This window comes from Urocitellus parryii, chromosome 11, assembly GCF_045843805.1.
Source record: "Urocitellus parryii isolate mUroPar1 chromosome 11, mUroPar1.hap1, whole genome shotgun sequence".
Classification (NCBI taxonomy): domain Eukaryota; kingdom Metazoa; phylum Chordata; class Mammalia; order Rodentia; family Sciuridae; genus Urocitellus; species Urocitellus parryii.
The window spans coordinates 69,939,852-70,084,030 of record NC_135541.1 but is presented as its reverse complement, the minus strand read 5'-3'; the positions used below and the strand labels follow the sequence as shown (position 1 = coordinate 70,084,030).

Below are 144,179 nucleotides of genomic sequence, written 5' to 3'. Positions count from 1 at the left end.
CTTAGAGTTAAGCCAGTACCTTCCAACAATTTTCAATAGTCTTTCATCAAAATGTCTACTATTTTTGAGAGCACCCTAGGTCTGAACTTTATATGCACTCGCCAAGCCAATTTTTCTAGGGAGGGATTTTGAGCTCTCTATTTTATGACTGCTTTTCCTTGCTGGCCAGATGTTGACCCACAGCTCTGGCTGTTGGTGAGAAAATCATGTACTTCTCTCTGAAGGAGAGAAGTAGGAACATAGGAACCGAGTACTCTGTGGAGGCGAGTATCCTTGGCTTGCCTCTCAGCAGAGAACCACTACCTCATTAGTTGGATCAAGGGCAGTTGGGAACCTACTGATGTAAGTAGCACTACCTGATACCCCAGGTATAGCCTTCATCACATGAGCAGGAGTTGGGGACCAGTGAAGGGGGCAGAACCTTGTGTATTGGCTCTACCTGTTTGAGGTGGGGTTTCCATCATGAGGAGCCAGAGTTTGGAGGGTGGGTTTAAATAACACAGACTCTGATTACAGAGTTTTAGCAACTTATGGAATTTAGCAGATATTTCCTTATTTGCTGCATAGAGCTATTTCTAGAGACTTTAAATGGTAGTTTAAAAATTAATTTTCATCTGCTTTCCTGAGGAATAAGTCCAGCATACCAGAAATGGAAATGGAAGAGGAAATTTTGACCAATTGTATATTGGCACTATCTTCAGCTGAGTGCTTGAAGTATCTTTGGTTGCTAGTGGAAGGCTAAGATGTATTTATAATGATAATAATAATAGCATTAGAGGATTGGTGACATTGGGGACATGAGTTGCCAAACATCTCTTGAGGGAGGTAGCACACATCTATAGGATACAACATCTGTGGCAGTTAACGATGGATACTCTAGCCTGGTAATAGACTCAGAGTGAATTGCAATAGCAGTTGCTATGAAAATCAAAATTTACCTCACAATAAAAATCAAACTAACAATTACCAAAATAATGAGTTACTTTTGTTAGCCAATTTGTAGAAATGGCTTAAGAACTTTTTGCACTTATTGTGTCTAATGCTCAAGACCATATTGTATATTATAAGTGAGATATTATCCCTTTGATTATGTAATGAGATGAAAATGTTACCTTGCTTGGTCCAGGTCACCCAGTTTGGTGCTAAAGTTTGGTCTCTGGTGCAGCCTGTCTGACTCTAAGGCCTTCTCCTACAGAATGTACACCTATGCAAAACATTTCAGGAAAAGTAAAAGAGAGAAAAATGAAGAGAGAATCAAGGAAAGGAAACAGAAAAGGGAAGTAGTGGGCAACAAGCAGGGGCAGCATGGGAATGCCAGGGCAGGACCAACAACTGTCCTTGGGCCATTAAGTTGCATAAATGCCCTTGGCCTGGACTTTCTGAGGTCAGCCTTGTCCTGACATCTCTTGTGGAATATATCCAAAGAGTGGGAATTTTGGGAGCATTGCAGATGATTCAATTGCCAACTGTATATGCTTAAATTACTTGATATAGAAAGGAGTAGGGGCTGTTTTCTCAAAGCAGGAACCCTGCCCAATAAATATTCCCTTTCAAGTCAAGTGGCAGTGGAGAGACTTCAAGTGGTGCTCCATACCCCTGAGCCCCACTGTGGTTCAAGAGCTAAACATTTAGGTGTTATACAAACATCCATTCAAACTGAAGGCTGCAGTGATTCCTTCAGAAGAAGCTGTATTTTGTGAGTAAAGCATGAAGCTCCTCTCTCTTTAATAAGTGACACTGTGATATAATTATTAAGAAGAGAGTGGAGGAGAACTTACAGACCCGGCTAGACTGGTTGTAAAGTGTGATAAGCATTAACTTCTGTCACTGAAAATATTTGGTGAGGTAGATGGAGCCTAAAGACCATTTCAAAATCTTTGCTTGTTTAGATTAGGTTAAAGGGAAATTGCTATCCAGTAAAACACAAGGCTCCACTCAGATGAGAAGTTAGGCGCCAAGCTGAGTTGGTAATTTGTCAGTGAGCATGCAGTTTGAGTTAGAAATTACTTTCTCACTTTATCTTGTGTATTCAAAACACATTACCAAATAAGTAACTCTCAAAATAACCTTCAAGAAAGAGCACTGCAACTCCAAATGGTATACCATTTGAACATCAGAAACATTTGAAAGTGTTGATTTTCATCGTGAAACAGTAACTCATCTCTTCTAAAGAAGAAGCTATGATATCAGACCCAGAAAAACCACTGCAATCTGTCAAGTTAATAACTCCACCACAAAATCATAAAGACCCCCTTGGCATATGAATATTGTGGAAGCTACAACAAAGCATTTGGAGAAAATTAAGCTCTATCTATCGTATTCAAAAGGAATGCTTTCTAAACTTTCCTCTAACATCTGCTTTCTCAATGCCAGCCAAAGAGTGTAATAGGATTAAACCACATTTTTAATCTCTTGGGTTTCACATTGTTTAAATTTGTTATGCCAGAATATTTTTTTAGCAGATGGTATTTCAATCTTTGTTTAATATTTCTTAGAACAGTTTCTAGGAGATCTTAGAATTAAATTTTCCCTAGGAAGTAATTCTGTATGTGTATCAGTGGAAAAAGATTCAGAAATTATAGCTGGCTTCACTACAATTGGGAAGCACTGGTGCTAATGATTGCTATGTGCTGCTAGATGATTGCTTATTACATTTAATTTCTTATGAAACCTCATTAGTATGTAGCTTACTGTTATTATTTTGATTTCATACTATAAACTAGAACAATCTAACCTCTACTTTGTATATAATTTTAATATTAAAGTGTTAAACATTTAAAGTATTATGATATTTATTAAATATTGAAATATTTCAATATTTTTGCAGTTTTTCTAATAGTTCTATGTATTTGCTTTCTGGTGTATTACATTTGCAGTGAACTTTCTTGTTAATGACTCTCCTCCTTCCTCCCTCTCAATCTCCTTCTTCTACTCTACTAGTCTTCCTTTACTGTCCCAACCACTTGACACAAAGTCAACTCTCAGTGAAAGGTATTTGCTCTCTCCCTGCTTCCAACCTTATTTCTCCTCTTACTGACACTTAGTTAATTCAAGAAGTGTCAGTGGCTGGTGATAGTTTGATATTTTCTACAATCAACAAACAGCCACAAAAAGTCATTAAACAACTTAGAATATGTGCTTGTATCCTATGTTATGGCACATACGTATGCATGTATGCAAACATACACATATGTATACTCTCACTCCCCTAAATGCTTAGGCCTGTCCATGGAAGATTGAAATCTAATAATGGTCTTATAGTTCTGAATAAGTCAAATTTTATGTTTTTCCTGACAGTAGTTTGTTTTTTGATATGAAATATAATAAACATTTAAGAATACTTCCTTCTAAAGTCTACTGGCATGAATAGATAAATATATAATTATTAACTGGCAAAGAAATAAGTGGGGTTATATTCTACTTTAGGGAAATTATTCATATAGAAGAGAGAAACCTACAGTTATAAAACAGACTATGAGTGGTTATTTAATCCATGCAAGGATAAGTCATAGGAGTCAGTTAGATTGTGTAATTGTTAACAATTAGATTTTTAAATTTTAATTTGTGTTAGCGTTAAGTGTATACCTGTGACTATTACAACTGTATACAGTTGGCTCAGATCTATCTGAGCTACTTTGTGGAAAATACATCCATTTTGATAGAGTGCTAAAATCCTTTTTAAAAATTTTTATTTTACTTGTTTATTTTTGCTTCTTTTAATACATTATAGTTGTATATAATGGTTGTGTTCACTTTGACATAATCGTACATGTGTGGAATTTAATTTACTCCATTTCACCTCCTGGTTCCCCGACTTTCCCTCTCTTACTCCTTCCCTCTATTCCCCTCCCTCTATTCCACTGTTCTACCTTCCACTAATTTATTTATTTATTTTTAATTTGTGCTTTATAGATACACTGAAATTCACTGTGACATATGTGTGTGAGTGTGTGCAATATATATATATATATGTATATATATATATATATATATATATATATATATAATTATGCATGTAACATAATTTTGACAAATTTATTCCCCATTTCCTCCCCTTTCCTGTTCCTCCTTCCTCCCTCTCAAATCTCCTTCTTCTACTCTACTAGTCTTCCTTCTCTCTTTATTAGATCTGATCTTACCCTCTTTCCCCCCCTTATTTTGCTCTAGCTTCTACGTATGAGAGGAAACATTTTAATCTTGATTTTCTGAGTCTGGCTTATTTCACTTTGCATGATGTTCTGCAGTTCTGTTCATTTACTGACAAATACCATAATCTCATTTTTCTTTGTTGCTCAGTAAAATTCCATTGTGTTCACATACCGTGTGTTCTTGATCCATTCCTTTATTGACAGGTACCTGGACTAGTTCCATACCTTGGCTATTGTGAGTTGTGCTGCTTTGTGAATATTGATGTGGCTATAACACTACAATATGATGATTTTAGTTCTTTTGGATAAATACCAAGGAATGGGATAACTTGAATCTTTATATTGCTTTCCAGAGTCATTGTACTAATCTTCAGCCCCACCAAAAATGTGATGTGTACCTTATCCTCCACATCTTTGCCTGTTTTTTTTTTTTTTTTTTTTGGTGCTGGGAATTGAATCCAGGACCTTGCCAATGTTAAAGATGCCCTCTACTACTGAACTACATTCTCAGCATGTCAAATTCATTTTTAAAAATTTAAAAACATTGCATTTTATTCACTTGGGACAGTGAGGGCAGAGAAGAAACAAGTACAGGTAACTAATATTTATTTAATATTAATTTTTCCAAATTTTTAGTCAAGTGCTTTTCATGGCATCCTGTTTAGCCTCAAAACAATTTTTTATGTGTTCCTACCCTTACTTTGTAGATCAGAAAGAGTGGTTCATGGTAACTCATAGCTAGTAAGTACTAAAAACAACTATAGAATCTGCATCCATATGACTTCCAAAGTTTATTCTTTAAAAAATATAGAGTCATTTATCAACCATAAAATGCAAAGCAAAAAAACTCTGATTTTGCAAGTAAACATGAGCTAAATATTTTTGAAGTCCAAAGGGCCAGAACATTATACTTCTGTTGCATGTGAAGTAGTTTTTCTGGTTAGCTAGCTTTAAGGGAAAATAATTTAGATTTTTCTAAATTGTGGATTTACTCTTTTGATTCAGCACTGAAAATTTACCATGCATGAAGAAAATGATTCATTGTATCAATTATAGCCTACTTGCATATTAAATGCTCAGTTTTTATGAGGAAAGCAGGCCAAATATAGGGTTATTATAGCTATTGAAGTCTGTCTTTACACTGCTCTCATTGGTGCTATTCCCAACAATACAGATGGGCTATTTGTTGCCTGGTGCCAGTCTGCAGAAAGATCTGGGAGTGCCACAGATTTGTTTGATGTTTGATCTGGATCTGTACCAACTACCATATGATGGATACAGTCATGCATTTTATCATCAGTTGTCTTCATTAGCACTCATTTCCTCTCTGAGGATTCAGTTCCCACACAGTAGCCCCTGAAAACATCTGGTTTCCTATCGCTGGATGTGTATCTTTTATTAATTGTAGTGTAAGTCGGTATCATTCACTGGTTCCAAATACCGTCAATATAAATATCTCTTTGTCCCTTATTTATGAAAGGATCGCAAGGTTTAAAGTCATAGGTGCATTATGCTGCTGTATTTTATTTAATTTTTGATATGGAATGAATGAAGCCACTCTCTCAGAGTGTGGTGAAAAAATTTTACCAGAATTTTTCTTGTATGATTTCATTCTATACTAAATTTTCCCTAACCCACCTTGCCTGTTCCTGAACTTCTTTTTCTTTTCTACATCTTTTTCAAGACAACCATCTTAGTGTCTACCACTGCAAAGTAATAGATGTGACATTGTGCCACTTCAGAACACATGTGTTCTGTATTCCTGTCATACTCTATACCACTCTTACCACTGCTGAATACAGACCAAAGATTAGTCAAGCAAAGGGCTCTAGACCTTGGAATGACCTGTTTATTGTTTTCTTGACCCACTCCACCTCCACTTTCCCAGTAAAAAACTCATCAGACACATAAAAATTCTACGGTGACATTGGTACTTTGAAATAGTCCTGTATGCTGAAGGCAAACATAAGAGCTTTTTATAACATTCCAGTGTGGCAATAGCCCTGGATTCTGCCTTATAACCTGCAAACCTTAGAAGGCCTGTGAGACACAGAAAATGAACTTCGTTGAACTTACCTGTAACCCCCAGATATACTGCTGCCCTCTCTTGTACAAGCAACTCTATAAGGGACCTTGAGAAGGAGTCACTAAGATTCCTTCCTTCCTTCCTTCCTTCCCTCCTTCCTTCCTTCCTTCCTTCCTTCCTTCCTTCCTTCCTTCATACAACTAATATTTGTTAACTACCTGTTATATGCCAGGATCTGCTAGGAGCTGGAAAAGTTTTAAAAATTTGGACTGGGATGTAGCTCAGTTGTTGAGCACTTGCCTAGCATATGTGAGATCCTGTGTTTGATTCTCAACACTGAAAAAAATAAAAATAAGTAAATGAATGAATAAATGAAATTAGACTATCAGCAGGACATGGTGCTTCATGCTTATAATCCCAGCTATTCTGGAGACTAAGGCAGGAGGTTTGCAAGTTCCAGGCCAGCCAGGGCAACTTAGTGAGACCTTACAAAAATTTTAAAAAAATATTAATAAAAATAAAAGGCTAGGGATGTAGCTCACTGGTAGAGTGCTTGCTTAGCATGTGTGAGGCCTTGGGTTCAATCTCCAGTACTGGAGGGGTGGGGTGGACAAAAATGTAAACAACCTATGAAGGGCTCACATTCCTTTTCTAGGCAATGCAATGGTGTTTTCTTCTTCTTCCTCTTACCACTAAATTATATTAACAGTATGTGCTTTAATTTCCTCATTTTAAAAGGCAATAATACCTACCTCTTAGGGTTGTTGTAGGAATCCCTGCCCCAAACTATAATACTTCACACAGTAACTGGAACGTAATAAAATATTAATAAATGTTAACTCATTATTCCTGGGATTTGGTAGAATGCCTTTGTACTTCCCTCAGGATAGGCTTCTAGGAGGGGCAATGTGCTTGCCAACAAACTTGCACGGGGCAGCTGGAGCTGGAGATATGTGTTGGGTAGAGGATCTGGCTGGCAGGGAAGCAGAATATCCAAGGGTTACAGTCAAGTTCAACCAGGGAAAGAATTGTTACAGAATTGTGAATGAAGTAGCAGGAGTTGTGGCAAAATACAACAACAAAGACTTGAGGGAGATTTGTGGAAGAATCTGAAGGCTTAGTTTCATGGGTTAATACACAGAATAGGACTCCATCTTTTCAGAGGTGACCTATATAGTTATCCTGGGAAGGAAGTGGGATATAGGTAGAGATCAAGATTTTAGTGATGGGCAGAAGCCAACTGTGAGTCACAGAGGCAGATGCCACAGTTTGGTAAGACAGTGAACGCTCAGATAGCAGAAGGGAGGCCTCGAGGCAGAGTTTGATGGAGAATAAAGGGAACATAGTGGAATCCTGGGATATGTCCCAGTCCAGGCTTAGGAACCAAGCCAGCTGATGAGCATCTGGCTCTGTACCCAACATTGTAGATGGGGAATAATATGGAAATCAGGAATCAGGCTAAGCTGGACCCAAGGCAAAGCCCTTTATAAATTTAATATTTTATTAGTTTATATTAGATTTATAAATGATGAGATTTTAGCTAGCAATGTGTATTGCAGGCTTATCAATATGTGCTTAATTGAATATTGTATTCTGTTAATGCTGTGAAGTGTACACATAACAAAAAGCAGATGTGAAGGTGATTTTCTAGTTTTTAAAAAGGACTTTTGAAATGTAAGGCATTGTGGCTGTTCTGTATAGTCATATTTTCTCATGGTAGCAATGAAATGTTCCATTTAGCTTCTTGTTTTTATTCACATGCTAACCTGAATAATATTTCCATTAATGTAAATATGACTGGTATATTGAATGAGCATGGTTTGAGAAATGTAATAAGAAAAAAGCAATTTTATTCTTGCCTCTCGCTGTCAACTTAAAGTATATTCAGTAGGATAAATGTTTTCCCTGCTGCTGGATAAAACCTCAAGGGAACCAACCTCATGACAGGAAGTCCCATGGTTGCTGTAAGTTGCAAAACAGATCTTTGCTGAGAGCCACAGCCGAGTCTGTATGGCCCCTGGCATTTTGCCAACAGTATTGATTGACAGGCAAGGCGTTAATATCCGCCTCTGCCGCTACTTTTGAGTTCTAGCGCTAATTTTGAGTTCTCGCGCTAATTTTGAGTTCTCGCGCTATTTTTAGTTCTCACGGGGATTCCCCGGGAGTTCCCATTGGTTGGCGAAGGGCAGGAGGAGGGTTTTCCCGGGGAGATATTTCCGGCTGGGGGTTCCTGGAGGAGCCTCGTGGCTTTTCGGGAGGATTCCCCAGGAGCGTGTGTGAGGTTTTTTCTTGCAGTAGAAAAAATAAAATTTGTTCCTGCTTTAGTGGCTCGTGATTTGTGCCCAGCCAGACTGCGGCATTTGGCGGCCCGGACGGGGAACGTCTGAAGCTTCGGGGTAAGTGAAATTGCTTACCCCTAAGGGAAGGCAAGAGAATGGGTGACCATTTTAAAAAACAATATGTTCTTGCTTTGATTTGTTTTGGTTTTGTTTCAAGCTGCCTATCCCTAGAATTTTCTCAGGCAGACTGGGAAAAATGGTTGGCTCAAGGTTTGAAGTTGTTTGCCCCTGAGGAAGAGATAGAAATAGACCACAAATGCACATGTCCAGAAAATAGGAAAATTGATACAACGATTTTTTGTTCCATTTTTGTTTCATTCTGTTTCGGTTTTGTTTTGTGTTATCTTTTTGGGTTGCGTTATCTTTGTAACAGATTAGAAATTAGTAAAAAACAAACTGAAAGAGTGTTAAATAAATTGTTAGAGGTTCAAATCATGGAGAAAGACAATTTAGATCAAGCAAAAGAGAAGGTCTCTCAAGCTAGTCAGACAGAGGAAGAAAATTTAAAGGAAGAAAGCTTAGAGGAGAAACAGCTATCAGGGGGGAAGCAACAACAGGAGGCTGCTACTAACACCGATCTATCACCAGAGGGCGTAATTCAGCCAACAGCTCCACCTATGGAGATAGCTGAGCGGCCCTCAACCCCCTCAACCCCCGTAGTTGATAGATGGGATCCTGAGACAGGACCTCAAAGATTAGCATGCCCTGTACTTGAGCAGGCAGGAGGGCAGCGAATTCACCGTGAGTTAGAGTTCAAAACAGTGAAGCAATTAAAGGAGGCTGTAACAACCTATGGTCCTCATGCACCCTTCACTGTAAGCATGGTCGAATCCATTACTAACTTGGACATGACTCCAGCAGATTGGGCTAGCATGTGTAGATCTGTGCTAAATGGAGGACAATATTTGTTATGGAAGGTTGCCAATGAGGAATTTTGCAGGGAGACAGCTAGACGAAATGCAGCAGCCGGTTACCCTCAAAGAAGTCTAGAGATGTTGCTAGGAAAAGGACCTTATGAGGGTCAGCGGCAACAAATTCAATATGATCCTGCTGTATATGCACAGATTGCTGCAGACGCAGTTAGGGCATGGAAGACTTTACAAGGACATGGAGATTTACAAGGTCAGCTATCTAAGGTAATACAGAGACCTAATGAACCTTACGCTGACTTTGTAGATAGGCTTATTCAAACAGCCTCCAAAATTTTTGGTGACACAGAACAAGCAATGCCATTTATAAAACAACTGGCTTATGACCAAGCAAATCGTTGCTGCAGAGAGGTCATTAGACCATGGAAACATGAAGATTTAAACACATATATTAAATTATGTAGAGACATTAATGAACAAGGACAAGTCTTGGCAGCAGTACAACAGGCTTTAGATGCCAGGCCAAAAACATGCTACAATTGTGAACAAACAGGACATTTTAAAAGGAGTTGCCCCATAGGAGGAAGGTATAACAAAGTTAGGTATCAAAGGAATAGAACACCAGATATTTGCCCACGATGCCGTAGAGGGAGACACTGGGCTAATGAATGCCGTTCTCAAACCACCATAGAGGGTACTCCATTATCAAAAAATGGACAAGGACCAGGTGGTTACCCACGATATCGTGGAGAAAGGCATCAGGCTCCATTGCCAAAAAACGGACAGGGGGGCCCAATGCTCCGGGGCCCACGACCACAAATGTACGGGGCACTGGAGGAACCCAGAAAAACCATGGAGGAACCCAGCAACCCCATCAGGGTAGTACCCAGGACACATTATCCATCCGATCTCTCATCAGACGAACCAGAGGGAGCGCAGGGTTGGACATCTGCGCCTCCGCCAGAGCAGTACTAACTCCAGAGATGGGAGTTCAAATCATTCCCACAGGAGTAAAAGGACCTCTTCCCAAAGGAACAGTAGGCTTATTGTTAGGACGTAGTTCTTCTACGCTAAAAGGACTTATGATAAGTCCCGGGGTAATTGATCCCGATTATGAAGGTGAAATAAAAATTATAGCTAGTTCTCCAAAGGGTATATCAGTAATTTCACCAGGAGATAGAATAGCACAGTTATTAATAATATCCAGCCTACATGATAAATTTTCCAGTACTACTATGGAAAGAGGTTCCAGGGGTTTAGGCTCCACAGGTGTAGATTGGGCTATGCTGTCTTTGAATTTAGATTCTCGCCCAATGCTAAAACTAAATATTCAAGGACATGAATTTAATGGGCTACTGGATACAGGTGCAGACCTTAGCATCATATCTCGTCAAGAATGGCCAAAACATTGGCCATTACAACAAGCCACTCAAACGCTTCGAGGCCTAGGAGTGGCAACTAATCCCCATAGAAGTGCAATGGTCTTAGATTGGAAGGATCCTGAAGGATGTGAAGGAACTATACAGCCATATGTATTGGATCATCTTCCCGTAAATTTATGGGGACGAGATGTCTTAGATCAATTAGGTTTGACATTAACAAATAATATCAATCAAAATGCACCCACTATTATGGCTAGACAAGGTTTTAGGAAAGGAAAAAGATTAGAAAAACAAGAACAAGGTATAGCAGCACCAATACAAATAGATCAAAGAATAAATAGACATGGACTGGGTTTTCAGAAGGGGTCACTGAGGCAATAAAAATCACTTGGAAATCAGATAGACCGGTATGGGTTTCTCAGTGGCCCCTGACTAAAGAAAAGATACAAGCAGCCCATGACCTGGTCAAACAACAATTAGCAGAGGGACATATACAACCTTCTGTATCTCCCTATAATACTCCCATTTTTGTCATTAAAAAGAAATCTGGTAAATGGAGATTATTACAAGATTTAAGAGCCATTAATAATGAGATGGTTATTATGGGACCTGCTCAATCAGGGATTCCTCAATTGTCTGCTTTACCAAAAACCTGGTATGTTTTAGCTATAGATATTAAAGATTGTTTCTTTTCAATTCCAATTCATCCTGAGGATAGTCCACATTTTGCATTTACTATCCCTGCACTGAATCATGAAGGTCCTGATCAGAGATATGAATGGAAAGTGCTCCCTCAAGGGATGGCTAACAGCCCAACTATGTGTCAAATTTATGTTAATAAAGCAATCCAGCCACTTAGAAATCAAAATCCTGAACTACAAATATTTCACTATATGGATGATGTATTGTTAGCACACAAAGATAAAAACACATTGTTGGAATGTTATGCCACACTTACAAATTTGTTAAAAAATTATAATCTAGAGATAGCAATAGATAAAGTACAATTAAATTTTCCAATTAATTATTTAGGAGTTCTATTATCCTCAACCATGGTCCGTCCACCTAAAATTCAAATACGAGTAGATCAACTCAAATCACTTAATGACTTTCAAAAGTTGTTGGGAGATATAAATTGGATAAGGCCTTATCTAGGCATACCAACAGGAGAGTTGGGACCTTTATTTGATATCCTAAAAGGTCCATCAGATCCAAATTCACCCCGCATATTAACTCCTGAAGCAAGAAAGGCATTAAAAATTATTGAAACATATATGGAAAATATGCATTTGGACAGAATTGATATAAGTTTGCCTTTATTATTCATTGTAATACCAACAAAAAATATTCCTACAGGAGTATTTTGGCAAGAAGGTCCATTATTGTGGATACATTTATCTTACTCTCCTAACACTATTCTTACTAGGTATCCTGAGGCTGTAGGACAATTAATACTGAAAGGAATAAAAGCAGCAAAGGGAGTGTTTGGAATTTCTCCCAATAAAATTATTACTCCATATACTATGGAGCAAATTGATGAGTTAGCTAATGAGTTAAATACATGGGCAATAATCATGTGTAAATCAAATGTTTCATTTGATAATCATTTACCATCTAATCCTTTGTTGTCTTTTTGGTCTAAGCATCCTGTAGTTTTTCCTAAAATGACAAGAAAAACACCTATCGTGAATGCTCCAAATATATTCACTGATGGGTCTAATAATGGTACAGCAGCAGTAGTTACCCCTGATCAAACTTTTACATTTTTAGTTCCCAAACAATCAGCTCAAAAGGTAGAGCTCAATGCAGTTTTACAAGCTTTTGTGATGTTTAAAGATTCTGTATTTAATTTATTTTCTGATAGTCAGTATATAGTTAATGCTATAATATCCCTTGAAGATGCTGGTAGGATTTCCCCTTCCTCTACTGTTTTCTCTTTGTTTTCCACTATACAAAGTCTAATCTGGGATAGAAAAGATCCATTCTTTATAGGACATATCAGGGCACATACAGGATTGCCTGGAGCCCTTAGTTTGGGCAATGATTTAGCAGATAAAACTACACATGATATACATATTTTTTCTACTGTAGAAGAAGCTACAAATTTTCATAAAAGGTTTCACGTTAATGCTAATACTTTACAAAAGCGTTTTAAAATAACTAAGGAACAAGCCAGGCATATAATAAAACAATGCCAAAATTGTGTGACCTTTTTACCACAAGTTAATCTTGGAGTCAATCCTAGAGGACTGATACCTAACCATATTTGGCAGATGGACGTCACACACTTGCCAGAATTTGGAAAATTAAAATATTTACATGTTACAGTTGATACTTCTTCCGGATTTTTGATGGGCTCCCTTCATGCCGGAGAAAAAACTAAAGATGTTATAGCTCATTGCTTACAAAATTTTGCCACTGTGGGTGTTCCTAAACAGTTAAAAACTGATAATGGTCCTGGTTACACTTCTAACTCTTTTAAACAATTTTGCTCATCTTTTGGTATTACTCATATAACAGGAATCCCATACAATCCACAGGGACAAGGCATAGTTGAAAGAGCTCATCAAACTATTAAAACGTACTTATTAAAGCAAAAAGAGGGAATTGGAAAGGGGTATATATCCCCCAAAGATAAACTTAAAATAACCCTTTTTACTCTAAACTTTCTAAATTTGGATTCATCAGGACTTAGTGCTGCGGAAAGACATATGTATCCGAAAAATGTACATAAGCCTAAGGTACTTTGGAAAGATATTCTAACAGGACAATGGAAAGGTCCCGACCCAGTTATTGTCTGGAGTCGGGGTTCCGTTTGTGTGTTCCCACAGGGAGAACAGCAGCCGATTTGGATTCCAGAGAGGTTAACCAAAACAATTTCTACAGAAAAAGAAGATGATTTGACTGAAATCCATAACAGCTGATATCCAGAGCTCCAGCTTGGCTATTCTTACATCTGCGACAGTGATTAACCACGGTGCCTTTTTTCAATATCTATTTTATTATTGCATTTTTCCCACATCATAAAGTTCTATTTTATTTTTTGAGCTCATACAAACCTAGGTTAATGTTTTTCTGATCAGTTTTGTTTTTTGACTGTGTTTTATTTTTTGACTGTGGAGTTTCTAAACATTGCAATGGAGATTTCACCTAGGTAAAGCTACAAGGCCTTTATTATTGTCTTATATGTTGTATGTTATGTGCGCACACTTCTGTTTTGTGTTGTATGTCTGTATGTGTGTATGTCCATATATCTTATATGAGGAGCGCTCATGAATAAATGGATCCGAATTTTTTTTTTATTCACGTGATTTTAATGGTTTAATTTAGATTGGGTAAACAGCTGTTGAAAATTGTTTTAATATGTGAACAAATAAGGGGGTTAACAGATCTGTTTGTTTGCTTTCACCTTTCCTTCTCATTATATTTAATAATTCTGTTCAGGATAATGTAAATTGTTCAAAAAATTGTTTTCTTAATGCCTGTTGGAATGTTACATAATTTTTTTCCTAGCATCATTGCCAGAATTCCTATCTTCATCCCAGTGCCGGTGAAGACAAAGATAAAACCAAACTACAGCTTCTTCGGTAGCTATCAACAAACTGTATAAACTGATGCATCAGTGAATAATAACTCAACAAGTAATGCTCAATCAAGGAGTAGATTTACTTTGGGAAGAAATGGACATATTGACAGATTCCTCTACTTTGAACTGCTTGCAGAACTTGCCTGGACTATGTATCACTTGTATGCATTGTGAACTATCTGTTGGTGCAGCGAATTGTGGTAATGCTGGCATCTTTGCTGATGGTGTCACCGGTGGTACAATTTTTCAAAGGAGCCCTCAATTGGCTTGGTGTCATGGCATTTTTCATCCTCCTCCCTTCTACTAGTGATGGTCTAAAATTTGGGGGCCAACAGAGGTGAGGCAAAGAACCTCACCCCCCCATTGGCACCAAGGACAAGTTTGGGGGCCAACAGAGGTGAGGCAAAGAACCTCACCCCCCCCACTGGTGCAAAGGCCTATCCACAAGTATGGCTGTATGCTGGACCGGTAGTCAGTGACGGGTATGATCCGATTGCAGTGGTACCAACCTAAGACAGGAGGCTGACGCCTAGAGGTCAGTTCATCCGATGACGGGTAAGGACCATATGTTGAATTGGACTACCTAACAGGCACGGTCCCTAAGCCACATTACTTGTTGTTTATTTAAACAGAAGGGGGGAGATGCTGAGAGCCACAGCCGAGTCTGTATGGCCCCTGGCATTTTGCCAACAGTATTGATTGACAGGCAAGGCGTTAATATCCGCCTCTGCCGCTACTTTTGAGTTCTAGCGCTAATTTTGAGTTCTCGCGCTAATTTTGAGTTCTCGCGCTATTTTTAGTTCTCACGGGGATTCCCCGGGAGTTCCCATTGGTTGGCGAAGGGCAGGAGGAGGGTTTTCCCGGGGAGATATTTCCGGCTGGGGGTTCCTGGAGGAGCCTCGTGGCTTTTCGGGAGGATTCCCCAGGAGCGTGTGTGAGGTTTTTTCTTGCAGTAGAAAAAATAAAATTTGTTCCTGCTTTAGTGGCTCGTGATTTGTGCCCAGCCAGACTGCGGCAGATCTTGATTCGGAAATTAGAATGTCTTGTCTAAATTTTGAAACCTCATTTAAAGGTAAAATTCCTTCCCCTTCCCTGTCCGCTCCTATCCTTCCCTGCTCTTAGCCTGCCTGGGCAGAGGGCCTGTGGCTCCCTTCTCCTATCTAAGCAGCCTCATGTCTCTGCTAGTACAGAGCTCAGGGAGGAACATGGGAAGAAGAACCTGAAAGTTTTTATTCGACTGGCATTTTTGAATCTGTGTTTTTATGCTCTGTGCCTTGTTTTCCTCTCTGGAGCCATCCTAGGTCTGGGACAGCTCACCTGCTGGGCCCCTCTGACCACTCCTCTTGCAGTGTGAGCTTCAGGCTCCACTCTGCCCACAGCTGCCACTGCCCCTTAGTGTTTGGATTTCCAACCTCTGTTGGGATCCTTTTGCCATCTCCCCAAAGCCCTGGGTGGGAAGTCAGGATCACTCTCAAAATCATTCCAGGCAGAGATTCTCCCAGCTCTCGTTCCCTGTGAAGGATCAGTAGCAGTCAGTTTTTGATGGTTCTGGCCTGATCCTTTAGCCCAACAGCCACCATCTTCCATGCGATCCTCAGACCTGTCCCACAGAAGACCACAGCACTAAGTGCAGGGAGCACCTATCCAGGCCTCCAAGGTTCTCCTAAGAGACTTTGTCACTCAATTGAAGGACAAAGCTCTTTTCAGTAGCAAAAAAATTGTTATAATGCCACCCTCTAATTTCACTCAACCTTTTAGTTCATCAAAGTGGGTGAGAGGTTTTTAAAGTTACCAAAACTGGTTCTTATAATACTATTTGAAAATTTACATATGGTCTGATATTTCCCTTTGAGATTAGGTATAATTATATCTTGATGCCTGAGACAAAAATCCCACTTGATATCCTATCCTATAGCAAAATGCATCAATGAAACAGGTTCTCATAAATATGTGATGATTAGGGTACAGGTGGAGTTTGCTATATACAAAATCAATAGGAAAAAATATAGATGCTTATCATTAGAAATTCAAATTTGGGTATCATCATCTGGTCATAAGAGAATAAGAAAACTATATTTCCTCTTTGCTTTTAGTATATTTGCTATATTGCTATCATCGTATCTCTTATTTATTTATTTCTTTTCTTTGGTGTTGAACTCAGGGGTACTGTACCACTGAATTACATTCCCAGGCCTTTCTATTTTGTATTTTGAGACAGGGTCTTGCTAAGTTCCCGAGGTTGTTCTCATACATGATATCCTCCAACCTCAGCCTACTGAGTAGCTGGGATCATGGCATGTGCCACTATGCCTGACTTTCTACTTCCCTTTTAATTATACCAGATTTTAAGGTCCTGGAGAATAAGAATATTTTTCTTTTCATTCATATGTGTCTATCATAGTTTCTGCAATACTATTAAGCTCAATACATAATTTAAACTAAATTAAAAAGATATGGGGTTCTACTTGCAGTGGTTTAAGAATATAGTATTCTTCTGAGGCATGCAATCAGTGAAATATAAAAACACCATTGTACTAGTTAATAAAGACAAAAAAAACCTAGTAAAAATGATTTAAAATCCACCCTTAAAATAAAGTGGCTTATAAATGCTAATCATTAATTCTATTATGCCTTGTGTCTGGCAGTACCATCTCCCCAGATGTGCCATCAAAATGACCTAGAATCATACATTTGTCCATCCTATTGCTCAGGGGAGTGAAATCTGTGCTCCTGTGTAAGATTTATTGGTCTCATAGTCCTCAACAAGTCTTAATTTGTTATACATGTAAAAGGTAACATATTGAGCTAAGGGAGTATTTGAATCGAATTACACTTTTTGTTTCATTAGCCATGAAAGGTTATAGAGTAACAGTAGCCACAGTAGGAAAAGCTTGGAGTCTGTTTTTGTAACATCCTTTTCTTAAGCATCTAAAAAATAAAGAGGGGCCTAGTCTGTTGTCCACTCATGTGTCTATGAATTCCCTTTGTCCCATTCAGCCTATGTTGATGAATTCCTCCTCTATTGCTTTGTGAACAATTACCTCAAAAACTTATCAGCGAAAACAGTGAACATTTATGGTCTTGCAGTTTCCGTGGGCCCAGAATCTGGGAGAGGATGGGGAGGGTGGTGGTGCCGTGGTTTAAGGTTTCTCATGTGTCTTCAGTAAAGGTATCTGTCAGTCGTGGTGTCACCTGAGCCTTGCCTGACCTGGAGAACCTGTCAGCTGACAGCTGTGGCTGCTGGCAGGAGGCCCAACTTACTCCTCACAAGATCCCTCCACAAGGCTGCTTCTGATATGGCTTCCCTCAGAGAAAGGGACCGAAGACACAGAAAGTAAGCACTTACCCAAAAGCTGCAGGCAAAAGCTGCAGGTTTCTACTACCCTAATCTCAGAAATGATTTCTGCTGTTTCTAGTCTATTCATATCACCATTGATTAGTTATCAAAACCAACCCATGCTCACTGGGAGGAAATCCTGCTTTTCCTACTGAAGGGAGCAGAGTCAAAGAATTTGAGGACATTCTTTCAAAACTGCCAGAGGTAACATGCTGACCAAAGAAGATGGTTTGTTTTTCAGTTATCTGACTTCAAGATATTTAAGAATTATTACAGACAAGGTATAGACATGATATCTTAAAGAAATTTCACCCCCACCTCCCCACCAGAAAAAAAAAAAAAGTGAAGACTTAAGTGATCTCAACCACATGAAAGCAGTAAGGAAGTGGTCATTAAGTTTCACAAAATGACTCAGGAAAATAGAAAAAGAAAAAGATCTTGCATCAGTGGCTATGTTAGAAAGCATCAGTAGCAATGAGCATGTTTCTGCACAGGCAGTGAAAATAGACAAGGCCTTCTGATGGCTTTCTCTGTGACTTCTTTGGATTTGCAGTTGAATAGTATGTGGTCAAAAAATTCTTACCACCTACTCGACATTATAAATACTCCTGATCTGTTGATTTCTAGCTGACTTTGAACAGTTAATACATTTCAAGCTAAATGACTCTTTTATAGATAAAATTTATGAATTTTTTAAAAAGGAAATGTCTAATGACATAAACCCCACAATTAAATACGAAGAACATGGAATAGACACGTACAGTGATGCCTTTTTGAATGGTATATGATTGTTACAAACCTTTGACAACCATATATTTCACTTACATTTTTATTTTTTTCTACACAGAAAAAAATTAAATTCTGGCATGGTGGTGTTGGTTCAATAAGTGTATGGGTAACACTCAAGGATTGTAAAAGGCCAGAGTGGTTCCAGAATAGTTCTGTTGTTATATTTCATTCTGGTACGAACTGGAGTTCACAGAAGAATTGAGAATAAGAGAAAGGATCTTTTTTCAGTTTTCCCTACTATATCCAGATGGACTGTTTAAATTGAATTGAGTATTCAACATTCTTTAACAGTATTTCTAGTACACAATACTAAATAGAATCAATAAATAAGATAAGTACTGTCACTGGCTATTGTTTAGTCCTAACTTACCCTCCTTGGTGCCAGGTAGAAAATACTACAGGATTTGGAATAGATGCAATCTAGTGGTGATGCTGATGTTAGGGATTTCCTGGTGGTCTTAGGCAGCTGCAGATCCTAAAGCCTTGGAATAAGCCTGCTCTTAACCTTCTATCGCCTTCTTGTGGCCAGAGTGCAATCTTACAGAATTTCATTCTGTAAAGGATTATTTCTCATTGCTTACTTGTTTCTACAACCAATTCATTGGAAATGGAAGTTTAATATTATGAATTCATATACTTTATGTGTTCAACAGTAGTAGAAGTCAAGACATCCTTGTAAACACTAACAGGTTGATGGATGTTACTGTTGTTCTCCTGTATCTGAGTCCACAAAAGAATTCAAGGCATGTTCTCTTTCCTTTATTCTCCAATGCATGAAAATTACAAACAGAAATTTAAGAAATTCCTATGTATGTATTATATGTATCAACATAACCTTGAGTCAGAAGAGGTGGCACATGCCTGTAATCCCAGCAACTTGGGAGGTTGAGACAGAAGGCTTGCAAGTTTGAGGCTAGTCTCAGCAATTTAGCAAGGCCCTAAGCAATTTAGTGAGACCCTATTTAAAAACAAAAAACAAACAAACAAACAAAAAAAAACTGGAGATGTAACTCAGTGACAAAGCACCCCTAAATTCAATCCTTAGTACAACAAAAAATTGTATGTGTATAAAATCTCAATGATTTCCATGAGCTGTACAATTATCAGGATATTATGTTCTAACAGCTTACAGATATCAGAAGTTGGTAATATCCCTAGATAAGTAAAGATGTCTGATGGTGATATGCAATGATAAAGAAAGAGGGACTTACTTGGCATCAAACTTAAAAGTCTGTGACTTGCTCATTTGCTAAGAGGTTTCTAAAATTATCACAGCAGATGCAACAAACCATCATAAAATTTTTGTGACTAAAAATAATTTGTACAACTCATAGAGTTCCTTAGAACTCTAACAAACAAAAGGGAAGGAATAATTTTTCTATATTTCTGTTTAATTAAAAGTTAGGATTAAGCACAGTTCAGAATAATGGACAAATCATATAAATGCTGAGTTCAATCCACTCTTACCTGTGTAGTCACTGTGCAGAATATCACCTCCATTCCCACCTCAGTCAGTGCCTCCTTTCTTTTTTTTTTTTTTTTTCAAAAGTGTACATTATACTACTTCTTAGCTCATTTTGGCTAGTTTAAATTTTTGTATGAAAGGAACCACACAGTTTGTTTTCTTTAGTATTTGGCTTATTTTTTTCAACATTATGTTTAAGAGATTTATCTGTCAGTGGTAAGCAACAGTTCTTTAATTTTCTTTTGCTACATGGTCTTCTATTTTATGAATATAACTTATGCATTTAATGTTTGTGACATTTGAATTGTTTCCAGCTTAGGGCTATTAGACATAGTGATGTTATGAAGAAATTTGAATATGTGTTCAGTTGCCCATATGCATAGATTGCTGATAGCTATACTTCTAGGCATGAGTCTGCTGGGCAAGACTGGCTTCACTGATAGGCAACCAGAGCAGGTACCCAGAGCTTTATGCTCAGAAGTGCCCTGCACTAGGGTTCATGCTCTGCTATTGCAATCTTAAAATTCTTTATAGTGAAACTTGCATTTTGTAGCTGGAGTCTGGTGGAATTACCAGCATATGCATAAGCGTAGGAAGCAACCACAAGATGCCTGTTCACAGCTCCTGGTGGCTTTGTTTGCATATAAAAATACCCCACTAGCACAGAATTCCAATGGATCCACCCTTCTGGGAGTTCAGCAAGACTCTAAGCCAGCTGAAGAGAAATGTTACATTTACAGACTGAGAAAGCAGGGTGCTGACAGCCTTGAGAGGCCACAATTTCATGAGAATCAGATCCTTCACCACATGCAGAGCACAGTCAATGCCTTCTAAGAAGTACAAATTCCTTTCCTGGCCCATCAATTAACACAAAATGATGACACAGAAGAAAGGGAAGATGGGGCAAACCTTGCTTTCTTTCCTCTAGTCCTCTTTAGTGACCAGGAAGTGAAAGGTAGAGAATATGGCTGCATTGTGAGCCATGAAATAACAACAGGAAAGCTTGTTTCGTGCAGTGTTTCCGCTCTTGGTAAAATACGTGCACATACATGTGATTTAAAATCCAACCTGTGCAATTTAGGTCATTCTGCAAACGCTTATACTAGTAACTGTCATTTCACGATTCAGGGATCAATGGTTAAAATTCATGCTAATAATTAAAAATATTTTTTACTCAGTATGGCATTAAATATCAAATTAGTAGCACCATGACAGGTTGCCAAAGAGAGTGGAAGAAAGGAAAAATCTTTATGTTTAGTGCCTTAAGCAGCGCTATTTTCTTGCTTGCTTTTTGAACAGGCTCTGTATTTTTATTTTGTATTAGACTTGCAAATTATGTAGCCAGCTCTGCTGCATAGGTCACTGGTAGGCATGACTATTTTAGTAAGTAGTCTTTTAAAGTGGATGCTCTAAACACACTCCTCCACAGGGCATGGCCGTTCCTGGTGTGTCAGATCCTTGTGGACACACTTGCTGCTGTTGTCAGTCTTTTCAGTCATGCATTCTGGTGAGTCCTTATGTTTTCCTGATGAGCAAGGAGATTCAGAGCCTTTTTCTATGTTTATCGGCCATTTTATTATTTTCTTTTGAATTATTTGTCTTTTTTGGCATCCATTTGCAGGGTTCTTCACATATTTGGGGTTTGTACTCTTTGTGGTTTTCTGGATTGAAAATATCTTCTCCCACTTTTTATTACCTTGATAGTCTTCATGAACTTAACTTATAATTCCAATCTCATCCAATATAGTAATCTTGTCCTTTATAGTTTTGCTTTTTTGTTCTGTTTGCTTTTTCTTTCTTTACTCTGAAACTCTTGATTATTTTTGCATGATACCTCTGGAAGCTTTGTTTTACTTTTCAAAATAAATCTACAATCCTCCTGGAATCAATTTTTGTTTACAGAGTAAGGCAGAGGTGAATGATAATAGGTATAGTAAATTTCAGTTTTGCTTTCTAGAGGAATATATTTGTTTCATCTAATACATTTTATATCGTTCAACATCTACATTGAATTAATCTAGCACCAGCTTTTTCCAGGTGCTCACAGTGACGCCTTTTAGAACAGATGTCCATGTGCACCTGGGTCTGTTTTGTGTGCCCTTGGACTTGGTCCATTGATAGACTGGTTTATCCTGATTCCAGCATCACCTTACCACTGTACCTTTAGCTTCATAATGAAAAATTTTACTGTAGATTTATAATCTTCCCAAGTATCCTGTTTGTTCTTGGCCCTTTCTAGTCTCATTAAACTTTTAGTATCCACTTGAAAATTATCATATATACACAAATCCACCGTGATTTTTACTGGGATCACAATAACTTTATAGGTCACTTGGAAGTTTCTATCTTTGTAGTTTGGAAGATTTCAGTCCCTCAATATAGTAAGTATGGTTTTCTTAAATATATCTAAGTACAATTTTATAGTTTTCCATCTAGCTATCTTGTACATCTTTAAAATTTCTAATTAATTAATTTAAACTAAATTTAGTCTTAGGCATTTGATGTTTATAAATTAATTTTTTTCTGTGTCTTCTTGGATGTATTCACAAATAACATGTTGTAAATAGAAATAAATTGTGTTTTATGGTATTGAGCTTAAGTATGTTGCTTAGCTACAAAATCACTATATATATATATATGTATATATAGTTTTTGTTTTATGTTTTGAGTATTTTTACATTATTTACAAATAATGATGCTTCTGTTTATCATTTTTTTTCCTTTTTCCTTGTTTTATTTTGCTGGCTAGGATCTCTAAATATGTAGATTAGGTATGCTTATCACATTTCTATTCTTGGATCCACTATTGGCATTTAATCATTAGGTAAATGATTAAATGATTTCTGTAGTGATTTAATAGGTACCCTTTGAAATTATGGAAGATACTCTCTCCTTATAGTTTGCTGTATTAAATCATAAATAACCATTGAAATTTCTGCATTTATTGAGATGATAGCTTTCTTTTATTTTGTCAATGTGAAATTTTATGAGTTGACTTTAAAATCTTAATCAAGCTTCATTCTTTTTTTTTTTTTTGAGAGAGAAATGCCTTTATTTATTTTTTATGTGGTGTTGAGAATCGAACCAGGTCCCGCCCGTGCTAAGGGAGCACTCAACCGCTAAGCCACAATCCCAGCCCAAACTTCATTCTTAATTAAACTTCATTCTTAATCTCAACTTGGCTCTGATATATTATCTTTTATAGTTTATCTGATTTTTTATTCTTATTTTGTTTGGGATATTTGCTTTAAAGGTCATCGATAAAAATGATCTGCATTTTTCCTTTTCTATAATATATTGAGTAGAATTTGTTTTCTATAACTTTTGGGCCTGCAGGTCTTTTTGCAGAAAGTATTTAAGTTATAGACACAATTTCCTTAATTATTATGGGACTATTGAGGTTTTTTTTATTTGCTCTTATATTGGTTTGAGAAAATTTTGCTTTCTAGAGGAATATATTGATTTCATCTAAAGTTTCAAATTTATTTGAATAATATTTACCATAATATTCCCTTATATTTGAAAGTCCTTATAATCCATAATGATGTCACCTCTTAAATTTACAACATAAATTTTTAGACTTTTTGCCCTTCCTTACTATATGCATATTTCTCATTTCGTTTTTTCCTCTTCCTTTTTTTTAAAAAAATAATTTCTTTGGGTTTAACTTGTTCTTCTTTTTCTAACTTTTTAAATTAAGCATAATTCATTGTTTGACTTTTAGTTTTCCTAATGTGCATCTTAACTTTACAAGAGCGTGATTTGTATATTCTGAAAGTTTTGAAATTTACTATACCTATTATCATTCACATTAAAACATTTTATAATTGCAATGTCCTTCTTGGTTCATGAGATATTTATTTTAATTTTAATCTATTTATGTTATTTATGTATTCTAATCAGTTACACTTGACAGCAGAATGCTCTTTGAGTCATTATACCCAAATGGAGCACAATTTTTTATTTCTGTGGTTGTACCCAAATTAGGGTCACACCATTTGTGCAATCATACATGTACCTAGGGTAGTGATGCTTGTCTCATTTCACCATCTTTCCTACCCCATGTCCCCTCACCCTCTCCCTTTTACCCCATCCAAAGTTACTCCCCTCATCTCATGCCCCTCATTATGGATTAGCACCACTTCTCAGAGAAAACATTCAGCCCCTATTTTGGTTTAGGGGGATTATTTTGCTTAGCATGATGTTCTCCAACTCCATCCATTTACTTGCAAGTGCCATATTATTCTCTTTTATTGCTGAGTAATACTCCATTGTGTATATATATCACAGTTTATTTATCCATTCATCTATTGAAGAGCATCTAGGTTGGTTCCACAGTTTGGCTGTGAATTGTGCTGCTATGAACATTGATGTGGCTGTGTCCCTGTAGTATGCTGTTTTTAAGTCTTTTGGGTATAGACCAAGGAGTGAGATAGCTGGGTCAAATGGTGGTTCCATTCCAAGTTTTCTAAGGAAACTCCATACTGCTTTCCAGATTGGACTGTACCAATTTGTAGTCCCACCAGCAATATTTGAGTGTACCTTTTTCCCCACATCCTTGTCAACACTTATTGTTGTTTGTATTCTTAATAACTGCCGTTCTGACTGGAGTGAGATGAAATCTTAGGAGTAGTTTGAATTTGCATTTCTATAATTACTGGAGATGTTGAACACTTTTTCATATATTTGTTGATTGATTGTATATCTTCTTTGGGGAAGTGTTTGTTCAGCTCCTTAGCCCATTTATTAATTTTTTTCAGGTGTTAAGGTTTTTGAGTTCTTTATATATCCTGAAGATTAGTTTTCTATCTGACGTGTGTGTGGCAAACATTTACTCCCAAAATGTAGGCTCTCTGTTCACCTCATTGATTGTTTCTTTTGCTGAGAAGAAGCTTTCCAGTTTGAATCCATTCCACTTATCGATTCTTGTTTTTATTTCTGGTACTTTAGGAGTCTTGTTAAGGAAGATGGGGCCTAATCCGACATGATGAAGATTTGGGCCTACTTTTTCTTCTATTAGGCATCAGGTCTCTGATCTAATTCCTAGGTCCTTTATCCACTTTGAGTTGATTTTTGTTCATTATGAGAGATAGGGGTTTAGTTTCATTTTGCTGCATATGGGTTTCCAGTTTCCCAAGCACCATTTGTCGAATAGGCTATTTTTTCCCCAATGTGTGTTTTTGGAGCCTTTATCTAGTCATAAGATATTTATAATGAGTATTTCTTAACTTACAAATAGTGAGGATTTCACTCTATCTTTGTACTACTGATTTCTAGTTTAATTCTACTACAGTGAGAAAACATGCCCTGTATGATTGCAACTTTTGGAATTTGTGACTTGACTTATGGTTTGATAAGGGTTCAAAAAAATAAGCACAGTAGTAGGTAGGGTGCAGTATTTAGTTTGTCAAACAAGTCATTATTATGTGTTTCTGTCACTGTAACAAGTACCTGAGGTTATCAACTTACAAAAAGAAAAGGTGTACTTGGCTCCCAGTCTAAGAGGTGTCTGCCCATGACCAATTGTCTCCAGTGCTTTGGGCCTGTGGTGGCATATCATGATGAGGGCATGTAGTAGAGCTAAATGGCTCACCTCATGGCTGGCAAATAAAATAGAGGCAGTGAGAGGGGCTGGCATCCTACTGTGCCCTTCATGGGCACACCCACAGTGACCTGAAGACCTCCCCCCCTAGGCCTTACCTCTTGAAGCTTCTACCACTTCCTAATAGTGACACACTGGGCACCAAGACTTTGCCATATGGACTTTTAGGGGACCCTTAAGATCCAAAGAATGGCATTATGTGGTTCAAAACTTTTCTAAATTTACTAATACTTTTACATGATTTTTCTAGATAATAAGAGATACATGCTAACATTTACCACTGAGCTTGTGGATTTATGCAATTTTTTTCTTGAAATATAGTCAATTTTTGCTGTATTTCTTTTAAGTCTGTATTATTGTTATTAGATATATATGTATAGATTTAGAATTGTTGGAATATCTTTATATATATGCATACCTATGTATATATATGATTTTTTAGTTGTACATAGACATGTTATCTTTTATTTATTTATTTTTATGTGGTGCTGAGGATTGAACCCAATGCCTCACATGTCCTAGACAAGCGCTGTACCACTGAGCCACAGCCTCAGCACTAGAATTGTTGAAATTTCTTGTTGAATAATTTTTTTAATCATACAATTACCATTTTTAATAGAAATGTTTCTGTCTTAAAGCTTACTTTTTGATATAAATATAGCTATATTAGTTTTATTTTGGTTGGAGTTTTAATGATATACCATTTTTCTATCATTTAAATTTTAATCATTCTTTTATTTTGAATATTTCTCTTATAAACAGAATATAGTTGTGTTTTTTATTTGATTATTAAGTCTAACACTCTGCTTTTATTTGCATTTACTATTTCATTTTGTTGAGATCTTAAGTTTCTATATAATAGAAGATTAAGCACATTATTTTTAACTTTTAGGTTTTTAATTCTGAAAGAATACACATTACAAAATTTATAATCATAACTATTTTAAGTGTGTAGTTCAGTATTATTAAGTGGGAGTTTTTTTTGGTTTTTGTTTTTTTTTTATACTAGCTCTTTCAGGGACTGATGTTCAGCTTTAACTATATCAATCTGAAAACTAATTGTTATTACCTTATTGCAACTGCAGAGATTCCACCAAAAAACCACATGGACTCTCAGGATCCTCAATCCTTGGCAGGTCCTGAACCCTAGTTTTGCTTTCTTAATGATGAAATCTGTTTACATCCATATCAGTTTCTCAACCTCTCACTTGTCTTTACAGAAACTGACAGATACCCCTGTGAGAAAAGTAGCCTCATGTGCTTGGTTTAACTCCATGCTTTTTCTTCTCTCAGAATTAAGCCACCTGACTTTTCTCTTTTTAGTGCTCTGAGTCCTTGAGACATATGTTTACATTCCCTCCACCACAACCTCTTTTAGTTCTCAATGGGAAGATTGGCTTGATTACTTTGTCACTGATAGAAGTAGATGACTGATTAGCATGACTTATTCTTTTATTGAATGTTCAAAATAGGCTATGCTCTGTATAAAGTAATCCATTTTTATAACTAAATGTGATTCTCATTTTGAGTAAGAAAAGACTCTTGAATAAATTAATGAATTTTGGAGACTTCAAATTTTATTCTTATGGAAAATTTTCTATTTACTTATATGAAGTCCTTTTCCATTGGATCTTAAACTTTCCTCTGTGTTGGAAGGCTTGGTTGCCAGTGCTTGGCACTATCAGAAGGTAGTGGAATCTTCAAAATGTGAGGCTAGTGGAAAGAAATAGATTGGGTGTGCCCTTGAAGGGGTGTTGGGACTCCAAGTCCTTCTTTTTACTCTCTCTGCTTTCTGGCTGCCATAAAGTGAGTAGTTTCTTACACCACAACATACTGGGCATTACAGGTCCAAAGTAACAGGGCCAAGCTACCATGGACTGAAAGCTCTGAAATCAGGAACCAAAATAAACCTTTCTTCCTTATAACCTATTGTTTCAGATATTTGTGACAGTCACAGAAATCTAACACAACCATGCTTATAACCTGCTGTATGTAAAAGTATTTTAATTGCACAGATACAGTTGTATTATTTCTATTCTATTTGTAATTTAAAGCTTGATATAAGTATTACTTTTATCAAGATACCTTTTCTGATACCTCTAGGCAAAAAGGTTGTTTCTTCTTTAGGACCCATTTAATTTTAATTATAAAATCTTTGTAACCATCTATTTTATATCTCTAGGTATTTTATTTCCACTAACTATGTGATTTGAACTTTTTAGAAAAAAGATTGGGCTTTGCCAAAATGTGTACCTTTCAAAACATTTAACTTATTTTGTCTATAATGAGAATTTAATATGTATGTGAAAAAAATAAATGAATAGATGAATGAATAACAAACAAGGATGCTGGAGTGTAAAGAATGTTGATTGGAATAAGAAGATGTAGGTCTATGTTTCAACACTGCATTTGGACAAGCGTTCCAAAGATTTTCTTGGTGTCTTCACTGGTAAAATTGAAATAAATTTCTATCTTAAGAAGTTTTGAGGCTTAAAAATAGAGTGTATCTTAACATGCACTGTAGAACTGCTATAGTTTGGATCTAGAATATTTTCTAAAGACCACCCTGGTGCTGTTGGGAGATGGTGGAAACTAGTGGGAGGCCTGCTGGTCATTGGTGGAGGGTTCTTAAAGAGGATAGTAGGACCCTGCCCCTTCCTCTTTTTCACTTTCCCACCATGTAGTGAATGGGTTTCCTCTGCTACACCCAGACACCATCATGTGGTCCCTTGCCACAGGCCTGAAAGCAATGGAGCCAACTGAACATGGACTAACACCTCAAAAATCATGAGACAAAATAAACCTTATCTCTTTTTAAATTGATTATTATTATAGTTAAAGCTTCGTCCCTGGGTTTCATAAACTGACTTCCAGACCACTCACGTAATTGAATCAAGCCTATATTGAAGCACACCGGTGGCGACTGATTAGAACATAAAGCTGTTCCTCTGATCAGCCCTGAACAATTGCAAGAGTGCTCCTTATAAGCCTGAAAGCTGCAAGAGGGACGTTTGGGGGTCCAGCCAATGCAAGCAAGCCAAGTTACAGAAGCGGGAGAGGGCAGTCAGGCGGCAGGACAGTTTGCCAATCACAATTAGCCCAGTCACCCCAGTTACAGAAACAGAGCCCTGTTACCCTAGTTACAGAAACAAGGCCCCATTAGGCAGTTCCATGTTCTTAAAGGTTTCTATAGCAAAAGGAAAAGAACATTTTGCCCTGGACATGACCCTTCTACTTGGTTGTTTTACAAAATGGAGTTACCAAACAAAATGGAGTCACCTTTGCTTGACTATCACAGTGTAATTATTATTATTAGGTATCATTTTATAATATTGGAGACCTGACTAGTACTATAAAAATACATAAATATAAGATAGTCATTTCTATTTGAGAAACCTGTGGGAAAGGGAAAATAAAAAAATAGCTAGGAAGGCATAAAATATCATGCGACAAATACAGAAGAATCTTTTGGTGGGGAAGTAGGATAGTGAGGACAGAAATTTGACTTTGTATATTATGCACATTTTGATTTTGAACCAAACACATATAAGTTATTAAAAATAAAACAAATTTTAATCTAAGAAATCATAGTGTATTGTTAATATTTCTTGTTGTTATCAAAGAACTCAGCTCAGCTAAATAGTTAAAGTAGATTAAGATTCAGAATGTGACTTAAACGATTAACTTTATAAAGACTTAGTTTGTGAATTTATTGCTTTGCTTTTTGTGTTTTAGAAATTTCTTTCATTTTAACATTTGTTCTTTAACTCAAAACCTAGAGAATATATTGGTTATTTCTAAAGTTAATTGTATGGTTTAAGTTTGTTAGATTATTATCTAACTAGATTTGGATTGGTCAAAATGCTAGAGATTTAAGGAAAATGAGCTTCCATGTCATTTAATAGAATTTGAAAATGTTTCCTGATTACTCTGCTTCAGATAGATTGATCTTTCTTAGAGCATCAAGCACGGATGTGCAGCCACTCCTGCATCCTTGGTGAGGACTCTCTCCTCCTGGGCTCATCCTGCAGCACTGTCAGGGCACTATGATGTAGTGGGTGTGTATGGGAACACACTTAATCAACCAGCCACCCTAGTGACAAGTGGAGCAACACATAAGGCAGACAGATGGCTCTTTCCAGATATTTCTGTCAGGTGTTCTAAGTCAATGGTTTGGGTATTTGCAATATTTCTTAATAATCAGGCACCTTTCCTAGCCTTTAGTTTCATATGTATTCTGTTCATTTTTACTTCCATAAGGTGTCTATGAAATCCAACACTGGGGAACACTGTTCTCTTCATCATTTCTTCTAACTTTAGTGGAGGAGGGATGGAATCTAAAGCCTCCAATAAGGATGGAGCTCATCTCTGGAGCTCATTTATCTATCTTTTTCCCAGGTTGACAGGAGTAAAAAATAATATTAATCCAACCTCATTTTGTCTCCAACTATTATGATTTCTGAGTTTTGTTTGGATTTTAAAATTCTCATTTCTAAGTTCTCCAGCAGTGAATTCAGTTTATGATGTTTTAAACAAAATAAGCTGAAAATGAGTTGAGAGGAATAACTTTCCCTTCATAATTTGCTCAGATATCCTTGCTTTTTAATCACTTTTCTCAAAGATTCAGGTATTTTATCATAGTCTTTTAAAATTTATTACATACAATTGGGGATAAATGGGAAGTCTGTCCAGAATTTTGCAATTTTCAAATATGAACAGCATAAATAAATCACATGGCATTGTAGCAAAAGATTTAGAGTGATCACTAAGTTGCATTTTAGCTTCATTTTGACTGAACAACTGAGAGAGGTTATAATTTCATGAATTTTGATTCTGTTGCTCAGTGTAAAATACATTAAGAACTATTTTTTTAGGTGTCTCAATTACCTATGGTTTATGGTCTGAGGTGGTTTATTATACAGCAATAAACGACTGAAACAAGTGGCAACAATAACTATATGACTACTCATTTGATCATGATTCTGCAGTCTGGGTAGAGCTCTGTAGGGATAGCTTCTTTGCTGATACGGTGTTGGACTCTTGCTGGAAGCTCCATGAGCTTCAATTACATGTCTGGTGCCTCACCTGGGGTGGCTGCGTTAGTGGTGGATTGGCTGAGCTTCCCTCCTTTTCTTCCAAGTCTCTTATGTCAAGAGCTTCTCCCTTCATTCTTGGTATCTGTCAGTCAAGCCCATCATCTTTCCACTTGTGCTATTTGCAGATTCTTAAACACTTACAAAACATTAAGACTTATAGTTGATTCGAATTCCCTGAAAGTTCCTGTGTTGGAAACATACCTCACACTTAAATGATAATGGTATTTGGAGATGAGGCATTTGGGAAGTAATCAGGATTAGGTGAGGTCATGAAGGTGGCCTACATGGTGGCATTAGTGGCTTTGTGAGAAGAGGGAGAGAGACCTGAGCTAGTACACATGCTCTGTCTTGCCATGGGCTGTCCTCTGCTGTGTTGTTGTGCCAGATGCCTAGCAGATGCTTGTGTGGGTTCTTGGACTTTCAAACAAACTTCAATTCTTTATAAATTACCTAGTCTCAGATATATTCTTATAGCACCAGAAAACGACTAAGAACATAGTGATCACTGAATTGGATAAAAATAAACCTTTGCAGTATCATCATTATGCCCATATGACAGAGAGTTTAAGTGTGTAGATGGCCCATGACAGAGCTAGGATTCTAACACATATCTTCCAACTCTATTTGAAATGATTCTACATATTTAATAAAAGAAATTCTAATATTTTGGTAACATTCTTTCAAAATGTGACATCTAAGATTCTTTAGCAGCTTTTCATGGTTGATTTATGGTTTATTTTAAATAAATGACTCATTAATTCATAATCAAAGTTAGCTATAAAGTTGATCAAAGAAATTCATCAACAAATACATCTATCATTAAAGAAAATATTTCAAAAAATCTTTCCTTTGGCTAGTAATAGTAAGATTTTGAAATTAAGATTATTCCAGTTATAGCAAGCTGACAATTAATATATCATGTTGAGAAACTATTTTGACTACAATGTTGTTTTTATCTATGAACTCTTGCAATAAATAACATGCAAAAAAAATTACATTACAAAAATCCTCTTCCCTTTCTCAATTGATAACCATGATACAAACTTGGGATAAAGTGATTTATTTTTTCCCTATTTGTTATTTAAAAATATAAATCTATTTTTATTTAAGTATTTTGATACTAGTATAAAAATGAATTCTGTAGCTGGTCACTGTGGCGCACGCCTGTAATCCTAGAGGCTTTGGAGGTTGAAGCAGGAGGATCATGAGTTCAAAGCCAGTCTCAGCAAAATAGAGGCTCTAAGCAGCTCAGTGAGACCCTGTCTCTAAATAAAATACAATAAGGATGGGGATGTGGCTGAGTGGTTGAGTGCCCCTGAGTGCGATCCTCGGTACCAAAAAAAAAAAAAAAAAAAAAAAAAAGTGAATTCTGTAAATAATGATATGGGTATGCTTTAGGGAAGAAAGCTTAAAATTTTCGGGTTCTGGTTTGTTTTTAGAACCCCGCATGGGGTCCACAAGGAGCTTGGGTTGCCATTTATATCTTTATATCATTTATATCGTTGTAAAATTTATATCTGAAGCAGATGGGCAAAGTGTGTTTCCTGCATATTACAGAATAAATCCCTGCTTCCTGATGTTAAAAAAAAGAATTAACTTGAGAGCAAATGGGGAAGTTATTAATATTAAGCAAGTGGAGATTCAATTCTGATTCTCAGAATGTGCTTCAACTCAGCAGTCACATCCGCTATGAAGGGACCATTCTGGTTTTTTTTCAAGTGAGTGAAAAATATGCCCTGCATTTTAAAGAGCAAACAATAGACCCAGAGACTGCCACTCAGATTAAAGAAGCATATACTCATTTATTATTGCAAAGAAGACTTCAAAATATTTCTGATTCTTATTCTGACTTCTTTTTGATCCATGAGTTATTTAAAATATTTGGACATTTTTTTCTGGTTACTTTCCATTTTTTCATTTTAATGTATTGTGGCCAAAGATAGACTGTTTATGAATTAACTGTGTGGAATGTATTGAGAATTGATTTTGAGGCTGTTATTATAGGTATTTCTAAAGATTGAGAAATACTTTTCTTTTTCTCAAATTAAAACATCTGTCATTGTGAAATGAATGATCCTCTTTATCCCCCTCCTCTGGCTATGTCTTCTTCCCCACTTCCCCTTTCTTCCTCTTTCCTCCTTCTCTCTTTTGCTTTCACAAACTCCACATAATACTCTAAAAAATGTAAAAGAAGTTGCCTTTTCACTTATGTAGAAAAATTAATTCAACCACCCTAAATTAAAACATAAAGATTTACAAAAACTAGGTCAATCTTCTAGGAAAAAAAAGGCCAACTTATCTTTCCTGTAACTCCATCTGATGGCCCCACTTAATTTGTAGAACTTGCTTTTAGAGCTGGCTTCTCCTGACACAGCCCTTCATGGGTGGTTGATGATAGGGCTGCCAACCACATCATATCTTTACTAGCCCATATGGCATGAGAAACCACTTGTGTGACTTGTCTTGATACAACAGTTTTTCAGAAAAATTGGTATGAATTTTTCTTCTTGCAGCAGGTTTAATATCATATTGAGTTTATTTTTAGTAAATTGATTCTTCCCTAGCATTGGGATGCAGTGACGTGATCTATGATTTCAACTCTAGCTGATGGATCGGTTTCTGCCCTAGATACTGTTATTGATGACCTGAACATCTGCTGAATTGTCTTTCAGAAGAACTACTGATTAACAGCTCCTCTCTAACTAACAATATAAAACATATGTTTATTGAGCCCTAAGCCCGTGCTGGGCTTTATAGAAGTATATTTATTTCATGGAGGTATTTAGTCTCTGATTTGTTATGGAAGTTCTATCCAAACCTTTAAGGAAGTAGTTAAATTGGATGACACAAATGGTGGGTGCTCAAGTGAAGCTGAAACACTTCTGCTATTTGTATATTCTTAAAAGCTTACAAAACACTGAGACTTGCCAAATCTTCAGGAAGACAGGTGGCAGGTTTTATAGTTGAAGTCTTTCAGTGGAGAGAATTGAAGTTTAGCAATGTTAAATGACTTGTTCATGGTTCTTTAGAGGTAGCAGAGTACTGGGTATTAGTGGAAAAGAATAGTGCTAGAGAGACCTGAATTCAACTTTCACCATCTCTGCCATTTTCTAATTCTATGAATTAGTATGTGGAAGAGTCTGTAACCTAAAAATGGTTGTGTGAGTGCTAGATGCTATTAGTATGTATGGAAGAGTCTGTAACCTAAAAATGGTTGTGTGAGTGCTAGATGCTATTATTTAAACTTTGGGGATGAGAAAGCTCACTGTCATAGACTAAAAGGTTTTGAACCAGACATGGCTGGTTTAACTAGCATGTGCTATGTACTTTGAGTATGCCACTTGAACTCTCTGAGTTTCTGTCTTTTTGATAGTAAAACATGCATCATAAAATGACTTTCAATGAATATTGTCCAACATGACAGAAATGAAGCATGGAGTCTAGCACCTGGCTTGCAAGAATCACTCTGTGAAAATGGAAGCTGTCTGGCCTCCGTCTGAGTGTCTGTGTTAGATAGCACCATCTTGATAAGAGAACACTGAGTTTTTAGTCTAGTGTGTGGGAGCTGAAATGGATTGTGCAGTCCATTCCATGGATGAGGAATCTGAGAACCAGAGAGGAGAACCAACTTACTCAAGTCAAAAAGTTAAGGGCAGAGTTGGAAATTTATCCCAATTCTGATTTCAACTTTAATGCTCTTTTTTTTTTTTTACTATATCACAGCAACATCCATAATATATGTATCTTTCCTCACCTTGTGAAAATCTTTGTTAAGAACTTATTAGCATATGTAGATAGCATTGCTAAAGCAATTGAATCACACTGGAACTGTTCTATATCACAAATTTCCATGTATAAGACTTTAAGCATAGAGAGGTTCGCTTGTGTATCTTGCACTATTCTCAGTGAGAAAGCCAGCAGGGCTCTCTGCCTGGTGTTCACACCTGCACTCCCTTAGAAGCAAGTTACCCACTTTTAATATCTACATTGTATTTGACACCCATCTCCCTGCTGCTACAACTCCAGGGGCTTACCTGTGCTACTGCAAGATGTAGTGCAAACAGCTAGTACTGAGGCATCAAGAGTATGATTCCAGTGGGATATTGAGCTTTAGTCCAATTTGAAGGGGTTAGCTGAACAGTGGTTAGTGTCAAACCTAAAACTGTTTCAAGAGTAACCTATCTTCTTCACATGTTTTGTCTTAGGACCGATTAGTTATAACATCTATGAGGCATAGTTTACCAGCAGTAGAGAACTGAAACATAACTAGAGATAGAACAGTTCAGCTCTAGATGCTCTGGTTTCATTATTCTCTGTTTCCAAGTCCCACTTTGCTGTTCTTTTCAAAGTCTCTTCCAGAGCTCTCAGGGTGGGGATGATGGTCCTTGCTATTGTTTTCCTTTATTCTTTTTTTGTTTTGTTTTTTGAGGTGCTGGGACTGAAAGCAGAACTCTGCACATGCTATAGGCAGGTGCTCCACCATTGAGCTAAACTTGTAGTCCATTTTGTTTCATTGTCCCAGAGGTAGAATGTGTGTGAAATATACATTGTATAATATAAAAAAAGATTCTCATTCCAAATGGCATCAACTAGTTGTTGGGCCTATTGGAAGCATACTGACCACCTCCATGATGGCTTTAAAGATATTGAAGTGAGTTTAAAGTACTTCTAACTGAATTAGATTCCTGTTGCTGCTGCAGTAAATGATCACACATCTACCAGCTAAGACATCACAAGTATATTCTCTTACAATTCCAGAGGTAAAGACTCTGAAAGGGATCTTATGAGACTGATATCCAGGTGCTGGTTTCTTCTGGCGGCTTCATAGGAGAATCTGTTTCCTTGCCATTTTCATGTCTAGAAGGTCCTGCAGCTCTTGGCTTGTACCTCTTTCCTGACATTGCTCTCATCTCCTGCTTCCTCCCATCATCCTCTCTCCTACTCCTCTCCCTGACTTTTCCTACGTGGTTCTTGTAAGGACCCCTTTGATTGCTCTGGGCATACCTGGATTATCCAGGAGAATCTCTCCACCTCAAAATCCTCTACTAGGTCACACCTGTAAAGTTCCTTTCTCTATACAAGGAAGCACTCAGAGGTTTTGGAGATGAGGGCATTGTCATATGTGGGGGACCATTAACCAGCCTACTGTAGTAACCACAGAGGTCAGTAGAAGACGATCAGGGAGCAGGGTGGGACAGAATGAACTTGTTTTGTTAGCTTTACTTATTTCTTCAATCCCCCTACCTTTTTTCCTTAAAAAAAAAAAAAAACTGAACCTTGAATACAGAGGGTTGTTTTTTTTTTGTATTCTTCAGTATTAGTAAATGAATTTCCTGACTCTCTGATCTAGGCTTGATCATCAGTTTTGTTGGATTTTAATTAGTAAGATTAATAATTCTCATCTCGTTTCCATCAAATTCTCATCATCTCATTCTTCTACTGACTTCTCAATAAATTCTCTCCAATATACTTGCCATGTGTCTTTAGATATAGATTTATTACTTTAAAAAGTACTCATTAGTGTGTACATGTGTGTATTTTTAATTAAATAGGATGTGTTGTACTATAAAGAATGTCTTTTTTCTTACACTCCTGTTGTTTTTAAGATTGTTCCGTTCCAGCACATTAGCTATCCCCTCTCTAGTGATGACATCTAGGTTGCTCAATGACCCCTGCCACAAATGCACATCCTCTAACATATTCCCAGACATAGAAATCATGGCAATTATAGATGCCATAACTATCTCTGCCTGATCATCTCTATTTTAAGGGTTGAGGGATTCCACTGATTAAATGAAATTCAAACATATGCCCTATGGTGTGTGATTTTGAGTTTCTTTAGAAAATCTTTCCCACCCCAAGATAACAAAGATGTAGTCTATATTTTTCTATTAGCTTTATATTTATCCTTATACCTTTAGTTCTTGAATCCTTCTAAGCTCTTCTTTATGTTTGATGTGAGGTAAAGATCTGACTCAATTTGTTCCCACGTAATAATCAAATTTCTTAATATCATTTCACAAACAAGACATCCTTTCTTCACTTATTTGTGGTATCATCCGTGATATGGTGTTTTAGTCAGCTTTTTATTTTTTTGCTGCTGTGACTAAAAGATCTGTCCAGAACAATCATTGAAACATTGAAAAGTTTATTTGAGGGCTCACAGTTTTGGAGGTCTTAGCCCATAGAAGGCCAGCTCCATTCTTTGGGGCTCAAGGTGAGGCAGAACATCATGACAGAGTGTGTGGCAGAGGGAAGCAGCTCACATGATGATCAACAAGCAGAAGAAGAGATCTCTACTCATCAAATACAAAATATGTAACCCAAAGCTAAGTCCTTAATGCCCCACCCCCTCCTGCCACACCCCATCTGTCTTCAGTTACCGTTCAGTTAATTTCATCAAGTGATTAATACACTGATTGGGTTAAGGCTCTGGTAACCCAATCATTTCTCCTCTGAACCTTCTTGCATCACATGTGATGTTTTGGAGGGCATCTCATATCCAAACCATAACACATGGTGAATTGCCATATGACAGAGAGCTAGTATTTATTTATTTATTTATTTTTTATTTTATTTTTTTATTATTGGTCTTTCAAAATATTACATAGTTCTTAATACATCATATTACACGGTTTGGTTCAAGTGGGTTATGAACTCCCAATTTTACCCCGTATACAGATTGCTGAATCACATCAGTTACCCTTCCATTGATTGACATATTGCCTTTCTAGTGTCTGATGTATTCTGCTGTCTGTCCTATTTTCTATTATCCCCCCTCCCCTCCCCTCCCCTCCCCTTTTCTCTCTCTACCCCTTCTACTGTAAATCATTTCTTCCATTTGTATTATCTTGTCTTACCCCTCCTTTCCTCTTATATGTCATTTTGTATAACCCTGGGGATCACCTTCCATTTCCATGCGATTCCCCTTCTCGCTCCCTTTCCCTCCCACCTCTCATCCCTGTTTAATGTAAATCTTCTTCTCAAGCTCTTCGTCCCTACCCTGTCCTTGTTTACTCCCCTTATATCAAAGGAGTCATTTGGTATTTGTTTTTTAAAGATTGACTAGCTTCACTTAGCATAATCTGCTCTAATGCCATCCATTTCCCTCCAAATTCTATGATTTTGTCATTTTTTAATGCAGAGTAATACTCCATAGTGTATAAATGCCACATTTTTTTATCCATTCATCTATTGAAGGGCATCTAGGCTGATTCCACAGTCTTGCTATCGTGAATTGAGCTGCTATGAACATCGATGTAGCAGTGTCCCTGTAGCATGCTCTTATTAGGTCTTTAGGGAATAGACCGAGAAGGGGAATAGCTGGGTCAAATGGTGGTTCCATTCCCGAGAGCTAGTATTTATGAATTCTATATTTAATTGCTTTGGCCTGTCTGTTCCTATGTCAGCACTATGTATTTTTTTGAAAATATGATGGACATGTGATATGTTTTAATTTCTCAATTTCTATATTTAAAAGATATTTTTAAGCTGGATGTGATGGCGCACACTATAATTCCAATGGCTCTGAACACTGAGGCAGAAAGATTGCAGGTTTGATGTATGGAGATTCCTTAGAAAACTTGGAATGGAACCACCATTTGACCCAGCTATCCCACTCCTTGGTCTATACCCAAAGGACTTAAAATCAGCATACTATAGTAATGTAGCTACATCAATGTTTATAGCAGCTCAATTCACAATAGCTAAACTGTGGAACCAACTTAGATGCCCTTCAATAGATGAATGAGTAAAGAAACTATGGTATATATACACAATGGAATATTATTCAGTATTAAAAGAGAATAAAATTATGGCATTTGCAGTTAAATGGATGGAGTTGGAGAAAGTCATACTAAACGAAGTAAGCCAATTCCCCCCCAAAAAGGCCACATGTTCTCTCTGATAAATGGAAGTTGATCCATAATGGGGGAGGGCTTGGGAAAAATGGAGAAACTTTGGGCAAAGGGGAGGGAGGGGGGGAGGGAGCATGGGGGCAGGAAAGATGGTGGAATGAGACGGACATCATTACCCTAGGTACTAGAGAAATTAAATGTTGTGCTGCAATCGTGTACAATGAATCAAAATGCATTCTGCTGTCATATATACCTAATTAAAACAAATAAATTAATTTTAAAAAAGATTGCAACTTTGAAATCAGCCTCAGCAACTTAGTGAGGCTCTCAGCAACTTAGTAAGGATCTCAGCAACTTAGAGAGACCCTGTCTCAAAATTTAAAAAAATGAGAAAAGAGCTGGAGATGTGGCTCAGTGTTTAAGAGCCCTTGGGTTCAATACATGGTACTAAAATTTTTTTTTAGGTATTCATGAACTTTTATTTTCTTCATATCCAAAATTTTCTGAAGTCCTCTAAAGGTCCTATTGTAATTTTGATTGAAATTCAATGAAAATGACATACGTAATCTTTGATTCTTGGCATTGTATGAGATACGAAAAGAATTATACATAAATATTAGCTATTTCCAGCATTTACTATACATTATGAAGGGATAAATATTATGTATATGTATAGGAACTGGGCAATATATGAAATAAACACTGAGGTTTTTGCATAACCTGCAATTAAGATGAATGGTTCAGTACTGTGAGAATATTTCTATTGCCATAAAATTAACATTTACACAGTACTTCCTGTGTCTTTTATGTGCAGACACAATTGCAAATGCAAGCTCCCAACTCCAGAGATTCTGTGGTCTCTGGCCTTTTCCACATCACATGAATCCATTGGGCTGTTAATTTCTTTCTGGTGTGTTTCAAAGCTTTAATCCTGGAACAAGAGACGAAATGTACCATTATTCGATTGTATGTCTATAGTTAAATTTTCATTTCACCATGCAGCTGCAGTAAATTAAATATTACCATGAGCACAGCTCTTTGCCTATCTCATATTGGCAGCTCTCTACTTCTAGGAACAGACATTCTGCAAAATGCAACTGTGGAAAGGGCCAGCCCCAAGGGTTATTATCCTTTTTTTCTGTATGTTTGGCTTGATAAAATTTCTTGGTAGTTCCACTGGCCTTTAGCACTCCTCCTTTCATATAAGTCTGAGTCCAATTCCTACTTAGATGCTCATTCTCATGTTCTTCTCAGGTCTTGGTTTTTCCTGCTTTGCCAGTTGGTTCTATAAAGGTAATCTGAAACTCATCAAGACAAAGATGAGTGAGGTTTTATGAATTAACCTTCCAGAGATATTTGTGTCCATTTCTAACTTATAAAGACATGGAACTGCAAGTTGGGTGTGATTCCTTCCTTTTTGGACCCCTGCACTTTAATTCATATTCCACTTGTGCACAATCTTAGTTTTAGAACTAAGAAGTCCAGAAAAATAAAAAACTTTTTGGGTATGTTGTCATTTTTTAAAAAAGCATGTCACCACATTGTGTCTAATACCTACAAAATCCAGTGTGATCACTGTCCCAGTTCAGCACAATTGCTGAGGAGCTGAGCTGTCCAAGAGCAGAGCAGAATCCTTGGAAGGCTGGGTGGCTCAGCAACACACATCAGCTCTGCTTGCCCAAAAGCCATCTGAGGCATGAGGGAAAGCCCTTGGATTTGTCCAAGGTAATAATAATCACCTGTGAAATATATTTGCAGGCTGGAAAGTGTCCAGCTTTATTGAAGAAAAAATGTTTATTTAAACTTTTAAAAATGTAATCAGTCTCAGAACAGGCTTACTCCAATTATATCACTAAATACTAAAGAAGCTTCACCTGACTATGATGGAAGTTCAGCTGTAAGAAATAGGATGATTGTTTTCCATTGAATTTTACTCAAAATGATTTCCACTGAAAGCTTGGGGAAAAAGCTTAGGTCAACAATTATTTGGTTCTTAGTTTCTACCAGGTGCACTGAACTTTCCAAAACCAAGCTGGAGTTGTAAAGAGTCAATGGGAAAATGAAGCAAGGGTCGTGCTAAGTTCAGTTCATGATTTGGAGTTTGCTTTCCAAAACTTCTGTCTCAGACTTCCCACAGGGTCATCAGGCAACATTATTAGCAAAACTGTATGATGTGTGGGTATTGGGGAAACCTCAGCCATTCCAAACATGTCCTGACTGTGACATGAATGTGTTTCTCAACCGTGGCTCAGGAAGAAAGCAGTCACACTTCACAGCAGATTTTGAACATGAATTGATTGCTTCTTCAGAAACTCTCAGAAAGCAACCTGAGGAACTGAGTAACTTCTACTCTGTCCTTCCAAGTTAATTGTCAGAGGGAATGTCTCACTTTCTTGATTCCTGACAGCATAATGCCCAGATCTGCCTGCTCCTTTTTCCCTCCTACCAAGCCTTGGCAACCACTAACTTCACTCTTGTCTCCACAGTTTCGTTCTTTCCAGAATATTATATAACTGAAATCATTCAGTAGGTCACCCTCCCAGATCTGGTTTTCCACACTTAGGAATATGCAGGTTTTGCTGGATTCAGATTTCTTTACCTATCCCTTCTACAACTTTTGTCCTATGACCCTTAAGTCCCTTCCTGTAGACTTGTATCTTTATACAGTTTTTTTTTTTTGTGAAAGCAAGATCTATTGCTTCTGAAAGCTCAGCATACTGCTTCTTGAAAATCCAGCTTGTTACACGTAAATTCAGTATGTAAGTATTATTATTATTATTATTATTATTATTATTATACTCTTTTTCTGAGTTCTATAAAGAGCACAACTCTTAAAGGAAACCCCCGTCTGCCCTCTTGTGGATATCTACTAATAACTACTCATGCTCCTCAAAGTTATTGGAATTTGGCAGGCAAAATGGAAACAGGGAATTGGTGGTATTATTTCTTGCTCCCACCAATGAGCAACTTGGAGATTACCTCCCTGGCTGGTCTCAGTTACATAATCTTTAAAGTTTTATTTGATAGACTTAGCTAGTTTGTTCTTGTAGTTAATGTATGAGTAGTTTTCACTGTTTTTAAATTTTTGTTGTTGTTGTTTGTTTGTTTGTCTCAATTCCAAGGTTACGAGTCAAGGCAGAATGCAAGACATTTTCTTCACTAAATTGTATGAAACAGTTCCATGTGAAGAGTTCACTGCTCATTTTGGAAATGGGAGGCCTGTCCATCTGTTGGATTGTTAACCAGTGAGATCAAAAGGATTCTTTTCTGGGGTCCAAACTGACTTTCATTTGGGTATAAAGGAGTGACTATGGGCTGCTTCTTCTCTACCCCTCTCCTCCCAGGACTGGTGTAAATGTTTATTTGTACCTAGGAAGATCAAGTAGTGAAAGACAATGAAAGTTACTTGTGAATCTCAGCATACAGTTATACTGTTTATAGTTTGTACTTCAGTGTCACTCTGTGAGGACAGGAAGGTTTAAGAGGTCTCCTCAGGTTGACTCCCTGTTGTCATTCAAGTCTCACCTCAAATGCCAACACCTGGACATGGGCTTCCATAGTGCCTCACTCTAAGGGGCCTCCCCTGCCACTTGTCATTTTCTTTATGCCCTTAGTCACTCCCTGTCTGAAATGATCTTATTATTTGTTTGCTTGTTTGGGGCTCTTCTCCAATAAAATGTAAACTCATAGAGCTGAGATCTTTGCTGTCTTTATTGTTCTATCCTCAGGGCTTAGAATAGCACTTGATGCAGAGAATTCGATTAGTCCATATTCCTTGGCTGGCTGGCTGCATCCATTGGATGGATGGACTGATGCAAAAACCAAATGCATTCAAGCAGTTTGGTACTAAGAGCTCTCAATTGTGCCCAGTTTTTCATGTTTTTAATATTACAAGAATGTCTTTGTGCACATGGACAGTTATTTTCTCCCTCCTAACATTTTAAATAGGAATATTTAAAAGACTAAAAAAATTAGAAAGAGAAACAAACACTCATATACCTTTACTTAAGAAAGAATTTTGTAAATATTTTTTGACATACTTACTTCTTATCTCTCTTTGAATATTTTCTTAGATGGATCATTTAAAAGTAATTAATAGATTTCATGATACCTCACCCTTAAATACTTCAGCTTGCATCTCCTAAGAAGTACATTTTTATAAATAAACACAACGCTATTAGCACAGTTAGAGAAGTCCACAAAAATTAATGCTAATTCTCTAACATAATCTGGTAATCCATCACTTTCTCATTTACCCAAACGCCTTTAAAATACTTTTATAGCTATGCCATTTATTTATTTATGCTTTTTGAGCCAGTATCAAACAAAATTTCATGGCTTGTGTGTTAGTCAGCTTTTTGTCACTGTGTCCTAAATACCTGACAAGAACAATTTAGAGAAAAGTTTATTTTGGCTCACAGTTTCAGAGGCTCAGTCCATACTTGGCTGATTCCATTCCAAAGGCCTGAGGTGAGGCAGAACATTGTGGTGGAATAGCATGGGAGAAGAAAGCATCTTACCTCATGGTGGCCAGGAAGCAGAGAGAGAAAAGGAGCCCAGGGACCAATATAGCTCCCAAGGCCACGTCCCCATGTCCTACCTGACTATAGTTGCCACTTAGTAGTTCATTCAAATTATTAATTCATCAAATGGATTAATTCACTGAGACGGATTAATCAAGTAATCATTGCTTTAGGCCCCACCTCTGAACTTGCTGCTCTAGGGATCATGCTTTCAACATATAAGTTTTGGGAGGGTGGTCTTTCTGGATTCAACCATGATGCCTTGTATTTGTATATTTGCTTATATTCAAACTATAATAACTGTCTTGTTTTTTAAATTTATTAATCATTTTTAAATCCCATCAACTTTTTAAAGAATGCAGAATAATTTTCTCATGTCGCTCAGGATCGACCTACCTTGCATTCTCAAGGTAGAGTTTACCTTGTTTTACTGCCCCCCTGTGTTTCACATACACTGGAAACTCCACTGAAATGCTTGCTCACATTGTGTAATCGTAATCACTTATAATTATGAGCTTTTAGATATTTACAATGCTGCAATTTTGACCATAGGATGTCACTTTAAGTGACCTTTTGTACCTTTTTAATATAACTGTTAATTCTTGATCATGTTTTTGGCTTCATAGAACAGAAATATGTCATGACCACACATTGTATTTTTGCCTTAAATCCGAGACTTCTCCAAAATTCTATCCTTATTCTGTATGCTAGACATTGTCATTATAATGTGCCTTGATGTGGATCTATTGTAATTTTGCACATTTTGGGTCCTATAAGCCTCTTGTATATGATTTTACATTTTATTTTTTTTTTAACTTCCCATTTCATTCTTTAGATTTGGGAAATTTTCTGATTTTATTTTATTGAAAATGTTGTGCATTCCTTTGGTTTGTGTCTCTATACCTTCATCTATCCCAATAAATCTTAAATTTGTTCTTTTCATGTTATCCCATAATTTTTGGAAGTTCTGTTCATGGTTTCTTAACATCTTCTCTCCATGGTCAACTCTATTTTAAAAATTATATATTTTGTCTTCACCGCCTGTAGTTCTGTCTTCCAAGTGGTCCAGTTTGTTGGTGATGCTTTCTATTCAATTTTTAATTTTTTAAATTGTTTCTCTATTTCAAGGATATATGGCTCTTTTTTCCCCAGCATATTTATCTCTTTATTAAAGTCATCTTTTTCTCCCTGTATTTGCTCTCTTACATCATACTTTACTTCATAGATCAGTTTAAACTATGTACATTCTAAACTTCTTCTGGGACATTTCATCCACTGTTGTGTCAATGAATTCTGTTATTTGGAGTATCTTGCTTTGCTTGGGGCCAGTTTCCTTGATTTTTCATGTTGTTTTTGAATCTACCCATATAACAGTATGGATCTGAGGCAGTAGAGTTTCTACCCTGTGGAATTATAGTGTCCCTGAAGGTTTCCAGTATCTCACTGTTTAGGAGGAGACAAATAATAACAACCAATGCAAACAATTTATAGCATTAAACCAAATAGTTCCTACTACGATGTCTACAATGTTAACTATCACAATAAATAGACATGATATGATCAGTTATTGCCTATAATAAAAATATTTTCAAATGGTGAACAGGGAGAGAACAGAAGTGATATAGTATGTGATGCTTATGAGGGAGGAGAAGAGAAGACAGAAGTAAAAAATTAAAGGAAGAGTGAAAGAGAGAACATTAGAGATTGGCTGTTAGCAGAAAAAGAGAATTAAGGGAAACAGGAAGGAGAAAAAATATATATAACAAAAACTAAAAAAAAACTAAATATACTAATCACTAAAACACTAAAATATACTAATCAAATATCCTACTGCACAAAACACTTATCCATGTAAAATAAGTGGCTTAAAAATGCTAGAGATGAGGAAAATAAAAAAGGAAACTGCATAAATGTCCACATACCATTAAGGTCACAAACAGTGAAAAATAATTTAAAAAGAAAAGAAAAAAAATCTTGATGAAAAGTTAAAGAATTCTTTAAAAAAATTTTGTTGTTGTTGTAGATGGATACAATACCTTTATTTTATTTATGTATTTATGTATTTTTGGTGCTGCGGATCGAACTCAGTGCGTCATAAGTGCTAGGCAGCTGCTGTTCCACTGAGCCACAACCTCAGCCAAGTTAAGTAATTTTTTTCCTTTGGAGTTAAAAATATTCTGAGCTTCTCCTCTCAGCAGTTTTAGGTGGAATCTTCTGTTGTGTGATGCTGCACCCTCTGGATTGCTGGAGTGAAAAAGGTAATTCCATAGATGAAGTGACTAGAGGCAGGGTTTAGGTTTAAACTGGCTCCAAGCTCTTCACTAAATGCTAATTGGTCTGGGGATTTTAAATCAGTGCACCTCTAGTGCCCAGTACTCGCTGGTCCACACAGGAAGACTGTACCCCAGGGATCTCTCCTGGGTTCCATTTGTGTGATGGGGATCCAATTCTTAGTCCCCTGTGTCACCTGCAGACCCCATTTTTCCTGATCTCAGGTTCAGTCTCCAAACAATATCTCTCACCCCACCCTTTCTGGGGTTACTGGCCAGATGCATCTCTCCCATCCAGTCCTGCAAGCAGTTGTATTTCAGGCCAAACTCAGGTTTGCCAGGAATCGGCTTTCTCAGTTGCCGGTCCCTGTGCTGCAGCTGCAAAATGATTCCTTCCTTTATCCTCCACACCTGCTTGGAGAGATGATGGCTTCTTTCCCCACACACAGATATCACACAGCTTGTCCTTCATGTTTGTTGGGCAATGTCCTTGGTCTCTAAATGCTCCATACCCAGACACCCCTCTGGCCTCCCCCAAATGTGGGTTCCTTTAATTTCCTTATTCCCCTACTATGCTCGTGGACCTCTCTGACTGGAGCTTCTGGCTGACTGTGGCAGTGGCTGTGTGCGCTGGTTTTCCCCCCTTATTTTTTAATGTCTAACCTCCTATGTCCCCAGTCTGCTTTGAATGTCCAGTTTTAGGATCCAGTAAAGTCCCCCCACACTTTTCCTCCCCACCTTGCAGAGAAGCTGCCTATCTGCTTTCTTGGTTTCATGCCATGGAGCAGCCAAGAATGTGACCTCCTCTATTCCACCATCTTGGATCTCCCCAAAAATGAGCATTTGAAAAGCACAGTCCAGTTGATATGTATGTGCACTAGATATTAAGAATTCTTGATTTTGTCTTTTATTATCTAGCTCTGGCCTTTGACCTCTGGCCCCTTACTTCATAATGCCTCCAAAACGGATGAGACATTTCATTAATTAGCAAATGCTACCAGAAAAAAAAAAGCAACTTTAATGCTCCATTTAACTTTTTGGGTTCCTATTTTCCCTTGAATTTTTTTTTAGGAGGCATTAATTTATTATCAGGACAAACTAGTCTCAATATTTTTGCTGTTCCCAGCATACTTCTGACAACAGGAATCCAAGTGCCTATCATTTATTCTTCCTATGACCCTTAATCTCACTTGAGTTTTTTAGTCTTTTAACATTTATTGATTAATTTTTTTTTTGGTTATGAACTCCCATTTTTACCCTGTATACAGATTGCAGAATCACATCAGTTACACTTCCATTGATTTACATATTGCCATACTCGTGTCTATTGTATTCTGCTGCCTTTCCTATCCTCTACTATCCCCCCTCCCCTCCCCTCCCCTCCCCTCTTCTCTATCTACCCCCTCTACTGTAATTCATTTCTCCCCCTTGTATTATTTTTCCCTTTCCCCTCACTTCCTCTTGTATGTACTTTTGTATACCCCTGAGGGTCTCCTTCCATTTCCATGCAATTTCCCATCTCTCTCCCTTTCCCTCCCACCTCTCATCCCTGTTTAATGTTAGTCTTCTTCTCATGCTCTTCTTCCCTACTCTGTTCTTAGTTACTCTCCTTATATCAAAGAAGACATTTGGCATTTGTTTTTTAGGGATTGGCTAGCTTCACTTAGCATAATCTGTTCTAATGCCATCCATTTCCCTCCAAATTCTATGATTTTGTCATTTTTTAATGCAGAGTAATACTCCATTGTGCATAAATGCCACATTTTTTAAATCCATTCGTCTATTGAAGGGTATCTAGGTTGCTTCCACAGTCTTGCTATCGTGAATTGTGCTGCTATGAACATCGATGTAGCAGTGTCCCTGTAGCATGCTCTTTTTAGGTCTTTAGGGAATAGACCCAGAAGGGGAATAGCTGGGTCAAATGGTGGTTCCATTCCCAGCTTTCCCAGGAATCTCCATACTGTTTTCCAAATTGGCCACACCAATTTGCAGTCCCACCAACAATGTACAAGTGTACCCTTTTCCCCACATCCTCACCAGCACTTGTTGTTTGACTTCATAATGGCTGCCAATCTTACTGGAGTGAGATGGTATCTTAGGGTGGTTTTGATTTGCATTTCTCTGACTGCTAGCGATGGTGAGCATTTTTTCATGTACTTGTTGATTGATTGTATGTCCTCCTCTGTCTGTTCAGGTCCTTGGCCCATTTGTTGAGTGGGTTATTTGTTATCTTATTGTCTAAATTTTTGAGTTCTTTGTATACTCTGGATATTAGGGCTCTATCTGAAGTGTGAGGAGTAAAGATTTGTTCCCAGGATGTAGGCTCCCTATTTACCTCTCTTATTGTTTCTCTTGCTGAGAAAAAACTTTTTAGTTTGAGTAAGTCCCATTTGTTGATTCTAGATATTAACTCTTGTGCTATGGGTGTCCTATTGAGGAATTTGGAGCCCGACCCCACAGTATGTAGGTAGTAGCCAACTTTTTCTTCTATCAGAAGCCGTGTCTCTGATTTGATATCAAGCTCCTTGATCCATTTTGAGTTAACTTTTGTGCATGGCGAGAGAAAGGGATTCAGTTTCATTTTGTTGCATATGGATTTCCAGTTTTCCCAGCACCATTTGTTGAAGATGCTATCCTTCCTCCATTGCATACTTTTAGCCCCTTTATCAAATATAAGAAAGTTGTAGTTTTGTGGGTTGGTTTCTGTGTCCTCTATTCTGTACCATTGGTCCACCCGCCTGTTTAGGTACCAGTACCATGCTGTTTTTGTTACTATTGCTCTGTAGTATAGTTTGAAGTCTGGTATCGCTATACCGCCTGATTCACACTTCCTGCTTAGAATTGTTTTTGATATTCTGGGTCTTTTATTTTTCCACATGAATTTCATGATTGCTTTCTCTAATTCTACAAGAAATGCTGTTGGGATTTTGATTGGCATTGCATTAAATCTATAGAGAACTTTTGGTAATATCGCCATTTTGATGATGTTAGTTCTGCCTATCCATGAACAGGGTATATTTTTCCATCTTCTAAGATCTTCTTCAGTTTCTCTCTTTAGGGTTCTGTAGTTTTCATTGTATAAGTGACAGTGGCAGGAGTGAGTTCTTTCTGTCCTACCATGTCTCCCTGCCCCTCCCTGATATCCTGTGTCGGAACAGGAAACTTGCGCGGGACAGATGAGACATGGCACAAGGTTCTGACACATGAAAACAAGCTAAGATTTCTGCTTCTCTTGATTCAATTCCTAAACATTCCAGTTTCTTTCTATTTCCTGGATTAAATCTTAAAACTTCTCTGAGCTGAGAAAGGGACTAGGCAGCCAGATGCCTCTGGGAAGCACAGCCCTGGTAACACTGGTGAAGAAAGGAAGGAATGAATGGGACGCCTGCTGGCTGCACTGTCCCCAGAGGTCACTGTGATGCTGTCCTGCTCTGTCTAGGCCGGGGAGGAAAGCACAGTTGCCTCAGAGCTTGGTTTTGGCAGGGAATCTCACACCAAACAGAAACCACCCTGAAGTGTCCGACTGTCTTCTTTGCAACTGGGAAGCTGGTCTAGGTCTTTGGAAATAAGGGGAGCTGGAAATGGTAATGTTTCTTTTTATTTTACTTTCTCAACATTATTGAAGGCCATGAAGTTCTTTATAGAGAATTAGAATCCCGACATAATGATTCCTTTTTGAGGTACAATACCTTGAAATATAGGTGATTTAGAGTTTTTGGAACAGCCCAGAGGAAGGGAGGATGAAATAATAAATCTGTATCTTCCACATGCTGTTGCTGGTGGAGGCTTTTGTTATTAAATTATATATACATAAATTTACAGGATAAATTAAAATCTAAGACATTTTAAAGAGTTAAATACACAAAATTAAAATGCACATTCACACACACACACACATAAATAAACCTACATGAAAATTGAGTACTTTTTTTGCATTTCACTTGCATGTGGAACGCAGAACACTGTGTATCTGCCTACCATGGGAACTGTTAAGATAAACCCAAGAACCACACTGGGCCAAGTCTACCTTCCATAACCACCAAGCAAATGAGCAGCAGGATTTCTGAGGACTTGGTGGCCAACCTAATGCTGCCAATGAAAGATACCAGCTCTTGGTTTTACAAACCAAATACTCTGGTCAGCTAAGAGAATACATGCAGATCCAACTGTGGCACCAGCAGCATCACCCTCTCCAAGGTATTTTTGCTGCCAGGAATCGCACAACTCCTTGGCCTCTGCTGAGGCTGCCAATGGTACCAATGATTACGATCAAGTTTGAGACATGGACACTGTATAGTAGGACTTGGAATGAACCCCCTACTTAGTCCATCTAAGCCACTTTAATAGCCACAGTAGGAATGAGCTCATCACCTCCCACCTCCGTCACTTCAGATTGAAAGCCTTTGTACTTCGGGTCAGCTGGCACCCTCCCATAATCTCTCTTATTATATGTCTGACTATTAGACAGGTAAGGCAAGTGGTCAGTGATGGGTCTGGAGGTACAAATGAGTTTGGAAAAAAAATCACATTTTAGCTATCCATAAGGAGATGCACGTGGCACCCAGAACAAGCCCCTAGCCCCAAGATACACTGATTTTTAAGGCAGATTTACCCACCACAAGAGAAGAAAGATTTCCAAGCCCATACTCATGCCAAAGATTCCTCTTGGCTAAACCTTTGCCATTTCATAAAATTATTAAAAGCAAAGTAGTTACAATCCTATGCATATATTGTACATTACATATATACAGATATATATATATGTATATATATATATACAGATATATATGTATGTATATATATATATATCTGTATATATATATATAGATATATATATATATGTATAGATATAAAAATGTAAAACCTACACCCAGAGGCCAGTGAAGGGGTTTGAACAGTCATATATACACAAACCTATACACAAAGGGTAGGTGAGGCTTCTGCCCCAGGAGTCTCCGCTGTCACAGTCCAGGCATGATGTAAGCAATGTTGTCTAGCGTGTTTGACAAGACTTGTTTGGGACAGCCATTCAATTCAGGTAGTTGTGTAGTCAGACACGCCAAGGGGCCAAGGGCACAGATAATGGAATCAAGAAGCACTGACAAACTGTCAGACAGTGCCACCATGCCCTCTGTCTCCTGTAGGCGGTGTCCCATGAGGCTGAGAGACTCTCCCAACAGCTGAAGGTGAGCTGCAACATCGATGGGCTCTGTCTCAGGGGCTTTGGCTGGTGATGCTGGTAACAGCATGGTGGCTGGTGGGGACTTCTTTTGGGGTGACAGTACTCCCACAGAAGCAGCTTTGACTTTCATGGAACCTTCTGAGCTTGATGCTTTTCTTTTCACAGTTGTACCTTCTGCGTTGTTCTGTTTATGCTGCAGATACTGAGCTTTTTGTTTCCAAATCAGTTTGTCCTTTTCTGGCAACTGTTTCCACACCTCAGCCAGTTTTTCACTAAGTTCTCCAAAATCTATCCCTGGATGGTCAGCCACAATGGTTACACGATATTCTTTACAGAACACTTGATAGGCCGACATGTTCTTCTTTTTTTGGCTTTTCCCCCTTTCTCTTTCTCTGTCCTTCTCTTCTTTCTTCTTTTTTTTCTCACTGTGCCCATCTGTGTGGAAGCTGGGAGGTGGTGGGGCAGGGGCGGCGGCTCCAGCGTGTGGGACGCTGGGGGGAGGGCCGGGTGTCATCGTGACCTCTCCCACTGCTGCAGTAGACAGTCCCGAACTTGTCTTGGACTTTGAGTGCCTCCTCTCTTTGTGCTTCTCCTTGTCCTTCTTCTTTTTGCTCTTCTTTGACTTCTTTTTCTTCTTGATTTCCGGGTAAGAATCACCTATCACTAACTCGCCAGCTTCTAGCTCCCCGCCAGAGGACGAATCTGATTCCACCAGAACAGGTTCCAGCCCTGAAAGATCAAGGTTAGCACTGTGGGGTTCAGGGGCCTGGGAGGCATCAGGCCCGCAGCCTTCAGGGCCAGGAGACGAATGTGGGTCTGAGGATGACTTGTGCTTCTTCAGGGCCGTTTTCAGAAAGCTCTGGAACTCGTGTCCTAGGAGTAAAGCACCTTGCTCATCCCAAGCTGACTTCTTGGAGGAGTTTTTCAGAGTCGCTTGTTGAGAGGGGTACTGAAAAGACTCCTCATCAACTGAGCTGCTTCCCTTCTCCTTTGGCGAGAGAATAAGTTTCATCTTCAAGCCATCAGGCTCACGGAGGGTCAGTGTCTCTGTGTTTACATAGAGGGGCTTCATTTTTTTGGATTTGTGGGAGCTGCCGTCCTCCAGGGAGAGCTCCCCACCACTTCTTCTGCCTTTCTTCCGGTGGTGTTCTTTCTTGCTTTCTGAATGGCTTGAGGAGCTGGAGGACTTCTCCCCAGCCTTTTTGGAGGGCTTGGAGCCTGTGGCCAGTGGGGAGGTGATGGCTTTCAACAGGTCCATAGCTGTATCGGCAGGCTGTGGGCTGGACTTCTTTTTCTTTTGTGACAATTCCAGAGACGCCCAAATGAAGACTGTTCTTCTATGCTGAATCCTCCAAAATACCAGCCCTCCACCTCTCTCCTCCTTCACACTGGTTTATCGGCACTCAGAACAAGAACCACTGTCCTGCATAGTAGTAGTCATCAGAGGAGTGCTTCCGCTTCTTCTTGTGTGTGTCGGTCCCCAAGAAGTAAAGCTCACTATCCTTAAACTTCTTCTTGGAATTCCTGACCTGAGCAGCAATTTCTTCCCCTTCCCTTAAGAAATCTTTGTAAGAATGTTTCTTTTCTCTTTGGCTTCGGCCAGCTGCAAGTCCTATGTCCTCAAAGCTGTGGTCACCATCAAAGCAATCTTCTTTCTTCATGGAGTCATCATAAGCCATGGTGGTCCTGCAGGACCTTTGAGAATGTGTCACTGTGTCCAGGCTCCTTCCCGTCTACAGGACCAGGTCTTCACTAGGCTCGCCCGGATCCTGTGTCAGTGCCGCCGACTGCAGCCATCTTGGAGCTTTCCCTTGAAATTTGACCTTGATGTCATTCATTACAATTTTCTGAGTTTTGCCAAATGCTAAGAATATCTATCCCAATTATGAATTTGGAGATTGGAGAAATAAACACAGGACAAGTTTGGAGACCCACTGGATCTATTGTGAGTTGGAGCTTGACCCAAACTCTATTGATCACCTGACTCCCATAAGTTCCTATTTTACTGGAAGGCCACAATGACATTTTGGATTGCCAATCTTAATTCATGGCCTATGTCTAGCAGTCCTCAAAGATTTGATCATTGCCTTTTCCATAAACAACGGTAAAAGGCCTTAGGTCCCTTTGGGGAAGGATGGGAGAAAGACTAACAGTAAATGTTTTTGGTAGGTACCAGGGTCCTTCCTCAAGGGGAACTACCTCCCCTTCATTCAAGGAGTTCTGGGACTGAAAACTAGCTCAAGTCTGGGAATTGGCTGAGAGGCCATGGTCCTCTGTTTTTATGATCTAAGACAGGCTTTTGTACATTTGCCCTTGAACTTTTCTGCTTATATAAGTTGAGTAAGATCTTAATGGGTTTCCCATCTATTTGACTTCAGGAGACACCATAATTAATTAGCCAAGAGCACAGATCTACATGAGTCAGAATGTTCAATTCATTTCTTCTCCTTTGCTGCCCATTATGGTAAGTGCAGCCACCCTGTCTTTGGCAATTGAGTGCTGCCACTTGGCCCCTTTCTCTCTAGGATCCAATTATTCCCATTGCATTTAAGTCTCCCAATTGATTGACTGCAGCTCCCATCATGAAGTCTGGCATACAGAAAAGAGCAATGATACACAATTCTTCAAGGATGCTGGTACTCCCCTCACAAACTTGTCTTTCATAGTTTTGGTGAAAGGTACATCTTTTGGACCCTCCCACTGTGGAGGAGAAGGTCCTACAAGGCAGATCCATCCCAGCATTCCAATCTCTCCGAGCCTCTGAATCCCTTCATCAACAGTAAACAGGGGTGTCAGGCCTTTCCAGCTCACTCTGTAGGCTGTATTTTACCCATACTTCAGCCAACCATCCAAACAAACTATTAGTACTTTTCGTAACACTGCAAACTGTTACATTAAATTTATAATCTCTGTTTAATGGACCCATATCCATCAATTTAGGCTGATATAATTTTATGTTCCTTCCACAATTAATCCATACCCTTAAAATCCATTTCCACACATGTTCCCCAGATCTTTGTATGAATTAGAAAATTCAAGAAGTTCCTTTGGAGTGTAGTGCACCTCCTCATTGGTCACTGTGTACATCACTTCTAGGGGCCTGCCTAGATTTGGAAATTTATCCTTATAATTCTGTTTGCCTAGAACCACCTCTGGCATTAAAATCTATATAAGTTAGTATTCTGTAGAGAAAAAGGACCAATAGGAGATTGTATGTATATATGTATATAGGCTTAGATAGGGCAGAAGTGAGTGGTGAAGGAGGGTCCTGAGGAGTATCAGCATTTTCATGCTCAATAACTGAATCATGGAAGGCCATTGGTGTTTTGCAGGCAAAGCAGGATTAATTCCATTTGGGGGAGGTGGAGAGGTCAATGCCACGGAGAGTTGGAGTAAGGGTGACACTGCTAGCACTAAGAGACTGACACTGCTAGCACTAAGAGACTCAACTCCATCTGGCAAAATAAACTCATCAGAATGTAGGAGTTCAGACTTTCGAAAATGGTGGCAGGCGCGGAGAGATCAAGTCTCTGACCTCTTCAGTTGCGCGGGCATAGGGAGTCGTAAACCATCTAAATGCTGTTTTCTCAGGATCACTAGGCAATGCTGAGCTGACGTGGATCTGGGGCGAACAGTCTTGGCCTCTCAGAACACACACCGAGCCTGGATCGGCTGAATTCAAGCTCCCATTCGCCTGCTTCTCGCAGACAAACCGCTGTGACTCAGCACCAAACGATCCTGCTGAAACAACTGGTAGGCCCTTCTGAACCTGCGGAGGTTAATACCAACTGAGCCTTCATAGGCAGTGGCCATAGGATTGAAACGGGGCTTGGGAGAGCCAGTCAGGACCCACCCATTGCATTGGTGACCCGGCAAAGGGAACGAACTGTCGCCATTTGCATGGGATATCACCATGGCAGAGAACTGACGTCACCAGAATGCGGCGGAGGAGATAACTTCATTGAAACCTGCGGCGACAGGTGTGTAATCCCCTAGCCCTCCCTCTCCACACAGCGGGGAAACCTTAAGGGCCCCTCCCAGCTCTCCTGTAAGGGCCCCTCTCAGCTCTCCCGTGAGTGCCATAATCAGACTGAGGGAATCAGGAGTGGTGCGGGACCTGCGCGGCGACCACTCCCACCAGTGCTGACAACTGAGGTCTCTTGCACCAGCTACCGGGGACGTGGCTATCGGAGGGCAAGCAAAATTCGCTGAGGGTTCTCAGCCCCAAGCTCCACAAACTTAGGGTCTGAGGAAATGGCAAACAGGGAGAGTGTGCCCAGTTGTTCAAGAAAATAGAGCTCCGGGCAGCAGCAGACTTGGCGTGTAGCCACTATTGTGGTGAGTGTCACCGGTGAGTGGGGCCTGGCTTGAGGAAAAGAGGGGAAGTGACTAGACACAAGAGAAAGCCCTAAGCACACTGGATTGGAGACCGCCCAGTCTGGGAGGAGGAGCTGCTGCACAGTGATTGGTTCTTGCTTATTGAGAGGAGAAGCTTGGCCCTGTGAGCACAACTCCACCTAATGGAAGATAAGTTAATCAAACTCTAAGACTGCATTTATTAATTTTTTTTATTTGTTTTTTTTTCTCATTTTCATTTTTTTTATTTTTTAAATTTTTTAAAATATTTTTTTAGTATTTTTTTAATTTTAATTTTTTGATTATTTTTTAAATGTTTTTCTTTTTTCTTTCCTATTTTTTTCTTTTGTCTTTTCATTTCTTTTCAATTTCCTTATTACCCCTCCCTTGAATTCTACCTGCTTACTCTCATTCTCTTCAGTGACTTCATCCCTTTCCTTCTAATACCTTTCCTCCCAAGCATTAAATAAATTTATAGGAGTAAACAGTAACTCAGCAGTCAAACAGAGCAAGAAGTAACATGAGCAGCATGAAAAAGCAAGGAAGAAAAGGAGTACAAACAATGCAGGACAGCCTAAATATTCAGGAGGACCTAGAGTCACCAGAAAAATGGTCAAATAAAGAACTCAAGGAATACCTTAGACAGATAGAATGGAACCTTAAAGAGGATATGAGACAGCAAATTCAAACAGTGAAAGAACACATTGAAAATGGATTACATAAACAAATAAAAGAAGCAAATAAGCATCTTTATCAGGAGATAGAGATTATAAAAAATCAAACAATAATTCTAGAAATGAAGGAAACTATGAACCAAATTAAAAACTCAAATGAGAGTATCACTAACAGAGTGGAGCAAGTAGAAGCCAGAAAATCAGATAATGAAGACAAAATATATCATCTTGAAAAGAGTCTAGCCAACTCAGAAAGGCTGGTGAAAAATCACGAGAAAAACATCCAAGAGATATGGGATAACATAAAAAAAACAAACTTAAGAGCCATTGGGATAGAGGAAGGTATAGAGGTTCAAACCAAGGGAATTAGCAACCTGCTGAATAAAATAATTATAGAAAACTTTCCAGAAATAAAAAAGGAAACAGATATACAAATTGTAGATGCATACAGGACACTGAGCATACAAAATCACAGTAGACCAACGCCAAGACACATTGTTATGAAGATATCCAATATACGTAACAAAGAGAAAATATTAAAAGCTACAAGAGAAAGGAGGCAGATTACATTCAGGTGTAAACCAATAAGATTAACAACGGATTTTTCATCACAGACGCTGAAAGCGAGAAGATCCTAGAACAACATATTTCAAACACTGAAAGACAATGGATGCCAACCAAGAATTTTGTATTCTGCAAAATTAAGCTTCAGGTACAACAACAAAATAAAAATCTTTCATGATAAACAAAAGTTAAAAGAATTTGCAGCCAGAAAACCAGCATTGCAAAGCATCTTGAGCAAAACACTACACGAGGAAGAAATGAAAAACAATAACCAAAACCAACAGTGGGAAGTACCTCAGTAAAGACAGAGGGCGGGGGCAAAGCTAATCATGGAGAAACAAACTAAATTAAAAAAAAAGATAAATAATCAAACATGGCTGGAAGTACAAACCATATGTCAATAGTAACTCTAAACATTAATGGTTTAAACTCTCCAATAAAGTTACATAGGCTGGTAACATGGATTAAAAAAACAAATCCAACAATATGCTGCCTCCAGGAGACACATCTGATTGGAAAAGACATACACAGGCTGAAGGTGAAAGGTTGGGAAAAAACATACCACGCACACGGTCCTCATAAGCAAGCAGGGGTGGCCATCCTCATATCGAATAAAATTGACTTCAAGACTAAGTTAATCAAAAGGGATAAGGAAGGACATTATATACTGTTAATAGGGACCATTCACCAACAAGACATAACAATTATCAATGTTTATGCACCAAATAATGGTGTTGCAATGTTCATAAAACAAACTCTCCTCAAGTTCAAGAATCAAATAGACCACAACACAATAATTATGGGTGACTTCAACACACCTCTCTCACCATTGGACAGATCCTCCAAATAAAAGTTGAATAAAGAAACTATAGAACTCAATATCACAATCAATAACCTAGACTTAACTGACATATATAGAATATATCAACCATCATCAAGTGGATATACTTTTGTGTCAGCAGCACATGGATCCTTCTCAAAAATAGACCATATATTATGCCATAGGGCAACTCTCAGTAAATATAAAGGGGTGGAGATAATACCATGCATTGTATCTGATCATAATGGAATGAAACTGGAAATCAATGATAAAAGAAGGAAGGAAAAATACTACATCACATGGAAAATGAACAATATGTTACTGAATCATCAATGGGTTACAGAAGACATAAAGGAGGAAATCAAAAAATTCTTACAGATAAATGAATATACAGACACAACATATCGGAATCTATGGGACACAATGAAAGCAGTTTTAAGAGGGAAATTCATCGCCTGGAGGTCATGCCTCAAAAAAAGGAAAAACCAACAAATAAATGAGCTCACACTTCATCTCAAAGCCCTAGAAAAGGAAGAGCAAAACAATAGCAAATGTAGCAGAAGGAAAGAAATAATTAAAATCAGAGTGGAAATCAACGAAATTGAAACAAAAGAAACTATTGAAAAAATAAACAAAACTAAAAGTTGGTTCTTCAAAAAAATAAATAAGATCGACAGACCCTTAGCCATGCTAACGAAAAGAAGAAGAGAGAGAACTCATATTACTAACATACGGGATGAAAAAGGCAATACCACAACAGATACTACTGAAATACAGACGATAATTAGGAATTATTTTGAAAACCTATATTCCCATAAAATAGAAGATAGTGAAGACATCGATAAATTTCTTAAGTCATGATTTGCCCAGACTGAGTCAGGAGGATACAAACAATTTGAACGACCAATGTCAATGGATGAAATAGAAGAAGCAATCAAAAGACTACCAACCAAGAAAGGCCCAGGACCAGATGGGTATACAGCGGAGTTTTACAAAACCTTTAAAGAAGAATTAATACCAATACTTTTCAAGTTATTTCAGGAAATAGAAAAAGAAGGAGCTCTTCCAAATTCATTCCATGAGGCCAACATCACCCTGATTATGAAACCAGACAAAGTCACCTCTAAGAAAGAAAACTACAGACCAATATCTCTAATGAACCTAGATGCAAAAATCCTCAATAAAATTCTGTCAAATCAGATACAAAAACACATAAAAAAATTGTGCACCATGATCAAGTAGGATTCATCCATGGGATGCAAGGATGGTTCAATATACGGAAATCAATAAATGTTGTTCACCACATCAATAGACTTAAAAATAAGAACAATATGATCATCTCGATAGACACAGAAAAAGCATTCGACAAAGTAGAGCATCCCTTTATGTTCAAAACATTAGAAAAACTAGGGATAACAGGAACTTACCTCAACATTGTAAAAGCTATCTATGCTAAGCTTCAGGCTAGCATCATTCTGATTGGAGAAAAATTGAAGGCATTTCCTCTAAAATCTGGAAGAAGACATGGATGCCCTCTATCACCACTTCTATTCAATGTAGTTCTCAAAACACTGGCCAGAGCAATTAGACAGACGAAAGAAATTAAAGGCATAAAAATAGGAAAAGAAGAACTTAAATTATCACTATTTGAGGATGACATGATCCTATACTTAGAAGACCCAAAAGGGTCTACAAAACAACTACTAGAACTAATAAATGAATTCAGCAAAGTGGCAGGGTATCAAATCAACATGCATAAATCAAAGACATTTCTGTATATCAGCGACAAAACTTCTGAAACGGAAATGAGGAAAAATACCCCCTTCACAATGTCCTCAAAAAAAAAAAAATACTTGGGAATCAACCTAACAAAAGAGGTGAAAGATTTATACAATGAAAACTACAGAACCCTAATGAGAGAAATAGAAGAAGATCTTAGAAGATGGAAAAAATATACCCTGTTCATGGATAGGCAGAACTAACATCATCAAAATGGGGATATTACCACAAGTACTCTATAGGTTTAATGTAATGCCAATCAAAATCCCAACGGCATTTCTTGTAGAAATAGATAAAGCAATCATGAAATTCATATGGAAAAATAAAAAACCCAGAATAGCAGAAGCAATTCTAAGCAGGAAGTGTGAATCAGGCGGCATAGCAACACCAGATTTCAAACTATACTACAGAGCAATAGTAACAAAAACAGCATGGTACTGGTACCAAAACAGGCGGGTGGACCAATGGTACAGAATAGAGGACACAGAGACTAGTCCACAAAGTTACAACTATCTCATATATTATATAAAGGGGCTAAAAGCATGCAATGGCGGAAGGATAGCATCTTCAACAAATGGTGCTGGGAAAACTGGAAATCCATATGCAACAAAATGAAACTGAATTCCCTTCTCTCACCATGTACAAAAGTTAACTCAAAATGGATCAAGGAGCTTGATATCAAATCAGAGACTCTGCATCTGATACAAGAAAAAGTTGTCTCTCATCTACATATTGAGGGGTCGGGCTCCAAATTCCTTAATAGGACACCCATAGCACAAGAGTTAATAACAAGAATCAACAAATGGGACTTACTTAAACTAAAAAGTTTTTTCTCAGCAAGAGAAACAATAAGAGAGGTAAATAGGGAGCCTATATCATGGGAACAGATTTTTACACCTCACACTTCAGATAGAGCTCTAATATCCAGAATATACAAAGAACTCAAAAAATTAAACAATAAGATAATAAACAACCCAATCAACAAATGGGCCAAGGACCTGAACAGACACTTCTCAGAGGAGGACATACAATCAATCAACAAGTACATGAAAAAATGCTCACCATCGCTAGCAGTCAGAGAAATGCAAATCAAAACCACCCTAAGATACCATCTCACTCCAGTAAGATTGGCAGCCATTATGAAGTCAAACAACAAGTTCTGGTGAGGATGTAGGGAAAAGGGTACACTTGTACATTGTTGGTGGGACTGCAAATTGGTGCGGCCAATTTGGAAAGCAGTATGGAGATTCCTGGGAAAGCTGGGAATGGAACTATCATTTGACCCAGCTATTGCCCTTCTCGGACTATTCCCTGAAGACCTTAAAAGAGCATACTACAGGGATACTGCCACATCGATGTTCATAGCAGCACAATTCACAATAGCTAGATTGTGGAACCAACCCAGATGCCCTTCAATAGTTGAATGAATAAAAGAAATGTGGCATTTATACACCATGGAGTATTATGCAGCACTAAAAAATAACAAAATCATGGAATTTGCAGGGAAATGGATGGCATTAGAACAGATTATGCTAAGTGAAGCTAGCCAATCCCTAAAAAACAAATGCCAAATGTCTTCTTTGATATAATGAGAGCAACTAAGAATAGAGCAGGGAGGAAGAGCAGGAGGAAAAGATTAACATTGAATAGAGACATGAGGGGAAAGGGAGAGAGATGGGAAATTGCATGGAAATGGAAGGAGACCCTCATTGTTATGCAAAATTACATATAAGAGGTTGTGAGGGGAATGGGAAAATAAACAAGGAGAGAAATGAATTACAGTAGATGGGGTAGAGAGAGAAGATGGGAGGGGAGGGGAGGGGGGATAGTAGAGGATAGGAAAGGTAGCAGAATACAACAGTCACTAATATGGCATTATGTAAAAATGTGGATGTGTAACTGATGTGATTCTGCAATCTGTATTTGGGGTAAAAATGGGAGTTCATAACCCACTTGAATCTTTTATTTTTTATTTTTTATTTTTTTTATTGGTCGTAAATAACATTACATAGTTCTTAATACATCATATTACACGGCTTGATTCAAGTGGACTATGAACTCCCGCTTTTACCCCGTATACAGATTGCTGTATCACATCAGTTTCCTTCCATTGATTGACATATTGCCTTTCTAGATTCTGATGTATTCTGCTGTCTGTCATATTCTCTACTATCCCCCCTCCCCTCCCCTCCCCTCCCCTTTTCTCTCTCTACCCCTTCTACTGTAAATCATTTCTTCCATTTGTATTAACTTGTCTTACCCCTCCTTTCCTCTTATATGACATTTTGTATAACCCTGAGGATCGCCTTCCATTTCCATGCAATTTCCCTTCTCACTCCCTTTCCCTCCCACCTCTCATCCCTGTTTAATGTAAATCTTCTTCTCAAGCTCTTCGTCCCTACCCTGTCCTTATTTACTCCCCTTATATCAAAGGAGTCATTTGGTATTTGTTTTTTAAAGATTGACTAGCTTCACTTAGCATAATCTGCTCTAATGCCATCCATTTCCCTCCAAATTCTATGATTTTGTCATTTTTTAATGCAGAATAATACTCCATAGTATATAAATGCCACATTTTTTTTATCCATTCATCTATTGAAGGGCATCTAGGCTGGTTCCACAGTCTTGCTATCGTGAATTGAGCTGCTATGAACATCGATGTAGCAGTGTCCCTGTAGCATGCTCTTGTTAGGGCTTTAGGGAATAGACCGAGAAGGGGAATAGCTGGGTCAAATGGTGGTTCCATTCCCAGCTTTCTGAGAAATCTCCATACTGCTTTCCAGATTGGCTGCACCAATTTGCAGTCCCACCAGCAATGAACAAGAGTGCCCTTTTCCCCGCATCCTCTCCAGCACTTATTGTTGTTTGACTTCCTAATGGCTGCCAGTCTTAGTGGAGTGAGATGGTATCTTAGGGTAGTTTTGATTTGCATTTCTCTGACTGCTAGCGATGGTGAGCATTTTTTCATGTACTTGTTGATTGATTGTATGTCCTCCTCTGAGAAGTGTCTGTTCAGGTCCTTGGCCCATTGATTGATTGGGTTATTTGTTGTCTTATTGTCTAATTTTTTGAGTTCTTTGTATATTCTGGTTATTAGGGCTCTATCTGAAGTGTGTGGAGTAAAGATTTGTTCCCAGGATGTAGGCTCCCTGTTTATCTCTCTTATTGTTTCTTTTGCTGAGAAAAAACTTTTTAGTTTGAGTAAGTTCCATTTGTTGATTCTATTTGTTAATTCTAGCGCTATGGGTGTCCTATTGAGGAATTTGGAGCCCGATCCCACAGCGTGTAGATCATAACCAACTTTTCCTTCTATCAGATGCCGTGTCTCTGATTTAATATCAAGCTCCTTGATCCATTTTGAGTTAACTTTTGTGCATGGCGAGAGATATGGATTCAGATTCATTTTGGTGCAAATGGATTTCCAGTTTTCCCAGCACCATTTGTTGAAGATGCTATCCTTCCTCCATTGCATGCTTTTAGCCCCTTTATCAAAAATAAGATAGTTGTAGTTTTGTGGATTGGTTACTGTGTCCTCTATTCTGTACCATTGGTCCACCCTCCTGTTTTGGTACCAGTACCATGCTGTTTTTGTTACTATTGCTCTGTAGTATAGTTTGAAGTCTGGTATTGCTACACCACCTGATTCACACTTCCTGCTTAGTATTGTTTTTGCTATTCTGGGTCTTTTATTATTCCATATGAATTTCATGATTCTTTTATCAATTTCTACAAGATATGCTGTTGGGATTTTGATTGGCATTGCATTGAACTTATATAGGACTTTTGGTAATATCGCCATTTTGATGATGTTAGTTCTGCCTATCCATGAACAGGTTATATTTTTCCATCTTCTAAGGTCTTCTTCTATGTCTTTCTTTAGGGTTCTGTAATTTTCATTGTATAAGTCTTTCACCTCTTTTGTTAGGCTGATTCCCAAGTATTTTATTTTTGGGGGGATATTGTGAATGGAGTAGTTGTCCTCATTTCCGTTTCAGAGGATTTGTCGCTGATATACAGGAATGCCTTAGATTTATGCGTGTTGATCTTATATCCTGCCACTTTGCTGAATTCATTTATTAGCTCTAATAGCATCTTTGTAGACCCTTAGGATCTGCTAGGTATAGAATCATATCATCTGCAAATAGTGATAATTTAAGTTCTTCTTTTCCTATTTTTATGCCTTTAATTTCTTTCGTCTGCCTAATTGCTCTGGCCAGTGTTTCGAGGACTATGTTGAACAGAAGTGGTGAGAGAGGGCATCCCTGTCTTGTACCAGATCTTAGAGGGAATGCCTTCAATTTTTCTCCATTCAGAATGATGCTGGCCTGTGGCTTATCATAGATTGCTTTTACAATGTTGAGGTATGATCCCGTTATCCCTAATTTTTCTAGAGTTTTGAACATAAAGGGATGCTGTACTTTGTCGAATGCTTTTTCTGCATCTATCGAGATGATCATATGGTTCTTATTTTTAAGTCTATTGATGTGGTGGATAACATTTATTGATTTCCGTATATTGAACCAACCTTGCATACCAGGGATGAATCCTACTTGATCATGGTGTATAATTTTTTTGATATGTATTTGAATCCGATTCGCCAGAATTTTATTGAGGATTTTTGCATCAAGGTTCATTAGAGATATTGGTCTGTAGTTTTCTTTCTTTGAGGTGTCTTTGTCTGGTTTCGGAATCAGGGTGATGTTGGCCTCGTAGAATGAATTTGGAAGTTCTCCCTCTTTTTCTATTTCCTGAAATAGCTTGAAAAGTATTGGTGTTAGTTCCTCTTTAAAGGTTTTGTAAAACTCTGCTGTATACCCGTCCGGTCCTGGGCTTTTCTTAGTTGGTAATCTTTTGATGGTTTCTTCTATTTCCTCTATTGTTATTGGTCTGTTTAGGTTGTCTATATCCTCCTGACTCAATCTGGGCAGTTCATAAGATTTAAGGAATTTATCTATGCCTTCTCTATCTTCTATTTTATTGGAGTATAAGGATTCAAAATAATTTCTGATTATCTTCTGTATTTCTGAAGTGTCTGTTGTGATATTGCCTTTTTCATCCCGTATGCTAGTAATTTGGGTACTCTCTCTTCTTCTCTTTGTTAGCATGGCCAAGGGTCTGTCAATTTTATTTATTTTTTCAAAGAACCAACTTTTAGTTTTGTCAATTTTTTCAATTGTTTCTTTTGTTTCAATTTCATTAATTTCAGCTCTGATTTTAATAATTTCTTGCCTTCTACTTCTTTTGCTGTTGTTTTGCTCTTCTTTTTCTAGGATTTTGAGATGAAGTATGAGATCATTTATTTGTTGGTTTTTTCTTTTTTTGAGGAATGAACTCCAAGCAATGAATTTTCCTCTTAGAACTGCTTTCAACGTGTCCCATAGGTTCCGATATGTTGTGTCTGTGTTTTCATTTAACTCTAGGAAGTTTTTAATTTCCTCCTTGATGTCTTCTAAAACCCATTGATCATTCAGCAACCTATTGTTCATTCTCCAAGTGATGCTTGATTTTTCCTTCCTACTTTTATCATTGAATTTCAGTTTCATTCCATTGTGATCAGATAAGATGCATGGTGTTATCTTATATTGTCTAAGAGTTGCCCTGTGACATAATATATGGTCTATTTTTGAGAAGGTTCCATGTGCTGCTGAGAAAAAAGTGTAACTACTTGATGTTGGGTGGTATAGTCTATATATGTCAATTAAGTCTAGATTGTTAATTGTGTTATTGAGTTCTATAGTTTCCTTATTTAACTTTTGTTTGGAAGATCTGTCCAGTGGTGAGAGAGGTGTGTTGAAGTCTCCCATGATTATTGTATGTTGGTCTATTAGACTCTTAAACTTGAGAAGAGTTTGCTTGATGAACACAGCTGCGCCATTATTTGGGGCATATATATTTATGATTGTTATGTCTTGTTGGTGTATGGTTCCCTTGAGCAGTATGACGTGTCCTTCTTTATCCCTTTTGATTAACTTTGGTTTGAAATCTATTTTATTAGATATGAGTATGGCCACTCCTGCTTGTTTCCGCAGTCCATATGAGTGGTATGATTTTTCCCAACCTTTCACCTTCAGTCTATGAATATCTTTTCCTATCAGATGCGTCTCCTGTAGGCAGCATATTGTTGGGTCTTGTTTTGTGATCCATTCTGCTAGCCTGTGTCTCTTGATTGGTGAGTTTAAGCCATTAACATTTAGGGTTATTATTGAGATATGGTTTGTTCTTCTAGCCATATTTATTTATTGATGTTACTAAACCTGATTTGTTATCCTCTTTGACTACTTTCCCCCCTTTACTGTCCTACCTCCCAATGTTGGTTTTCAATGTTATTTTCCATTTCCTCTTCCTGTAATGTTTTGCCAAGGATTTTTTGAAGAGATGGTTTTCTAGCTGCGAATTCTTTTAACTTTTGTTTATCGTGGAAGGTTTTAATTTCATCTTCTATCCTGAAGCTTAATTTCGACGGATACACGATTCTTGGTTGGAACCCATTTTCTTTCAGTGTTTGAAATATGTTATTCCAGGATCTTCTAGCTTTCAGAGTCTGTGTTGAGAGATCAGCTGTTATCCTGATTGGTTTACCCCTAAATGTAATCTGCTTTCTTTCTCTTGCAGCTTTTAAAATTCTCTCCTTATTCTGTATGTTGGACATCTTCATTTTAATGTGTCTAGGTGTGGATCTCTTATGATTTTGCATATTCGGCGTCCTGTAGGCTTCTAGGATTTGGGATTCTGTCTCATTCTTCAATTCTGGGAAGTTTTCTCGTATTATTTCACTGAATAGACTGTTTATTCCTTTGGAATGGAGCTCTGTGCCTTCCTGTATCCCAATGACTCTTAAATTTGGTCTTTTGATATTGTCCCATATTTCTTGGATGTTCTGCTCATGGTTTCTTAGCAGACTTGCTGAGCTGTCTATGTTCTTTTCCAGTTGAAATACTTTGTCTTCATTGTCTGATGTTCTCTCTTCTAAGTGATCTACTCTGCTGGTAGTATTCTCAATTGAGTTTTTAAGTTGGTTTATTGTTTCCTGCATTTCTAGGATTTCTATTTGTTTGTTTTTTATTACCTCTATCTCCCTGTGAAATTGATCTTTTACTTCCTGGATTTGTTTGTCAATGTGATCTTTCATTGTCTGATTTTGCTGTCTCATGTCTTCCTTGAGACTCCAGATAATCTGAAGCATGTATATCCTGAACTCTTTATCTGACATTCCATCAGTTGCAGCTATTACCTCTTCTAATGTTGAGTTGACCTGCATAGCTTGTAGTCCTTTCTTTCCTTGTCTTTTCATACTGCTCGCGTTTCTTTCTGCTTGGTGCAACTGTTGTGTTTTTGAAATTTACCCCCTGGCCTGTCTTTCCAGTGGGCCGCAGGTATCTTTGCTCCCCCCGCTCCGGCACCTTGTAGCTCCCTAGTGCGCGCCACAGACTCCAGCCGTAGGGCGATTGCCTATCAGGCTATGCGCCCCTCCGTGCAGAGAAAAGGAGCTCCCACAGTCGAACTTTGCACGATGGAAATCTGTCTGGAGCCCCTCGATTTCGCTGGAAATTGGCGGCGGCCTACTACGGGTTCGGGCGGGGCGGCCCAAGCCGCTCAGGGTGACCGCCGCTTGCAAAAGTGGTTGCTGGCTCCGGGACTTGACTTCTGCACCCGCCGCGTTGCCACCTGTGGAGCCGGTTAGCTGTGGCCGCGTGGTTAGGGACCGGGATGGAGAAACAGCTGCTCCCAGAGCGAGCACTATGCCTTCCGGGGGAGCCCGGATGGCAGAGGCCCACTGCGGGTTCGGGCGGGGCGGCCCAAGCCGTTCAGCACCCGCCGCGGTGCCACCTGAGGGACCCGGAGGGAGAAGCAGCTGCTCCCAGAGTGAGCGCTATGCCTTCCGGGGGAGCCCGGATGGCGGAGGCTGACTGCGGGTTCGGGCGGGGCGGCCCAAGCCGCTCAGGGTAACCGCCGCTTTCAAAAGCGATTGCTGGCTCCAGGACTTGACTTCAGCACCCGCCGAAGAGCCACCTGAGGAGCCGGTTATCTGTGGCCGCGTGATTAGGGACCCGGAGGGAGAAGCAGCTGCTCCCAGATTGAGCGCTATGCCTTCCGGGAGAGCCCGGATGGCGGAGGCCGACTGCGGGTTCGGGCGGGGCGGTCCAAGCCGCTCAGGGTAACCGCGGCTGCAAAAACGATTGCTGGCTCCGTGTCTTGACTTCTGCACCCGCCGCGTTGCCACCTGTGGAGCCGGTTATCTGTGGCCGCGTGGTTAGGGACCGGGATGGAGAAACAGCTGCTCCCAGAGCGAGCGCTATGCCTTCCGGGGAAGCCCGGATGGCGGAGGCCGACTGCGGGTTCGGGCGGGGCGGCCCAAGCCGCTCAGGGTAACCGCCGCTGCAAAAACGATTGCTGGCTCTGGGACTTGACTTCTGCACCCGCCGAGTTGCCACCTGTGGAGCCAGTTAGCTGTGGCCGCGTGGTTAGGGACCGGGATGGAGAAACAGCTGCTCCCAGAGTGAGCGCTATACCTTCCGGGGGAGCCCGGATGGCGGAGGCCGACTGCGGGTTCTGGCGGGGCGGTCCAAGCCGCTCAGGGTAACCGCGGCTGCAAAAACGATTGCTGGCTCCGTGTCTTGACTTCTGCACCCGCCGAGTTGCCACCTGTGGAGCCAGTTAGCTGTGGCCGCATGGTTAGGGACCGGGATGGAGAAACAGCTGCTCCCAGAGTGAGCGCTATGCCTTCCGGGGGAGCCCGGATGGCGGAGGCTGACTGCGGGTTCGGGCGGGGCGGCCCAAGCCGCTCAGGGTAACTGCCGCTTTCAAAAGCGATTGCTGGCTCTGGGACTTGACTTCAGCACCCGCCGCAGAGCCACCTGAGGAGCCGGTTATCTGTGGCTGCGTGATTAGGGACCGGGATGGAGAAACAGCTGCTCCCAGAGTGAGCGCTATGCCTTCCGGGGGAGCCCGGATGGCGGAGGCCGACTGCGGGTTCTGGCGGGGCGGTCCAAGCCGCTCAGGGTAACCGCCGCTGCAAAAACGATTGCTGGCTCCGGGACTTGACTTCTGCACCCGCTGCGTTGCCACCTGTGGAGCCGGTTAGCTGTGGCCGCGTGGTTAGGAACCGGATAGGTGGAGTGGCTGCTTGCAAAGCGAGAGCTAGGCCTCCCGGGGGAGCCCCTTGCCGGAGTGGCTAATGTCTGCGGACTAGACCTCTGTGCCTGAGTGGCCGCCCAAGATCCACTTCTCTGGGACAAACTGTCACTTCCAATAAACCTACCAGATCACGGCTGCTCTCCTCTAAAGGGAATTATGCTAGGAGTTCCTCCGTATGTAGGCTGCAGCTGTCCAGGTGGGTCTTTCTTATCCCGTTAAAGTGGAGACGTTGGAGTCGCTGCTTCCTCGCCGGCCGCCATCTTCTACCCCCCCACTTGAATCTAATGTATGAAATATGATATGTCAAGAGCTTTGTAATCTTTTGGACAACCAATAAAAAAATAGGAGTAAAACAACAACAACAACAACAACAAAAACAGAATGTAGGAGTTCAGTGTCTCCAGATTCTTCATTGTCCTCCCGAGTGTTTCCACCCCAATTTACAGAATCCCATTCTTTTCCAAGCTGTGTCCTCACTTTAACTGCAACCATGTTTTGAGGCTTTGCATCTTAATTCTGTCAATTTCAGGAGAAAGTTTTGTATCTGGTTTTCAGCAACCTCTTTCCTACAAGAGACAACTCAGAGACTACAAGAGAGAACATTCTCCTTCAGAGCACACTAAGAAGCTTTTAGGCTGGTCATGTGCATCTGGAACTGTTCCTTTTCCTTTGTTACTTTGTTGAGTGAAGCCAGAGCAATGATCCAAAATTGTTACATTCCTCCGTTTTCCAGAAATGTTCAAAAGTGTCATGTACAGAGTCAACTAAACTCCTTGCCTCTTACAAGTATCGAATTAGGAGCACTGGATGCATTTAGTTGATGAATCTCCTTAAACAGTTTCCACATGGGTCATGGCCCTCCATGCTGCCAGCAGGAAAGAATTTAGGAACTTTCGGCCTAATTAACTTAGAGAGCCAACCCTAGAAACCACATAACCAACTCAGGAAATTTATCCTTATAATTCTGTTTGCTAGAACCACCTCTGGCATTAAAATCTATATAAGTTAGGATTCTATAGAGAAACAGGACCAATAGGAGATTGTATGTATATATATATATATATATATATATATATATATATATAATATATGTGTATATATATATTTGATAACTAATAGAATATTCAAATTAGGCCACCATATTTCTTCTGTCTTCAGTTTAAGTTATTTTCTATTCTTAATATCTGGTCCCTCCACATCTTGTGTTTATTCTCAAACTCATTGTAGCATGGTAGACATTTATAGTATTCCACTGTGTCCCACCTCATCTATCTTTCTGCTTTTTTTTCTCTGGCTTTTTTTCTCCAGTGTGTGAAAGCCTGCCCATTTGCGCAAGCACAGACTATAAGTTCAGAGGGATAAAAGATCTCTGGGGCAATTTTAAACCAATGGGAACTGTGTGATATTGGATAAATCGATACTCCACACCATCCTTCAGAGACACTTTGCATTTCTCTGTCTAATCTCCTTTTCCCCCTTCTCCATTCCTCTGTCTTCTGCCATTACACAGCAAATAAACAACATGCATTCAAATTTCTTTTTCTTCAAGGGACAACACAAATAAAAACACATTTTCTCCATAGGAGCTTAAGACTTTATACCTCATCCATCATTTCATTGAACTTTTAAAGAATCTACATAATAGCCAATGAGTACATTAGAAAATGTGTAAAGGCATTGGTATCATTGTGTGCAGATGATATATTTCCGTACATGAATTTCTACTTCATTATAATTTATATTTCAGTATAAAGTTCTACATTAATAATAACATATCATAAATTCCATGTTGATTGATATCAGCTAATCATTTTTCATAGCAAAATCCAGCATTCACATCACTGAGTAAGTTATGATTTGGAGTCACCACAGGGTGGCAGTGCCTGCAAACTTTTCTCTCGGGTGTAGCACGTGATAACATGCCTGGCCACTGTGTTATTCCTTAATCTGTCGTTAAGGCTATGTCTAGAAAATGAAGGCAGATTCACCCCTACCAAGTCTGTCTTTATGACCTTTATTTTTACTTTTTGCCCACCCTACTCGGCTGCCTGGAGTCACCATGCCATGCACCCTAATGTTAAGCTTGCTTGCTCATAGGAGTCTGCAAATGTGGACAGTTGCCCTCCAACCAAACCAGACTCTTCTGCAGTATAACTGACTATACTCTTTCAGCACCTGCTCATCTTTGGCTTATCTCAGGGCTGTGGGCTGTGCTATGTTGTTGTTGGGAGTTGTACAATTAGTTGTGCAGACCTGTGAATGCACGGCTCAGGCAGCCAGGCAAGAGCTCACACAGATGAAAATCAAGAGCTACTAGGAAAAGTTATATAAATCAAAACTACTTCAAGCATTTTTCTCTTAGTGGAAATCCCTGTTTTGCTACTGAAGAGTTTTTAATGAAGGAGAGTTGGAAGGAGAGGTGGAAGGAGAATGCCCTCTGCCCTCACACAGCCCAGCCTTCTCACGCACGTCCCTCCCCTCTTTCCCCACACTTCACCCTTTTTCTTCCTACCATGGGAAAAGGTAACTGATTAGTCTCTTTGCTGCACAAACATGCACAAATTCTAAAATGTTTTAGAAACTCTGCCAATTGGCTACATGTCTGTAGAAAGGGAAGCCCTGTGTTAGGAAGGGCTATGTATCGGGGAAGCGTTGAGAATACTGAAAAAAATGTCAATAATGAATATCTCTGGATAATAAAATAAAGGATTACTCATTTTTATCTTCATTCTCTATTTTATTATACAATGTTAACATATACTATGTTCAAAAACATTAAAAACTCTTCAGTAGCAAAACAGGGGTTTCCACTAAGAGCAAAATGCTTGAAGTAGTTTTGATTTATATAACTTTGCTTACATTTGCAACACAGGTTTTCTCTCTCTCCTCTCTTTTTTTAATGAAACATAAGCCAACTGGAGCAATGTCTCTAAAAGGGAGCCTGTGAAAGCCTTCCAAGAGGAGGGAGAAAAAAGAAGCTTGGCAGGACTGTGTTGGCGAAGATGTCACCAGGAGTGTTTGGCTTTTCTTTCCGTCCTTTTATCTCTACACCAAACATCTGTATCTGAGTTGTGGTCTGATTTTTCAGACATGTCTTTGTTAGGCTTAGCAATGCTGTGAGTTACTTTTAATTTCAGTTTGTCTGCAGTAATATATTCGTGGAAAGGGCCAACTTAGTTTTGGTTTTCCTTTTCAGCTTATATAAAGGAGAGGCAGAAGTGGAAGAAGGCAGAAGACTGGAAAGGAGAGTTCGAGGAAGCTGAGGAGCTGTAGTTCAGTGGAGCAGGTATGTTGTTCCTCCTCCTCTCCTCCTCCTCTCCTCCTCCTCTCCTCCTCCTTCCCCTCCTCCTCCTCCCCCTCCTCCTCCTCTCCTCCTCCTCCTTTCCCTCCTCCTCCTCCCAACTCCCCCTCCTCCTCCTTCTTCCTCTTCTTTTTACATGCAGCCTAGTCTTACTTATGAATTGATTTCCAGTTCAAAGTGGCAATTGGAGGCCTGCCAGGAAGGGAGGGGTAGCCCATTGTTGAGCCTGCAGGGGTCTTTCCCTGGCTTTAGTTCTGGGGAAGCTCAGCTTCTCCCTTTGACCAGTAACAGCTTCGAGGTAACAACCAGACACACGGAAGCCCTTGGTCCCTGAATTCCCTGCATCTTCAACTCAAGGCAGAAGCTAGGGGAGTGGAAAGAGCCCTGGATGGGAGCCCATCTGCCATCTGCTGACCTCTTTCAGTTCCCTTCACAGTTCTGGAATATGCAGAAGGAGAGGCTCCCTGCCTAGGAACTTAAGGCAACTATAATCCAGAGACTTCTCTTTTTATCTTTCTCGTAGTCACACTTAAGATATCTTTAGAGTGAGAACTATTCCCATGTAGAAACAAATTTAGTTACTGTAGTGCTGATCTTTATTGTTCAAAGTAACTGTATAGGCAAGATGCTGTGTGTGTGTGTGTGTGTGTGTGAGTGTGATGTTTGTTTCTCACAGGGACATCAGAGTCAACTGTAGCACTTGTTAAGAATGTAGATGCATAAGAATCTACATTTTAATAATCCCTTAGGGTGAGTCTTGTGTACACTGAAGTTTGAAACCATTCCTCAACAGGACCAAAAGAATAATCATTAATTTGAATTTAAAATGCTTAGCAGTTCATTCATAGCTAACCAGAGACATTTCTAAAGTTGTCTGTAGTAACAGCCATATCATGCTAGACCTGTGACTGCAGAGAGGGAGCCCCCCCAATTCGAGGAATTATAACAATTCCAGAAATCATAACATTGATGCTGGGGGATTATATGTTCTTCACGTTGAAGAACCAGATAAGAGGAACAGCATGTTTGAACTTGATTAATGTTCTATTCCTGTGAATTAACAGTGTGCAGATTTTGTTGAGACATATGATCTAATGGACTGATTTGCTTAGTATGATTATTATAACTTAATTTCCATTAATTCAAGAAACATTTACTGAATTCTGCATTGGATGTATGCTATTCTAAGATATAAACTTCTGCTGTTTCATTTAGTTGTCGGAACACCCTTCAGGTTGGACCTATAGTTTTACTCATATTAACTCTGTAATTACCCAACTTAGGCTTTGCTAGAGGAAACTCCTGGTTTAAGTGAACTCACGTGAATCTTAGAGCTATTTTTAAAAATTAGTTCATTTCAGTTATACATAATATTGAAGTTCTTTTTTAAAAAAATATTTATTTTTTGGTTGTAGGTGGACACAATACCTTTATTTTATTTTTATGTGATGCTGAGGATTGAATTCAATGCCTCAGGCATGCTAGGCAAGCGCTCTACCACTGAGCCACAACCCTAGCCCTGGAGTTCTTTTTGACATAATTATACAAGCATGGAATAAACTTTGCTCCAATTCAGTTCCCATATTTATCCTTTGCCTCTCCTTCTCCCCACCCTCTTCTCTTTACCCTACTGATCTTTCTTCTATTTATTTATGGGTTTAAAAAAACAGTGCTTTATGGATATATATATATATATATATATATATATATGAAGGAATATATATAATAAAAATTATATTAATATTTAATATATAAATTGTATAATATACAATAAAGATACAAAATTATTTACATATAAATAATTCATATACAGAAATTTATATGCATAAATTATTTAAACATATAAAGGTAAAATTCACTGTGGTATATTCATATATATACATAGGAAAGTTTGGTCAGATTAATTTCACTGTTCCTCCCTTTTCCTATTCCTCCTCCTTCTCCCTCAATCTCTTTCTTTTACTTCACTGAACTCTCTTCAATTTTTATGGTATTCCCCTATCTCTTTTTCTTTTCTTTTCCCTTATTTTCATCTAGTTTCTGCATATGAGAGAAAACATTCAATCTTTGACCTTCTAGGGCTGGTTAATATGACTGATTTATGTGATATTCTCCAGTTCCATCCATTTACCAGCAAATGCTATAAACTCATTCTTGTTTATGCTGGGATTACAGGCCTGAGCTACCACACCTGGCTCTATATTGTGGTTTGATTTGCATTTCCTTAATATTAAAGCAAGATTAAAGTGGAGATTTGGCCTGAAAAATTTCTGAGCAAACAAAGCCAACTAGATGTTAAAAATAATATTATCCTTGTGAAAGCTTCAAATCTAAACAAAACAAACTTGGGTCATTTGTGTAAATGCTTATGTAAAATGGAATGAAAACCTAACCTCAGTTACTCATAAGTAGCCAATTAACATATGATTATGTGACTAATACTTGTTACATGTTAACCCATAAAAGGCAAATTTGTAACTACCACTAATCAGTTATTCCTCATGCTTCTACATTTTTCTAATAAATACTTGATTCTGAGGCTTTGTTATCAGAACACAAACACTAAAACAAACAGTCTTCAATCTGGATATTTCCCCAAACACAAACTGATCTTATTCAAATGAACTCTAAACTTTTATTATATCTCCAAATTTCCTTTTACACTAGTTATTAGTGGAGTTGAGCCTGTCTCAATGTGCTTATGGTCACTTGTGTATCTTCTTTGGAAAAATGTCTATTTCAGTCATTTGCTCACTTTTAAATTGGGTTTTCTGTTCTTGTTGATGAGCTGTAGGAGGTCTTCGTAGAGTCTGGAGATTAATCCTTAATCAGACAAATGATTTGCAAATATTTTTCACCCATTTTGTGTGAGTTTTCTTTTGCTCCATTGATAGCATCCTTTGTGCATAACAGTTTTCAATTTTAAAGAAGTATAGTTTATCTGTTTCTCATTTATTTCCTGTGCTTTGGTATCATATCCAAGAATTCATGGTTATCTGAAATCCAGGTTAGGAAAAAACAAACTAGAAAAGCAGGCCCCCCCCACCCCCAGTCAGGTTAGCCTATTGCTAATAAGATCTGCTCCTTTCCCTCCAGTTCAAAGTGTGGGGAGGATTCAGGATCAGACCTTCAGAATAAGACTGTGATGTCCTGGGAAGTGGCTAGGGAAAGGGCAAGCAAAGACATAGAATTTCCTTCTATTTTGAATGTGGCTTTGCACACTGTTTCTTTGAATGGTTTTCAGAATTCCTATAAGAATATTTTAGCTTTTTTTTATTTTATTTTTTTTGATTTTTACATCTCCATGGAAGGAACAAGAGCTTAAAGCTTCCTAGTCTGCCATTCTGCTCAATTGTCTAGGTTTTTAATCCTGTCTCTGTGACGTATTCACTCAACATTTGTGAAGCTTATTTATCTCATTTGCAAAGTGGGCTGAATAATCTCTAACTTGCAGGTACATAAATTATTTATTACAGTTTTTAGCATATTTTAGACCCTCAGTAACATTACATGGGTTTTATTATTACTTGTAGAAAAATTTCAGAGAAGATAACACCTTATGTTTCATCAAAAACATTAGAGATTTGGGAGAATGATGAAGGCAACCTTGTGGAGTCTGCTCTTGTTCAGTTATGTGTAGTCCCAAACAAAGTACAGATGGCTCATCAGTCCCAAGTTGATGGGTGGTTGGATAACTCTGAGACAGAGAATGACTTTGTAATCTTATTTCTATTTGGAGGCTGTTCCAGGTTAGCAGGTTGCTATGGCATCTGGACCGAAAATGTCAGCCCCCATTTGTCTGGTGGAAAATAACAATGAGCAGCTGATGGTGAACCAGCAGGCTCTAAGAATTCTTGAGAAGATTTCTCAGCCAGTCATAGTGGTGGCCATTGTTGGACTGTACCGTACAGGAAAATCCTACTTGATGAACCGTCTGGCAGGACAGAACTGCGGTGAGTGGTGTCCTGGGCAGGGCCAGTTGCTTGTCTCCAGCTGAATCTCATCTTCTTAGTGATGATCCTCACTCAAGGGAGGACCCAAGTTTTCTCAGTAAAGGAACTTTCTCATTCTAATTCTCATGGCCAAATTACTACTTTACTGTAATCTTTCCCCATATTCTTTTCTTTATTCTGATTAAGGAAAATCTCTCCTACTGGTGTTCACAGTTGTATCTTTTCTAACATCCACATCTTTTCTAACACTTCCAGAAATGTTTCTTCTATCTTACATAAAATATTTTTTCCCTCTATGTAATATTTCATCAACATGTAAAGATCTTTGAATATTTGTCATCTTAAAAATCCTTCCTGGACTTCACTTCCTATTGCAACTACTCTTTTTCTGTTTTGATTTTTCTTTCACTTATTTTTCAATGCAAAAAATAGTATTCAACTTCCTTTTTGTCATTTTTGTTCTTATGTCTATCTTTAATCTGCAGATCTCTGAGCCTCACCATTTCTTTAAAATGCTTCCTACTAGTGACCTCCATTTTGTCTAGTTCATGAATGCCTCTTTGTCTTCATCTAGAACCCTCAAGTGGCATCATTCTCAGATTAATGACTGATCCTCTGCTCCTTAAAATAGGTGATTTGCAAAGTAAGGCATTCTTGAGGAAGTAGAGATTCCACCATCCTGGCTGTTGGGGTACACACAATCCAAGACCTCAGGCTCTGTGGGTTCTAGGCTGCTGAGGAGTTCTGCTCTCAGCATATTATTGTTCTCCCCTTCCCTTGCAGGCTTTCCTTTGGGCTCCACAGTGCAATCTGAAACCAAGGGCATCTGGATGTGGTGTGTGCCCCACCCCATCAAGCCAAATCACACCCTGGTTCTTCTGGACACTGAGGGCCTGGGCGATGTGGAAAAGGTGAGGGAGGCAGTCTCAGATCCTTTGTATGCTGAATTTTCTCCTTATTGCTTTATGACCCTTGACAATTTAATTGCTTTGATCTACCACCTGGAAACAGAACTATAGTGAATAAGGCAAACTGGTAGCCTAAATCTTACTTCCAGCTCAGATAAGATAGAGGTATGGTGAATAGAATGTTTTATTTCTTGATGGTTAGCAATACCACCCTTTATCACTGAGGAGTTCCGCTTCCTCAAATGTGGAAGTTTGAACATTATAGAAGCAGCTGAGGCAAGTATGGGAAGCAATTTTATTTTAAAAAATAGGAGAAGGGGGCCATAGCTGGTATCCTGGTATCCCAAGAAGTGACAGCATCTTGCCCCTTTTATACATTTTAGGTTTTCTTTGTTCTCATGACCTCTTCCCCCTTATCTCTCTCCTTCCTGCCCAAGAGATCTAGGTGGAATGGTAAAAAAGGTGAGAAGCAGGTGGGTTGGAATGGCCAAGGTGGAGTGATCTGGGCAGGAAGGGAATGGGCAGCCTGGGAGGCATTAATTAGCAGTTTCCTGCCTGCTCACTGGAAGCTTCCTTAACAACCTTCTGGGAGGGGCAGTACAGACCTATGATCTTGGTGCTCAAAGGGCTCTGGAGGCATTAACATTCCAATCTCCAGGGGCAGTCTCTAACTTCCTGGATCCAAATTGGCCTCCATTTTCTCAATCTGACCAAATCACTATCTACACTAACTACCTATCTTTAATTTTTGCTTCAGTAGGGTGAATGCTCTGATTCAATATAATAAAAATTTATTGAGCAGCTAAGTTCTAGTCTTCTGGGCTCAGTATATAGGTATTACTGACAAAGTAAAGGTTCAGTCCTCAAAAACACCTGCAGCCCCATTGAGGAGACCATACTTATGCCTGGGAAAGCTTGGGAAAGAAACAGATTGGAGAGAGGAAGATCCCATGCTGCAGTGTAGTGCCTGACCCCTGTCAGTTCCATGGGGAAATCTGTAGCTGGGTTGGCCCTTTGGAGGGATCCTGGGTTGAGACAAGGAAGTTGGGTCTTGATCCCTGGTGCTGATCAGTCCTTGGAGGTCTGCCCTGGAAGCCTTTGTCATTGAGTGCTGACCTCTGAGGGCTGTCATCCATTAGCACTTCCAATAGCTTGACAACGGATCCACACAGCACATCCCAACTTGATCAAATAGTTAAGTGTAAGGGGAGCTAGATAGGAGGGTGAAGAGGTATCAGCCTCATCCCTGTGGATGAGGAAAGCCTCCTGATCCACCTTTCAAACTTCAAACATTCTGGAAGTCTTTGAGAAATCTATGACGGCTGGTACTATCAAAGCATATTTCTGACTTATAATACACATTTTAAGATGGATTTTTGATATTGTAGCTTTCTAACAATAGGTAAACTGAGTGATCTGTTCTTTTTTTTGACACGATACACTTATTTTATTTATTTTTATGTAGTGCTGAGGATCAGACCCAGTGCCTCACATGTGTTAGGCAAGCACTCTACCACTGAGCTACAGTTCCAGCCTGTGATCTGTCTTTTTATGCTTTATTTTGAGACTTATTTGAGAAAAGTGTCTAAATTTATATACTCCCTTTTTTTCATAAGGATTTAGATATTCTGGGCTTACTTTTTATTAGCTTCTTTGAAATATAATTAACAAAATTGTATGCATTTAAGGTGCACAAGTTGATGTTTTTACTTACTTTGTGAAATGATTAGTACAAACACATTAATACATGTATTAATTTTTAGTTTTCTTTTTGCTTTTGTAGTGATAACACTGAAGACATAGTTTCTTAGCAAAATTCAAGTATATGATACAGTGTTAATTAGAGTCACCATGCTATACCTTAGAACTCTAGAAATTATTTATTTTGCATAACTGAAACTCTGTACTTTTTAACCACTATCTCCCTGTTTCTCCCATCCCCCAGATTCCAGAACACACCATCCCATTCTCTGCTGATATGGATTTGACTATTGGACCATTTTACATTCCATACCTGAATGAGATAATATAGTATTTTTCTTTTTGTACCTGGCGTATTTCACTTAGCATAATGCCCTCAATTTTCATTCATGTTTTGCAAATGGCATGATTTCCTTTGTTCTTTTAGGTTTGAGTACTCATACTCCACACTTTCTTTACCCATTTATTCCTTGATAAACGTCTGTTCTTGGCCATTGTGAAATAATGCTGTAATAAATATGGAAGGGCAGGTATCTCTCTGAGATACTGCGATTACTTCCTTTGGCTCTTGAGAAGTGATATTGCTGGATTATATGGTACTTCTATATTTTTGAGGAATTTCCAGAATGTTTTCCATAATGGCTATACCAATTTACATTGCAATCAACAGCATTACAAGTGTTCTTTTTTATATATCCTCATCAACACATGTCATCTTTTGTTTTTTTGTTCAGAGCCATCCTAATTATTGTGATAAATCATTGTGATTTTGACTTTCATTTCCCTGATAATTAGTGAGGTTGAATATCTTTTCATGTACCCATTGGCAATTTGTATATTAAATTTTGAGAAATGTATTTTCAAGTCATTTTCTCATTTATTGAATTGCTTGACTTACTGTTGAGTTATATGAATTTCTTATATACTTTGAATATTAACCCCTTATCAGATATGATTTGCTAATATTTTTATCCCGTTCTGTAGTTTCCTTTTTACATGGCTGATTGTTTTTTTTTTTTTTTTGCTTGCAAGAAGGTTTTTAGTTGGATTTTGCTTTTGTTGTCTGTACTTTTGGTGTCATTTCCACAAAAACCAAGGCTAGACTGTGAACGTCTAGAGCGTTCGGGTCCCTGGGTAAGGGTCTCGAAATAACCAGGACACAGGGGATGCAGAGCAAAGGCAGCAGTTGCAACTGCATGCTGAGGTTTATTTGAAAGTTCCTTTTATATTCTTCTTCTAACAAAGCAAGCAATTCTTCAATAACACTTTACCCACATTGCCCAAATATCATGCCTCAGCGGGTACACAGAGCTAAATTCAGATCGTTCCTGTTTATTTGATAAGTACCCTCTTACAGTTCTTTGTAGACATTATCTAATCCCCTGAGGATGCATTTGTTTCTTTAGAATGTACTGTTCCCAGGTCCAGTATGCAGGAAGCTTCTTCCTCTTGGCCAAACCATGCAGAACTTGTGACTTGCAATAAGGGGAAGAGAACTTTTCCTCCTCCTAACTGAGGTTTGCCTCAGCTGACCTAAATCACAGCCACAGCTCTTGCAAAGTGTCAGGCCTGAGGGAGCTAAACTCTGCACACTCAAACCCTAACACTAGACCAATGTTAAAAAGCTTTTGCCTGTTTTCTTCTTGAAATTTCAGGACACATGGTCATTTTTTTTTCCTACTATCTAACTGAAATTTTGTGTCCTTTGGCCAATATTTCTCTATAATCCTTTCCCGGGCTTTGGACCACCCTTTCAACAACCATTCCATTCTCTACTTGTATGGATGCAACTTCTCTAAGTTCCACATACAAGTGAGGTCAGGTGGTATTTGTCTTTTTGTGTCTCTCTTCATTTTACTTTAGCTTAAAGTCCTGCAGGTTCATATATGTTGTTGGAAATGACAAAATTTCCTTGCATTTATGGATGTGTGGTGTTCTGGTGTGTGCATTTCCCACATTTTCTGCATCCATTTATCCATTGATGAACACTTGGTTTGATTCCATGCCTCAACTTCATTTCCTTTGGATAACACACAGTAGTACATCCACTTTCAATGCTTATATGCAAGTCTCAAATCTATTTTGAGTTCAATTTTAAACACTCTTCTGGCTATGGATATCCAGTTCTTCTGACATCACTTGTTAACAAAGCCATTCTGTCCCTATTGTATGTTCTTGGCACTGTTGTCCAAGCTGAGTTGACTATTAAAGCATGAATTTATTTCTGGGTGCTCTTCTGTTCCATGGGTCTAGATGCCTGCTTTTACAACATTGCCATACTGCTTTGATCACTGTAGCTTTGTAACATTTTAAATCAGGATGTGTGATACCTTGACCTTTGTTCTTCTTGCTCAAGATTGGTTTGGTTATTCAGTATCCTTTGTAGTCCTGTATAGATTTTAGAATTTCTCTTTTTGTTTACTTAAGAATATCATTGTCATAGGCGGTTGAAAGCCATCTATCAAACAATGGTATGTGCTTATCTAAATGGGTTTTCGTTTGCCACAAGTTTTAGTTCTAAGAACATTGATTACTTTTTAATATTAGGGTTTTGGGGAATTAAGGAAATGAATAGGTTAATCTCCCCACCCTTAAATTGCTATATAGAATATTATAGGCCTGAATCTGATATTACCTTGCTCTCTAGGAACAAGCTTTATATACTCTTTATATTAGAAGTAATTTCTAGATTTAATTTAGACAAATACTACAATTTACAGAAACAAATTAGCCTGACCTTTCATGTCCTTCATCAACCTGTATTAGTGCTCACGATCCAGCATTGTTTCCTGCTCTTACTTGCTTCTCAGTCAAACAAAATAACTATTTTCACTGCAAAGACTCCTACAATCTCTAGTTTTGTTACTGTGGATCTTTCTACTTGTAAGATCATCTTTATTTGTTCTGTCAACCTTCTGCCAACTCTTTAATGGTCAGCTCATGATCTCTAGGAACGCTTCATACATGTTTTTCTCCAACTTTCATAGCTCTATTCTTTCTTGATTGACATGTACTTCTTAATTTAATATAACAGCTATGGATTTCACTACTTATATAAATTACTAAGATCCAAATTTTTATAGATATTATTATCTGTGCTGTATTTATTATTGTGAATATCTTCATTGCTTTGAATTAGTCATCTCAAAGTAACTTGTCTTTGTGAAATTTGTTTTTCTGAATCTAAGATCAGGGGATCAGTAGCCATCTATGCCCAGCTATCCCTACTCTGATATTTATATGTTTTATAAGGTCTATGACCAATAAATATATAGAGAGAATAAGGAAATGCTAACATCAATGATTGAACGAATATCCTATTGAGAACCCAATAGAGTACAAGTTTATGTATGTATATTATCTTATTTCATCTCATTGAGAAAAATAAAGCTATGTGAAGATGAGAATCATCATATGGAGAAATTATGATTCTAAGAAACATTATCATTGTCAAAGCTGTTATTTGTTCAGGTCTTTCTTCATTGCATATGAATTCCTATTAGTAAACCCATAAATGAAAGACTGACAGAATAAAGTCTGAATGAATTTGTAAAACTTAACTCCTAAGTTCCTTGCTGTAATGTGCTTCCTAGGGTGACCCTAAGAATGACTCCTGGATCTTTGCCCTGGCCGTGCTTCTCAGCAGCACCTTTGTCTACAACAGCATGGGCACCATCGACCAACATGCCCTGGACCAGCTGTAGTATCCTTCCAGGAACTCAACCACCCTGTCATTGAGTTTAGGGGAATGAATATAAAATAGTCATTATCTTTTGCCCTGTCAATTAGTAGTTTCTGGTGAAGCAGTGAGCACCTATGGCAAAAGAGGCGGTTTATTAGAACTTTTTAATAGGAAAACATGGAAATGATGTTTTTTTTCCTCAGCCAAGACCTAGTTATGTGACAGAGCTGACAGAATTAATCAGGTCAAAGTCCTCCTTAGATCCTGATGAAATAGAAGATTGCACAGAGTTTGTGAGTTTCTTTCCAGACTTTGTCTGGACTGTCCGGGATTTCACCCTGCAGCTGAAGTTTAATGGTGAGGACATCACAGAAGACCAGTACCTGGAGAATGCCTTGAAGCTGATTAAAGGTACCAGAGTGTGGCTCAGGAATGGGTGGGATCACTGAAAACTGCCCATCATTTCTGGGCTTCCATTAGTATTTGAGACTGAACTGAGGTCTGCAGCAATGGTGAGTGGAGTATAGGTTGAAGAGCTCCAGGAACTGATGTTTACTTATGATATGTAAGGCCTAAAGTACAATGAAATTATTCAAAACCAAATTATTTTAAACAATTTTTAGTTTAGTTTCCTGATTACAATGGAGGCAAAAACTTTCTAGTGACCAGATACTTCTGTACCCTCTTTGGCATCTGTTTAGGAGAACAAATGGCCTCAAAATTGTTAGACATGAAATTATAATCAAATACATGAAAAAATATGTATTTCACAGAGATAATTCTTCTAATTTTAAAATACTAGTGTATTTATTTCATTCATATGAATACCTTTGTGATCCAGGTGTGGCATCTGTAATTCTTGGCACTCCGGAATACAGAGCAGCAGAATCTCAAGTTCAAGCTTAATGAGACCTGTCTCAAAATAAAAAAAATAAAAAAGGCTGTGGATATAGCTCAGTGGTAGTGGCCCCTGCCTAGAGCAGCAGGATCTCAAGTTTGAGGCCAATTTCGGCAAATTAGGAAGATCCTATCTTAAAATGAAAACTAAAAAGGTTTGGGTACGTAACTCCCTGGAACGGCCCTGAGTTCACTTGCCAGTACTCCCTTTCCACTCTCATACCTTTGTGTTCTAAATAGGCCTGAAGAAGCATGTATCTTTTCTATTTATTCCTTTCCAATATTTATTATGATTATAAGAACACTCATTTTACTTGTATATGGTGGCTTTCTCTTAATTCCAACACATTTACTCATGGTATTATTTTAAAAAATTATATTAATTGGTTTACATATTGCTTATATGTAAATTATTTACATGGGTGCATACCTAAAGAAATCTTGTGAGAATACCAATTCTGATTTATTCTTTTGTGCTTTCATTTTTCTCTCTATGCTTTCTTAAAACATTAATTGAAAAATCGGTAGGCAGAAAAGCAAATAGTCAAATCAAATGTACACCTCTGTCTCAAATTTTAAAAATCACATTTTGTTTACTTTTGGTCTTTGGAAATGTTTGCTACAAATAGCTAACATTGTGTGAGAGTTATTTTAAAAAAACAAACTACATTGTTATATTACATCCCAATATTATGGGATATATACAGATAGTAAGGTGATTAGTAAAGTGAAGCTGATAATCCATCTATCATCTCACATAGTTAGTTGATTTGATTTAATAACAATCCCAAATATAGTAGTTTTGTTAACCATAGTCCTCATTAGATCCCTAAACTTCTGCTTCCTACATATCTGTTACTTTTATGTTTGACCTACATTTCCCATTTCCTCCCTACCCCTGGTAACAACTATTTCATTCTTTTTTTTCAAAATGAATTCTTTTTAGCACAAAAAAATGTTTTCCTTAATGAATTATGGTATCATCCTCAGTATTCCTAATGTTATTTCTGATATTGGTCCATTATCACTTATTTGTGTGTCTTCTTTCTGGTTCCACAGCTCAATTTTTGCAAGGGATTGAGTGGACCAGAGAACATATAATAAGTAACAACTCTATACTGGTACCATGTTCAGGTCTGGGGATAACAGTCTAGATATTTTTTTTTCTGCTAGGATCTAAATCTCTTGTCAGAGTTACATCATTGGCACAAGTTTGGTGTGCAAAGAAGTATTGAATGTTAATGTTAAAACAATTCTTTAACAGTATATATTAACTGCAAAGATACAACAACCCCTGTCAAAAAATCTTTAGTTCCCAGTCCTAAGACAGTTTATATTGTATTCTCTGTTTTCCCCATCCCTCAGGGAACAGCTCCAGAGTTGCAATGTTCAATCAGCCCAGGGAATGCATCAGGAATTTCTTTCCAAAACGGAAGTGTTTTGTCTTTGGCTGGCCAACAAATAACAAAGAACAACTAGCCTATATTGAGAGCATCTCAGAAGACCAACTGGATCCTAAATTCCAGGAACAAACAAATAGTTTCAGTTCTTACATCTTTACCCAGGCAAACATCAAGACACTCAGAGAGGGGATTGTGGTTACTGGCAATCGTGAGTCTTTTCATATTTCTGTGTTGACTAATACATGTTGAATATACTATATAATGTGTTCCCATTAGTTTGTTTGATAATTGGAGAAATACGCACGATTTTAAATCAGGTTACTTGTTAGGTTTACAGACCTTCTGTAAAATTGTGCACTTCGTTACTGGTGTCTGTGGCTTCCACATATCTGAAAAATCCTCCATTGATAATAAAAATCACTAATAGTGTATAAAAACAGATAGATACTATTTTTTAGAGGAATTCTTATATGTTAAGTGTTGTTTGTAAGGAGAATATGATGTGTATTTTGTAACATACACATGTAAACATCTGAAAATCCTTTTAAAGTTTTGACAATAAATATAATCTGATATACCTTTCCTCATTGGTCAACCTATGTAATGTGTTTTCCTTTGACTTTTAATTGAGACGTTATGTTTTTCATATACACTTAATATATTACAGGGAGGTGGATAGTTAACATTTTAAATACTGTGGCCTAGAGAACCATAAAACTGAGGTCAATAGTAACACCAAAGTGATGATAGTAGAAAGAGGTAGGCATGTGTGTTTTTATGTGTATGAGGTTTTAGAAATATTGTCTTAGAATCTTGGATCTTATTGAGTTATAAATTCCAATTTATCCCCTAAAATTTCTGGCTTCCTCAGGCCTGGGGACTCTGGTGGTGACCTATGTAGATACCATCGCTAGTGGATCAGTGCCTTGTTTGGAGAATGCGGTGACTACTCTGGCCCAGCGTGAGAACTCAGCTGCCCTGCAGAAGGCAGCCGACCACTACAGTGAGCAGATGGCCCAGCGGGTGCAGTTCCCCACAGACACACTCCAGGAGCTGCTGGAGGTGCACGCAGCCTGTGAGAGGGAAGCCATCGCAGTCTTCATGGAGCACTCCTTCAAGGATGAAAATCAGGAGTTCCAAAAGGAACTGGCGGTAATTGTCTCAGTTATTACCTTTTCTGGTAGTTCCCTTGAAAAGGAAGCCTAGAGGTGCCTTTATGGACCTCAGGGTTCCTCTCTCTAATTCAAGGATAAAGCACTTTGAATTCTCATGAGGAATACAGTTCCCAATGACCATATATCCCTCTTTGCCCCTTCCCCCAAACTTGGGGCACATTATCCAGAAATCTCTCAGATGACTGAAGGAAAACCAGAATAGATATCTTCCATAACAATCTGATGACTGAAGTCAAATCTGTATCAATATCCCCCTGAATGTTTCTAATGAATACTAGAAAATCCTTCTATGGGTGACAAGCCAGCCTGGAACACCTGCAAGTCACCCCCATACCGTTTCTTCTTCTGTGCACACTCTCCTTTTCCTAGGAACCAAAGTTTCTTTCACCAGACCCTCTTTCCACGTTGCTGTTCATCTTATGTTACTCCTTGTATAATTGCATCATTGAAGATCAAATCATAGCACTCCACAGCTGGCAAGACACCATGGAGCTTCTGGAATGCAATCCCTTCATCACACAGATGAGCATTTTGAGGCCCAGGAAGTTTAAGAAATTTTCCTGTAGACTTGCAGAGGATCTTCAGGGATGTAATGAGTCAAGTTTTGTGATTTCTGATTCATCCCGAGTCTTATTCCACTTGAATGCTTTTCTCATCATCAATATAGTTAGATTGACCCTTCTATAAGGTTCTTTGGAGTTTTATCTTTTTCATTCCTATCTTCCAGTAACATGTGTCTATAATTCCACTGCAGAAAATAGTAGAGGAGAAGAAGAACTATTTCTTGCTGAAGAATGAGGAGACTTCTGAAAAATACTGCCAGGCTGAACTGAATCGGCTTTCAAAGACCCTAATGGAAAGCATTTCTGCAGGAACTTTCTCTGTTCCTGGAGGCCACAAGCTCTACATGAAAGCAAGAGAAAATGTTGAACAGAACTATTTGCAAGTGCCCAGGAAAGGAGTCAAGGTGAGGAGTAAGGGGACATGGGGAGCTTAGAGAACAGTCAAAGGATCTCTTAAATCTACTTGTGAGTGATAAGAAAGCATGATACCTCTATCTCCCTCCCTCTTCCCCAGAGCTGGAGATGGAAACCCAGGGCTTTGTGCTATCTAGACAAGTGCTCTACCACTGAGCTACTCCCTGACCCAACTTAGCCTTCGAATGCTTCCTATTTATTATATTTACCTGAGAGTGGAAGTATTCATTTCCAAAGGTATTATGGATTTCAGAAATTCAGGAAAGACAGAAAGAACTTATGAATTTCTTCATCCACATTATTTGAAATGTGCCAAGTGCTGGTGATTCCCAAGGTTCAGTCAGAACCTTTGCTCTCAGGGCTGATCAAGGTAAGAAAGAGTCAATAAATGGACACATTGAGTGATATCACTTGTTGATATCACTTATGAGCCAGGGACAACAGGCTACATAGGTGGTGGCAGGAAACACAATAATGGCACAATTAACATTTCATATTCTATTGACTATAGACATGGTGATATGCTTTTTCCCGAGAACTTTTAATCTAGTTTCCCAAACAACTCTATGTAATACCTCTCCTCATGTGAACATTTTATACATCTGAACTGAGAGGCCCAGACAGATTTAATAACTGGTCCAAAGTTATACCCAGCCAGTGGTGGGAGAAAGCAGCAGCATAGACCAGAGGCAGCATTTCACATTGGAAAACAAACACATGAAAGCATTAGAGATTATAATTTGTACAATTTCACATCATTTAGACTAGGTGGAGCCTAGAGCAGGTGGAGGGAAAAAGCATTGTGAGAAGGGGAGGAGGGGGCAGGAAGAGGAGATATGGAGGGTCTCAGGTGATACCGAGGAGCTTGGTCACTGAGAAGGGAATCACTGAAATTTTAACCATGAAGCCAAAATGATATGGACATGTGTGGTTTTTGTTTGTTTTATTTTATTCTATTTTTTGCTGAGGACTGGGGATTGAATCCAGGGGTGCCTAACGATCCTAAGTCACATCCCCAGCCCTTTTTATTTATTTTTACATTTTTGAGACAGGGTCTTGTGAAGTTGCTTAGGGCCTTGCTGAGTTTCTGAGGTTGGCTTTGAACTTGCAACCCTCCTTCCTCATCCTCCCAATTTGCTGGGATTTATAAGTGTGCACCACTGCCTCTGGCTGATATATTGTTTTTACAGAAGTGGTCTTCCAATGAAATCTAAGTTTTTTGCTTCTTCTTGGTTCCACAGGCAGGCGAGGTCTTCCAGAGGTTTCTGCAGTCACATACAGCAACAGAGAAGTCTATCCTGCAGGCAGATAAATCCCTCAGTGATAAGGATAAGGCCATTGCAGGTACAGGGACAGGACTCCACTCCCAGGTGGTGGTGGGATTCCTGTAAAGCCCTCTGACAGGTCTGACAGGAAGACCTCCAAACTGTAAGCTTTCCCTTCTCTGTGGAATGCATGCTCTGCTGAATGTGTGAGGAACAAGGGGAAGTAGAGGTCAGACCTCAACCTGATGGGCAGGACCTTTCCTATCAGTGTCTGAAACTTGCACTTGATGGTGTGGACTTGTGTGAATTCTGTGATTTCCTGCCCTGCCCTGCCTTTCAGATTTGGTTTGGTCTCTGAGCTCAGGAAATTGTAGTATAGCTGCTGTTTCTTTCTTCCTTCTCTAAAACTTTCCTGTGACAGAGGAGCGGGCCAAGAAGGAGGCAGCTGAGAGGGAAGAGGAGCTTTCAAGACAGAAACTACAGGAACAACAGCAACAGATGGAGGCTCAAGAGAGGACTTTCAAGGAAAACGTGGAGCAACTGAAAAAGAAGCTGGAGGAGGAGAGAGAAGAGCTCCTGAAAAACCAGAACACCATGTTGGAGCACCAGCTGAAGGTGGGTGATGCCCTGCTCAGTAGTTCTGATGGTCCTGGGGCCCCAGAAGGAATAGTGCAAATTATACTCAGCTCACAGAAGGAAGATAATCACCATGTGTTGCTTGTGATTTATTGCAAGCCCTGAATTCTCTTGTAAAAAGATTTTTTTAAATTGTATTCTGTATTTAGACTCTGGAGAATCATTTATAGTCCCTTAAATCTTTAGATTTTATACATGGTGTAAGCTGCTGTTTAAGGAGATTTTAAAGTAATCTTATGACAGTGATATCTAGAGTGTGGGACATTCTATAGGGCAATTGTCTCAGTCTGAAACAAATCAATGGTATTAAAAAAAGAAAAGAAGGAGAAAGAGGAGGATAAGAAGGAAGAGAAGGAGAAGTCATGGCAGTAGTAGTGAGGTGAACTTTTCTAGATTAAAAGATAGTTCAGACCTAATAACCAAATGTATTTAAACTTTTTTGGGACCCTGATTTGAACAAAACAACTTCCAGAATATTTGAAACAATCAAGGAAATTTGAAGCATTAGATAATGTGAAATAATTTTGATAAGTATGATAAAGCCCTTGTGTTTATATAAGACAAATATTAACATTGTTTAGAGATGCATATAAGAGGTGTAGTGGTAAAATGATTGAATGTTAAGGTTTTACTTTCAAGTATTTGGTAAATGGATAAAAGGAATAAACAAACAAAAAATTTCATGAGGGCCCGATTAAGCAGACAGATTTTAACCAGCTGTAGCCAAGATGGGAACAGCAATTGGTTAGCATCACCAAGTCCCATGTTGTCTGGAGCCCTATTTCTACTCAAAGACCTTAAGGCAGATCTGCACTGACAGAAGTAGAAATCCAGGAAAGTGACAGCTTCTAAACTTGCTGCAGTTAAATCCAGATGTAAACAGCTGCACAGGGCATGAGAGGAAATCCCTCATTGTCCATTTGGAAATTATATGGTAATAGATTTCTGGATCAGATAATGTGTTCTCATCATTGCTATGTGATGGTGACCATGCTATTCCAGTGGGACTGAGAATCTGTTTATTCAGACCAATAACATTTCTTGGCAAGAATATGAATTTGTTCTCACATCTTGGTTAGCACGCAGCCAATCTGTAATGGTGGGTGAATATTAGTAAAGTGGGAAATGTTACTTCCTGGTAGTGTCTAGGTCTAGCTCAGATGATAGTCTTTGTTGCTAAATTATCCTACAGTAATTGAGAAAACATTTTAGGGAGAAAATAAGACATGTTGACAAAGTTTTTTAAACAAAGTATAACTCAAAGTATCAAAATTATAAAATATTTATACCCCTTTAAATTCTATTTATTTTAGGTTCAAAAGGATTTGCTTGAGGAAGGATTCAAGAAGAAATCTGAGGAAATGAATGCAACAATTAATCAACTGAGAAATATGATTGATAATACAAAGGAGAGTAAAATTCCCTGGATTTTTCAAGTATTGGAATCATTTGGCAATGGTCTAAATGCATTATTTTCTCTTGGTAGTTCTGTTGGTAAACTTGGGAAAGGACTTTACTCACTGTTTAGAAAGAAGTAAGGAAAAATGTGGCTTGTGGTACATGCTTTGGCCTATTTTGGTGCTCAAGTTTTTTATTTTAATTCTGCAAAGTTTTAAACATAAAAAGTGCTTGCTAGAAGATATCAGTGCATGACCTGCCTTAGAGGGAACAAATGCTTGGAAACATTTACAGATAATGCTAGTTTTAGTAAACTCACATTTGCAATAGTTTACATACATAAGAGGTTCTTTAATGCATTGATTTTAATCAGAAAAGTTCGGAAACTATGTAAATGTCATCTACATAAAATTGGTACTATAAATTTTCATATGTGTCAATACTGGAATAGCCAGGAAACAAAATGCCTTGGAACTCTAGGTACCCTAATACGAAGGATCTTGAAGATAAATTGTTATGTAAAAACAAAGTCCAAAATAGTATATATGGTTGACCAGTATTAAAAGTGAAATTATCATATGCAAATATACATTGTACAAATAAAATGTCTTCTGAAGTTTTAATGAGAAACTAATATCATTGGCTCCTTTTGGGGAGAAATGTTTGGAATCAGAGGTTCCAGGGACACATACCATTCAGTACCTACTCCATCTTTGGAAGATCATAAAGAAAGCTTGTATCTCATTCATTTTGAAAAAAAAATATAAATTATAATGATAGTGATAATAATAAAAGTAGATTTGACCATTATATGATGAAACGTGTCATTATTTCTGCAAATAACATCATCCAGCTCAACTTTTATTCCATCGAAGCCATCGTCCTATAGGATGGTGCTGCCCGTGCTTAGGGAGGGTCTTCACTTCAGTTTGATATCCCACATGCCAATCATTCCTAGACACACCTTTATTGACACACCCAGAAGCCTTTTAATCTTTGAGGTCTCTTAATCCAATCAAGTTGACAATTCAAATTAAGCATTATAAATATTAAGTAAATAATTGGACTAAGAATAAAATCTAAAACTCTAGTACATATATGACAAGTTGATAATGTAATAAAATTATCTATCTTACAGACATCATTTCTTCTGAATCATAGAAATCTATATGAAAAGCTAACAAAATGATGACGATGGTGATGATTATAGCCAGAAATTCCGACACTGACTTAAAACTCACCTTTATGAGTTTGTGTTCTGATTTGTTTTACACATTCATAATGCAGAGAAAAAAAACTCATATGAGATCCTGAGTGAGGCCAATACAAGTACTTTTAATCATAATTGCATCTGGTCAGTGAGTAAACAGGTAGCTGCACTGACCCTAGCCATGTGCTGCTGGCACTAGGGAAGACTTGGGAAGGTGCTGAGGGGAAAGTGGCTACATTTTTGTGTTCTTGTATGTCTCAGTTCAGAAATAAGACATCAAATGAATTATACCAACAGCAAGAATTTGAATTGCTCATAAGCATCGTAAAGGATTAGCACAGTGTGCAGGAGTCAGTGTAGAAAGAAAGTGTAGAACCAGTTGAGGCTAATCAGTTGGTGATCTTTCCATCAGGAAATGAGTTCAGATGAATTTTTACTGAGCACAAAATTAGGATGGAAATGAGGGATGTGAATTCCAGACAGAAAAGGGTCTGTGCACAAATTCCTCAGTGGGGAAGAACTTGATGTGTTTGGCCCTGCAGGAAGGGCCAGATGGTGAATCTGAGACAAAGAGAGATGAGAAGAGGAGCAGGCAGGAGCCCAGCTGGGTAGGGTTTTGCAAGTCTTGACAGGAAGACTAGACTTGATTCTTGCTGTAATGGGAGTCTTAAAAATTCATTCTTAAAGACTTTTAAGAATAGTGACATGACTTAATTTGTGTTTTGACAACTCCCCATGACTGAGCAGGTAGAATGAATTGGAGATGGTAAAAAGTGATAGTTCCTGGCCAGGCTATCAGTTCTTATAAAAATTCCACCAATTTAACTTATAAAATGACCTGCCTATTTGTAGAAACACTTGAAAGAGTAAAATGTCATATGCTTGTTCTTGAACAACAATAATGGTAAGTGCTGGAACTCTAAAGCATGTTTTCCCCTTTTCTCCCTCCAAATTGCCCACATAATTGATGCACAGAACTGTTCCCTGTGAGGACAAGAGGCAAGGCTTTACCCCTCCTCACTCCACCAAAACCTCAGGAGGCAGGGTGGCAGGAAAATAATTTTTATTCAAGCCCAGTTTTGATGGAAGACAGAGGAAACCTTTTTATTTCAAATTATCATCTTCAGAAAACTCAAGGGAAAGGGAAGCTTTTATAAGAGAAGTGTTGGCAAAGTGGGACAAAAGGCAGTAATAGATTGTAATAGTAATAGAATGTAGATTCAGCTAGGCAGTGTTATGGAACATGTGTATTTGGGGTCGTTTCTGTTCTGAGTCCAAGGAGGTTGGCAAGTTAAAACAACTTGGAGCTTTAATTTTCAGTAAGATAAAGTTGCCCTTACTTTCAGGGATATATATATTGAAAGCAGCCTAAATATGTTTTAATGGGCAAATGTTATATTTATTCATTTTCATGTAACAAGCCATTCAAGCATACATAAACACACAGATGTAAAAAATATTGTGTGACAAAAGGATTTTAAAGTGGAATGCTTGTAAAAGACAAACTAAGGATTTTCAAATGGGTAATAAACATGAAAAGATATTCAGTTGTATGATTCATTAATACCATTATATGTTACCTCTACACATCTGCTAATAAAAATACAGCTGACTGCGTGGGCTCTCTCTCATCCAGCCATCCAGTGAGGAGGTCCACAGAACAGAGTAGAGGAGAGTGTGGCTGCAAAGTCACTAATCAAGACCTCCGGAGACCAAGCAGGAAGCAGGTCTGATTTTATTGCACAGTTACCATGTATAAATACCCAGGCAGTAGCTAAGCAGATTACAGGTAGCCACCAATGCAATGTCTGCTAACTATCCTTGCAGAGACCAATCCAGGAGTGGGCAGTGGAGCAAGCACAGGGACTGCAACACATGGCCTCATGCCCAGGGCTGTGCCTACAGGGTAAGTGGCCGGCCGCTCACATTCCTAGCACGAGGGGAGTGGCCTGCCACTAAAATGCCCTTAACGTATGCCATGTATGCAGTGCTCCATGCACTTGTCCCCACAGCTGACAATCAGGGTCTGATGAACTTGTGGAGAACCTGGAATGCTCACACACTGCTAGTGCAAAGACTAGATAGCACAACTCTGAAACTCTTTGGAGTATCTGCTTGTGCTGAACACGTGCCTTTCTGCAGTGTATATATTAGAAATATGTGCCTGCCTGCGAACTAAGTAGAAAGTACAGGAATTTTCATAATAGTGTTTTTTCCCTTATAATCCTCAAACACTAGATACTACTGAAATGTTTATTAGCACTTGCATGGATAAATATTTGATATACCCACAGCTGGAGTACTTAATATCAATGGGAGTAAGTGATCCTCTAGCCATACGCAAAAATGTAGACTAATGTCACAAACAGAATATTGAAAAACCCTGAATACTAAAGAGTACATAGTTAATTATTTTATTTAGATAAGGTGCTAAAGCAGGGTAGTACTGCACTCCCATCAAATCTCTCTAATTTGCATAAGCAGCAATAATGATAATAAATAGTCACATCAGTCTGGCTGGGCACAAATCACAAGCCACTCAAGCAGGAACAAACTTTATTTCCAAACTCACCCGAAAGCCACCCACGGGGTCCTTCCAGCGACCACACACCAACCGGAAATCCCTCCACTGGAACTCCACCCACCAACTCGAACTCTTCAGGAATCCCCTGGAGAGCTCAACCGGAACTCAAGGGGATCCTCAAGAACTCAAAAGTCATCATCTTAATGGCTCATAGGCATCACCTCTCAACCACTACTTCTGGCAAAATGCCAGGGGCCATTCCGACTTGGCTGTGGCTCTCAACAACATCATAATGTTGACTTGAGGTGATTGTGGCTTAGAAGTAAGGATTAAAGGTGAGAAAATGGAAAATAACAGTTGTGTGAGAAGATTCTTCATGTACTTTGGCTTTGAGTCATAATCTGTCATCTTTTGTAAGCAAGTTCATGTACACCTCAGGTTGCATGAGGCTCTTGTTAGATTTTCTTAATAATAAAAATTAATTAGTTGAATGATTCAATAATCAAGTTCTATCTCTTGCACTTCTTCAATTGTAGTGAGGCAATTTCATGCTCATGGTGTTCTGATACAATATTAAGACCCCTGCTTTGGACACTTCTGCAATCCTTTCTCCATTCCCTATTTAGTTTCTAGGATGTCCCTCTGGAACCATTTCTCCATGGTCCCTCAGGCCTTCAATAGTCCTCACAGCATTTCCCTCTTACAGAAACTCTTCAGGGCTGGGTGGTAGGTGGGTCTGGGCAGAAACCCATTAGAAGTTCAAAGAATAGAGAGCAAACCTCTCTCCAAAATTACTGGGAATGTTAGGGAGCAGGAGAGCTGACAAGACAGTGTCACATGGTCCCCTCTGGCCTGCTCAAAGTCCACATGGGCAGCAGCAGGGCGGGAAGGTAACCAGCACAGGAGGCTCTGCTACATTTGGGTGATCCTGACACCAGTACAAACAGTACTGACAGCTCCTGACAGGAACCCAGAATTCCTGTAATTCAACTGCTTTGAGGAATTACGGAGGTTTTCAGAAACGATGGATATGCTGAGTTTGCAAATTCCTAACAGTTTTGGAAAATAATGTTTTTTAGTTTCAATTGCTCTCATTCTCTGTCCATAGCTCTTGACTATCTCCCCATATTCACAAGCCAGCCCTGAGAGCTAGTACTGGTTTCTTAGGACATTTCCCATCCTGAGTTAGGCTTGAGAAGACACACCTGAGAGATAATCCCGTGTCTAAGGTGAGCTCCAGCTGTCCATGGCTTGCCAGAGCTTTCACATCTTGTTTGAGCTTGATCCTTGTTTCAGAATTCTCTTCAGGTAACATGTTTAATATCTCATGCCCTTACAGGCTTGTCACTGTGACTTCTTAAGTCAGCCTTTCTCCCGGCAATGGGGGTGCAGGTTAGAATCCCTGGGGGGCAGGGTGTGAGTCCTGAGTGCACTGACTGGGCTCCAAACTACTCTGGATTCTGTTTCCCAGGGTCCCTGACATCTGCCCCTGGGGGCTCTCTAGCTCTTCACCTTAGTCTTTTGTGAAGACATCTGCTGTGCTGAGTAACCTATTGTGAGATGTTGGGTTCTTGTGGTGATACTTGTAGCTCCTGTTGCTTAGAAGTTAGGGGACCTTGGGCTCCCAACTCCACAAATTTGACAACCTGGTTTTCAGTCGCAAGAGCTTCAGATTAAATTTTGCCAATGTTGTGCTCATAAAATATGACAGGGAGGTGAAAATGTTCACAGTACATCTGTAGCCTGGAGAAGTGCTTCCTATAAAGCAAGACTCAGTCCAGCCTGGAGCCTGTGAGGTTTATGGTGGAATCCTCTGTGGAGTGAGGAGAGATGGGTCAGGGTTTGTAGTTCTGGAGGATGCACCGCTGGCATGAGCAGATCTGTGCCTGCCGTGCCTCCTGCCTTTTCACAGAAAGTGACCTAGTCCTGTTCATCTCTCCTGACCCATTACACACTTTAAACCCCACTGACTTCATTATTCCTCAGGACTACCCTGTCCTTATCCCTTAACAAACCCTCTTTTGCTGATAGAGAGAGGAATGTTTCCTGTGCTAAATTCCCAAGTCCTAAAATGATCATTCCAGAATTGGGAATTCATACTCTCCTTATCCAACCCATGGTTATGAACTGGAGAAGGCACATTGCAACAGCCTCAGGTTACTGCATCCTCTGCAATAATTTAAGGAAGGTTGCCACATAGATAAAAGGATCACCCCAGTTGCAATAATCTATTTTTAAGGAATTTGCCTCCTCATTTTTCACAATTAAATACCATCTTTTCTTTTTTACCCTTCTACTTTATCAAGTGCTTGGTTTCTGCTCATACTACGAAGGTGAGAACAACCAATCAACTGAGCAGCCTTTCCTATCTGACCACTTTAATATCAATAACTTAGAAGTACCCAAGTAAGCCGTGCTGTATGTCTGAGTATTGGATGTAGTCGGTGCCTACGGAATACTTCTTAGCGGAGAAATGACCAATTGAATTGCCACACCTGATACATAAAACTTACCCAGAAAATATTACTAGAAAAAAATGACTGTTGAATTTTGCTATGAGAAGTCTTAAGTCTATTATTTTTTAATTCCAGATTCAGACAAAATTTAAAATGTATGTTTGAGACCTGTCTCTTCAAGGGATATTCTTCTTTTTGGAAGTTCAGATTATCCGCTTCTCTTATGAATTCGGTTCTTTAGTAGCTTAATGAAATTAAGATGCTTTGATTGTCTGCCTCTTTCTGATTGTAGGTGTAGGAGAAGATTTTCTTGAGTCATTTTATATCCTTGCTAATGAAGATGGCAACTTGTTATCTCTTTGTGTTTTGCCAATTCCATTCATCTTCATCAGACACCAACCTTTTGGATGCTTTGATTCTATTGTACATTTGTTTTCTTGTACATTAAAATTTCCTCTCAGATTTAATCTTTCTCCTACTTTTGGCCTAGTTTTCTTGGTCCTTGATTGACAGTGGCTTTTAGATAGCTTTCAGCTTTAATCCTGTGGAGAGCAGCCTGTGTCTTTCTATGAGTTCCTCCATGATGAACAGAACATGGTTTTCAGGCTGTGTCCAGCTCTGCATCACTCCATTTTGTTAAGCAGTGGTTTGCCATAAGTTGCTCCATTTTGAGCCCAAATGCCAACATAGAGCAATTCTATACCTTGTTTGTGCAAGTAAAAAACCACTATCTGCTTGGTAAAAAAAAAAAAAAAATATATATATATATATATATATATATATGTATATAAATATTTTATAACAATATAACATATTTATATATATGTTAACAATGTAACATATTTATGTATTTATAGATGCAGATATGTATAAACATCAAGTAAACAACCACCATCAGCCTGGTAACACCTTTAAATATAAACATATCTTTTGACTTGAAAGCTGGAGTGGAGGTGTGCAGTCCATTTGGACTGCTGCTTATTAATCACCCATAGAACTGGCTAATAAACAGATATGTATTTCTCACGGCGTTGGAGGCTGGGAAGTTCAAGATCAAGTTATCAGTAGACTCCACTCCTAGCGAGAGCCCAATTTATTACAGAATCTTGTCTGGTTTCTCTGATATGGTTTTGACACACCCATGAATCCTTGTGCTTCTTATTTAATTTTACTCAGAATTCTGAACTGAAAATACTTCAAGTCTATGCTCCTCCAGAAGGGCTGTGACATCCATGGTATTTTGTTTCCTCACTAAGTTTTGAATAGCGTGTTAGTAAATAATACTCTTCCCACCTGAGAATTTCCACCAAATCCAGAGCTAAATATAGGCACCAAGATAAATGAATAAAAAAATAAAATAAAATTTTAACAAATCACAATTTCTAAACAAGGATGTTGGCTAATCTTTTCTAGAGTTGTCTTACTGTAATATGAAAAAGTTCATTTTAGTTACAAGTCTCATTCCATAGAGTTAGGAAATCATTTTGACAATACGTTCCCCCACATTATATACTTCCAACAGACTTACAGAATATTATTTTGGATGATAGTTTTCCTTACAACAATTACCCACAATAAAGCCAGGAGAAAGGCTCCAAATGTGTGGGTTTTATTTTTAATAATAAAAAGAAAATAAGTAGAGTCTTCCACCAAAACAAAACAAAACAAAACAAAAGAACAAAACAACAGCAACAAAAAAAAAAAAAAAAGAAAGAAAGAAAGAAAGAAAAGAAAAGAAAAGAAAAAAAAGAAAAAAAGAAAATTCAGGACATATTATTGACTTAATTCTTCTTACCAAACTTTTAAATAAGAACTAATACCAACATTATTTATTTCCTTGCAAAAGCTGAGAAGGAGGTACTTCCTAACTCATTCAAAAGGTAACAAAATTCTGATAGCAAAGCAAGGTCAGGGTTCCCCCAAAAGAAGACAACTACAGCCCAACATCCCTTTTGCAAAATTCTGAACAAAATATTAAGTCAATTTCAACAGCTCATGAGAATTGTTATTCAAAATTATCAAGTGACGTTTATCCCAGGGATGCAAGGATGGTTGAACACAAGCAATTCAATAGAGTGATACACTATATTAACTTAATGAAGGATAAAAAATCTTGTGATTACCTCAATGGATGCAGAAGAAGCATTTGACAAAATATCACATTCTTTTATGGTATATATATATTGGTGGTACTAAGGATTGAACCCAGAGCCTAAAGCAAGATAGACAAACCCTCTACCACTAAGCTACATCCCCAGCCCTATGATTAACAATTTAGGTATGGAAGGAATGTAACATAGCACAATAATGGCTGTCTATAACAGATTCATACTTAACATCACACTCAGTGATGGAATGATCAAAGCCTTTCTTCTTAGAATAGGAACAAGACATAGATGTTCAGGCTTGCACTGCATGTGTGCATATGAATGCCCACGCTCAAGGACTCAAACCCACAGGCTGGTGCTCTACCACGGAGATAAACTTCTTACCCCATGCTTGCATCTGTTCAACAGCTCACTGGAAATTCTAGCTAGAGAAATGAGGCAAGAGAAAGAAAGGAAAGGCATGCAAACTATAAAAATGGAAGTTACATTTTCCCCGTTCAAGGATAACATGATATCATATAGAAAATCTAGTAATTTGTCCAAAAACTAAAAATTTGTCAAAACTAGTAAATGAATTAAGTAAACTTGCATAATATAAAATTAGCATATAAAAATTGAAAGTGAGACAAAGACACATCAAAGAGAAAACTTCAGATCAATATCCCTGATGAACATAGATGCAAAAATTTTCAATAAAATTGTGGCAAATCACATACAAAAACATATTTAAAAGATAGTGCACCACAATCAAGTGGGGTTCATCCCAGGGATGCAAGATTGTTTTAACATACAGAAATCAACAAACGTAATTCATCACATCAATAGACTTACTTAAAAACAAGAATCATATGATCATCTCAATAGATGTACAAAAAGCATTTGACAAAAATATAGCACCTCTTTATGTTCAAAACACTAGAAAAACTAGGGATAGAAGGAACATACCTCAACATTATAAAAGATATATATGATAAACTTAAGGCCAACATCATTCTAAATGGAGAAAAATTGAAAGTATGCTCTCTAAAAACTGGAACAAGATAAGGATGCCCTCTTTCACAACTTCTATTCAACGTTGTCCTTGAAACTCTAGCCAGAGCAATTAGACAGGGGAAAGAAATTAAATGGATACAAATAGGAAAAGAAGAACTCAAACTATCACTATTTGCCAATGACATGATTCTACATTTAAAAGAGCCAAAAAATTCCACCTGAAATCTTCTAAAGCTCAAAAATGAATTCATCAAATTAGCAGGTTATAAAATCAGCACCTATAAATCAAACATGTTCCCACACATCAGGGATGAATCTACTGAAAGAGTAATTAGGAAAACTAATCTATTCACAATAATTAAAAAACAAACAAACAAAAAACAAAAGACAAAACTTAGGACTCAATCTAAAAAGAGATGAATGAAAACTACAGAACACTAAAAAAAAAACAAACAAACCAAAACAAACCAAAACAAACAAACAAACAAACAAACAAAAACTGAAGAAGACCTTAGAAGATGGAAATACCTCCCATGCTTCTAGATAGGCAGAATTAATATTGTCAAAATGGCCATACTACCAAAAGTGTTATACAGATTTAATGCAATTCCAAATAAAATCCAAATGACATTCTTCATAGACCTAGAAAAAGCAATTATGGAATTCATTGGGAAAAATAAGAGACCTAGGATAGAAAGCAATCCTTAGCAACAAGAGTGAAACAAGAGACATCACAATACCAGAACTTACATAATACTAAAGAGCAATAGTAACAAAAACATCATGGTATTGGCACCCAAACAAACATGTAGATTAACGGTACAGAATAGAAGACACAGAGACAAATCCACATAAATACAATTATCTCATACTAGACAAAGAAACCAAAAACATTCACAAGAGAAAAGTTAGCCTATTCAATAAATGGTGCTGGGAAAATTGGAAATCCACATGTAACAAAATGAAATTAAACCCCTATCTCTCACCCTGCATGAAACTCAACTCAAAGTAGATCAAAGACTCATGCACTAGAACAGAAACCCTGTGCCTAATAATAATAATAATAATAATAATAATAATAAAATGTAGACCCAAATCTTCACCATGTTGGCTTAGAACCTGACTCCTTTAATAAGACTCCTGAAGTACAAGATATAAAATCAAGAATCAATAAATGGGAGGGATTCAAACCAAAAAGGTTCTTCTCATCAAAGGAAACAGTCAATGACATAAACAGAGAGCCTACAGAATGGGAGAAAATCTTCATCACATGCACTTCACATAGAGCATTAATCTCCAGGATATATAAAGAACTCAAAAGACGTAACACCCCAAACCCAAGTAACTCAATCAATAAATGGCTAAGGAACTGAACACTTTGCAGAAGAAAAAATATAATCAGTCAACAAATTAAACATATTCAACATCTTTAGCAATTAGAGAAATGCAAATCAAAACTAAAATTTCATCTCCCCTCAGTCAGAATGGTAATTATCAAGAATACAAACAACAATAAATGTTGGAGAGGATGTGGGGGAAAAGATACACTCATACATTGCTGGTAAGAATGCAAGTTGGTGCAACCATTATGGAAAGTGGTATAGAAATTCCTCAAAACACTTGGATTGGAACCACCATTTGACCCAGCTATCCCACTTCTTTGTTTATACCCAAAGGACTTAAAATCAGTATATTACAGTGAAGCAGCCACATCAATGGTTGTAGTAGCTCACAAAAGCTAAACTATGGAACCAACTGAGGGGCTGCCCTTCAATAGATGAATGGATAAGAAAATGTGGCATATATGTACGATGGAATATTATTCAGCCTTAAAGAAAAATGTAACTGTGGCATTTGCTAGTGAATGGATGGAGCTGGAGAATATCATGCTAAGCAAAATAAGCCAATCCCCGAACACCAAAGGCCAAATATTTTCTCTGATATGGAGATGCTGATCCATAATGGGAGTGGGGGGCAGGGGAAAAATGGAGGAACTCTGGACTGGGCAGAAGGGATGAAGGGATGGGAGTGGGTATGGGGGTAGAAAAAAGAGTAGAATGACTTATTACCCTATGTACATATATAACCTTATGACTGGTGGGATTCTCCATTGTGTACAACCAGAAGAATGAGAAATAATGCTCCATTATATATGATGTATCAGAGTGCATTCTATTGTCATGTATAAGTAATTTAAAAAAATAAAATTTAAAAAAATCAAAAGTGATTCCATATGCTTACAATGAATTACCTGAAAATAAAATCAAGAAAATAATTCTATAAAAATAGCTACATAAAATGATGTAGTTGAGAGTAAATTTAAACAAGAAGGTATAAAACCTATGCACTATCAGCTCTAAAGTATTAGTGAACAAAACTGAAAGTGACACAAATAATTGAAAGAAATCCTGTTGTCATAGATTGGAAGAATTAATATTGTCTACATTACCCAATGTGACCTAGACATTTAATGCAATATCAGTCAAAATTATTTTTCACATAAATATAAAAAATACTAAACTTAGTATAGAACCATGAAAGACTGAATATGCAAAGTTTTTTTTTTGAGAAATAAAACAAAGCAAAGCAAAAACAAAGCAGGAAACATCTTACAGTCTGATTTCAAAATGTGCTACAAAGTGATAGCAATTGATACAAGTACGCACAGTGCTGGCATGAAAATAGATATGTAGACCAATGTAACATATTTAAGAACCCAGAAATAAATTCAAACTTTCATGGTCAAATGATTTGGGCAAAAGTTGCTAAGAGCACATAATGGTGAAAGGATAGTATCTTTATTGAAGGTGTTAGGTTAACTGGATAGCCACATGAAAGGGAATGAATTAGACTTTATCTCATACCAGATACAAAAAAGTAGTAAAAATTGTTGAGAGACTTCACTGTAAGACTCAAAATTATAAAAGTATAAGTTATGGTTTGAAAATAAGCTATTTCCCCAGAACTCCTGTTAATATAGGGATGTTCAGAGGTAAAGTGATTCGGTTGTAAGAGCTTCAACATAATCAGTCCACCCTAGTTTGAATGCTCAGACTAAAGTTTTCAAATTTATTGAAACATATGTCTTCAACATAGACCCTAAAGATCCTCTAAATTTATGTGATGTTTTCTAATTCATCTCTAATTTTATTAATTTGAATCTTCTTCTTCTTTTCCTTCTCCTCCTCCTCCTCCTCCTCTTCCTCCTCCTCTTCCTCCTTCTCCCTCCTTCTCCTTCTTGTTAGTGTGCTAGTGTTTATGAAACTTGTTTATCTTTCAAAGAATAAATTTTTCATTTAATTGATCCTTTGCATTTTTTTAAACTCTCAATTTCATTTATTTTAATTTGATTTTATGTATTTCCTTCCCTCTACTGGTTTGGTAACTGGTTTGTATTGTTTTGTTTTTGGTTTGTCCATTTTCAAAGGTCTTGAGATACATCGTTGAGTTATTTATTTGGGATTTTTTTGATTTTCTTACATAGGAGCTCATACCTATAAACTTTCCTCTTAGAATTGTCCTCATGGTGTCCCAAATGTTCTGGTATGTATAACCCTTCTCATTTGCTTCTATGAATTTCACAATTTCTGTTCTGTTTCTTCTATCACATATTCACCATTCAAAAGTCTTTTATTCAATCTTCATGCATTTATATAATTTCTGTAGAGTTTTTTGGTGGATATTTTAAATTTCATTCTATTATGATCAAATAAGATGAAAGGAATTATATCTCTTTTTTTGTATTTTACAAGTGTGGTTTTGTGGTATTAAATATGGTCTATTTTGGAGAACGTTCCATGAGTAACTGAGAAGAAAGTGTACTTAGCTGCTGTTCTTGGATGAAATACTTCTTAGATGTCTGTTAAGTCAATTTGATTTATAACATGTTTCAGGTCCAAAGATTCATTACTGAGGGAATGTTTGGATGACCAAATTATTTGTGAGATAGGTGTGTTGAAATCATCCAACATTATTGTACTGGTGTCAATCTGATGCTTCAGTTTGAGTAGTGTCTCTTTTATGTAATTAGTTGCACCCATGTTTGGGCTATAAATACTTATTATTGTTATATCTTCTTTTTGGAATGTTCCTGTTACTAGTGTGAAGTGACCTTCTTTGTTTTTTCTGATTAATTTTTTTTCTTGAATTCAGCTTTTTCAGATATGAGACTAGCTACTCCTTCTTACTTTGACACTCTATTTGCATGGAATATCAATTTCAACACTTTCACTTTCAGCCAGTGTCTATCTTTGCCAGTAAAGTGAATCTCTTGCAAACAACTTGGATATGGTTCTTCCTCTTAAACCCATTTTGCAAGCCTATGTCTTTAAGTTGGATAGCTGAAGATATTTATAGTCAATGTTATTATGGAGAGATGTTTACAAACCCCTGCCATTTTGATTTATTTCTAATGTTTAATGTGATCCTGTTTCTCATTTGCTGAACTACTCTTTTAATGATATTTGTGAGCTCTGGAGTTTGCTTTTAACTTGAGTGCAGTATTTCTTTAATTGATTTCTGTAGTGCTCCATTAGTAATCATGAATTCTTTCAATTTCTTCTTATCTTGGTGGGTATTTATTTCTCTATAGTTTTTGAGGATAACTTTGCTTTATATAGCAGTATAGGTTGACTGTTATTTTCTCTCAGGACTTAGAACACATTATTCCAAAATCTACCTGTCAATTAGAGTTTGATAAGGAATCAGAAGTAATCGAATTGGCTGGCCTCTAAATGTAACCTGATGTTTATTTTTATTTTGATGCATTAAAAATTCTATCTTTGGGCTGGAAATAGATCTTAGTTGGTAGAGTGCTTGCCTCCCATGCCCAAGACCCTGGGTTGAATCCCCAGAACCACTGCCCCTCCCCCACCACACATAGAAAAAAAATTCTATCCTTGTTAATATGTTAGGCATTTTCATCATAATGTGTTCTGGAGAGTTTTTTTTTGTTTTGTTTTGCTTTGTTTTTTTTTTTTTTAAATCAGGGGTCCAATCAAGGGTGTTTAACCACTGGGTTACCTTCCCAGTCCTTTTTATTTATTTACTTTTACTTTAATTTTGACACAGGGTCTTGCTAAGTTACTTAAAGCCTCACTAATTGGCAAAGCCTGGCTTTGGATTTCTGATTCTCCATTCTCAACCTCCCAAGCCACTGGGATTACAGGTATATGCCACCATACCTGGTGAGAGGTTCTTTTTTGATCTTATCTATTTGAGATTCAGAATGACTGAAGTATTAGAAAAATTCTTGTTAGTATTCTCCTGAAGAGATTATCCATTGTATTCACTTTCATCTTACACCCCTATTAAATTTAATTGAGTCTTAAATCTGATCTCTTCATGTGTCTTAGAGTTCTTTTTATATTTTTATCATGGTGACTCATTTTCTTTTCTTTAATTCTGACTGAATATTTAAGCCTATTCACTTTGTGTCCAGCTTTGAGATTCTGTCTTCAGCATAGTGTACTCTCACTCAGTTGTTCTTCTGTAGTCTTTATCAATTTTATAATCATTAATTTTAATTATTTACCTAGTACTTCACCACTTCAATACCTTTGGAGTCAGTTGCTGGTGAATTATGACCTTAGAAGTTGCCGTGTTACCTTTTTTGTTCAACTTTTTTATATCCATATGTTGGATTGTATGCATCTTTTGTGATAGATTCCTCTTCTATTCTTACATGTGGGTCTGTTTGGGTCACAGCTTTTTTCTACCAAAATGTCCAAGAGTGATCAAGTTTGAGACCCCCTCATAGGTTTGGTATCCACAGGCTTTGTATTAATTCTCTATTTTGATTTAGGAATGGATATCCATATGTGGGGCATGAGGGCCCACCTCTAGACATTTCTACCTGGCACCTGGTCATTGGTTTGGGGTTTTAGTCTCTTTTATGCTTTGTAAAGCTAATGCTTGAGTGTTTTTAAATTTGTATATAGAACATGGTCCAACATTTTTTGGCTGATTTTCTTTCAGCAGCAAAGCCTCTTAGATTCCCAGGACCTCAAAGAAAGGGGGAAAACAAACAGTACCAACAACCAAAGCAAACAATAAACAGCATTAATATAAATTTCCAGGGCTGGAGTTGTGGCTCAATGGTAGAACGCTTGCCTAACATGTGTGAGAGACTGGGTTGAATTCTTAGCACTGCATATAAATAAATAAAATAAAGGTCCATTGACAACTAAAAAATATAAAAAAAATAAAATAAATAAATTCACAGTGAATACAGTAACTTCTGCCACACTAACTACCATCAGAACAGTAATGATGAAGTCACCTATTGCCAACAGCAAAAACAAGAAAAAACTGTAAAACAAATCTGGTAGCAGATTTAAAGTAGGTAGCAGGTGTCAACTATGTCATCTACAGCAATAATAATTGCAACAATTTGAATGATGAGGGCTGGAGTTATACAAACCAAATTGTTTTCAAAGATGGTGAAAACACAGTTCAAAATAAAAAAGCACATGGATGGGCATATTCCCAGGTAGAAGAAAGAAATATTTTATTTTATTTTTTAAAATATTTTTTAGTTGTCAATGGGCTTTTATTTTATTTATTTATATAAAGGATAAAAATGTTTAGAATGAGTAGGAATAGCATAAGTCAGATCAACAGGAGAAAATCTGCTCATGAGAACAAGAAACTAGAAAGCAGAAGACTTGTATCCCAACACCTACACATTGATGTGAAACTGATCCCTGTTGTCTCTCAGGACTGGACACCCCACATGTCTGCTTCTTCAAGCTTCTCCCTCACAGTAAATACCCAAGAATGGCATCACTATCTTTAGTTCCAACAGACAGATGCCATTTAGCATAGTAAAAAACATGCCAAATCATGTAAACCTTATACCTGTCGTAGTCCTTTATCAGTCCAAGATCGTTCTGCTGAAATGTAACCATGCATTTTATTTTTTATTATTATTAAGACTATATAGATTTACACAGTAGTAAGTTCATCCTGACAAACTCACACATGCATGGGAATCTATTTCAGTTATTGATCTCTCCTGTTTCCTTCCTGTCTTCCCTCATCTCTCCCATTCTCCTTTCCCTACTCTAGTAGACTTTCTTTCAATTATCTATAAATTCTCACTTGATTAGTTCTTTATGTTATCTTATCCTTCCCTCCCTCTTTTCTTTATTTTACTCTATCTTTTATGTATTAGAGAAAACACTGAACCTTTTATTATCTAGTTTGGCTAATTTCATTTAACATAATATTCTCCATTTCCATCCATTTACTGGCAATTGCCATATTTTCATTCTCTTTTAAGGCCTTAGAAGAACACCATTTGTGTATGTGTGTGTGTGTGTGTGTGTGTGTGTGTGTGTGTGTGTATCTCAGAATTTCTTAATCCATTCATCAATTACAATCATCTGGATTGATTCTGTATTTTAGCTATTTTGAATTATACTGCTATAAATATTGATGTAGCTGTTTTGCTGTGGTATGCCAATATGCAATACCTTTTATATGAGGAACAAAATCTCACTAAAAAAGATACCCACAGGCTATCAGAGGAATGTGCATGTTGTCCACAGAGCCACAAGATGTTAACATTGTGAATTCTCCTTATTTCTTTCTTCCACCAAGTCCCTAAGAGCATGACCATGTTTTCCTTGGGGTTTTACAGTAATGTCTATTTGCCTTCCAATCCACCACCCCCATTCCCTCACCCTCGCCTAGCCACAAAAGAATTGTAAGGGACTAATGTGTGGCTTCCGGAAAGAGAGCTTACCTAGCATATGTGAGGCCCTAGGTTCTGTCTCCAGCTTGGCAAATGGGAAAAACAGATACAAAAACAACACACACACACACACACACACACACACACACACACACACACCACTGAAAACAGAAGGCTTGTGGATAACAAGTGCCTAAGGAACTTTTTCCATCCCTCAGAGGAAAGCCCTGAATACTGCATATTGGGATGGTCTGGTGAAGGCGTTTAGGTGGTCAGGCAAGAGCTCTGTTTCCCCATCACATTTCCCCAACACATGTGACCAGCAATGAAATATAAAGCTGTCATAAAAAACATTGGTGTGAAATTATAGCTATTTGGGGGCTTTTCAAGACAGTGGAATAGGGGAGGTTACTTTCCTGGTAGCTTCATGGCATAAATCATGAAAGCAGACAGGCAGCTTCTCTTCAAGGTGGGTGAGCAAAAAAAAAAAAAAAAAAAAAAAGTGAACTTTACTGTAATTTAAAACTGAACATTCAAAGGAATGGGGACACAGGAGATTGGATATAATAAAGTAAGGGAAAAAAATCCCCAGTGGCACAGCTCCTGCCACAGCCCAGGCCAGAAGCACCAGCAAGAGTCATTCTCCTGTGAGCATAGTGGAGGGATTACAGAACTATAGGAACCCATATTCTTGGGAGGCCCAAGGGATGTCTGGGTATGGAGCATTTAGAGACCAAGGACATTGACTGACAAACCTGAAAGGTGTGCTGCATAATATCTGTGTGCAAGGAAAAAACCCACCCTCTCTCTAGGTGGTGTGCAGAGGACAAAGGAAGGAAAAATTTGGCAGCCATGTTAAGGGGGCTAGCAGCTGAGGGAGCTGAGTGGAGGGATTAGGGAACTATAGGAAAACATATTATATATATATATATATATATATATATATATATATATATATCCTCAGATAATGTGGATTTCAAATATATATGCCATATTTTCTTTATCCATTCATCTATTGAAGGACATCCAGGTTGGTTCCATAGTTTAGCTATTGTGATTGATTTAAGCTGCTATAAATATTGATGTGGCTGCATCACTGTAGTATGCTGATTTTAAGTCCTTTTGGTATAGACCAAGGAGTGTGATAGCTGGATCAAATGGTGGTTCCATTCTGAGTTTTCTGAGGAATCTCCATACTGCTTTCCATAGCATTTTTGAAGCCAGTTATTTTTCATGGACTAGTGTGTGTGTGTGTGTGTGTGTGTGTGTGAACTACAATGTTTGGTTAGTGTATTTTAGTTTTATTTTGTATTCTTCCATTTTAATTTTTCTCTTAAATTTTTTTTACTTTATATATATTTTTCACCTACCTGCTTCCCTTGATTTGTTCTTTTCTTCCACTATCAACCAATCTCTATTGTTTACTCTTATACACTTTTTAAAATTTTTTACTTCTATTGTCTCTCCTCCTCCCTCATAATCATCACATCTCATGTCTCTTCTGTCCTCTTTCTCTCTACCATTTGAAATTATAAACCCTTTTATAAACTGATGTTTTTTTTCCTTTTTCTTCTTGGTTTGGTACTAGGGATTGAACTCAGAGGCATTTGACCACTGAGCCACAACTCCAGCCCTATTTTGTATTTAACTTAGATAAAAGGTCTCCCTGAGTTGCTAAATGCCTTTCTACTGCTGAGATTTGGCTTTGAACTCATGATCCTCTTGACTTAGCCTCCTAAGCCTTTAGGATTACAGATGTGCACTACCATGCCTGGCACCACCACGCCTGGCAACTTGCTGTTTTTTGTAAGCAATAACTGATTATATTATTTCTGTTTGTTCTGATAATTAACATTATAGATATTATAATAGGAATTATTTGATTTAATGCTGTACATTGTTTGAATTGTTTGTTGTTATTATTTGTCTTTCCCTAAACAATGTGATACTGGAAACCTTCAGGGACACTTTAAGTCCACAGGATATGAACTCTACTTCCTCAGATCCATACTATTAGATGGATAGACACAAAAACAACATTAAAAAGCTAGGGAACAAATTGCCCCAAACAAACCAAGATACTCCAGTAACAGAATCTATCAACACCACAATGGGAGAAATGTTAGAGAAGGAGTTTAGAATGTACATAGTTAAACTGATCTGCAAAGGAAAGGATAGCAAAAGGAATGAAATCAGAAAATACAGGAAGTGAAAGATCACTTCAATCAAGAGGCAGAGATTCTGAAAAAGAAAAAGCAGAAATATTTGAAATTAAGGAAACAATAAACCAAATTAAAAATTTAATAGAAAATTTAATAGAAAGCATCACCAACAGACTAGACCACCTTGGAAGACAGAACCTCAGGCAATGAAAAATATATCTATATAACAGAGAGAAGATGTTAAGAAACCCTAAACAGATTTTTCCAAGAACTAGATTTAACATAAAATGACCAAATTTCAGGTTTATTGGGATAGATGAAAGTACAGAAATATAAACCAAAGGAATAGACAACTTTTCAATGAAATAATATCAGAAAATGTCCCAAACCTAAAGAATAAAATGAAAAATCAAATACAAAAGGCTTAAGAACTCTAAATGTGCAAAATAATAGACACGTTACAATGAAAATGCCTAACATACAGATAAGAATAGAATTTTAAAGCCTGCAAGAAAAAAATATTTGATTACATATAGAGAGAAAACAGATCTTAGCTGATTTCTCAACCCAGATCCTCAAAGCTAGGAGGCTGTGGAATAACATATACTAAGCTCTGAAAAAAATGGATGTCAACCAAAATGTCATCCAACTACATCCCCGCAAATTAAGCTCTGTATGTAAAGACTCAATAAAAACCATCCATGGCAAACAAAGTTAAAAGAATTCACAACTAGAAAGCCTGCAGTAGAGAACATCTCAACAAAATATTCCATGAAGATGAAATTAAAAAGAAAAAGTAAAAACCAGCAAAGGGAAGAACTACACTAAAGGAAAATTCAATTAAAGGAGAAACTAATCCACACTGAAAACTAGCAATAAACTGAAATGAGCAGAAATACAAATCAATCTCAATAATAACCTTGAATGTTAATAGCTTAAACTCATCAATCAAAACACATAGACTGGCAGATTGGATTAAAAACCAAGATCCTACAAAATGATGTCTCCAAGAGACTCACCTCATAGGCAAAGACAGCCACAGACTGAAGGTGAAAGGATGGGAAAAACATACCACTCACATGGATTGTGTAAATAAGAGGGGGTTTCTATCCTCAGATAAAGTGGATTTCAAGCCAAAATTAATCATAATGGACAAAGAAGTAAATTTCATATTGCTTAAGGGAAGCATATATCAACAAGACATAACAATCATTAAATATTTATGCCCCCAACAATGGAGCATCTACATATATCAAACAAACCCTTCTCAATTTCAAGAATCAAATAGAGCACAACACAATAATCTGGGGTGACTTTAACACATCTCTAGCAAAGCCTTACCCAATGGGGATTTAAGGAGGTTCTGAGGCAGGTTCTCTATCTCAAAGTGAGATCAAGAGCTGCCTCCTCTCTGGAGTGAGGGAAGTGGGCAGCAGCTCCAGTCCCTGGAACATGACATAATTGCCATGAGCTTCCAGGACTGTGGTGCCTTATTTCATAATCATGAAAGGTAATAGGCAACTGCTTACTTCTCATAAACAATCACACCCTTTAAGACCCATTATTTCTATCATTTCTTTTCTTTTTAAGATGATTCGATTTTTTTATGTCTTTATTTATTTATTTTTATCTGGTGTTGGGGATTGAATCTCATGCTAGGCGGGCACTCTATCATTGAGCCACAACCCCACTCCTCTATCATTTCTTCTGTAAGTTAGTCAATCCGTTCTTGTTTTTATAGAGAAGAATGACTCCCATGCTAAATCATCAGCTATTAAGATGATCATTTCAGATCAGGCCAATTCACCTGCTCATCATCGCTGTAGCTGGAATCTGCTTTTAAACAGCTATAGCACAGTACTTATTCTGTGCAAAGGAATTAATGCTTATGAATGTCCCTAAATTCACATGTTGAGACCTAATCCCCAGTGTGATGGTTACTAGAAAGGGAGGTCATAGGAAGTGCTCAGATCACAAGTGTGGAGCCTGCAAGAATGAGATAATTGTCTTTCTGAGGTGCCTAAAAGAACAGAATTTTTTCCTTACACCCTATGAGGACATAAGTAGAAGCCACCATCTGAACCCAGAAAGTGGGCCCTCTCTGGACCCTTCATCTGCCAATGAGTTGATTTTGAACTTCCCAGACTCCAGTACTGTAAGGATTAGTTATCTATCATACAGATGATGCCAGCTAGTTTATGATATTTTGTTTTAGGCACTCATAAAAAATTAAGATACCCCCAAATAATTTAAAGTATATTTTCACATAGTGAAAATAACAATTTGGGAAAATTCTAACCTGCTATTTTCAAAAAGTCTTATCTTATTTACTCACCTTGACCAAAGGAATACCTTTATTGCTCCCCCCTGGATATATAACAAATGTTCCTAGTTTTATTCTAAAGGAAACAAGTATAATTCATCTTTCCAGAGTAAATTTTCCTATGTGATATAATTTAATATAAGAACTGTATTCTGATGAACATTAATGCACTGAGACACTGTGTATATTCATTGCCTATTCAACAATTATCAAACAAACACATTTGTGCTCATTTAACTAGATTTTGTTTCCATTGTCTCTTTGTCATCATAGAGACAATGGAAACAAAATCTAGTTAAATGAGCACAAATATACATGCAAGGCTTTTACTGGGGCATAGGCCTAAGGGAGAAAAGGGATTTAGCTGAATCGAGATCTCAGTAATCAAGTACCAGGCTGCATTCTGAGAAAAATGACACACAAGCTTTTATTAATTTTCTGGAGTGGCCTCAAATCTGGTTGTTTTCCATTGACCAGAGACACCTTTTCAAAAAAATATTTCTTCTTGTACCAGAGACTCAGAGCACCAGGTGGTCACCTTCAACTTGTGCTAGGAACTGCTGAGTGACTCAGGTGCCATCATACTGTGCAATCATCCTGGCCTTGTCATTCAGTCTGGGTCTGATAATAGGCTGAAGGACTTTGCATGTTTGGGCTGCTGTAGCTGATGAAAAAGCACAAGGGTGGAGTAGAGGAAAACACAAACCAGCTCCCACAGGCAATCTGTCTGTATGTAGAGCTGAGGAGAATCTTACCAAAAATTCAGTGATGAGTCAGTTTTCAGCAAAAGCAGCCTTCATTATCATCATGACCCTCATGTCAGAGGTGTTATCCACAGCAAACTAGTGGGACACTAATAATGTATTGTCCAGCTGTGTGACCTCCAAAATAAATGATGAATAAGAACAAGTGAAGCTGGAGGTTTTAATTAGGTTTTTTTCCCCAGCTTCACTTGTTCTTAAAAATCTCATATAAACATTCTGCTTCCAGTTTTAACAGGGTCTTATAACGGGTATGTTAGAACTAGTCCAAGGGTAGAGATGCCATCTGCCATGCTACAAAGAGCAAATATTTATTGCAATCAGGGTTTTATTTCATTGTCCCATTCTTTTTCTCCCACCAAGGTGGTTCCAACTGTCTCAAAAGAATCATAACACAGGGCTGGGGATATAGCTCAGTTGGTAGAGTGCTTGCCTGGCATGCACAAGAACCTGGGTTCAATCCCCAGCACCATACACACAAAAAAATCGCAACACATAATAACCAGCAGAAAGTATTTTGTGAATAAGTGATTTTGTTCTTCAAAGGGATATTTCTTTTTTGCTATGCATGTTTTTTCTATGATAAAATCATTTGTGTATAAAATTCACACTACTCAGGAAAGCATACCAGTGTCAAATAATTATGAATAAAAACTATGAGCTGAAACTACTGTTTAATTTTGAGTATACACTCTTCTACATTTTTATTACTGATTTAAAAATAATAAATATATTAATTTTATATATATATATTCAATACATAGTATATATACTATGTATTAAAATAATTCAACATGTGGTATATATGTACCATATACAATATATATACACAATGGATTATATAGTGTATGTATGTTATATATATATAGTGTATATATATATGTGTGTGTTACATACACACACACACACACACACACACACACACAATGTATTGAATTATCCTCAATCTCTCCCTGAAGACTTTGGAAGTAAGATTGAGGCAGGAATGGCATTCTATGATTTAGGTGAAACAAGTCAGAAGTAACCAACTTTACAAAGTCAAAGAATGAAAACTTAGTGTTTATACTGTATATTTGTATCTCAAGGACCTCACAAGTTTTATCATGAACTCTTTGAGTGACAGGGATTGAAATGCTGACATAATAAACACTCTGTTACTGCATTTGTAATGAAAAATGTTTCCTCCTTTTAACTTCATAAACTTTTCAAAATTATCCAATCATCAAGCTTTGGTTAAAGGAGATTTGCCTAGAATTGTGTATATAATTATAATATTCCATATGGAGCGGAATTCAGAGAAAAAACAAGGCACATTCATCAGAGACTGTTCTGTGATAGAGGCTTCATTTCCTGAAATAATTTAAAGCTACATGCAGCTGATGTGCATGGAGGTAATAACCAAGATTGAAATTCCTCACACATGAAAATGATTAATGTTGGAAGTGATGGAAATGCTTACTACCTTGATTATTAAATTTGAAAAGGAAACCCAGGAAGGACAAACCAGTGACTAACAAGATTATATATCAATAGAAGATGGAGGTGGAAATGGGGTAGAAAGAAGAGAAAGACAACTAGAATTGGAATAAAGTGGTAAGATGTAGTGACATTTTTCTAACTACCTCTTTTGAAATCTCTGATTTATTTTATTATTTTTTTTTTATTTTGACTGGGGATTGAATCAGGGATGTTTTATCAGTGAGCTACATCTCCAGTCCTTTTTATCTTTTATTTTGTGACAGGGTCTCACTATGCTTAACTTTGCATTTTAGAACCGTGATATAGTAAAAAAAATAAATAAATAAACACAAACTGAAAATCAACTAAGACACAACAAATGGAGGAGCCCCAAGTGGAACAGACACAGTAATGAATGAATCTTTCTGAACTACAAGTGAATTAACACCACAGTAGTTGAAGAAGAAACAAGCTATCTAAGCAACTTTGGAATACAGTGTTTTGACCAATTGCATACACACATAGACCAAAAAAACTGTCCACTATTAGTGTAACTCTGGTTAGTAAATTTGTTTCTTATAGAGTTTTAGGTCAACAACTTTGAAATTACTTTCTGTGTAAGCTAGACTTGAGCAAATAGTTAAACTTATTGTATATAATAACAACCAACACTCTCATAGAAAGAGGAGTTAAAAATAAAGAGAGGGGGAAAACTTGAATGAGTTTAGTTGTGCTGGATTGGAAATGAAAATATTAGAAACTCAAATTATATATGACAATTCATAGATACAAAGTTCATATAGATGTTTGTATGCTCATGCTAGGGTGTATGGGCATACACACACACAGACAGACACACATTTCATCTCTCCCTCTGAGAGGGTCTGGAAACAATGATTATAACTAGTGGGACATTCTGGCTTTAATATCAAGTTTCCCATGATGTTTACCAACTCAATACTTTGTGTTATTAGTGTTTCCATTTTCCCATTTTTACACTACATTTTCTCCTCCCAATTGTCTTCCTGTCATCACATCCCAAATAAACCACATGCATTCACATCTTTTTCTCGTGCAGGAGGAATTCAAACAAAACCCCTTTATCTCCACAGGCGCTTAAGACCTTTGATCTCTCATATCATTCCAAGATAGAAACTTGGGAGTAAAGGGAGAGATCCTGAGCCTCAAATCAAACACCTATGAACCATTGCAATGCAACAAGTATACAGGAAGAATCACAATTCCTGAACATACGCCCTTGGCCCACACCCTTTATCCATGCTCTTTTAACATGAGGCAGAAACAGGCACAAAAGTAGGTTGGTCCACCCTAGATCCAACTCTAGTTCAACCTCTAGCACGTGTGCTCTATAAATATTGATACCCCACACCAAGGGGCTGCTGTGTCCCCCTCTGGAGAGAGCCTTCACTCTCCTTTGAATATGCATTTCTTCTTTTACCCAAAAGGCATCTCTTGAGATTGCTCCAATTTTCCCTTGATTATAGATCTGCTCTCCTAACTAAACCTCTGTTTTTGCCTGGCATGTGTTTAAACCCCTTTCCCGTCACTTATGACAAGAACCTTGCTGGTCCTGAGACAAGTTTCCTGTATTCTCTGCTAACTGCTAAGACCCTTCTTCAAAGACATGTCCCCTCCTAGGACAATTGCAGTGAAACTTTTCAGAAACTACATTATAGCCAATGTGTGTGAGGGAACATAGAGTGGCATCATTATTGTTGAGTGCATTTGGTACATTTGCATGTGGATTTCTGCCTATCTTTTAATTTTTATTATATATTTTATATTAAATTGAAAAATCTCTGTAAGTTTTATATTAATATCAATATATTTCCATAAATTTCACATTGACATCAATAAATTGCTTTTCATTGGAAAAATCTAATCACGAACATGTTACTGAACAAATTATGTTTTTGAGTTACTACATATTAGGAGGGCCTGAGAACTCTTCTCTCTTAAGTATGGATTGTGATACATGCATGACAACTGTGTTATTCTTTAATCCATGGTTAGAATGAACAAGCCTGTTCCCGGTGAATGTAGACAGAAAAGTCTGTCTTTGTAATCATTATCTTTACCTTTTCCTATCCTACTAGGCTAACTGGACTCACCACCACGATGCATAGCTGAATAGACTTCCTTGCTCACTCACAGAAGCCGGCAGACCTGGGCAGCTATTCCCCAAGCAAACCACATCCTCCTGCAATAGAGATGACTATGCTCCTTCACCACCTGTTCATCTTTGGCTTATGTGAGCAATGTGGCCTGTGCTCTGATATTGGGAGTTGGACTATTAGTTGTTCGGACCTGTGATCACATTGCCAAGACACCCAGGCAAGAGCTCTCATGGGTGAAAAACAGAGGAGAAAACATACTCTCTTTCAACACCTCAGTTTAAAAAGCTCTTAGATTTTTATATGCTATTTGACCTAGGTGACACTAGAAGTAGGCACTCAGATTTGGGTGGGGAATCGATCCACTACCCCTTAAGACAACCATACTAGGGTGGTGATCACACTCTGCATGTTGTAGCATCCATTTACCCAAACCAAGGGCCAGCACATGAGCCAAATCTGCCTTCTGCCTGCTATTGTAAATAAGGTGTTATAGGAACACAGTCACTCCCATTTATTTTCTGCTGATGCTCTAGAAAATTGGTCACAATAGAGACCTTATGGCTTAAAATAGTACTGCATTGCCTTTAAAAAAAACAATAACAGATAAGGAAGGTGATAGTGGGGAAGGAATAGAGGACAGAAACTACCCTCTGCCCTCAAATAAGGCCTGCTTCCTCAGGGGTTTTCCTATTTCATCTCTCAGCTTCCTCTTTGAACTGATTAATTTCTTCACTCCATGAATAGGTACTCTCAATAACTTTCTTGACTATATAAAGGCCTTGTATTTGGGCCAATTGTCTATGTTTCTGTAAAAAAGGGACACCTGTTTTGGGAGAGATTCTATATCAGGGAAGCATAAAAATCTTGAGAAAAATGTTAACAGTGAATATCTCTGAATAAATTAAATTAGATGTTATTCACTTTATCTTATCTTTATTGTCTAGATAATTTACTAATAAGCAATTATCTGTTTAATGTTCCTTATTTTATGAAAAAATATGTTAAAATTTACTAAAAGTCTTTATTAATAAAACTTCTAGGAATTTCCATTAAGTAAATAATGTTTTAAAAGAAGAAATGATTTGAAATAATATCTTTGTAAACATTTATGCCATGGATTTTCTATATTCCTTGTGTGTTCAGGAATCTTAAGCCAACCTGAGAGATGAATCCAGAAAGGATCCCGTGAAAGCTTCCAAGACACGGACAAATAAAACCTGGCAGGATTGTGTTGCCTGGGTATAACAGTGGAGTGTCTGTGGCTCTTCTGACCTCTCACCTCTGCACCAAACATCCATATTTGAGCTCTGCTCAGATGTTCCAGACATGCCTTTGCTACCTTTAATGATGCCAACTTCTAGGCAGGAACTTTGGGGGCAAGTACCAGCACTTTCTGGCAAAGAAGCTGCTAAGTTGTCTTCTTGTTTCAGATAAGGCCTGCCAGAGAAAACCACAAGGCATCATTTAAACCAGCCAAAATCACCTAGTCATTTTTCTAGGTAGCCTAGAGTAAACTTTCCACATTATAATCCCATTATAATTCTAAATTCTCCGTCATCCCAAAGGTGTCCTGTTTCCACCTTTGAACATTTGAATGTAAGAGGCGGCATGGTCTCTAACTGAGCATGCTCAGAAATGTGCCCATCTCTCAAGTGATGACGTCTGAGTCTTTCCAATATGAATATGCATAAGTTTCTACAATAAAACAGACAGTGTTTTGGATAATATCCTCAGTGCTCTCTTTACTGGCTGTGAGTACTAGGGCTTCCTTTGCTCTTATCTCCTGGTTGTGCTTTTTGGCTCTGCGTTCACTAACGGGCAAACCCATTCTAATCAGTGAAAAAAACAGTATAAATTATTCACTTTCAATTTCAGTTTTACTGCAGCATTATATTTGTGGAAAGGATGAGTTTTCTAAGTATTTTTATGTTTTTCTTTTGTTTGTTTTTATAGCTATGTAAAGGGTGGCAGACAAGTAGAAGAGAGAAAAAACAGCAAGGAGTGAGTGTGAGGCAGCTGAGAACTGCGCTGGAACCTCTGGTGCTGGAAGAAGGTATTTTTTTTTTTAAACATGCAATTCAGTCTTTACCTTGACTTGATTTATCATTTTTACATTATTAGTTCAAATTCATAACTTTTATTAGTTCAAAATAACTTCATAGTCAAAACTTCGTATGTGCATATGTGTGATGTTTGTTTCTCACAGGGACCTCAGAGTCCCCTGTAGCATTTGTTAGGTGTAAATACTTAGGCCTTGGAATCTAGATTTTAATTAAAAAAAATTTTGATAGTGAGGATTGCACCCAGAATCTTTGTACTACTGAGCCACATATCAAGTGCTTAGTTTTTAAATTATGAGACAGGGTCTCACTACATTGCTGAGGCTGCCCTCAAATTTATGAACCTCCTGCCTCAGCCTCTCAAGTTGTTCTGATTATGTGTGCACCACAGCACTAGGAATTCTTTTTTTTTTTTTTTTTTTTGGTGGTGGTGGTGCTGGGGACCTCTTGCATGCTAGGTAATCACTCTACTACTGAGACACATTGCTAGCTGGGAATCTACATTTTAACAATAGCTTAGAGTGAATCTTATGTATAATGAAAAACATTTTGAATGGGATCAAATAGAATAATTTGAATTTAAAAGTCCCAGGCTTCATTTAAAGCCAAGAGACCAGAGATGTATCTAAAGATGATTGCAGTTAACAGCTACATCATCCTAGGCCTGCCTTTGATCCTTACTTCAGAGAAGGGAGCACACAGTTCCAGGAATTATAATGTAGGTGCTAGGAGTTCACATTTTACCTCCATATGCCCCACTCCTTATACTGAAGAAGCAGACAAGAGGTTGTCAAACAGGAACAGTATGTTTGAACTTGACTACTATTCTGTCTGCTGAAAAATTTAATGGTAATTTTATTTTTTGTAATTCATAGTATACAGATTTTGTTGAAATATATAATCTAATGAGCCCATTTGCTTATTGTAATTATAATTTAATTTTCATCTAACTTGACATTTAGTGAATTCATATTTTGTGTTTCATACTATGCTAAGATATGTTTGTGGTGTCTCATTTAACAATCAGATTCAACCTTAATTTTACTCACATTAGCTCTATAATTATCCTAAAGAACTTAGGCTCAAATAAAGGAAACTCTTTGATAAAGTCCACTCTAGTAGTAAATGATAGAGCTGATAATTTTGATGGCACTAGATGCATCTTGAATATTTAACAAATAATTATAAAACTGAATATAGGTGACATTTCTATGCAACATTATGCTTGCATATTCCAAGAATGAAAAAATAAGCTGTTATCATAGAAAAGCATTTTAATGTAGTGAAAACAAAAAATGTGCCAGGAGATGCATGGGATAAGTAATTAGACACAGAGTAGTTCGTTTTTTACATTAAACTTTTATCTAAAAATAAATGACAATGAAATCTCCTATGCCTTCCCCTTTGTTTCACTAAAGAGATACAATATTATATGCATTTTAATTCTCATCCATGGGAGTAGGTTGCAGAGAACTGGATCCTTCTCAGTACAGGCTGTATCTGAATTCTTAAAATTCCAGACATTCTCCTGCATCCCCATCTCTTTATGTTTATTTGTTTGAGAATGGATCTCACTATGTTCCCCACCCTGATCTCAGGGGCTCAAGTTGATTCTCTTGTCTCTGTTCAAGCCTCATTCCCAGGGCTTCCAGCCCCCATTCCCAACACTCCTCTAATCCTGGAAATAAAAGTGCACTTAAGTCACACTGGTGCATTCAAGAATATGTTTTGGTCATTCCAAAGCTAGTGCAAGCTATTGATCAAAGAACTTCTAGCATAATCAATGTCTTTGAGGAGGATTTTCTTCCAGGTGGTTGTTATAGCATAGCACAGAGAAATAGATTTTCATAATATCCAAAATTATTAATTTTTCTTCTTCTTTCTCTTCTTCCTCCTTTCCTCCTCCTCCTCCTCCTCCTCCTCTTCCTTTTGGTGGTAAACTGTACATTGCAAAATTTACTGGATTAAGAATTCTCTGTACTTCTTCAGAGTACAATTTGGGGACATGAGTGTTTCACATTGTTGTGCGACTACTCCCACTAAACATCTCCAGCACTTTTTCAACAATCCAGACCTAAACTCTGTACCTTTTAAATAGTGATCCCCCATTCTTCCTCCCAACAGCACATAATAATCGCTACTTTACTTTTTCTGTTAGATGTATTGGGCTTTATCAGGTACCTCACATAAGCAGAAGTATATATTTGTCTTTCTGTGTCTGGGTTATATCACTTAGCATCATGTCCTTAAAATTTATCAATGTTGGGGTATGTGTCAGGGCTTCACCTCTTTTTATGGGTGATTACATTCCATTATACAGAATTGGATACTTTGTTAATCTATTTATCTACCAATGAAAATTTGAGTGTTTCCACACTTTGATTCTTGTGAATAATGCTGTCATAATTATGGGTATAGTTCTCTGTTCAAGTCCTTGACTTCATTGTTTTTATTTTTTCTTTTTGTGTGTGTGTGTGTGCTGTATGTACTCAAATGTGGAATTGTTGGATCAAATGCTAATGTTGAGTTTAATTTTTTTGATGAATCATCAGATTTTCCCCACTTTATGTTTCTACTACCAATTTCTAATTTCTCCACATCCTAAAACTAACTCATATTTTGTTTAATTTTTTATTGTAGCAATCCTCATGGGTGTGAAGTGACACTTTGTTATGGCTTTGATTTGCATTTCATTAATGTTAATGCAAAATTAAAATGGAGGCCAGACATGAAAAATACTGAACAAGCAAAACCAAGTAGGCCTTAAAAATAGCCTTATCCTTGCTTAACCTCCAAAATTAAGCAACACTAATCTTGAGTCATTTCACATAAATACTTATTTAAGAGAAAAACAAAATTTAACACTATTAATAAGCAGCCCACTAACATGGTTATGTGACTAAAAACTTTCAAAGAAACTATCACAAAATTAGGATTTTTCTAACTACAAAATAATGGTTTTGTTGCTAAACCCTTTCAAATAATGTCTTTACATTGCTTTGACATTTTCTTAATAAATACTTGCCTCTGACACTTGCCCAACAGAACACAAATGCCAACACCAACACTGTCTTTCAATCTGTTCCTCAGTTCATGAAAAATAACTTATTCAAATAAACTCTTTAAAATGTATTTCGCCTCAGATTTTTCTTTTATACTAGTGATTAATGATGCTAAATATGTTTTCATGCTATTCAGGAAAGACCTTGCCATTCTGGGTGAATGGATTGCGAATGAGCAGGCTGACACCATGGAATTCCTACCATTATGAATTCAGCTTTGTCTCATTTGACTTTTCATTTTTTTTTCAGAGTTCCTATAAGATTACTATAACCATTTTAGAGCTTTTTTTTTTTTTTTTTGATAATGTCTCCATGGAGGAAATTAGGGCTTAGAACTTTCAAGTTGGCCATTTTTAGTTTGATTTTCTAGGTTCTTAATTGTGCCTGTATGACTTAATCACTAAGCCTTTGTGAAATTCACTTATTTCATTTGCAAAGTGAATATAATAATTTCAAATTTGCGTTACTTTTAAATATCAATAAGGTTAGAGACACAGCTTATCTTAGGCCTCCTATTATATAATAATGCCTTGGGTTTTATTATTACAATTGAAGTACAACTTTAGATAATTCCAAATGTCATTAGAGGTTTGGGGGAATGATGGAGGAGACCTTCTGCAGTCTGCTCATGTTCAGATAAGTGTTGTCCCATACAAAATGCAGAAGTCTCATCAGTCCTAAGTTGATGGTGCTTGGATAGCTCTGAGGCAGAGAATGATTTTGTAATCTCATTTCTCCTGGGATGCTCTTCCAGGTTAGCAGGTTGCTATGGCATCTGGACCAAAAATGTCAGCCCCAATTTGTCTGGTGGAAAACAACAATGAGCAGCTGATGGTGAACCAGCAGGCTATACAGATTCTTGAGAAGATTTCTCAGCCAGTCATAGTGGTGGCCATTGTTGGACTGTACCGTACGGGAAAATCCTACTTGATGAACCGTCTGGCAGGACAGAACACTGGTGAGTGGTGGTCCTGGGTGGGGCCAGTTGCTTGACTCCTGCTGAATCGCAGCTTCTTAGTGCTGATTTCCATTCACATGAAGGGAGGACCCAACTCCTCTCAATAAAGCAAACTTGTCATCCTAAATCTCACCACCAAATTACTACTTAATTGTAAACTCTTCCAATTAATATTCTTTTCTTTATCCTCAGTAAGGAAAATCTTTCCTACTTATGACCAGGATCATACCTTTTCTTATATCCTGTCTCTCCTCTCAGACAACATATTCTACTTTTCCTATATACTACTTCCAACAATATGGAAAGATTTTTGAATGTCTGTCATCTTAAAAACCCTCTCTTGATTTCACATCTCATTGCACCTGTGAGCTGTTTATTTCTTGCTTTGTCTTTGTTTTTAATCACTTTTTTACACTGTATTTTTTAATTTATTAGCTCTTTTTAAAATTTTAATTAGTTTTTAAATTTATATATGACAGCAGAATGCATTACAATTCTTATTACACATGTAGAACACAATTTTTCATATCTCTGATTGTATACAAAGTATATTCAGACCAATTCATGTCTTCATACATGTACTTTATATAATAATATTCATCACATTCTACCATCATTTCTAACCTCATGCCCCCTCCCTTCCCCTCCCACCCCTCTGCCCTATCTAGAGTTCATCTATTCCTCCCATGCTCCTCCTCCCTGCCCCACTAGAATCAGCCTCCTTATATCAAAGAAAACATTCAGCATTTGTTTTTTGGGGATTGGCTAACTTCACTTAGCATTATCTTCTCTAACTCCATCCATTTACCTGCAAATGCCATGATTTTATTCTCTTATATTGCTGAATAATATTCCATTGTGCATATATGCCACATTTTTTAATCCATTCATCTATTCGAAGGGCATCTAAGTTGGTTCCACAGTTTAGCTATTGGGAATTGTGCTCCTATAAACATTGATGTGGCTGTGTCCCTGTAGTATGCTGTCTTTAAGTCCTTTGGGTATAGACTGAGGAGTGGGATAGCTGGGTCAAATGGTGGTTCCATTCCCCATTTTCCAAGGAATCTCCATACTGCTTTCCATATTGGCTGTACCATTTTGCAGTCCCACCAGCAGTGTATGAGTGTGCCTTTTTCCCCACATCCTCACCAACACTTATTGTTTGTCTTCATAATAGCTGCCATTCTGACTGGAGTGAAATAAAATCTTAGAGTACTTTTGATTTGTATTTCTCTAATTTCTAGCGATGATAACATTTTTTCATACATTTGTTGATTGATTGTATATCATCTTCTGAGAAATGTCTGTTCGAGTCCTTGGCCCATTTATTGATTGGATTATTTGATATTTTGATGTTTAACTTTTTGAGTTCTTTATATAACCTAGAGATTATCTTATATTAGACAAAGGCGCCAAAAACACGCATTGGAGAAAAGATAGCCTCTTTAACAAATGGTACTGAGAAAACTGGAAATCCATATGCAACAAAATGAAATTAAACCCCTATGTCTCACCATGCACAAAACTCAACTCAAAATGGATTAAGGACTTAGGAATACAACCTGAGACCCTGCGTCTAGTAGAAGAAAAAGTAGGCCTAAACCTCCATCATGTCGAATTAGGCCCCAACTTCCTTAACAAGACTCCTGTGGTGTAAGAATTAAAATCAAGAATCAATAAATGGGATGAATTCAAACTAAAAAGTTTCTTTTCAGCAAAAGAAACAATCTGTGGAGTGAATAGAGATCCTACATCTTGGGAACAAATCCTTACCCCTCAAACATCAATTGTTCAGTATGAATAATATTATCCGAGTTTCCTTTTACTATCTTTCGTTTTCTCATATCTCTCTTCTATAAACTCCTCTCTGACATTGAACCCAACCATTCTTCCAATAAACTCTTGCTGCCTTCCATTTAGTCTGATTCATAGATGATTTGCCTCCATCTTTTTTTTTCAGAGCAGAAGAAAATTTTACTATCTTTTCATTCTTAACCATTCCTTTCCATAATCTTTAGCTTTACCATGAAATGACAGCAATCTTTCTATGGAAACTAAATAAAATCACCAATAATTAAAAGACAGATTCCTATCTCTTATGTAAAGGTTTCTTAAAATGTAAAAAATAAAAAACAAAAAAATATTGCTTTATAGTAGATGTGGAAGTGCTAAAACATTGACATAGCAGCGCTATTGAAAAGAAACTTACATGATGACAAACTATGTTCCCATTTTTTTAATGCCATACAAGATAGCCATTATGCTTATGTGGTTATTGAGATTTTGATATTGCCGCCATCTTGAGAATGCTATCACTCTCATGTTTAATGACCTCTGCACATTGAAACAGGTGGCTTGCAAAGTAAGACATTCTTGAGGAAATAGAGAATGCACCATCCTGACTACTGTGGTATTTACAATCCAAGACTTCTGGCTATGTGTGTCCTAGGCTGCTTAGAAGATCTGCTCCTACTATATGCTGCTCTCTCCTCTTCCCTTGCAGGCTTCCCACTGGGCTCCACAGTGCAATCTGAAACAAAGGGCATCTGGATGTGGTGTGTGCCCCACCCCAACAAGCCAAACCACACCCTTGTCCTTCTGGACACTGAGGGCCTGGGCGATGTGGAAAAGGTGAGATGAGGCAGTGAGTCTCAGATCCTCACTATGCTGAATTTTCTCCTTATTGCCTTATGATCCTTTACAATTTAACCGCTTTGATCTATTTGTGAAATTTGGAAACAGAACTATAGTGAATGAGCAAACTGAATCTTTTTTTTTTTTTTTGAGAGAGAGAGAGAGAGAATTTTTTTAATATTTATTTTTTAGTTCTCGGCGGACACAACATCTTTGTTTGTATTTGGTGCTGAGGATCGAACCTGGGTCACATGCATGCCAGGCAAGCGCGCTACCGCTTGAGCCACATCCCCAGCCCCGCAAACTGAATCTTGAATCTTCCTGAAACAGGTCTTGGAAATCAGGATAAGGTCCTTATTTCCCTGGTGTTGAAATTAAATACCAGAGCAATGCCGATGTAGTACAGAAAAGAAGTTTTATTTAAAGGATAAAATAGAAACAGACTTCTTCCGGGTAGGGGGTGGTGATTCAGTGTTAGTATCCATGGGATGGGGTGAATCCTGTCCTTATATAGATTTCATGTTTCCTTTATTCTCATGCCCCCTTTTCCTATACTGCCTATAAGACCAAAAGGTAGGATTAACCCAAAAAGTGGGAAAGGAGCCTCCAGGAAGTACTCATTAATAACTCCTTTCTGGGAGGAACAATTCCCTGGAGGGGAAGTAACATTGGCAACAGGTTGTGAGGTGGAGGAAGTGTTCTGGAAGTATTAGGATTTTATTTCTTTTTGAATTAGGCCCCATCTTGCCCACCCCATCATCTATCTACCCTAACTGACTGCCCTTTTGTTCTTTTTGAGATGAATCTGTGGTACATTAGATAGGATACTTTATTTCTTGATTCCGGGGTGAATGTTTTGATTCCGGGGTGAATGTTTTGATTCTATATAAAAAAGCCTAATAAGTAATTAAGTTCAAGGCTTCTGGGCTCAGTAGATAGGCATTACTGACAAAGTAAAGGCTCTGTCCTCAAAAATACCCTTTAGTCCCATTGAAGAGACCACACCTATGCTTCAGATTAAGCACAGGGCCTGGGAAAGAAGCAGGTTGGAGAGAGGAAGACCCCATGCTGCAGTAATGTCTGACCTCTGTCACTTCCATGGGGAAATCTGTGTCTGGGATGGCCCTTTTGAGGGATCCTGCGTTGAGACAAGGAAGTTGGGTCTTGATCCCTGGTGCTGATCAGTCCTTGGAAGTCTGCCCTGGAAGCCTTTCTCATTAAGAGTGCTGACCTCTGAGGGCTGTCATCCTTCTGCACTTCTAATAGCTGTGGATAATTTCTTCCAATACATAGAGTTGTATATAAAGAGAACTTGATAGGAGTGTGGAGAGGTGTTGGCTGCATCTCCATGGATGAGGAAAGGCTTCTGATCCACCATTCAAACTATAAAATGCAATTTGTATTTGAGTGTTAGAGTTTGAAGAGTTAAGTTTGCATTTCTTATGGTGAAGCTCATCAGTAACCCACAGAACATTCTGGAAATCTTTTAGAAATCCACAACTATGCTGGTTCTATCAAAGCATGTTTTTGACTTATAATACACATTTTAAGATGGTTTTTTGATATTGTAGCTTTCTAACAATAGGTAAACTGAGTAATCTGTCCTTTTTTGACATAATAACTTTATTTTGCTTATTTATTTTTATGTCATGCTAAGTCTGGAACCCAGTGCCTCACATGTACTAGGCAAGCACACCACGACAGAGGTACAATACCAACCTGTGATCTTCCTTTTATGCCTATTTTGAGACTTATTAAAGTGTCTAAATTTTCATACTCTCCTGTTTTCCATAAGGAGATAGATATTCTGTAATAATATTTATTCAGCTTTAAAAATATAATTAACAAATTATTTTTTGCAAATTCAAAAAATATAATTAACAAATAAAATTGTATGTATTTGGGGTGGGATTGTGGCTCAGAAGTAGAGCGCTTGCCTACCATCTGTGAGGCACTGGATTTGATCCTCAGCACCACATAAAAATAAAATAAAAATATGTGTCCACATATAACTAAAAAATAAAAATAAACATTTAAGAAAAGATTGTATGCATATAAGATGTACAACATAATGTTTTGATTTACTTTGTGAAATGATCAGCACAAATTAATATATGTGTCACCTCACACAGTTTTCTTTTTCTTTTTGTAGTGTGAACACTAAAGACACAGCTTCTTAGCAAAATTCAAGTATATGATACAGTGTTAACTTAGTGACCATGCTGTACCTTAGACTTCCAGAACTTATTTATCTCGCATGACTGAAACTTTGTACTTTTTGTCCAATATCTCTTTATTTCTCCCATCCTGCAGATTCCAGACATACTATTCCATTCTCTGCTGCTACAGGTTTGATTACTAGACCATTTTATGAGTTTTGAATGAGATGAAGTAGTATTTTTGTTTTTGAACCTGGTGTATTTCACTTAGCATAATGCCCTCAATTTTCATACATGCTTTGCAAATGGCATGATTTCCTTTTTTTTTAGGTTTGAATACTCTTACTCTATACTTTCTTTACCCATTTATTCCTTGATAAATGTCTGTATCTTGGTTATTGTGAAATAATGCTGCAATAAATAGGGAGGGCAGGTATCTCTCTGAAATATTGACATTACCTCCTTTGACTTTCTAGTTAGAGGTGATATTGCTGGATTATATGGTACTTCTATTTTTTGAGGAATTTCTAGGATGTTTTCCATAACGGCTATACCAATTTACATTCCAATCAACAGCATACAAGTGTTCTTTTTTCTATAACCTCATCAACACATGTAATCTTTTATCTTTTTGTTCTTAGCCATCCTAATTGTTGTGATAGCTCATTGTGATTTTGACTTTAATTTCCCTGATGATTAGTGATGTGGAATAACTTTTCATGTATCAATTGGCAATTTGTGTATTAACTTTTGAGAAACGTATTTTCAAGTTATTTGCTCATATTTATTTCTTATATACTTTGAAAATTAACCCCTTATTAGATATGGTTTGCTAATATTTTTATCCCATTCTGTAGTTTATTTTTACATGGCTGGTTGTTTATGTTGCTTGCAAGAAGGTTTTTAGTTGGATGTTCTCCCACTTGTCTAATTTTGCTTTTGTTGTCTCTACTTTTGGTGTATTTTCTACAAAAACCAATGCCAAACCAATGCTAAGAAGCTTTTTCCTATTTTCCTCTTGAAATTTTATGACATAGGGTCATTTATTTCCTACTATTTAACTGAAATTTTGTGTCCTTTGACCAACATTTCTCTATGACCCTTTCCCTGCCTTTGAACCACCCTTTCAACAACCATTGCACTCTCTACTTGAATGGATGCAACTTCTCTAAGTTCCATATAAGTGAGGTCAGGTGGTATGTACCTTTTTGTGCCTCTCTTTGTTTCACTTTAGCTTAAAGTTCTGCAGGTTCATGTATGTGGTTGCAAATGACAAGATTTCCTCGATTTTATGGATGATGTTATTCTGGTGTGTGCATTTCCCACATTTTCTGCATCCATTTATCCATTGATGAACACTTGGTTTGATTCCATCCCTCAACTTCATTTCTTTTGGATATACACACAGTAGTACATCCACTTTCAGTTCTTAAATGAAAGTTTCAAATCTATCTTGAGTTGATTTTAGCCACTCTTCTGCCTATGGATATCCAGTTCTTCTGACATCATTTGTTAACAAGGCCATTTTGTCCCTATTGTGTGTTCTTGGCACTGTTATCCAAGCTGATTGACTCTTAAAGCATGGATTTATTTCTGGTTGCTCTTCTGTTCCATGAGTTTAGATGCCTGCTTTCACAAAATTATCATACCGTTTTAATCACTGTAGCTTTGTAACATTTTAAATCAGGATGTGTGATACCTTGACCTTTGTTCTTGCTCAAGATTGGTTTGGTTTTTCAGTGTCTTTTGAGGTCCTGTATAAATTTTAGAATTTTTCTTTCTGTTTACTTAGGATGTCATTGTCATAGGCATTTGAAAGCCATGTATAAAACAATGGTACGTGTTTATCTAAATGAGTTTTTGTTTGCCACAAATCCTAGTTTTACAGAGAACTCTGATTACTTTTTAAAAATTAGGGTTTAGAGAAATAAAGAAATGAATAGGTTAATCTCCTCACCCTTAAACTGCTATATAGAATATTATAGGCCTGAATCTGTTATTACCTTGCTCTCAAGTAATAAGCTTTATATACTCTTTATATTAGAAGTAAATTCTATATTAAATTTAGACAAATGCTATAATTTATAGGAACAATTAGGTTGACATTTTTAGTGCTCTTCATCAACCTGTGTCAGCGCTCACCATCCAACATTGTTTCCTGCTTCTCAGTTGAACAAAATAACTATTTTTATTGCAAAGATCCCTGAAACCTACAATCTCTAGTATTATTTCTGTGGATCTTTCTACTTGTAGGATCATCTTTATTTGTTCTGTCAACCTTTTGCCAACTCTCTAATGGTCAGCTTGTGATCTCTAGGAAGGCTTCATACATGTTTCTCTTGAATTTTCAAAGCTTTGTTCTTTCTTGATTGACATGTAGTTTTTAATTTAATATTATAGATATGGACTTCACTACTGATACAAATTACTAAGATCCAATTTTTAAAATATATATTATTATCTTTAGTTGTATTTATTATTGTGAATATTTGTTATTGCTCTGAATTAGTCATCTTAAAGTAACGTGTCATTATTAAATTTGTTTTTCCAAATCTAAGAGCAGTGAGTTCAGTAGCCATCTATGCCCAGGTATATCTACAATGATAAGTACATATATATGCCTGTGTGTGTGTATATATATATATATATATAGCCTATGGCCAATACATATGTATAGAATGAAGAAATGCTATTTCTTCTCAATGTTCCACTGAGAACCCAATAGAGTACTAGTTTTTATATGTATATTATCCTGTTTCATCCAGTTGAGGGAAAAAATGTATGTGAAGATGGAAATCATCATATGAGGAAATTATGATTCTAAGAAACATTATAATTATCAAAGCTGTTATTTGTTCAGGTCTTTCTTCATTGCATATGAGTACTTTAGTAAACCCATAAATGAAAGACTGAAAGAATAAAGTCATAATGAATTTGTAAAATATAACCCTTAAGACCCTTGCTGTAATGTGCTTCCTAGGGTGACCCTAAGAATGACTCCTGGATCTTTGCCCTGGCCGTGCTTCTCAGCAGCACCTTTGTCTACAACAGCATGGGCACCATCAATCAGCAGGCCCTGGACCAGCTGTAGTATCCTTCCAGGAACTCAACCACCCTGTCATTGAGTTTAGGGGAATGAATTTGAGTCATTATCTTTTGCCCTGTCAATTAGTAGTTTCTGGTGAAGCAGTGAGCACCTATGGCAAAAGAGGCTGTTTATAAGAAATTTTTAATAGGGAAACATGGAAATGGTGTTTTTTCCTCAGCCAAGACCTAGTTATGTAACAGAGCTGACAGAATTAATCAGGACAAAGTCCTCCTCAGATCCTGATGAAATAGAAGATTGCACAGAGTTTGTGAGTTTCTTTCCAGACTTTGTCTGGACTGTCCGGGATTTCACCCTGGAACTGAAGTTTGATGGTTAGCTCATCACAGAAGACCAGTACCTGGAGAATGCCTTGAAGCTGATTAAAGGTACCAGAGTGTGGCTCAGGAGTGAGCGGGATCACTGAAAATTGTCCATCATTTCTGGGGTTCTATTGGTATTTGAAACTGAACTGAGGTCTGTAGAAATGGTGAGTGGAGTATAGGTTGAAAAGCTCCAGGAACTGATGTTTACTTAAGAAATGTAAGGCCTAAAGTACAATGAAATTATTCAAAACCAACTTCTTTTTAACAATTTTTACTTTAGTTTCCTGATTACAATGGAGGCTAAAACTTCCTAGTGACCAGACACTGCTGTATTCTCTTTGGCATCTGCTTTCCTCTGTTTAGTAGAACAAATGGCCTCAAAATTGTTAGACATGAAATTATAATCCAAAGCCCATCTCATGGAAAAAATACATATCTCACACAGATATTCTTTCAAAAATATAATTTAAAAATATTAGTGTATTTATTTCATTCATATAAAAACCTTTGTAATCTGGGTGTGACATCTGTAATACTTGGTACTCTGGAGTACAGAGCAGGAGAGCATCAAGTTCAAATTTAATGAGATCTGTCTCAAAATAAAAAATAAAAAAGGCTGAGAATATAACTCACTGGTAGTGAGCCCTGCCTAGAGCAGCAGGATCTCAAGTTTGAGGGAAATGTGGGCAATTTAGCAAGATTGAATCTTTTTTAAAAAAATATTTATTTATTTTTTAGGTGTAGATGGACACAACACAATGCCTTTATTTTTATGTGGTGCTGAGGATTGAACCCGGGTCCCGCCTGTGCTACTCGAGCGCTCTACCACTGAGCCACAATCCCAGCCCCAAGATTGAATCTTAAAACAAAAACTAAAAAGATTTGGGGATGTAGCTCACTAGAGTGGCTCTGCGTTCACTTCCCAGTACTCTCAGTCCCATACCTTTATGTTCTAAATAAGCCTCAAGAAGCATGACTCTCTTTCATTTATTCCTTTCCAACATTTATTATGATTATCATAACACTCATTTTACTTTATATATGATGGCTTTATCTTAATTCCAATATATTTACTCATGTTACAATTTCAAAATGTCTTAATTTGTATATATATTGCTTACATGTAAATTATTTACATGAGTGCATAGCTAAAGAGATCTTTCAGGAAATTCTAATTCTGATTTTATTTTATTCTTTTATGCTTTGATTTCTCTATGCTTTCTAAAAACATTTATTAAAAAAACTGGTAGGCAGAAAAGCTTTGTCTCAAATCTTAAAATCACATTCTGTTTACTTTTGGTCTTTGGAGTTTTTTGGTAAAAATAGCTAACACTGTGTGAAGTTATTTAAAAAATATAAACTAGAATATATATATTTGAGGTTTACATCCCAATATTATGGGATGCAGAGAGTAGGGTGATTAATGCAGTGAAGCCAATAATATATCTGTCATCTCTTATAGTTACAAAAAAACTTTATTTCCCTGTCCCAAGACAATTTCTATTGTATTCTTTGTTTTCCCCATCCCTCAGGGAGGAGCCACAAAGTTTCAATGTTCAATCAGCCCAGGGAATGCATTAGGAATTTCTTTCCAAAACGGAAGTGTTTTGTCTTTGACCGGCCAACAAATAACAAAGAACACCTTGCCCATATTGAGAGTGTCTCAGAAGACCAACTGGATCCTAAATTCCAGGAACAAACAAATAGTTTCAGTTCTTACATCTTCACCCAGGCAAAGATCAAGACACTCAGAGAGGGAATTGTGGTTACTGGCAATCGTGAGTCTTTTCATATTTCTGTGTTGACTAATACATGTTGAATATACTATACAATGTGTTCCCATTAGTTTTGTTTGATTCTATGTATAACTGTCGTAATGTATATTCATAATTGAAGAAATGTGTACACTTTTTAATCAAATTCTTGGTAGGGTTTATAAACCTTCTGAAAAATTGTGCACTTTGTTACTGGTGTCTGTGGCTTCCACATGTCTGAAAAATCCTCCATTGATAATAAAATCACGAACAGGGTATTAAAAACAGATAAATACTATTTTTTAGGGGAATTCTTATATGTTAAGTGTTGTTTGCAAGGAGAATATGATGTGTATTTTGGAAATTTATAGTAGTTCATATATAAGTACTGGTTTGTAAATACCTGAAAATCCTTTGAAAGTTTTGGCAATAAATATAATCTGATATACCTTTCCTCATTGGTCAACCTATGTAATGTGTTTTCCTTTGACTTTTGAGACGTTATGCTTTCCATATACACTTAGTATATTACAGGGAGGTGGATAGTTAACATTTTAAATACTGTGGCCTAGAGAACCATAAAACTGAGGTCAATAGTAACACCAAAGTGATGATAGTAGAAAGAGGTAGGCATGTGTGTTTTTATGTGTATGAGGTTTTAGAAATATTGTCTTAGAATCTTGGATCTTATTGAGTTATAGATTCCAATTTATCCCCTAAAATTTCTGGCTTCCTCAGGCCTGGGGACTCTGGTGGTGACCTATGTAGATACCATCGCTAGTGGATCAGTGCCTTGTTTGGAGAATGCGGTGACTACTCTGGCCCAGCGTGAGAACTTAGCAGCTGTGCAGAAGGCAGCTGACCACTACAGTGAGCAGATGGCCCAGCGGGTGCAGTTCCCCACAGACACACTCCAGGAGCTGCTGGAGGCACACGCAGCCTGTGAGAAGGAAGCCATCACAGTCTTCATGGAGCACTCCTTCAAGGATGAAAATCAGGAGTTCCAAAAGGAACTGGTGGTAATTGTCTCAGTTATTACCTTTTCTGGTAGTTCCCTTGAAAATGAAGCATACAGGTGCCTTTATGGACCTCAGGGTTCCTCTCTCTAATTCAAGGATAAAGCACTTTGGATTCTCATGAGGAATACAGTTCCCAATGACCATATATCCCTCTTTGCCCCTTCCCCCAAACTTGGGGCACATTATCCAGAAATGTCTCAGATGACTAAAGGAAAACCCAAATAGATATCTTCTGTAATATCCTGATGATTGAAGCTAAATTGGTATAGATATCCCCCTGAATGATTTAATGGATACTTGTTAATCCTTCTATGGGTGATAAGCCAGCTTGGAATATTCACAAGTCACCCCCATACTGTTTCTTCTTCTGTGCACACTCTCCTTTTCCTAGGAATCAGTTTCTCTCACCAGACCCTCTTTCTACGTTGCTGTTCATCTTATGTTACTCCTTGTATCATTGCATCATTGAAGATGGAATCACAGGACTTCACAGCTGCAAGACACCACAGAATTTCTGGAATGCAATCCCTTCACCTCAGAGATGAGCATTTTGAGTCCCAGGAAATTTAAAAAAAATTTCCTATAGACTTACAGAGAATCTTCAGGGTTGCAATAAGACATGTTTTGTGATTTCCAACTCATCCCAAATCTTACTCCACTTGAATGCTTTTCTCAGGATAAATTCAGTTAGTTTAGCCTTTCTATCAGGTTCTTTGGACTTTTCTCTTTTCCATTCCTATCTTCCAGTAACATGTCTGTAATTCCATTGCAGAAAATAATAGAGGAGAAGAAGAACTACTTCTTGCTGAAGAATGAAGAGACTTCTGAAAAATACTGTCAGGATGAACTGAATTTGCTTTCAAAGACCCTAATGGAAAGCATTTTTGCAGGAACTTTCTCTGTTCCTGGAGGCCACAAGCTCTACATGAAAGCAAGGGAAAATGTTGAACAGGACTACTTGCAAGTGCCCAGGAAAGGAGTCAAGGTGAGGAATATGGGGTCATGGGGAGCTTACAGAATAGTCCAGGATATCTTAAATCTGAGGACAAAGCACTACTTTTGAGTGATAAGAAAGCATGATACCTTTATCTCCCTCCTTCTTCCTCAAAGCTGGAGATCGAAACCAGGGCTTTGTGCAATCTAGACAATCTAGCTCTACCACTGAGCTACTCTCTGACCCCACTTAGGCTTCTATTGCTTCCTATTTATTATATTTTCCTGAGATTGGGAGTGTTTATTTTGAAAGGTATTATGGATTCAGAAATTCAGGAAAGACAGAAAGAACTTATGAATTTCTTTATCCACATTACTTGAAATGTGCCAAGTTCTGCTGATTCCCAAGGTTCAGTCAGAGCCTTTGCTTCCAGGGCTGATCAACGTAAGAAAGAGTCAATTAAATGGACTATTACATATTGAGTGATATCACTTATGAGCCAGGGACAACAGGCTACATAGGTGGTGGCAGGAAACATAGTAATGGCACAACTAGCATTTCAAATTCTATTGACTATAGACATGGTGATATGTTCTTTCCTGAGAACTTTTAATTTAGTTCCCCAAACAACTTTATGGAATAACCTCTCCTAAGGTGGACATTTTACACATCTGAACTGAGCAGCCCAGCCAGATTTAATAACTAGTCCAAAGTTATAACCACCAGTGGTGGGAGAAAGCAGCAACATAGACCAGAGGCAGCACTTCACATTGGAAGACAAATATATGAAAGCATCAGAGACTGTTGTTTGTACAATGCCCATCTTTCAGACTGGCTGGAGCTTAAAGCAGGTGGAGGGAAGGTGTTTGGGAGAGGGGCTGGAGGGGGCAGGAAGAGAGATAATGGAGGGTCTCAGGTTATACTTAGGAGCTTGGTCACTTAGAAGGGAGCCATTGTGGAATTTTATCCTTGAAGCCAAAATGATATGGACACATATGTGGGTTTTTTTGTTTGTTTTATTTTATTTTATTGTTTTGTTGAAGACTGTGGATTGAACTCAGGGGTGCTAAACAATCCTGAGTCACATCCCCCACCCTTTCCCTTTATTTTTAAATTTATTCCTAGTATCATTATTATTTTTGGTATTAGAGCTTGAACTCATGAGTATTTAACCACTGAGCCACATCCCCAGCCCTATTTTATTATTTTATTTACCTTGTTTCACTGAGTTACTTAGTGCCTAGTCTTTGCTGAAGTTGGCTTTGAACTTGTGATCCTCCTGCCTCCGCCTCTCAAGTCACTAGGATTACTGGTGGTGCTACCAGCTCAGCTATTTTTAAATTTTGAGCAAGAATCTTGCTAAGTTGCTTAGGGCCTTGCTATGTTTCTGAGGTTGGCTTGAACTTGCCATTCTCCTTTCTTATCCCCCGAAGTTGCTAGGATTACAGGTGTGCACCACTGCCTCTGGCTGATATATTGTTTTTACAGAAGCGGTCTCTCAGTGAAATATAAGTTCTTTCTTTCTCCTTGGCTTCATAGGCAGGTGATGTCTTCCAGAGGTTCCTGCAGTCACAGGCAGTAACAGAGAAATTCATCCTGCAGGCAGATAAAGCCCTCACTGATGGGGAAAAGGCCATTGCAGGTACAGGGGCATGACTCCACTCCCAGATGGTGGTTGGATTCCTGTAATGCCCTCCAACAGGTCTGTGAATCTGTGGAATGCATGCTCTGCTGAATGTGTGAAGAACAAGGGGTAGTGAAGGTCAGACTTCAGCCTGATGGGCAGGGTCTTTTCTATCAGTTTCTGAAATGTGCACTTGATGGTGTGGACTTGTGTGAATTCTGTGATTTCCTGCCTTTCCCTGCCTTTCAGATTTGGTTTGGTCTCTGAGCTCAGGAAATTATAGTATAGTTGCTGTTTCTTTCTTCCTTTTCTAAAACTTTCCTGTGACAGAGGAGCGGGCCAAGAAGGAGGCAGCTGAGAGGGAAGAGGAGCTTTCAAGACAGAGACTACAGGAACAACAGCAACAGATGGAGGCTCAAGAGAGGAGTTTCAAGGAAAACGTGGAGCAACTGAAAAAGAAGCTGGAGGAGGAGAGAGAAGAGCTCCTGAAAAACCAGAACACCATGTTGGAGCACCAGCTGAAGGTGGGTGATGCCCTGCTCAGTAGTTCTGATGGTCCTGGGGCCCCAGAAGGAATAGTGCAGATTACACTCAGCTCACAGAAGTAATAATATCACCATCTGTTGCTTATGATTTATTCTAAGTGTTAATATATATTTAACCCCCCTCCCCCTGCCCACAAACACTATTTTTTTCCCTTAAAATTTCTTTGAATTTTTTTCTCCTATTTGGGGTCTGGAGATCCAGGTCTTATGACTTATCAATCCTTGGAGATTACAAATTTATTTTAAGCTGCTGTTTTGGGAGATTTAAAGTGGTCTCACAAGTGTCAGGGTAAATAGATTTTTCCATTGAGTTGTAGTAAATATGAGCAGCGATTGGTTTGCATTCCCAAGACTCATATTATCAAGATACCTACTCATATCCCAAAAACCCTAGGTAGATTCATACCAATATAAAACTGTTAGAAATTTCTGAAATTAAAAGCACAGGGAAGTGACAGCTTCTAAGATTGCTACAATCTGCTCCAGGTTTGTATAGCTGCCTGAGCACACATATTGCATGGGAGGAAATCTTTCAGATTCCATCTAGATGTTATATGAGAACAGATTTCTAGATTAGCTGGTGAGTTCTCATCATCACTATAGTATTGAGACCATGCAACCCCAGTGGCACTGAGTGTATATTTGGTCAGACCAGTGGCTTTTCTTTTGGGAAGAATGTGAAGAAGTTTTTATCACCTTGGTTATCATAGCAGCAGAATTGTAATGGTAGGTTAATATTAAGCAAGTTGGAAACTATGTTTCCTTAATAGTGTCTAGGTCTATTCCAGATGGTAGTTTTTGTTACTAAATTATCTTAACAATAATGGAGAAAACATTCTAGGGATAAGAGATATTTTACAAAATTTTGACTAATTGTGATTCTTCAAGAATCAGAATTGTAAAATATTTAAATCCCTTCTAATGCATATTTATTTATTTTAGATTCAAAAGGATTTGCTTGAGGAAGGATTTAGGAAGAAATCCAAGGAAATGAATGAAATAATTAATCAACTGAAAGAAAGAATTGAAGTTACAGAAAATGATAATACTCCCTGGATTGCAGGCGTGTTGGATGCATTTGGTGATAACCTGACTTCAGTATTGTCTGCTCCTGGTAAATATATTGGTAATCTTGTAAAAAAGTTTGCCTCCCTATTTAAAAAGGATTAGTTTATCCTTAAGAAATCTGTAGATTGTGGTGTATGCTTGGCCTGTTTTGATGTGCATGGTTTTCATTTTCATTCAGTAAAGTTTTAAACAAGATAAAAAGTACTTTGTAGAAGATATCAGTGCCTGTCCTATATTAGACAGACATATAGCATGCATACATTGGCAAATGATGTTCACTTTTAGGAAACACACACTTACAATATTATACATATGTAAGAGTCATTTGATGCATTGATTTTTAACAGCAAAAATTTGATAACTACATAAAATTGGTACCATAAATTTTCATATGTGCTGATATTGGAATAGCCATGAAACAAAATATCATGAAGTTCTCTATAGCTTAATATATAGTGATTTTAAAGATGTAATGTGAAGTTCAAACCATGTCTGAAACAGTGTATGTATTCTGATCACTATTAAAAATGCAATTACATGTAACCAATATATGTACAAAAATATTTTTTGAAATATTAATGAGAAACTAGTATCATTGGCCCCTTTGGGGGAGAGCTGGATGAAATCAGGAGTTGAAGAGACATGTACCTTTCATTATATATTCCATCTTTTGAAATTTGTAAAGAAAACTTGTATCTACTTATTTAGAAATAAATTAGAAACTTTAATTTCTTATACTAAAACTGATAACAATGAAAGTGAATTTGACTATTATATGATGAAATATGCTCATTATTTTAATAAATGGTAGCTCAATGATGGATGGGATGTAAAACTGCTATCTGAGTACTAGAAAGCAAAACATTTGCATCCTAATCTTATTTTCAATGTGGCCTTGTTTTATAATCCCTATATTTGTTTCATAATTGAGGTATAATTTTTCTGTGACTGTTGAAATATCAATTAAATCTTATCTCTGTTTCCTAATTCTGAGTTAATTTAAGTTGTGAAAAGCACAATGACCACATTTTCATAGTGTGCATGGGCTGGCTTTAGTGGTGCTCGCCTGTAATCTCAGTGGCTGGGGAGCATGAGGCAGGAAGATAGTGAGTTCAAAGCCAGCCTCAACAAGTTAATGATTCCCTAAGAAACTTAGCAAGATATTGTCAAAATAAAAAATAAATATGTTATGGAGATGTGGCTTAGTGGTAAAGCATCCCTGGGTTCAATCACTGGTACTGGAAAAAAGAGAAAAAAAAAAAAGAATGTGCATTGGTGGAAGAATCTTGGCTTCCCTGCAATTTTAGAGGTGCTCTCTGTGGTGAAAGGGCAGAGGGTACAATGTTTTTTTACAACTGGACCAGTTGGTGGGGAATGAGCCTGACACATGGAGGCCAGGTGTTGGCTTGCAATGAGCAGAATCCAAACAGATACAGGCATAGTAATGAGCTGCTGCTGGACCTGTCCAGAAAGATGGGAAATGGGGTCTCTTATGGTTTGGATATGAGGTGTCTCCCAAAAGCCTCTGTGTTAATGCAGGAATATTCACTGGTGAAGTGATTGGATTATGAGAGCTAAAACCCAATCAGTGGATTAATCTACCCAAACGACTAATACTTTGAAAGGACAACTGTACTGGGAGGTAACTAAACGCAGGTGGGTAGTGACTGTAGGAAGTACATCACTGGGGACAGGCCTTTGGTTTTTATATTTTGTACCTCGTGAGTAGCGCATACTGGCCCCCTTCCTTGCTGCCATGAAGTGAGCAGCTTTACTCCTTCATGTGTTTCCATCATGATGTTCTACCTCACTTCAGGCCCAGAGCAATAGAGTCAGCTGTCCATGAAGTGATCCCCTGAAACTGGGAACCCACATAAACTTTTCCTCCTCTAGGTTGTTCTTATCAGGTGTTTTTGTCACAATGAATAGAGTTGACTAACACAGAGTCACAAAGGATAGGGAGACAGCAATCAAAGGGAATGAAGAATGCTTTTCAGGTGAGAAGTCCAAGTAAAATTTCCCATGCTGATGCCTCAATCTGAGCTGATTTTACATCCCCCAAACCCATCAGTTGAGAGGAGAGCAGGACTCAGGCTAAAGCACCCTGCAACTCCAGGACAGGGATCAATGGTAATGATTTTCCCAGTTTTCCCCTTAGGGGACCTCTGACCTGTACTCAGTACCTCTGTACTGGGCAAACTGGAATGGCCAACCAACTATTACCATAGGCAGAAGTAAAGAGATCTCAAATAGAAAGTCTGAAGTCAAAGGAGAATTAAGAATCAAGATAGCAGTTTATATGTAAAATGATCAATAAATATTGATTGTGTGAAACTGCTGTAATCATGTACTTGATTAAAAAAGAGAGAAGCATTAACAAAAAATAATTAAGCCAACATGAGATACAAGTCAAATATTTTGAAGTCCTTATTTTGGAGGAAAATAAAGGTGAATAAATTTGAAGTTGATGATTTAAGGATGAATATTGTCACTTACAAGGTAATTAATTCAAGAATAGGGAAAGTTTTAAAATTTTGATACTAGGAGATGTACAAATTATTTTATATTTCAGTTGTGATAGTCAACCCAAAGTGACTCCATTTTGTTTAGTAACACTCCATTTTGTAAAACAACCTTGCCAAATAGAAAGGTCGTGACTGGGGCAAGTTGTTATTTTCCTTTTGCAATAGAAACCCTTAAGAACACGGAACTACCTAATGGGGCATTGTTTCTGTAACTAGGATAATGCAGCTCTGTTTCTGTAACTGGGATGACTGGGCTAATTGTGATTGACTAAGTGTCCCACGGCCTGACTGCACTCTCCCGCTTCTGTAACTTGGCTTGCTTTCATTTGCTGGACCCCCAAAGTCCCTTTTGTGGTTTTCAGGCTTATAAGGAGCACCCTTGGAATTGTTTGGGGCTGATCAGGGGAACAGCTTTATGTTATGGTCAGTCACTACCGGTGTGTTTCAATAAAGGCTTGATTCGATTATACATGAATGGTCTGGAAGTCAATTTATGAAACTCTGGGACATTGCTTTAACTATAACACAGTAATTGAGTTAAAAAAATAACAGATCAAAATATCAATAAACTTAAGAGTATTTTGAAAATCATGATTAACAAGTATGGCCAAATATATTAATGTAATACTCAGCTCATTCTTTATAAACACACACGGAATAAAGAATAAAGTTTGTACAAGCCACAAAGCAGGATTTTGTCAGATTCTCTAGAGGCAAAGCTTCCAGAAGAGATTTTTGTCCAAGTGATTTATCAAGGGTGCCTTTAGTACAGTGAGATTGAGGGAGGCAGGGGAGAGCAGGAAAATAAAAACTAAGAAAAGATTTTGCCTCAAGTGAAACTAGCTTAGGGCTGAATTGTCCAAATGTTGCCTGAATTGGCTTCTTCTTAAGGTGCTGGATATCTGTACCCACCTTAGTCAGTCATCTTCAGTGGGCCATTCAGTTGGGAGAGGCTGTGTAAGCTCCCGGCAGAGCAGCTCCCATTTAGTCAAGGGAGTTTCTCTGGAGAAAGGGGCAGCTCTGAACCTTTATCAATGCAAACTCCCAGCTATAGAGTTATGGGTTCAGTGGTTTGGAAAAGGGGATTTGGGCGAGATTCTAGTGACAGCAGTAGTAAAAATAGCAACTGCACTACTGCATTGTGCAAGACCATGCAGGCCACACCTAATACTAAAAGGGTTCTGCATTCCAGCAGCCAGTGATCTAGACCCAGAATCTCATCTTAGCATCTTAGATTTCAGATCTTTCCTGTTACAATCCACTGCTGATTGGATCCTACAGGAAGCAAATCATGAGATACACATTTGCAGGAGTACTTCTGAAGTGAGCATTCATGCAAAGGTGTAGAAGAAGATGGCATTGTGAAGAAGAGGAGTTTAATTGTAATGCAGACTCAGTAATGGCTTCACTAAGTGCATTGGAAGGCTCTGGAGAGCAGAGGTTCTTATGGCAGTCAGAAAACTTGGAAAGAGAAGAGACGAGTCATCCTGAAGTCTGTGACTTTCTTCAGAAAGAGACTGAAAATAGAGTTTTTATTTTTATTTATTTTTGAGGAAACAGTATATATCAGAACCATAGAATATAAGATGGATAAAGAAGAAAATGGGAATATGGGTATGGTGAAAAGAGGGTGAGCAGTATGCATATAGACTTCATTTTTCTTATAATGGGAGACTTAAAAATTCCTTCTTAAAGACTTGTAAGAATGATGACATGACCTCAGACCACCACGGGAGCCAATATCCAGCCCAGCACTTGTGGGACCCAGTCTCACAGTAGACCTGGGTCCACCCCTTCATCAGCAGGCACCTGTTGGAGCCTAACCTCTGGCATAGGACCTTCTCTTCCAACCAGCAGATTACCGCAGGAATTAGGCCAGGCCCAGATCTGTCCACACCGACTTGTGCAGGACCCAGGTCCAGGATGCAGTATCATCCTTTGAGGGACACCAGCAGGGTCTGGAAGCCCAACATCAAGGTGAGGCTCAGAAAATCTGCACAGGTACTACAAGAATATAGGATCCACACTGCAAGAAAGGAAGACACATAGACAACATGAAAAAACAAGGGAGGAAAGTGCCCCAAACAAACCCCGACACTATGGACAGTAAAGTTGATGAAATGTCAGAGAAGAAGTTCAGAAGTTTCATAATTAAAATGATCTGTAAATTAAAGAATAACCTAAATGAGCAAATACAGGCAAAGATTAATCACTCCAACAATGAGATAAGAGAGCAAATACAAGTAGCAAAAGATTACTTCAAGAGAGAGATGGAGACAGAAAAAAAAAACAGTCAAAAATCCTTGAAATGAAGGATACAATAAATCAAATAAAAAACTCAATAGAAAGCATAACCAACAGACTAGATCACCTGGGAGAAAGAACGTCAGATAATGAAGACAAAGTATACAATCTGGAAAATAAAGTTAGTGAAACTAGTTAGAAACCATGAACAGAAAATTCAAGAATTATGGAACAGCATCAAAAGACTAAATCTAGGAGTTATTGGGATAGAGGAAGGCACAGAATTTCAAAGCAAAGGAATGCACAATCTCTTCAATGAGATAATATCAGAAAGTTTCCCAAGCATAAAGAATGAATTGGAAAACAAAATACAAGAGGCTTGCAGGACACCAAATGTACAAAATTACAACAGATCTACACCAAGGCACATTATAACGAAAATGATTAGCATATAGAATAAGGATAGAATCTTAAAAGCCACAAGAGAGAGGAATCAGATCACTTATAGGGGGAGACCAATTCATATTGCAGTGGATTTTTCAACCCAGACCCTCAAAGCCAGGAGATGGTTGAACAACATATTTGAAGCTCTGAAAGAAAATGGATGCCAACCAAGAATCTTATATACAGAAAAACTAAGCTTTAGGTTTGATGATAAAATAAAAACTTTCCATAAAAAACAAAAGTTAAAAGAATTTACAACCAGAAAGTCTGCACTACAGAACCTCCTCAACAAAATATTCCAAGAAAAGGAAATGGAAAACAATGATGAAAATCAGCAGAGGGAGGGATTACACTAAAGGAATCTAATCAGAGGAGAAACCAACTCATGTTAAATAACAAAAATGGCTGGGAATACATATCATGTCTCAATAATAACACTGAATGTGAATGGCCTAAACTCACCAATCAAAAGAAATAGACTAGCAGATTGGATTTAAAAAAAGACCCAACAATCTGCTGCCTCCAAAAGACTCATCTCATAGGAGAAGACATCCACAGACTGAAGGTGAAGGGTTGGGAAAAATCATTCCACTCAGATGGACTGTGGAAGCAAGCAGGGTTTCCCTCCTCCTATCAAATAAAGTAGACTTCAAATTAAAGTCAATTAGAAGGACACTACATACTGCTCAAGGGAACCATACACCAACAAGACTTAACAATTATAAATATGCATGCCCCAAACAATGGAGCATCTACATTCATCAAACAAACTCTTCTCAAGTTCAAGAGTCAAATAGACCACAACACAATAATTTTGGGTGACTTTAACACACCTCTTTCATCACTGGATATATCTTCCAAACAAAAGCTGAACAAAGAAACTATAGAACACAATAATAATACAATCAATAACTTAGACTTAACTGACATATATAGAATACACTTTCTTCTTAGCAGCACATGGATCCTTCTCTAAAATAGACCATATATTATCCCGCAAAGAAACTCTTAGCAAATATAAAAAGATAGAGATACTACCCTGCATTCTATCAGATAATAATGGAATGAAATTAGAAATCAATGTAAAATAAGAAATAAAATCCACACCAACACCTGGAGACTAAATAATATGCTACTGAATGAACAATGGGTTACATGAGACATCAAGGAGGAGATTAATAACATTTTTAGAGGTGAATGAGAACACAAATACAACATATTGAAATCTTTGGGACACTATGAAAACAGTTTTAAGAGGAAATTTCATTGCATAGAGTTCATTCCTTAAAAGAAGAAAAAGTCAACAAATAAATGACTTAACATTACATCTCAAAGCCCTAGAAAAAGAACAACAAATCAACACCAAAAGTAGTAGAAGACAGGTAATAATTAAAATCAGAGCTGAAATCAATGAAATTGAAACAAACAAAAAAAAAATCTAAAAAAATTGACAAAACAAAAAGTTGTTTCTTTGAAAAAATAAATAAAATTGATAGACTCTTAGCCATGCTAATGAAGAGAAGGAGAGAGAAAACTCAAATCATTAACATATGTGATGAAAAAGGAAATATCACAACAGACACTATAGAAATACAGAAGATAATTAGAAATTATTTTGAAAACTTGTATTCCAATAAAATAAAAAATATTGAAGGCATTGGCAAATTTCTAGAGTCATATAATTTGCCCAAATTGAATCAGGATAATATACACAATTTAAACAGATCAATTTTAAGTGATGAAATAGAAGACATCATCAAAAGTCTACCAACCCAGAAATGCCTAGGACCAGACGGTTACACAGCTGAATTCTACAAGATATTTAAAGAACAACTAATACGAATGCTCTTTAATTTATTTCAGAAAATAGAAAAAAGAGGCAGCACTTCCAAACTCATCCTATGAGACCAATATCACTCTGATTTCAAAACCAGGCAAACACATATCAAAAAAAGAAAACTTCAGACCAATATCTCTAATGAACATAGATGCAAAAATTCTCAATAAAATTCTGGCAAATTGAATACAAAAACATATCAAAAAGATTGTGCACCATGATCAAGTGGGATTCATCCCAGGGATGCAAGGTTGTTTCAACATATGGAAATCAATACATGTAATTCATCACATCAATAGACTCAAAGATAAGAATCATATGATCATCTCAATAGATGCAGAAAAATGCGTTTGACAAAATACAGCACCCCTTTATGTTCAAAACACTAGAAAAACTAGGGATAACAGGAACATATCTCAACATTATAAAGGCTATCCACTAAGCCTCAGGCCAACATCATTCTAAACGGAGAAAAATTGAAGGTATTCCCTCTAAAAACTGGAACAAGACAGAGATAGCCTCTTTTACCACTTCTATTTAACATAGTTCTTGAAATACTGGCCAGAGCAATTAGGCAGATGAAAGAAATTAAAGGTATACACATAGGAAAAGAAGAACTCAAATTGGCCCTATTTGCTGATGATATGATTCTATACTTGGAAGACCCTAAAAGTTCCACCAGAAAACTTCTAGAACTAGTAAATGAATTTGGCAAAGTAGCAAGATATAAAATCAACACCCATAAATCAAAGGCATTTCTGTATATCAGTGACAAATCCTCAGAAAGGGAAATAAAGAAAACTACTCTATTTTCAATAGCCTCAAAAAAAAAAATACTTGGGAGTCAACTTAACGAAAGAGTTAAAAGATCTATATAATGAAAATTATAGAACTCTAAAGAAAGGAGTCAAAGAAGATCTTAGCAGATCTACCTTGCTCTTGGATAGGCAGAATTAATATTATCAAAATGACCATACT

The 144,179-nt window shown here is 37.7% G+C and overlaps 3 protein-coding genes across 4 annotated transcripts; 2 read left to right on the top strand and 1 right to left on the bottom strand.

Annotated features, from left to right (window-relative positions):
* Window positions 1-50,247: 50,247 nt before the first annotated feature.
* Window positions 50,248-52,149, bottom strand: LOC144249217 (HMG domain-containing protein 4-like). 2 transcript variants are annotated; one of them, XM_077791460.1, is made up of 2 exons: window positions 51,890-52,149; window positions 50,248-51,807 (listed from the first exon to the last, which is right to left on the bottom strand). In XM_077791460.1, the coding sequence occupies exons 1-2, from the start codon at window positions 52,147-52,149 to the stop codon at window positions 50,250-50,252; spliced, it is 1,818 nt and encodes a 605-aa protein (XP_077647586.1). In that variant the 3' UTR covers window positions 50,248-50,249. The 2 variants fall into 2 exon arrangements, with proteins under 2 accessions (XP_077647586.1, XP_077647587.1); XM_077791461.1 differs by having other exon boundaries at window positions 50,248-51,804.
* An 18,850-nt stretch (window positions 52,150-70,999) lies between these two features.
* LOC113178258 (guanylate-binding protein 6-like) lies at window positions 71,000-89,822 on the top strand. Its single transcript, XM_077791102.1, has 11 exons — window positions 71,000-71,084; window positions 74,839-75,052; window positions 75,836-75,963; window positions 81,255-81,364; window positions 81,558-81,754; window positions 83,606-83,851; window positions 84,515-84,795; window positions 85,573-85,785; window positions 87,037-87,139; window positions 87,482-87,675; window positions 89,010-89,822. The coding sequence occupies exons 2-11, from the start codon at window positions 74,863-74,865 to the stop codon at window positions 89,232-89,234; spliced, it is 1,887 nt and encodes a 628-aa protein (XP_077647228.1). The 5' UTR covers window positions 71,000-71,084; window positions 74,839-74,862; the 3' UTR covers window positions 89,235-89,822.
* A 30,991-nt stretch (window positions 89,823-120,813) lies between these two features.
* Window positions 120,814-136,658, top strand: LOC113176955 (guanylate-binding protein 6-like). Its single transcript, XM_077791231.1, is given in 10 exon segments — window positions 120,814-121,003; window positions 123,507-123,634; window positions 128,777-128,886; window positions 129,074-129,270; window positions 130,740-130,985; window positions 131,700-131,980; window positions 132,753-132,965; window positions 134,454-134,556; window positions 134,869-135,062; window positions 136,026-136,658. Coding segments are annotated over 10 exon segments (1,890 nt in total). The 3' UTR covers window positions 136,254-136,658.
* Window positions 136,659-144,179: the final 7,521 nt, after the last annotated feature.

What these genes read in the sequence shown, in the direction of transcription:
- LOC144249217 (XM_077791460.1), bottom strand. Translation starts at nt 52,149, where the DNA reads ATGGCTTATGATGACTCCATGAAGAAAGAAGATTGCTTTGATGGTGAC. An exon ending in GACTACTACTATGCAGGACA is followed by an intron (nt 51,808 to 51,889) that starts GTGGTTCTTGTT and finishes GATTCAGCATAG; the next exon opens with AAGAACAGTCTTCATTTGGG.
- LOC113178258 (XM_077791102.1), top strand. Translation starts at nt 74,863, where the DNA reads ATGGCATCTGGACCGAAAATGTCAGCCCCCATTTGTCTGGTGGAAAAT. An exon ending in CATGCCCTGGACCAGCTGTA is followed by an intron (nt 81,365 to 81,557) that starts GTATCCTTCCAG and finishes GCCAAGACCTAG; the next exon opens with TTATGTGACAGAGCTGACAG. An exon ending in TGCCTTGAAGCTGATTAAAG is followed by an intron (nt 81,755 to 83,605) that starts GTACCAGAGTGT and finishes CCCATCCCTCAG; the next exon opens with GGAACAGCTCCAGAGTTGCA.